This window comes from Aethalodelphis obliquidens, unplaced genomic scaffold (assembly GCF_003676395.1).
Source record: "Aethalodelphis obliquidens isolate GAN/ISIS:26980383/991018 unplaced genomic scaffold, ASM367639v1 scaffold75, whole genome shotgun sequence".
Taxonomy (NCBI): Eukaryota; Metazoa; Chordata; class Mammalia; order Artiodactyla; family Delphinidae; genus Aethalodelphis; species Aethalodelphis obliquidens.
Window position 1 is genome coordinate 1,903,098 of NW_020838019.1, and position 144,179 is coordinate 2,047,276.

Sequence of the window (144,179 nt, forward strand, 5' to 3'; positions counted from 1 at the left end):
AGGTAGGAAACAAATTTTGGAGACTAGACTTTTTAGGCCATGAAGAGCCACTGATGGTTCTAAGAGAAGCATGACCTGTCCAGAGGACTGTAGGAGGGACCGGCCTTGGAACGCTCCAAGGAGGTGAATCTAAAACCTGACTTTGATGAATGAACCTCAGAGCAGAACTTGGTATAGAATCCACTTGCTTTCTGCACTGACTGTGCTCCTTGTTTTTCTTAATTCCTTCTTATCACATTGCTTTTCAAGCCTCCTCACTTCCTTTCTCAGCCACCATGTTCCCTAGAATGTATTTTACTTCTCCTTCCTGGTTTCTAGCTATCCTGGTGCTGGCCCTGCTCTGTCTGGCCTTCTCAGTCAACACTTCATTGGTTATTAAATTTTCCTCTTCCAAAACACATTTCCCAATAATTCACACTATACCTTCTTTTTCTACCACAGAATGAACTTACTTATAGAACTTTAATGCTGAAAGGGACATAAGAAGCCAATCACTCTTCACTGCCTCAAATTTACTTGCCTAACGTCACTAGAATGAGAGTCGGCGTTGAGACAAGGATCTGTGTCATCTGGCTCAAATAAGGTAGCTTCTCTGTACCTGGCCACCTCCTGTAGGTATAACCTGGAGATTAAACTGACAAAGTGTGAGCTTTCAGATACTAAGAAGAGACACAATGCTCTCTGAATTGAGATTGGTGTCCTCTGAGACAATCTAGAAATGCTTTTGGTCATGGGTCCTTGGGGTTTGTGACCAGACCATGTTGTCTTGGGGTCAATTATACCGACCTTGGAATACACTCTCCATGGATTCTTCAAGTCAGTCTCTGATTTCCTTCCTTTTTTAACCTTTTCAAATAAGAGTGAGTGAAATAAATGTTGAGATTGATCAGCCACCCTTTTCCTGATCCTCCTTTTTTTTTTTAAGGCCACTGTCTACCCTTGGAAAAATAGTGACGTCAAGCATAGCCATGAGCTTCCTTAGTCAGCTAACCTGCCTTCCCCCACCAGTTTTTCAGAGAGGGCTTCCCAGGCATCATGAACTCATGAAATCTTCATTTGTCTTTAAAGGAGATTTGGTGCTGGAACTTTCCACGACAGTCTTTAAATGTCAATATAACTCATGGTGATAGGTTGTGTTGTGGAGGCAGTGGTGGTGAGCAAAGTAGCCACGAAATCACCCAAAAAAGAACTGTCTCACTCCCTCTCTGGCACTGTCTTCAGAGAGCTATCACACCCCTTCCTGAAAATCTCCAAGAAGGGACACCTCCGTGCCCTGACTCCGTAGGCTGAACCTGGTGTTTTACCATTAGACTTGCACAAAGCTGATTCTCTGATCAAAACTGCAATCCCTTCAACATCCATTTAATCTCTTCCTTTCTCAGTTTGATCCCTAAAACATGGAAATTACCACTTGACTTTGTTCTTCCCCTTCGTATTCTTGCAGATGACACAGCTTCTGTTGGGAATGGCACCAAGGGCTCTCGAGGGTAAAGGCAGCTTGCAGGGAAGGTTTCCTTGCACCCACGACCCCAGATGCTCACTCTGGGATGCATTTCAGATAGGTCCTCTTGGAGAAGGTGGTAGCTCACTTCTCTGCTGTCTCTTCAATTTCTTCAGGATGCCAATGAACATACTGCCTGCAAAATGAGAGTTCTTCCCTTGTTTGAATCTGTGCTTACGGTTTCTAATTAAATAATAACTTTCACAGCATTCTGCTGCTCTAAGCCTGAATAGCATTTCCGTTACCTCTACAAGTGAAGTCAAAATTAAAAGCCTGCCATTTCCTGGATTCTCTCATAAATGCAAGCATTAAGTTTTACCTACACTCACCCATTAGTAACTTCTCTTTGTGGTGGGTGTTGAAATGTCTTATAATGACTCTACTACCTCTTCAATTTTCCATCCCTCTCAGAATAGTAATGAATTTCACCTTGTCCTAGAGTTCCTGTCTAGTTTGTCTTCTAATTTCTTGATGTAACATGGATTTGATTTCATAAAGTTCTTTTTTCCTTCTCTTTGGGAAAGGAAAAGAGAAACATCTTTCTTATGCAGTTACCATTCTTTAAAGAGTGAGAAGCTGCTAGAAGAAGAATCAGCTTTCAGCTTTCAAGTTTTTCTTTGGGAAGACCTATAGTTTGGGTCCGACTGCAGACAGACTGGATCCCTCCCTCTGGGGTTTTTAATTATTTTTGCCCCTTGATTACAACACTTGTGTTCTGGGTGCTTTATGTGTATTGACTATTTTAATCCTTCCAATAACCCTATGTTCCCATTTTACAGATGAGGAAACTAAGGCAAAGAGGTTAATGAACTTTCTCAAGATCACACAGCTAGCAAGTATCAGATACGGATTGAACCCAAGTGGTCTAACCCCAGAGTCCACATATCCATCAGAGTTTTTTGAGTTATAAGTGACAGAAGCTCAACTCAAATTAACTAGGCAAAAAGGGAAAGTTTGTTTCCTCACAAGACCAATCCTTGAAAAGAACAGGAAGGGAACTGCTCACTGAGACAACTGAGACTGGGAATTTGACTGCGCTCAGGACTCTCTATCTCTGATATCCAGGTGTTTCCATAGTTCCTTCAGGCTGGCTTCTTCCACAAAACTGGAGTCTTATTTCTTAGCTGACACCCCCCTAGCTTCACAATGAAAAGAAGGCTCTTGCCCCCCAGCTCCAATTGTTTAAAAAAGAAAAGAGAGAGAGAGAGAGAAGAAACAGGAAAGGATAATGATTGGCCAATTTGAGTCACATGCCCATGACCAGGACCCAATCACTGTGGCCAGTAGGGTGAGGTACCAGGATCATTCAGGCTGGGTTAGGCGCCTATCCTTGGAGAAGTTATTGCAGAGGGAGAGATAAAGTAGCTTCTGGTAAATCATATTTTAGAGTCATGGAATAGGAGAAAAATGAAACAAATCCCTAAAGAATGGAGAAAGCACAGCTTTACCACTGGAATAATTACTGCAAACTAAACAGCTCCACGAAAAATAATTGATCTTAACCTTTATGTTCCTGAGTTTTATTGTTGCTCCTGAAGTGGCTGGAACACATCAACAGATCTGGTAACACTAGACTTGCAGGTGTACAGTCAGCTGGAGCTGAGGACCAGGTCCTCAGGTAGGGTGAGGACAGTCCACTTTGCCAAAGCTGCCATCAGGTCTGCTTTGCTCATTTATGTGGCCTGCCTGGACCCTGTAGACATTTGAGTTGGAGGCAGGTAGCTTAGTGTATCACCATATAGCACATTCAATCATTGGGATGACCAATGAAAGCATCCATTTCCTCCATTATATTTGGCCAACAGCCCGTGAAGAAGGTTAATGCTTTGAAGAAGAAAGAGGAAAGGCAAAGCATCTGGCAGTTAAAAACAAGAGTTTTCTTGACAGAATGGCTTATGGCATTTGACAGAATTATTCAAGGCGCAGAAAAACAAGTTTGACAGCGTGTGTTTTAAGCAGAGATTCGTATATGGCACTTCCAAAGTCCATCACTGCCAGCCTGTGTGTGAGGTGGCAGGAGGGAGGGAGGGGGACTTCTTTTCTCTCTCTTTTCTTCTTTCCACCCAGGGCCTCAGTCTGCTCTCTTTAGATGCTTGTGTGAATAGGCAAACCCATTTCCCTCTCGTTCCCACTAATTTTCAAGGTACTGTCTGCCTTGACATTCCCTTTGTGATGATGCCTAACAGCTCCTGGAAAGCCATGGACCCCAGGGCATCATACAACGCCTAGCTTTTCAAAATGTGTTTCAGGAGATTCTTCACTGCCTAAACCAAGAGGTGTTTTCTGGCAAGATGCCTGCTTGAAAGCCTTCTAGAGCTTAGAGAAAAGATTTTGTTTTCCCTGATGGGCTGGGACAGAGTGGGCTGGTAGTGGAAACATAGAATGAAAGTTTCATGCTTCACATTCAGTCTTCATTTTTCTCCACATCTGGAGCTGCACAAATATTGGGAGGGGAGGGCAGCGACCCTGATCTGGGAAGTGGAAAACGAGGGAGAAGGAGACGATCATTTTGGAAAAGACATGACATCACACTGGTCAAGCACTCGACCTAGTCTCCTCTCACTGAGTGCCTGTACGAAGATGCATCTCCTGCTTCCTTTGATGGAATGATTGGCTCCATTATCATATTTGGGATGGAGAGCAAACTTGGCCACCAGTGACTGTCTCCTTCTCTTGTCCCTTTTGGAATAAAACTCATATTTGTGCAGTGGATTCGGTTTTCCTGACTGCTTTGCAGCACCTCTGGGCACTATTGTCCTCCCTGTAACTTGTGTAATCACCCTGCTACATTCCTAAATGATTTTGGTGTTCATTTGTATGTTTTCCTCTCTTTTCACAGACAGAGAAGAAACAGTTTATTGCTCCCTAGTTGCACACCAGTAAGTCTCAGCTTCAGCTTTACTATTAGACTTAAATCATCTTGTCCAACTCCCCATTTTGCTGATTTTTTTTAAGCCAAGAAATACTGCCTTTATCAAACTCAGCTTTTGGCGAAAAGTAAATGAGAATGTTTTTAACTTCATTTTTTTGAATTTATAACCCGTGTTCAAGTTCATCCTTAATCTAACAAGTGATTATCTCTCACACCAGGTTAGTCATCCATTTATCCATCCATCCATCCATCCATCCATCTGCCCAGCCATTTAACAAGCATTTTGTTGAGTGAATACTGTGTGCCACTCATGAACGAGTTCTTTGCTCTTAGCAGGTGCAAATAATATTTATTCAGATATAAACACGAGATCAAAAACCCATCTTTTTATATTTGAATTTATCCCAATGATGTTATGGAATCAGCTACATCAAGAATCATAGGTACTGGACTTCCCTGGTGGCTCAGTGGGTAAGAATCTGCCTGCCAATGCAGGGGAAATTGGTTCAATCCCTGGTCCGGGAGGATCCCACAAGTTGTGGAGCAACTAAGCCTGTGGGCCACAGCTAACTACTGCACCTGCACTCTAGAGCCCGCGCGCCATAACTACTGAAGCTCGCGTGCCCTAGAGCCCGTGCACCTCAGCTACTGAAGGCTGCATGCTCTAGGCCTGTGTGCTGCAACTACTGAAGTCCACACGCCTAGAGCCTGTGCTCCGCAGCAACAGAAGCCACAGCAATGAGAAGCCTAGGCACCGCAAGGAAGAGTAGCCCCCGCTCACCACAACTAGAGAATGCCCACGTGCAGCAACAAAGACCCAACACAGCCAAAAAAAAAAAAGCATAAGTACTATGCAGACATCAGTTTTTAAAACAACCAAAGAAGCACGTTGACTAGGCAATCATTAAGCACATAACTGGACTTTACTGGAGAGTATTGTTCCTAAATCCATAAAAGTAATTTTTAGTTGTGGAAGTAAAGTATGACCCTATTTCTTAAAAAGAAAAACAAAAGGACGGAAAGGAGGAAAAGGAAAAGAGGAGAGGACATTGCAGATGTCCCTTTGCTCCCCTTGCCCAGCCTTGGTCCCTTCCCTTCTCCCTAAAGGCCACCATTGTTATGAGATGAGAGTTGCAGACCTTTTTAGATGCATTTATATAACTACACATTATGATACAATTTATAATGTATCATACTGTATATTTAATATATATTATACTTTATTATATCTAATATATATTTATATTAAAATACACCCAAAATAATGTCACATATTTCTCCATGGATAAATAAAAGTACATGCATTCCCTGATTTCTTTATCGCAAGCAATTTCAAAGAGTTCCCATAGTTTCAGTAGAAATGGACGTACATCATTTATTCCTTGTTTTTTAGCATACATTTGGAAGATCCTGGTTAAACACCAGTGCTTTGGGTGGCAGCAATGTCTGGGCGTGGGTCAGAAGGCTGGCATAAATTTGCCCATATCGATTAAAATTCAAAACCACCCACTTTTACAGAGGGCACTCACGACACTACCAACTTTGCCCAAGGCGTTTCCTCAGAAGAGGCTGGGGATTAGGAAGCGCAGCCCATCAGCACCCTCTGCTCAGGCTATAGCCCCTCCCATCAACCCACTTGCTCTCAGCTCACTCTCCCTGAATTGAGAGCAGAAAAGTTGCCACCCCAAAAAAAATAACTTGAAGAAGAGAGAGTCTAAAAGCGTGGGGCTGTCATGATATCAAGCCCAAACTGGAGGTGGTGGAGGCATAAAAACAGGGCCTTAAGGCCCAAGGCTAAGCTTGCTATCATTGACAGGAATCTTTCAGCTCTTCCTTCACATCATTACTTTGTTATATATTCACTTTTTGCTTCGATCTGGTAGGACTGATCATAATAAATTCATTTGCCTTTAACACAAGAGCTCATTCCTCACCCTCTGCCCCAACCTTATCACCAGCTCTGCACTCCCACATGGATGAAGAAAGCAGGGTGTCATACTTCAACAACGGCATAGCCATACATTAACATACAGAGTAATTCCTAAATTGGAAGGCTTTAAATTTAAAAAATATGTATCTGAGTTATAAATCACCAGGATTTATAGACATCTTCAAATAGTCCAGGTAAACATGAATAATCACCTATGTTATCCTCAGAATCCACATTAAATTATTCATCTCTACAGTGGATTTTCCAACTAACCCAGGGTCCTTTTTCTCAAGATGCTTTTTTTTGAGAGTAATGATTGCATTGGGCTGTTTTGTTTTCAACAGTTTGTGTTTATTATAAAGAATTTAAGCAATGACAAATCTATAGAGAAGAAAGTAAAAGAATTATCCCAAATCTAACCCCCAGAAATATTAAAACAATGTGAATATTTTTTAAATTACAAAAATATTATTCCAAATATGTCTTTCTCTTTTGCATATATACAGATGGGAGGCCAGATAAATCAAGTAAACTATATTTCTATGAATTGGATGATACTATACATGCTATTTTTATTTATTTTTATTTTTAAATAAATTTATTTACTTTATTTTTATTTTTGGTTGAATTGGGTGTTTGTTGCTGTGCGCGGGCTTTCTCTGGTTGTGGCGAGTGAGGGCTACGCTTCACTGAAGTGTGCAGGCTCCTCACTGCAGTGTCTTCTCTTGTTGCGGAGTTCGGGGCCTAGGCATGTGGGCTTCAGTAGTTGTGGCATGCGGGCTCAGTAGTTGTGGTGCACGGGCTTAGTTGCTCCACGGCATGTGGGATCTTCCCCGGCCAGGGCTCGAACCCATGTCCCCTGCATTGGCAGGTGGATTCTTAACCACTGCGCCACCAGGGAAGCCCTATACATGCTATTTTTAAAAAATTAATTTAATTTTACTTGAATTTAGTAGGAAAAAATGACATTAAACTAAAATAATTTATGAATTTGAAGTAAAAAATTACTGTACCACTAGAGGTATTTTTTTTCTGCTTAAATTTTTATTATTTTTAATTTTACTTTTTACTGGAGTATAATTGCTTTACAATGTTGTATTAGTTTCTGCTGTACAATGAAGTGAATCAGCTATATGCATACCTATATCCCCTCCCTCTCGGATCTCTCCCCCGCCATCCCATCCACCTAGGTCATGACACAGCACTGAGCTGAGCTTTCTGTGTTTTATAGTATGTTCCCACTAGCTATCTGTTTTACACATGGTAGTGTATATATGTCCATCCTGATCTCCCAATTCATTCCACCCTCCCCTTCCTACCCTGTGTCCACATGTCCATTCTCTTTGTCTATGTCTCTATCCTGCCCTGAGAATATGTTCACCACAAGAGGTATTAGTTCCTAAAAAAGCCTTCTTAGATTAAGATAATAATAATAATTAAAACTTGAAAATGTCATTTTTACCTTTCTATATCCATTTTAAATAATATTTATCTACTCCATTCTATGCAAAATATGGAAATCAGCACTACCCTCCCCCTACTTTTGTTGGCTTTTTTTTTTTTTTAGCGGTATGCGGGCCTCTCACTGTTGTGGCTTCTCCCATTGCGGAGCACAGGCTCCGGACGCGCAGGCTCAGCGGCCATGGCTCATGGGCCCAGCCGCTCCGCGGCATGTGGGATCTTCCTGGACCGGGGCACGAACCCGCATCCCCTGCATTGGCAGGCGGACTCTCAACCACTGCGCCACCAGGGAAGCCCCATTTTGCTGGCTTTTTAAAAAGATTTTTCAAGGTTTATGACATTTGCAGGTTAGTTTATAAGTAAGATTCCGAATTTATTTAGTCCTGGTTTATATTGAAGTGACTCTATTGTCCAGAACCTGCTCTTTTTCCATGGCTTCTTTATTGTGTTGTTGATTGTTCTTTTCAAGAGGACTCAGGGTGCTGTTTTTACATGGTTCTTTCCAATGAGAATGTTGGTCTGCCTCTGTTACAGCCAAATGACATCTTGTTGGAATAGAATAGATTAGGAAGGTGTGTTCCATCCAGAGCCTTGGATAGAGATGCAGGCAACATCGCACTCAGCCTGCTAGGTTCCAGTGGACCCAACGTAGTCATACTTAGAAGAAGAAGAAGGAAAAGGGGGGTGAGGAAGAGGAAAATGCGCTAGAGGGGCAGGGGTTGGAATGATTAGATTCTGCTTGAGCCTGCATGAGGGGAAGGTCCCCTGGTCCCCTGTGGGTGTCGAGGAAAGGCTGCCCATCGGAGGGTGACCCCCACCCTTGTTCCAGCTCTCCCTTCAGCTGCACATGGAATCCAAAGGAGGAGGACAGAAGCCCCCATGAAATCTCAGAGGACTGGATGTGAGCCTGCCAGGGAACGAAGGAGGAATTCTGCCACCTGAGAGCCGAACCCTCTAAGGAAAAAGCAGAATGAAACTAACAAACTCAATCAGAGCAAAAGCAAATGAAAGGAAGTGAGGATAGGAGGGAATGAAAAGCTGGTGATCAGGCACAGCTGGCTCATTCAGACAAGCTGAATCTCTCTCAATTACAGGATGAGCTCTGCTCTTCGACAATATTCATGCTCATTTTCTCATTCAGTACTCCTGCAAGGTTGACAGTTCTAGCCCCATTTTACAGCAAGGACACCGAACTGGGAGATGGCGGGGCTGAGACTAGGTCCTTACGTGCTAATCCAGGTGGAGGTTCCTATGTGCTGCCTCTGGTATATTCAAAAGACAGTGAAAGAAAAAGACAAAGAGGATTAAACCGGGAGCTTTAGACGCTTTCCACTGTAATTTTTTCATTGTCTTTTGCATGCTGGAGGCTGGGCCAACTATGTAATAGACTTCCATCAGCTTTGGCTACCCGCCAACATCCCTTCCCTGATGGCCCACCACTTTCCTGCTGGGGAATCATCTTCTGCCCCTTCCCATTGGAGATGGTTTTGGTGAAAAATAATACCAGGTGACCACCTTTCACTACAAAAACTAAGGGAGCCAATCCCACCCCAGGATAGTGAGGGCATGTGTTCTCTCCCCAGACCTTGAATCTTGAAAAATGCTGAAAAGTGTAAACGGTTGGAGGTCATTCATCATGGCCATGGCGGAGGCCATGGCATCCAGGCTTCGGATGGAACGGCTCCTGCCTGTTATAGCTATCCCATAAATCTCCGTTTGTACAAAGAGGCCAAAGTTGCTTGCTATTGCTGGCAGCCCTGACCCCTAACTGACACAAAGTGTTGGCAGGGCTTAAAATCTTTCCAAAGTTCCAGCCCCCTCCTCGGTCACTGAGGCCCTCGGCGGACAGCCAGGAACTGGGAAGGGAGCAGAGAGGGCTGTGTTCTCCTTAGGCCACACGGCTACAGGTGAGCAGATCCCGAGTTTGGGGGATCGTCAGCTGCATCCCTGAGTCACAGTGAGAAACTCCTGGAGTCTGCTGGATGGTGGATTCCTGGCCAAACAGAGGAGTTCGTGTCCCACGGGGGACCCTGGGACTAAATGCTGAACTGAGCTGGGGCTGCCTGTGCACAGGCTTTGTACAGGAACATCCCAGGGGTGCCTCTCCATCACAAAGCCTGCTCGAAGTTTCATTTCCTCCTGCAGCTGGTTCCCTGCACCAGCAGAACGGCAGGCATCCTATAGAAAGGCTATCCTCTCTTCTGGCTGCTGCTTGTAGCAGAGATGCTTGAAAGAGCCGGCCCAGGAAATGTCAGTGAGTCAAGTCTGGAGTGCTCACCCCTGACCTTGCACCGGGGAGGCGTCCACTCCCTCGGCTGCCCTGAAACATACATTTTCCATTTTGCAACAGAGCTTTGTTTCCAGAGCGCTCAGGGAGTGGACAGGCGCGAGAGCCTCTGTAAATCACATCTCGGAGCCCACTTCCTTTGGGCTCTTTCCTGCTGCCCTCGGGGTGGAAAATGCTGCTTCCCTGGTGCTGTGGGTCCTCTGCTTCTCTCCTGTTTCCTCCTCTTGCTGCCCAGGAAAAGTGACATGCTTGCTTCTCGTGGGAGTAGCTGTTAAATGAAAGAGTTGTTAAACTCCCCCCAAAGTGTTTATTTTACCTTATTCATTCCGTCATTCTTAAGAAGTCTGCTTACAAAATAGAGGTGAGGAATAACTGATATGCCTACGGTGGCAGAAGCAGCAAATCCTTCTCTCCTGGCTTCCCCATCTGAGCTGCAGGGCTGGAGAGCAGCTGGACAGTGCCTCTTCATGAACTCCTCCGTTTCAGTCTTTCCTTCCTAGAATGGAAGCTCCATGAAGGCAGAGGCTGTGTGCTCTCTCTCTGCTGCATCTCCAGGGCCAAGGAACATGCCTGCGACTGGGGAGTGGGGAGCACCAGTGGTGCCATGTGGCAGGGTGTCTTTTCCCTTCCTTTCATAGCCTGGAATAATAATGTAGAACATACAGGGACCTTAGTGATGGACTCCAGTGGCCTCATTTTATTTTTATTTTTTTTATTTTTATTTTTATTTTTTGCGGTACACGGGCCTCTCACTGTTGTGGCCTCTCCCGTTGCAGAGCACAGGCTCCGGACGCGCAGACTCAGTGGCCATGGCTCACGGGCCCAGCCACTCCGCGGCATGTGGGATCTTCCCAGACCGGGGCACGAACCCGTGTCCTCTGCATTGGCAGGCGGACTCTCAACCACTGCGCCACCAGGGAAGCCCCAATGGCCTCATTTTAGATGAAGATGCCCAAAGAAATAAAAGGATTTTCCCCCTCCCCACCCACCAAATCACACAGCCGGTTAGTGGTAGGGATGGGACTCAAATGAGACAATTCTATCCAGACCACAGAGGTAGAAGTCCCCCTAAATTACTATTTTTTCAGGCTACATTAGAAATACAGGATTTTTAAAATCTAATTGTATTTAACATTTAACATGAGATCTACCCTCAAAGATTTTTTAAGTGTACAATGCAATATTGTTAACGATAGTTACCAAGTTGTACAGCAGATTTCTAGGACTTATTCATCTTGCTTAACTGAAACTTTATGCCTGTTGATAAGTAACTGCCCAGTTCTCTCTCTCCCCAGCCCCTGGAAACTAACACTCCACTCCTTGATTCTATGAGTTTGACTATTTTAGATAACTTCATGTAAGTGGGATCATGCAGTATTGGCCGGAGACATGGTATAGAACTTTGCACGTTGTAGAACTTCCCTCCCTTTTAAGGTTGAATAATATTCCATTGTATGTATAGACTACATTTTTTTTATCTATTCACCCACTAATGGATACTTAGGTTGTTGCCACATCTTGGCTGTTGTGAATAGTACTGTAATGAACATTAGACTGATAGTATCTCTTCAAGATTCTGATTTCTGTTCTTTTGGGTAAATAAATTTGGAGGGGGGGGATTTTTTCATTTTATTTAATCTGCTTCCAATTGTGGGAACATACTTCTCTAAGCCTAAATATAGAATATTCGATTGAATTAACAAGATAGAGATTACCATGTCTCATCTTCATTTCATCTTAACAAGTGGTTAGTACATGAATACCCAAAATTGAGATTGCTGGATCAAATGGTTTAAAAGGAAGAGAAGAAAAAAATATATATATGGTCTTGGTTAAGTGCCAGATTTTAAGGGGGATAACTCTTTTGAAAGAATTACTTTGACAACTTGGATGAGCTGAAGAAGAATGGCGAAGGGGTCTGAGAGCCATATTGTTTGAGAACAAGCCGAATACACTGGGAGTTTGGAGAAGGAAAAGCAATGGGATGGAGAGCTGCTATCTTCACGTATACATCTTTCTTCCCCTGCAAACCCTTAGCACAGAGTGGGCTCATCATAAATATTTGTTGGGTGAGTGATTTAATTGCTTTACCTGGAAAAGAAGGGGATGACTTGCTGCATGCTGCTTCAGAAAGCTTGATGATAGCTTATGAGTGAAAAAGTTTCAAAGAGCTTTTGGGGGAAGTGGGTGGCATCTGTCAGAGCTGAAGAACAGTGATTCTCAAATTTCAGTGTGCTCCTAAATCACATGGAGCTCTTATTAAAGTGCAGATCCTGATTCATTAGGTCTGGGTGGAGCTGAGATTCTGCATTGCCAACAAGCTTCCAGGTGATGCTGCTGGTCAGGGACCACCTTTGGGGCAGGGAAGATATAGATGAAACTCTTCAGCGAGGTTAGTGTTAATCATCATTTTAGGTCACTTCCTTCTCTAAGAGTCCCTGAGTGCTGAGCCTTTCACAAAAAAGACGAAGTTGAGAAATCTGGTATGGTGTGATTTCCAGACATACAAATTCATCTTTATATTTATGTAAATCCAGAGATCTCTATGCTGGGAACTGTGATCAAAGGATGTCTTTGTATTTTCACACCAGAAGAAAAAGCATTCCTGGTGGCTATGATTCTACTAAAATACTCAGCATATGTACTGCACTTCACAACAAATCTGCTCAGTTTGATGCATTTAAAACCTGTCAAATGCTTTACAAACAGAAAATACATAACTCATGCAGAACCCATGAGGCGGTTAAAGCTCTCAGCAAAAATGAGGTCCCTCGTACACCCACAGTGACTCCATTGAGTCTGTTTCTCTGAGTTATCAGCTTTTCATACAGATTTTCACCCTAATGCTGCTCCTCCACTTGGCTCTGGAGAGCCTGGGAAATTGCCCTCCAGGCCCTTGAGCTTACCACACCAGCCATTCTTGAACCACTGGCCATTCCTTCCTCAGCAGAGATCACGGAATTGACAGCTTCTGTTGGGAGCGGGGGTGGCAAGTTGATAGGGAAGGAAGAAGCGGAGGAGGAATCACACTGCTGTGCGCCGACTACATGCCAGACAATGGACCAGGCTCATTCCACACATTTTCCTTCACGCTCATTGCACTATCGTTAGAGGGCAATGGAAGGTACGGACAGAAAAAGAAGTTTCCTGATTATGTATGGGCATCAGAGGTGAGTCAACAGTTCCCGGACTGCTCTCCTGTCCCTCTACACACAGATCCCAACTTTGACTGTGTCCAGAACTCTCCCACTGTCTCCGGGGGCCCAGGACAGACACCAAAGTATTCCCAGATCAAGGCTGCCTGGCTGCACAGGGAGAATCTAGCAATGATGGCTACAAGTCGTTATTTTCTCCCAGTGTTGTCTGCTCCCAGGGGAGGCTGCAGACAGCAAATGCAGAAGTCCTGCCCAGATTCTGCCCTCACAAAAATTACGGATCCTCTCCTGGAGCCTGAAATGCCAAACCATAGAGTGCCAGAGCCCAGACCAAAATGTTGTGGCACAAACACCTTGTTATCAATGCTGTCAATTTCAGGTCCATTTCCAATAGAGGAGGAATGGGTTTGTCTTTTTTTTTTTTTTCCCAGTTGAAAGGGGCTAAATTAATAAGCAACAGTGTGTACCTTTATGGACAGCTGCTCACACTGGTAAAAAATATCCCAGGTAAGAACGACAGTAATAATAACAACCACAATAATAACAATGCCACCATGCCCTTTTAGCACATGGAGGAAATCTCTCTTCAGCAGGGAATCATTTTTCCAGCTTTCATGTTTTCAGCCACAGGAAATAAAGCAAGCATTGGACCTTACCCTTTAATTCACTGTTTCTCCCATCTAGTGTCTATTTCTTAGTAAATTAAATAGGTGCAATTTACGGGCTTTTCTTACTTTCCTTGTTCCTGTGAATTCTGTTTTTGAAAGCCTCTCAACTCTTCCCCTACCCCTCCCTCCCAATATCTAACTTGGCTCTTCTGAGAAGAATTTATATAAATATTGTTAAACTAGAGTAAGGTATCCTGCATGTAGTAGGTACTTAATAAATGTTGCCCTGGATTAAATTGAAAGACTAATAGGTCCTTATCTTGGCCTCAGCCCAGTGGAGAATTACAGAATCCAGGGAAAAGACACCTTGCCTCCCCAATCTACCCTGCTCTCTTCCGTGTTCATTACTCGAGGTTTGCACCCTCAGAAGAGCTCTTACTCCCTTATCAGTGTGTTGGAGATGAAGCCCCGAGCCCAGCCCAGCCCAGCCCATGTCAGCCACAGCAGTCTGTGCGTATCAGCACAAGGCCCCCGGAGCCCGGATCAGCCAGACGGAATCTTCCGATGGGGCTGCCCCGGTAGGGCCACTCTGTGAGAAAGGAGTCACGTACTTGCTAAATGGGGGCAGGGGGGGCAAGCATACTACCCATATCCTCGGAAATTGCAAGAATATTCACAAGCTGAAATAATCCCGGCTTTGTCTTTCTTTCTCCCTGTTTTTAAATAGCGCTCTGTTCTCCATCTACTCCTTGCCCACAGCAGCCCCTAGTGGCAGCAAGCTAGGCACGCAGGCCTGCGGAAGGATCCTCGGAGTTGAGACTGCTCCAGACAAGGTCTCCAGACCCCACCCTTCGTGCTCACCTTCACTGAGCTACTTTTTATTTCTTGGGGGCTCAGGTTAACCTTTTGATTTTTCAATACGCACAAATGCACACAAATGAATGTTCACAGATGAATGAATGTTCACACTGACTCTGTGTGGGGTGGGACCAGCCGGGTCAAGGAGCCTTTCAGGTGGAAGGGAGTGCAGGGCTGCAGACTGCTGAGGAGAGGGAGGGGATCTCAACAAATTCCCATGTTTACTGGTCCAGTGTGGCCTGGGAAACTGGGGCCTGGCTCTGACTTGATTTTTGTCCAGAAGAGTCAGCTGTCAAAGAGTGAGGGGTGGACAAGCCAGGCCTCACACAGGGACTGACAATCCCTGCTCTTATCCTCACAGCCCCACGAGCGGCTGCCAGCAGCCAAGGTGAGAAAAGCATAATGGCACCCTTGAGAGAGAGCCCTTCATTAAGCAGCAGAATGTCTTCTCTCTTCCCAGGGAATGACTTCATAAAACCTCAAACTCCTTCCTACCTTGGATGACAGCCCAAACAACTCTTCTTAAAGAAAGTCTAAATGCAAAAGCTTATTTCAAACAGCGTCCCAAGGGTGTCCTTGGATCCCTAACCCGGGTGAGGAATTGATGCAAAGACTACTTTCCCTTAAGGGAATCTAAATAGGGGGCCCCTTCACAGCCCCCCTTCCTGGAATCAAAGGCCAGTGGAAGCATCAGGGTCCTCCCAGGCCCATTTTGGAAGGGCTGGGAAAGGAGGGGAATTGGATTTGTGAACGCCTACTGACGGGATGCTTCCTTCACTAACCTTAGCTCACTTCAGACTCTGCACAGAGAAACCAGCATGGGAAGAATTCCTCTGGGAGGGAACTGACACTTGGGGGAATGGAACTCTTGTTCCTGCCTTTAATGGACCCTGTACATGTTAAAATGGATTCAAATACAACTGAAACTGAGTTGGGTGATTTGGACATCAGTTAATATACACCAATAAAGTTAGTAGAAGGGGTCTTTGAATTAAGCTCAAGAAAAAAAAGACAAGAATAAACAGCTCTTATACTTTCTGCTTGAAATTAAAACTGCATACAGGGCAATTCCCTCAGGGCTTATATCAAAGTCTCAGAAGATGTTTAACCCATGAGGAAAAGCCTGGAGCTCTGGATCTTGGAGAGGAATGTGAGTTAGTCTGTAAGGGGACAGCAGATCCTTCCAGCCATGTGTGATCTTGGACATGGTGTGGCCTGCTTCTCAGCAGTTTGAAAGATGGACGTCAGAGCAGGCAGGCTGGGCACTCAGGGGTTAACTTAAGCCGAGACCAGGAGAGAAAGAGACCCTCCCAAGGGCCGAAGGCTGTTTAAGAACCTGAGCCTCCTCCCTGTCAAGACCTGCCCTCACCCTTCTGTGGGTGACTTGGGGCTGCTGAGCATTTACTTTCTCCTCCCAAATCTCAAAATGTGTTACACATGAACAGTTTCCACCTGTCCATCCACATTTAATTGGCTGCATCACTAAAACAACTTTGGGGAAGGGCACCATGTTGAGCTCCCTCTTCCCATCCAGATCCACAGACCTCTTCCCAGGCCTTCCTGCAGGTGACCTGCCTCTCTGAGCCGTTCTCCTCATGGAGCTCCTGAGACAGGCACACAAGGAGGTCTCCTCTCCTTCTCTGTTCTTCCTCTTGCCCCTCAAGCCGACCTTGGTGATGCTCTCTGTGGTTTGGTAGTGGGCATCCAGTCTTTATACCAATCCAGTCCTCGCTTCCCCTTTATCCATTCATTCCACCATATTCATTAAGTGCCTACCATCTGTCAGGCGCTCCTCCAACCCAGGGGATGCAACAGGTGGATATAACAGACAAAAGTCCCTGGGGCTTAGATTTTCGTGCAGGGGTTGGCTATCTTTTTCTGTAAAGGACAAGACAGTAAATATTTCAGGTTTTGCAGGCCAGATGGTCTCTGGAGGTCTCTGGATGACTCAGCTCTGTTGCTGTAGCTCAAAAGCAGCCATAGGCAATGCATAAACACACATGGCTGGGTTCCAATAAAACTTTATTTACAAAATGGCTTGTAAGGGGAGGGATTTGGCCCGTGGACCTCAGTTTTAGTGGATTAACAACACCCCCAATTTTTCTTTGGGCAAACACCCTTCTCGACTTTCAGTTCATGTCTGAGCCCACTCCTCAGACCTAAGGATGGTCGTGTGACCCAGGCTCAGACAAAGTCATAGTGATTGCCTCAGGGATGGGCACAAGGCCAGTGAACTGATGAGAAGCAGCCTTGCTCCTTTTTCTGTAAGTGTTGAGAAAGACATACTCCCTTTCTGTTGGGATTACTAAGCAAACAGAGTAAGTCCTCAGGGTCACCTTTGCCACAACACAGGGACAACATGCCTGAGAATGAAGCTATCCAGAAGGAAGGTAGAAGGAAGGATCCTCCTGACATCTTTGAGCACCCAGAATCAACCATGCAACCACGTGTGAAGCCATATGTACCTCTCCTTGTGCCTTTGGTTACTGGAGTCAATAAACATTCCTCCTGTCTCCATTTTTTTCCCTAATCCAGTTGAGTTGGGGTTCTGTCACTTGTAACCAGAGTCCTGACTGATACAAAACCCAAACCCATTCTTGAATACCCTTTCTCTTTATTCTATGTATTTCTCTGGGCAATCTCATCTACCTCCATGAGATTCTGCTGTTACCTGTATGTAGATGACCTTCCTATCTTTATTTCAGGCCCTAACTTTAACACTGGGCTCATATTATCTACTGACTACTGAAACGTTTCTACCGAGAGATCCTGCAAGTATAACATCTAAAACTCAACGCAAGAGGGAAGAGATATGGGAACATACGTATATGTATAACTGATCCACTTTGTTATAAAGCAGAAACTAACACACCATTGTAAAGCAATTATACCCCAATAAAGATGTTAAAAAAAAAGAATAAAATTACAAAAAATAAAAAAAATAAAACTCAACTTATTATGCAGCCTCAACCCTCCAGATATCTTCTTCTATGTCTCATAATACTACTGAAAATAATAACAACAAATAAGTTATTACTCTGTGCAAAGCCCTATAGTAGGCAGTATATATATGCATTATTTGTAATCTTCCCAACTAACATGCAAGGCAGATAGTATAAGTCCAACTATACAGATGAGGAAACTAAAGCTCAAAGAGTCTAAGCTCATTTGATTTGTAAGTAACTGAGCCACAGTTTAACTTCAGGTCAACTGTTCCCAATCCTTGCTGGCTGCCTTTGACTCCACTATGCCAGGTTGGCTGTCCTCCTGTTTGGTTAAGAGCACCACCGTCCAATGAGTCATGCAAGTCAGCAACTCCAATATCCTTTCAGTCACTAGGGCCCACTGAGTCTTCTTCTACGCATCTCTTCTATCTTCCTCTCTCTAAACAGCCTTTGTCTTGGTCCAAGTTCTCATTCCTGAGGAAACACAGTCTTCTAAATGCCCTCTCTTTCCCTTCCACTCCAGTCCATACTATATTACATTACATAAAATATAAAGCCAAACCTCAAAGAACAAAAATTTAAAAATCTCTGCATCTTGATACTCTGCTCAGAAATCAACAATTACTCCATTATCTATGGGATAAAAGCCAAGCACCTTAGCTTGCAGTCAAGGCCATTTTCTTTCTTTTCATTTTTTTAAGCAGTTTTATTGAGATATAACTTATATACAAAAAACATACACATTTAATATACACAATTTGATGAGTTTGGGTATATGCATATACACATGAAACCATCACCACGATTAAGGTAACAGACATCTCCATCACCTCCAAAATTTTTCTTGTGTCCTTTCGTATGTGTGGGTAAAAACATTTAACATGAGATCTACCCTATTAACAAATTAAAAAAATTTAAGTGCACAATACAGTACTGTTAACTACAGCCACTATGTTCAATTGGTAAAAAGTTTCAGTTATACACAACAAATAAGTTCTAGAAATCTGCTGTGTAACATAATCAAGACTATTTCAATCCAACCCATGACCTACCTTTTTAATCTTCTCTCTGGCCCACCATTTAATATATTCTTGATCTAGAGACTACTTCCAGAAAATAGCAAGTTTAACCTGCTTTTCTAGAACTGTTGAGATCACTTCAGCTTGTAATGATCCATCTGCTAGCTAACTCTCCTTAAATCCTTTCTCAGGCTCCAATTCTCCCACAAAGCACTCCTGAATACTTGAAATTACTCTCATCTCCACACCTCCTGAAATTTTTTTTTCTTTCCACTCATCTGGAAAGTTCTCTCTCTCTCAGTTTTGTGCTAGTTTGAAACATCTTTTCTTTTGAGTCTTGTCTTGGTTCATTAGTTAACACATTCATTATTTTTAAATAAATAAATAAAATTAATTAATTAATTAATTTATGGCTGCATTGGATCTTCATTGCTGCATGTGGGCTTTCTCTAGTTGTGGTGAGCGGGGGCTACTCTTCGTTGAAGTGCGTGGGCTTCTCATTGCAGTGGCTTCTCTTGTTGCAGAGCATGGACTCCAGGCACACGGGCTTCAGTAGTTGTGGCATGTGGGCTTCAGTAGTTGTGGCTTGCAGGCTCCAGAGTGCAGGCTCAGTAGTTGTGGTGCACAGGCTTAGTTGCTCTGCAGCATGTGGGATCTTCCTGGACCAGGGATCGAACCTGTGTCCCCTGCATTTGCAGGCGGATTCTTAACCACTGCGCCACCAGGAAAGTCCCTGCGTTCATTATTTTTTAACTGCATCTTATTTCTCTAACTAGGCAGTAAGTACTTAGAGGTCAGGGTTTATTTTTAACCTTGCCAGTTTCTAGCACATTTCTTTTTACACCTCTTCTCAACCTTGGCTATACTTTAAAGTCTCCAGTAGAACTTTGCAAAAACTATAAATAAATGCCAGGTCCCACGACCAGAGATTTGGATTTAACTGGTCTGATGTGAGGCCCAGGCCCAGGTTCTATTATAAAGCTTTCCAGGTGATTCTACTGTACAGCCAGGCTTGAGAACTAGTGGTTCAGCACCTCACAGGTACTCAGAAAATGGTCAATAGATATTTGATTGATTGAAGAGTTCAGATGTGGGACCAAATTTCATAATTAATTGTTCCAGGTTTTTTGGCTACTATCACAATGTACCTAACCCAGCAGACTTAATAAATATTGTCTGGGGCTGAGGACGATAATGTCATTGATGATGATGATGATGATGATGGTGGCGGTGATAAAAACCTGAAACATATTCACTCTTGTGTTTCCAGTCTCAGCACTAGGCAACAGCTCCCCAGTAAGAAATCAGGTCAGCCCCAGTTTGATCTCTGAAAATTCTTTTCTCCTCTCATAGGTGCCTTGTGCCTTCCCGGTCACTCCACACAGGACTCTTTGCAAGACAATATTAGTGGAGCAGACTCACTGGGAATAACCCAGTTCCTCCTCATCCCCAAGGCCACAGTTTATTAAAAGCTTAGTTAATTTGTCATCTGAGGAAATTTTGGGCACAACTAGCTCTTTTCTTAATAAAGCCTGGTTCCCAGGGAATGGACGGGGACACAGACTTTTGTCTATGACCTAAAATCTTCTTGAAAGAAAAGGAGTTTGCATCAATGGTTGTCGCCAACTGTTTAGAGATTATTTGCTAATGAGGCTAGTGTCAGGGCTCTATCCCCACATGGAATAACAAGGTTTGCTTGTTCTGTGAGTGGAGTCCACGCCTAATGTCACCCAGCATCTTGCAAATGTCCTCAGAGCATTCATATAGATGATGAGAGGGCGTGGAGGATGGCTCATTACTGCTGGATTGGAGGGGCCATCTTTATCCACGAGGCAGGCCTCACAGTTATAGCTAAGCATTCAGGACCTGGAGGCTGTTTCTGCTGTTTTATAGAATAATTGATTAAGGACTTATCTTGGTTAGAATTCAAATGACATCTAAGATGCAAAAACCAGGCATATGTTTTCTTTCTCTTTAGTCCAACTTCCATTTAAAGTCAAAAGAAACCAAGGCAGGTCTGAGCGGATCAGAAACAGGGGGCCTTGGGCAATGCTTATTTGGGGGACCATATGGAGAATAGGTCAGGGGATCAGAGTAGTATAGCGGTCAGGAACACAAGCTCTGGAGTCAGCCTACCTGTGTTCAAACCCCACACTGACCTTAGGCAATTGACTTCATCGCTCTAGGCTTTAATTTCCATATTTGTAAAATAGGATAATAATAGTAAGTAATGGTAACAATCCTGGAATGTTCTGGGTGAGGGTAGAGGGAAATTGTGGGAACTATGGCATTGAGGGGCCCCTGTGGCTGCTGTGCGATAGTGACGTTGACCCAAATCCTTGCTCCTTGCAGCCTGGCTTCTGTTTAGCACAGTCCTCAGTTAAGGGAATCAGCTTCTCAAAGCATAGGCCAATAGAGGTCTTTCTGGTCTCCAACCCATAGGACAGACCGCTATTTTAACCAGGATCCAGTCAAAAGCACAGAAATCACTCCAGGTCTTCCAAACAGAAGCAGTTTAATATGGGGAATTGGTGACACAGGTAAGGCAAGAGCCAAGAAGCCAAGCAAAGGACAGTGAGGTGAGCCAGAAACTGGCAATGGCAAGAAGTCATTACCATCTGAGGGCTGGAAGGACAATGGGAAAATATGGGTTTGCAGGGTCCAAAAGCCATGCTTCCAGGTAGGAGCTAAGGCCATATGGGGCTGATAGGAAGTACCTGGGACATTGGAGGGAGGGACTGTTTGGTGGAAGCTAAAGCCATGGAGGAGACAGAGCCACTGCCAGAGACAGCACAGTAAGCAGAGGGAGATGGGAAGAAACACCCTGGCTTTTCTCCTCCTCTCATCCCATCCAGTGAGCAAGGGAGTCTGGGAAATGTAGTTTCCTACGACACCAAGTGAGATAGAGAATGCAGGCAATGGATCTGAGAGAGACGGGTAGTTGACAAGCATAGCCTCCTTTCCCAGTTCCTAATGCACTTGTCTCCCCTGGAGCCGGCACAGAATTTTGTCTCTTGAGTGAATTAAAATGCAAAGGAGCATATCTCATCTGGGAAGTATCAGAAGGTGCTGGGTAAACTGGTTAGAAGGGTCCTGGAACCACACTACATACCCAGGGCTGCTCTGTTAGGATAAGGAATACTATAGATAGCAGGAAGGGAAAAGCTGCTGGGATTGGGAGAATTACATTTGCTTGTTTTCTTTAAATTTTTTCTGGCAAGTGCCCTTAGTTCTTTTTATTATTAATCTGGGATTTTTCTTTCATGTTCTCCATATATCTTTGGAAGATTAATTTAAACCAAATCTGTAGGGCTAATCCATTTTTCTGACTCTTTGAACAAAGGACAATTGTTATTTCTTATCAACAGAAAAACATAGCTCTTTGAGTTAAAAGCCCAAGAAGTTCCCTGCCTCCTTGGCAATCTGGAGGCTTGAGACTTGGTTGGCAATCTCAGCACAGGCTGAGTTTCTTGTGGGACTTTTAACATAGTGGGAAAGGAAGGAAGAAAGAGGATGGCTTTTGCCACACCAGGCAAAGACTTTAGGACCCTGGGCACTGCTCTCCCTTATCCTCCTTCCACCCCAGTTGTGTGAAAAGGGCAGGTTTCCCCTCAGCCCGTGAGTAAATGCATAATGGGGGAGAGGGTTCTGCTGTGAGCAGAAATGACTCTTCCATCTTTGATCAGAAGTTCACAAGCTGGGGCTTCTGGCAGAAACTAAATGATGGCAGAGGCTGCCCAGGGGGTGCTGAGAGACCCAGAGATACCAAATAAGCAGAGAGATTGGGAAGGAGTACCCCGGCTTTCTCCTCTTCCTGCCCTCCAATGCTGGAGCTAGCATCATGGTGAAGATATGAAAATGACACAGTCTCAGAGCTAGAACTTCAGCCTTCTGACAAATGTCTCCTCCCTCAATACCCCCCACCCCACAACACACGCACACAGAACCCCGATGCTGTTGGGATGCACATGGCGCCGGGAAGTTCGCTGTCCCTCCATCCCCTTGGCCGCTGACCCGAGATCTCCACTTCTTCCTTGCGCCCAAGGGAAGAGGGCTCAGTCTGCCCTGCTTGACAACCCCTCAGGCCTCCCCTGTCTCTCAGGTATCCTCTGTCCTGGATGGAGAGCCTGTTATTCTTATAACAGAAGCGCCTCATTCAGCTTTTGGTTTTACACGTCTGCCTGCTAACTATCTGAGCTAGGTTTATCCAAAATGTGTCACAGTGTAAGAATTGATACTCCTTGGAGGAAAAAAAAAGTTCTGTGGTCAAATAAGTTTTAAAAATTCTGGGTTAACAAACTTTGGCAGTCGCTGTCAGCGACACCCTTGCCTCTTCAGCGCAGGCGACTGACCCTAGTTCCACGGTCAGATCCTGCATTTCTGTTCTTGAAGGCTTTGTTGGACCCTTGGAGCCCACCCTGACAACACAGGACCAGCAGGAAGTGCCAAGGCATGAGCACTCCTTAGGAGCAGCCCTCAGCCAAAGATCCACAGAGGTGGTGTGTGTCCCCCCAGCTCTCCCACCCTGCCCTTTTGGGCAGACAGCAGGCCAGTATTCTCACTGCTGCAAAATTCCCCAGTGGAATCAAGCTTCAGTTCACAGGGGTCACTGGCCCTATTACTCATCCTTCCCTGTCTCACTTCCCCACCTTCATTCTCCATCTTTCAGGAATCAGGAAACTTTATCTCAGTCAATGCTCTCGGAAAACCCAAATGAAGACACAGCCAACCTACACCGTAAATCTCCAGCCAAGGGCCATAGTCTGAGGCCTTCCCAAATATATTTGACCGTGGAACACTTTTCTCACAGTTCATCTTGAAGGGCTAGGGTTCCAGAGAACACTCTTTGGGAAGTACTGTTCTAACTCCTGGGCAGGATACACACCTGTCACAGAGTTGTGTCCAGGGAAGAAGTCGGGGATGGGATGGATGACCAGGATGTGAGGCAGGAGGGATGTTGGCGAGGGAATATTTGGCCACCTAGAAATATCCGTGGTTAGGACTCCTCAGGGACAGCCCTCCCAAAGGTCCAGGCTGTGGGCTGAAGTGGACATTAAACTGGTTAATTTGCTGTCACGGGGCCTACTTTGAATTCCTGTTCTCCCATTTCAAGGGCAGTGTGTGGATTAAGCTAAGTCCTAGAGGATTCACACTTCACAAACAAAGAATATTTTGCTGCCTGTGAGGGAACAAAGCATCCTGCCCTGCTCCTACCTATAAGGAAATGCTACCAATCTCCTCCAGCTGTGAGATGGAGAGTCAGCGACACCCCAGGACCAGGCAATTATGTCAGGAAACTCAACATTTGAAATGAATGGAAAATGGCTGGGGAGGACTTTTTTCCAACAACTTGGCTTGAGCAGGATTGATTCCAGGACTGAGAGGCATTCAAGTGACACAGAGCCTGCAGTGTTATAAAACAGGATCATTTTATAGTTGGGAAATCTAAGGTGTGCCCTACCATCAAAGCACAGGACTTTAACGATGTTGGTTGAAGATGCAGAAGCAGTGAGGGGGGAAATCAACCACGAAATGCTGGGTCAAACCTATGTTTGGAGTCCAGAGCATCACAAAGGTACAGGGAGACATCCTCCAAGTTTTGACATGGACTGGGAAACTTTATCTTTCCCTGAAAGGACATGGAATGTTCTCTCTGGGACACCCCACAGCACTGGCCCAGGAAATCTCTGTGATGTTCCACAACAGACAGGAAATTCTGTCTGAGCCTGCACACAGATCCTTAGGCCTCCGCTTGGCACGTGCTGCACAGTTCAGCATTTCGTGATCTGTTATACATGTGATGGGATATAATTTTAGAAGGTGAATGGTCCCAGTCATTCTTGATCCCCTCCCCACTCGTGAACATTCTGACTGGGCCTGTTCTCTACCCTCTGAGAAGGGCACTGCTCAGCAGAGCAGCTCTTCTGACTTGGTAGCAGAGAACCTGGAGAAAGGAAGGGGGAGAGAAATACAAGAGGTCTGGGAGGTGGGGCTTAGAGGAAAAAGTTCTTCAGTGTGTTTTGGGAAATCAGAGCTGCTGTAGTACATGAGCAAAGAGGATGAGAGAGAAAACAGGAATGTGATAAGAATGGCTGAGGTCTATACGTGCCCTCCTTGGTGTCTGAAAAATATAAGCCAAGCATAGGAGTGCCTGTTTTGAAATTAATCTTGATTGTTGAGTCTTGACCTCAAAACCACCTTGGGACTGGGCTTTGTGGGTCATGGCTTAAAGCACTACATAGATGAATATCCAGTTCCTGAGCTTTTAAACAAATCCACCCACCTACAAAAGGTATGGCTAATGACCAATGAAAATAAGCATTGGGACCTCCAGCCCAGTCGCAGCAATGTGATTGGGATCTTCCCTCTCTTCCCATCTTGTTCCTCACTGTTTACTCCAGTCTCTTCTTGACTTCTGACTTTTCAATAGTTCTCCCATTTTGGCTCTGTGCATCCTCCTTGAACTTGAGTGTAGAAGTTGATGTCCCTGGTATTGATCCTTGTTTTCCTTAGGAAACAGCTTTTTTCTCATTCTGGTTCTCTCCTATCCTAACCCCCTAGCATGAGCACCAGCCCAGCCTGCCTCCAGTCCCTGGACCACCTTGATGCCTCATGTTAGCTGGGCTTGCTCTGCAGCCCACTGTCACCTTGAGGGTCATTTGATGGTAGAGAACATGTTTGTTTCCCCTAGACTGTAACTACTCCAGAGCCCAGTTATGTCATGTTTACATGGTGTCCTTCCCACTCCTAACCCTGCATCTTGTCCAGAGCAAGGACTCAGCAAGTATTTACTGATTCCCAGTCACGGAATCAGCATTAGGTCTTAGACTGGGAGAAACATCAATAAGAATGGTGACACTTGGAATTTACCATGAAGACACATGAGTTAACAGAAATTTTAGAATGCCAGAGAGGCTCCTGGATAAATTAGAAATCACAGGAAAGAGATATGCTATTTTCTGGCCAATACCAATCATTAATGATTTAACAAAGTCAGTAGCTCACGGCTCCTCCATGACTTTCCCACATTGAATCGTTGCCTTCCTTTTGCTTTTAAAGATCAGTCCTCTCCTGGTTCAACTGATTTTTTCCCGGCTGGACTGCACTTTTCCTAGGCCCCTAGACTCCTGCCTTGTGTAGCCCTCCCCTCCCTCCTCCTCCTCTGGTTCTAGAATCTGGAACCAGATAGAACCCAGATTTCTGTAGGTCTGTGTTGGAGTCTTGAGTTTTTTCTGATTAGATGATTGTTTATTTTTCCTGTTTTTGTTTACTTTTTTCAAAATATTTTGAGTATCTGCTATGGGTCAAGCCCTCTGCAGAGCTCTGGGAATACAGTGCAGTCCCAACATTAAGAGGTTCCAACACAATGGGGAATACAGGCAAGAAATTAAAAAACGCTGTTGTGATGGGGCTGGCATGTTGCAGAGGCAGAGAGGAGGGCCTGCCTCTCCTCTCTGTGTGCCTCTGTGTGTGGTGCAGGGTGATGACGAAGGGGAGTAGAGGTGAGAAAGGTTTTCAGGAAAGAGCAATGCCTGAGAAAACTTTAAAAGATTTGTAGCAGATAAGTTAGTCCAATAGAGAAGCCAACAGAAGGTATTCTAATCTTCTTCAAGTCTTTGACTTGCATTCTCTTGAGGCCTTTTTTACCTGATACATCTGTACACTTCCTCCAAAGCCCCGTTCAAAGGGCTACCACCTTTGTAGGGTCTTCCTGATCACCGCCCCCTGACATACACACACACCTCAGCTTCTGGACTTCAGCTGTTTGCTTTTCTCATGGTTCTTTTGAACCCAATGCAATAAGACTTGTTCTACTGCATCTTCTTATTTAACATCCCAGAAACTTATTTCTTTCTCATACTGCTCATACCACGTGTTCCATTCAGGTCAGCTGGTGATAGGAGTAGGGAGAGAAGGAGGATTCTTCTTCACATAGTTACTTAGGAACCCAGGATGTTGGAGCCTCCACCATATGGAATGGCATCTCGAATGTGGCCAAAACAGTGGAAGAGACAACTGGAGGGCTTTGCACTGGTTTTTCCATGATGAGTCCATGTTGACTTGTATCCTTTCCATTTAAGCCTATTAACCAACATTGCAAGAGAATTGCAAAACTCCCCTTGTAATAGCAAGGGAATGGTGGGGGTGGGGAAGGAGCCAATAGAATGTTTGGTGAGACCACTGACTCTGCTACAGGTAGGAGCTAAAGTTGCCACTGGCTTTTCTTCACCAGAGGAGGAAGATGGGCACAACTGGAGGGAAGTCACCAACTCACACTGCCCAGCCTGAGATCCCATGCCCTGGCTCCCAGTAACACACAGGAAATTGTTAAGCATGAAGCCTTCCAAACACTCTTGTTATGTCCATCTTTCCTCGGAAATGCTACTCACTGCCCAGATCTCACTGGTCCCTGGCCTTCTTCTGCAGTGTGGTTACCAACATACAGGAGATCTCCATCTTCAGGCAGGTGCCTGGAGTCCACGGAGCAGTGCTTCTCCACTGCATCTACCAACATCCCCGCCTTCCTCCAGGAACTCTGCCCCCAGGTACTCTACTGTGCACACAGGTGCAAAACCCAATTTTGTAGCATCATGCTCTTCACTTTCTCGATTTTCAACTTTTCCTCTGCTCTCACCCTCATTCTCCTTTCTGGTGCCAATCCCTTGAATCCTACTATGTTTTAATGTTTCAGTTTAATCAGATAGCTCATCTCTGGGGCTGCTGTCACCAATGGCTTCAAAGAAATAACTTTTGGCAATCATTTTCCATGTCTTTCCTCCCCTCCCCTACACCCCTGCCCCCCAACACCTCCTATTGTCCTCTGCATCTTCTTTTTGTTCCTAGCTTGGACTCATTCATGAAAGTCATTTTCGTTTGTTTTCTGCTTGAGTCTATTAATATAATGCATTTCCGTGCTATTGCCCTCATTAATCTTATTTGTGCTGCCGACTTCGACTCAGGAGATATACATCAATGCACACGTGGTAGCTTTTCAGAAGAGAGAGGGGAGAGGCTTGGCTTAGTGGTCGGAGTTTGCATTGCCTCTGCTGACTCGCTTTCTTCATTACCTCCCAAGTTCAGGTGATACTTTTCATTTGCATGGGTTTCTCTTTCTGACTATGAACTCCCCTCGGCTGTGGCCTCCTTCCATGTTTTTCTGCATTAGTGGCAGCCCATGGGCCTGGCTGGCTGGCTGCTCAAGCACTCCACTCCCATCTTCCTCCCATTCCCTCTCCCAGACGCTCATGGTCTGGGGCAGAGGAAGACCAGAGTCCTCACAGCAGCCCTGTCGCACACAGGAGCTCTGACCATCCCCCGGGATGGTGGTCCCTCCATAATATACTTGCCTCCCACCTCAGCTCACAAAAAATTAAACCTTAAACTCCCTTGGACACTGAGGACACTTTCTGGGGGGAAATAAAGCCATCCAGGTTTGAGCTGAAACTCTACCTAGCTTATCAGAGGGACCGTGGCTAGCACAGACCACCTGCTCTTTCTGAACTTAGAGGGAGGTCGTCCAGGTTAGGGGGTTGGAGGGTGAGGGTGGAGATGAGCAGTTTCTGAGACAGTGGGCAGGCGCAGTGTGTGTGTGTGTGTGAGAGAGAGAGAGAGAAAGGGAGAGAGAGTTGCAGAGAGACAAAGACAGAGAGAGAGAGAGAGAGGCACACCCCTCTGAGGAGCACGGTAGAATAAAAGAGCTGAGAAGATTAAGACTCCAGACCCCAACCTGCTTTCAGGCAGACCTCTCTCTCCTTTGACTCTCCGTCTCCCCCACAGTTAGATGAGCAGCTGGAATTGCATGGTTTCCGAAATTCCCTCCAACTCTGAGCTTCCATGTTTTTTTTTTGTTTTTTGGTTTTTTTGTTTTTTGTGGTACACGGGCCTCTCACTGTTGTGGCCTCTCCCGTTGCGGAGCACAGGCTCCGGACATGCAGGCCCAGCGGCCATGGCTCACAGGCCCAGCCGCTCTGCGGCATGTGGGATCCTCCCAGACCGGGGCACGATCCCGTGTCCCTGCATCGGCAGGCGGACTCTCAACCACTGCGCCACCAGGGAAGCCCCTGAACTTCCATGTTTTTGTGAGTGAACTCTGACTTGAGAGTCCTTGTCTGACCATAGGCAATTTATTTCAACTTTTTATGCTTTGTTTTTTTTTTTTTTAATTCAGGAAACTGTTGTGACAATAAAAGGAGATTAAAGATGTAAAATCATTGAAAAAAACTCAGTGACACTTTTAAAATGCAGGGTCCTTGAGCAAGTAACTTTACTTGCCTGGGCCTCAGTGAAACGTGGATCCCAACTGTGCTCTTGTGAGAAGTGAGTGAGGTCATCCTGCAAAACTCATAAAACAATGTCTGGCATGTGGCAAGCACTAAATAAATGTGTTCTTATTTCTGTGCTTCAAGATTCTGGTAGGAGAGTGTAACAGAGCAGGAGACCCCCTGGGACTGACTTGTAGGAGGAGGCTTCGTGCAGCGGAGGCCTGGGTCTGAAAGAGCATCTGGCTCCTAGCCTAGCCTTCTGGTGACGGGCCTTCTCCCCATTCAGGGCACAACACAGTATAGCTCTGGCACGGCAGGTAGTTTGGGGGCTGGGAAGCTCCAGGGGCACCAGGAGTCAGTACCCCATCAGCAACAAATCCCCAACAGAGACCAAGCTACCCAAAAGAGATGAGGAATGCCCAGGGCACATGGTAACATCTTCCCCATCTCTCAGTTCTGCTTTCTTCTGTGTTGGCTTCTTTCTCAGGCAGATGCTCTCCTTGAGATATCAAAAATGGCATCTGGAAGCTGGAAGCTAAAGAGGTCTGTGGTTCCCTCCCCCCATCCAGGCAGGAGAATTCCCCGTTTCCCCCTTAGTTCCAGCTAAAGTCTTGGGCTTGACTCTGACTGACCCAGCCTGGGTCACGTGCCCACCACACACCTCTCACAGCACCACAGAGGTGTGACTCTCTGATTGGCCTCTTCTTATCCCAGGCCCACCCCAGGAGATAGCTGGTGAGTCAGCATCATCTGAACTGCCTAGGTCCTGGGCTAAGAATAGAGTGGGTAATGGTCCCCCAAGAGGTGCTGAGATCTTGAAAATGATGGGTTTGGGTTTGAGCTGAGATTTCTTTGACCTTCTGTCTTAGGTAGGCTTTCCCAGAAATAGACCCAGGGATAAGGATTTATATGCTAGTAATTTATCAAGGAAGTGCTCCCAGGGAAAATCTGTAAAGGCTGAGGGAAAGCAGGGCAAGGAAGGGGAGAGGTCCAGATTCTGACCAAGTCCTGTACAGACTCCCTTCAACCTAATCCCGCAGGGGAACTTGCAAGTGTGTGTTACACTTCTGAAGAGCCCCACCCTGAGACTCGGGAGCTGGCCTATCAGCTCAGAGCTGCCCTGGAAGAACGTAAACTTCTAGGCTCTTCTGCCTTTCCTTGTGTGAGCTGAGTGGCTCCAGTAGCCCAAGGTGGTCCTGGGAGAAGAGGTAACGGTAGAGCCCTCTGGAGGCGAGAGCAGGCTGACACGTCCCACTGCCCAGAGGGATCCGGGCAGAGCACCAACAGCGTTTCCTAGAAGACCGGGGCCCAGGCTTGCTTCTCTCCCGCACAGGCCTTGTCCTTCAGTTTGTCTATCCTGATATTAACATGTTGCCTCCACTTAGAGTGAGGACACCTGGCTCTAAAATCCCCACGTCAGAGAAAACTGAGGAATTAGATTAGTGCTGTAGCACCGTTATCACCACTTACCAAAGAAGCCCTTTGGTTGCCAAGCCAAATGTGCTTTCTGCACAGGGTGGCCTCATCATATCCTAAATGGTCCTGCTGTGCAGATCATCTCAGACTTACCTATTCCAGAAACAAAGAGACATGCCGAGGAAACGGATGCGCCAGAGGGAACTTGGCTTCCCTTCCACGGAGCGCCCGGAAGAGAGCTTCCCGCTGGCGGGCAGCATGCACGATACAGGCTGGTGAATGTGACCCTTGCATGTCCCTGGCAGTTTGTCCTCAGGACATGCATCCTGCCCTGGGGATGGGGGGTGATGTGGCGGAACCAACCCATCTCTGTCCTCCCATCGTTTGTTGGCTCCACTGGCTCTGTGGCAGTGGGATTGTCCGAGGCCCTGCTTTCCTTAGCCAGACTCCCTGGATTGCTAATGGGCTTTTCCCAGCACCTGCCCTAATTTGTTCCACAACAAACCATATCCAGTTACATCCAAGCCATTTGTGGTCTCCACCTGTGTTTATAGATGCAGACATTGAAGCCCCTGACAATTTTCCAAACAGTTCTCAGTGCTAGCTAGGCAGTCACCTGCTGTCTCCCTCAACCAGGCCTCATCCTCACCCGAGGTCTTTGGATGATTTCCCCAACCAGGATCACCCTTCCCAGTCTCCCGCCTTAGCGGCCCCTACTTGTCCTACAGGGACTGTCGGTTGTTTTCAGAATTGTTCTCACCGCTTCCAAACTTCATTCACTTTCCCCTTTTTTAAATGGAAGGAAGGATCAAAAGAGTGAATGATCACATAAAATACTTAAAGAATGAATAAATAAATAAATGAAAGAATGGATGAATGAGCTCACGTCTAATGTTACACTCCATCCTCCGGCATTTTACTGTACGCTCTTTGGCACTTTTTTTTTTTTTCCGGTACGCGGGCCTCTCACTGCTGTGGCCTCTCCCGTTGCGGAGCACAGGCTCCGGACGTGCAGGCTCAGCGGCCATGGCTCACGGGCCCAGCCACTCTGCGGCATGTAGGATCTTCCTGGACCAGGGCACGAACCCGCATCCCCTGCATCGGCAGGCGCACACTTTTAAGTCACTTCCCCAGTAATATTATAAGCTTCCTGGAGGAAAGAACTATTATTTTTTATTTCTTTTATGGTTCAGGTCACAGAACTGGGCCACCATCGATCTTTTTGAGCACAGTCTGTGCATCAATCAGTGTGGCGTCATGGACGCAGCATCAAGTTGGAATTCAGGATCCTAGTCCCCCCCTCCCACCTACTCTTCAGATGAACTCAGACCAGTTTTAGACTTTCTGGGCTTTAGCTCCCTAGTCTTTAGAGCGGAGGGATTGAACTGAGTGGGCTCTTGAGTACAAATCCTGTTTCCTCTGTCTACCATTTGGGTGGATCCTGTAACCTCCTTGAACAAACAGGAAGACTTAATGAGTTGCTTTAAATACTTAATGATATGCCACATGTTAGGTGTTTAGCCCACAGCTGATAATTACAGTCTCTAAATTCCTGTTCCTATTCTGAAACAATGAGAATATTCGTTCAAGACACTATATCAGAGAAGGAATTTGCAAGGTGGTAGAAGACTGTTTCTTCTGTTAAGATTCTTACATGCTATGCAAATTTCTCTTTAAAAGAAATGCAAGGCCAATAAGCACATGAAAAGATGCTCTATGTCACTAAACATCAGGGACAAATCAAAACCGCAGTGAGATACCACTTCACGCTTATTAGGATGGCCTTAAAAAGGAATGAAATTCTGACACATGCCTTGAAGACATTATGCTAAGAGAAATTATCCAGTCACGAAAAGAAAAACACTGTATAAATCTACTTATATGAGTTGCCAAGAGTAGTCATATTCACAGAGACAGAAAGTGGAATGGTGATTACCAGGGGCTGGGGGGAGGGTGGAACTGGGAGCTATTTTTCACTGGGTATGGAGTTTCAGTTTGGAATGATGAAAAGGATCTGGAGATGGGTGATGGGGATGGTTGCACAACAATGTAAATGTACTTAATGCCACTGAATTGTACACTTGAAAGTGGTTAAAGTGGTAAATTTTATGTTCTATATCTTTTAACATAATAAAAAATGTTTAAAGAAATATAAACAATTGCCACAAACCAAATTGAGGTTCCTTTGGGTGTGAGTTTTGCCAGAGACTCCTGGAGCTGAGGGTAAAGATCAGCCTGGCTGTCTCCGTGTTTCCTGCTGAAACTGTAGAAACAGCCTGGGTCTGGCCCTTTAATGCCAGTCCCACCAGAGGGAAAGGCTTTCAGCAGAAGCCATGAACATGCACATTGGGAAGTCAGGCAGGCAGACCCTCTCCATGGAAATCAGCATGTATTTGAAGGTTTTAGTGCCCGATTTAGCCTCACTCGGAGGTGACCTTCTACAAAGGGCCAAAAGAAAAGTGGTTTCTTTGATCGTCCATCTGACCCCAAACTGACCTCCTGTGCTTTTTAATTCATTTTAAATCATGCTTTCTGGCCAAAGTGACTCCAACTCCTAGCAAAGAATATTTCACATTTTGACCAACAATTCTTGGCTGATTTCAGATCTGTTCATTTGAATGGCAAGAATAAAATCTGTGAGTTCTTTCTGGGTCCTTCTGATCTCAAGCAGCAGGGAGGGAAGGTGAGGGAAATATTCATATGTGGCATGAAGCTTTGGCAGGAGATGAGAATTAGAAAGTCCTTCTTGCTTGGATGTGAACTAGTGCCCATTTGGGCCACTTCTAAGGTAGAGAAAATGGGTGTGACTCCAGGGCAGGGACCCAGGTTTGCTTTTCCTCGGGTCAGGCTCAGCATCTTCCCAGGAAGGAGGATGTCACTGTCTTCTGCATCGTTCATGATGTTTTTGGCCACAAGTAACAGTAAGTCAACTCCAGCTGGTCTAAACCATAAAGAAAATGCAGCCTCTCACATGACAAGAGGTGGGGTGACTTCAGGGTTGGCAGCTCAATGTCATAAGCAAGAACTTATGCTCCGTCCATCTCTCTACTTCCTCCGTGGGCACAAGGTGGCTGCCGCAGCTTCAGACACCACGCACACACACCAGGCCACGGGAGAGAACGCTTTCCAGAAGCCACCCTCCAACCCTCAGCTGACTTCCCTCTTACGTCTCATTGACCTGAATTGCATTACACAGCAATGCCTAAACTTTTTCTGTAAAGGGCCAGGAGGGTAAATATTTCTAGCTTTGAGGACATGCATTTGGTTGCAACCACTCAGCTCTGCCAAAAAGTGGCCAGAGGTAATACATTAACAAAGGAGGATGGCTCAGTTCCAATAAAACTTTATTTATAAAAACAGGTAGGCTGGATTTGGCATATGGGCTGTAGTTTGCCATCCCCACTCTAGATCAGCCATTCTGAAGCATGTCACGGGCAAGTTGTTATTAATTTATAATAACAATGCTTATTGGTGGCTTATTCTATTCTTTGCTGGCACCTAATAAAGGATATTTGAGAAGTTCTAAGTCATAACATTGAACGTATGATCACCTAATAGACAGGCAGATTAAGAGAAGACAGCAAAACCGGGGCACCAAATAAAGTGAGAATAAAAATTTCAAAGTCCTTCTAATGTCCTAATGAGCATCAAAGTAGACACTAAAGGAAGAGTCAGAACTCAGTTAAACCTTGTTCAAGTTACTTTACAAATTTAACATTTACAAAAATGTTTAATTACATTTAGGGTTCACTATAATCCCCTTGGAAGTCCAAATTCCAGTTTTACGGTATGTGGGCCTCTCACTGTTGTGGCCTCTCCCATTGCGGAGCACAGGCTCCGGACGCGCAGGCTCAGCGGCCATGGCTCACGGGCCCAGCTGCTCCGCGGCATGTGGGATCCTCCCGGACCAGGGCACGAACCCGTGTCCCCTGTATCGGCAGGCGGACTCTCAACCACTGCGCCACCAGGGAAGCCCCCATATCTCCTTTTTATTCCTCCTGTATTGAAAGTCAAGACTGAAAAGAACTCAGTCCAAACCCCCAAATTTTACAGATGAGGGAATGGACGCTCAGAGAGAGCAAGCTACTTTCCCCAGATCACACAGCCACTCAGTGCCAAAATTAACACCCAAACCCAGGCTGTGGTAGGTTGTAATGTTGTTCAAAATATCTGCTGTCCCTCCCAAGAGGTGGATTATACAACTCCCTGCAGGGACAAGCTTGACCATGTGCCTTGACATGACCCCCCAACCCCCGCAGGTGGAGTACATGCCTCACCTCCCTGTTGAACTCAGGAATGGCCATGTGACTTGTTGCCCACCACGTGGTGAAGTGGCACGTGGCACTTCTGATTGCTCTGCCAGCCTGGGCTGCAGAATGAAGAAGATAAACAGCACAGGCACAGACGACCCATGGTGGACATGTCATGTGAACGGGAAATAAACCACTGAGCTGTGAGGCTGTTTGTTACCACAGCATAACTGAGCCTGATCCTGACACAGGCTTTACAGCTCTGAACACTGGGCTCTTTCTCACCTGGAGAGTGTCAGGTTTCCAGCAGAGCACACATTCCAGCACCAGTCTGCCTGGATTCAGATTTCACTCTCTGTGTGACGTTGGTCCAGGGGCTCTCAGTGCCTCAGTTTCATCATCCGTAATATGAAGGTAACACTGGTACCTTCCCCACAGCAATATTGTGAGGATTCGATGAACTCAGTCTGTGTTTTGAGGACTACAGGCACACCGCACTTGACTGCTCTTTGCCTTATTGCACTTGACAGATACTGCGTTTTTTACAAATCCAAGGTCTGTGGCAGCCCTGCCTCGAGCAAGTCTCTCAGTGCCATTTGTCCAATGGCATTTGCTCACTTCTTGTCTCTTTGTCACACTTTGGTAATTCTCACCATATTTCAAAATTTTCATTATTACTGTATTTGTTATAGTGATCTGTGATCAGTGACCTTTAATGTTACTATGATTCACTGAAGGCTTGTATGATGGTTAGCATTTTTTAGTAATAAAATATTTTTTCATTAAGACATGTACTCTGTTTTAGACATAATGCTCTTGCACATTTGGTGGACTACAGTATAGTGCAAATATAAATTTAATGTGCGCTGGGAAACCAAAAAAAATGTGTGACTCACTTTATTGCAATACCTGCTTTATTGCCATGGTCTGGAACCAAACCTGCAGAATCTCTGAGGTCTGCCTGTACTGGCTAAACATTGGTTATTATTATTCAACATACTTTCGCCCTGGCCAACATTTCAGTGACAATAGGGGTGGGAGGGGAGGGGTCCCTGAGACCAATCCATGCCATTGCACATGCAAGCAATAGTCATCCCTCCGGAAGTCACTCTTTGCTGGGTGCCATCCTGACAACCATCACTGTCCCTGCTACAGGATGAGCGGGATGGGCGTGAGGGGCTCTTGTGGAGGGGTTAGGAGCAGGGTGCTAGAGTTAGACTGGTTAGGGTTCACATCCTGCCTCTGTTTTTTCCTTTTGTACATCTGTAGCTAAGCTACTAACCTCAGTGACCCTCAGTTTCTACCTCTGGAAGATGGGAATAATAAAAGCGTCCATCTCCTGCTGTGAGGTGAAGAGTCAATGAAATTACTCATGTAAAAATGCTTATCACGGTGCCTGGCACATCACAGGGGTGAGTCAAGATTGGTATTCTCTTCTGGATAGTACAAGCCAAGGGGAGCATGGGCAAAAACAAGCAGCAGGAGATGATTCATACTTTAGTGTATCTGAATGAGCCACAGGGATCTTCGTAGCCTTGGCGCCCTCCTGCCCTCCTGGAAACACCTTCCTGAAATCATAGACTGATTGTCTGGCTGGTGCTGAGTTGGTAGAAAACAGAGCATCCTCCTCCATCACACAGCTGGCATGGATTTCCACGAGCAGCACAGACTGCCTGGTCTGCTTGCCATAGGGAGGAGTCACTGGACATCCATCCATCAAAGTGAAGGCCACACTCAGCCTGGAGTAGCTGCTCCAGAGCCCAGTGGATGCGGATTTGAAGACCTCAGATCAGCCTCACATACTGTGATAAGGCAAGAATCAGGTCAGGACAGTGAACCGTCCTAAGATGCACTGTGTCCCTTCACAGGGAGATCTGAACTTGGCATGGAGCTGCCGTGAACGGAGCCCCCTCACTCGTGGCCTTTCAACCACATCCTTCTTGCTCTGTGCCCTCTGCTGATGGCAGAATTGCTGCCCAGCTACCTTAGCCAGGGCCCTAACGGTCACCAGACGGGGAGCTCTACTTGCAGCCAGCTGTGCCTGCTTCACCTCTGGTCCTGCAGACACCTGCCCAGGCCTGGCCAGAGGAGAGCTGGAGACTGATTTGTTGGACGCACACGCCACAAACCCAGCCTTTGAGATGCTAGTGGATGGCTTGTGTGCCCTAAATCTCAGCCTCTCCAGATTAAACCCTTAACATGTAAATATACCCTGGGAGTAGGGAGATGGCAGGTACCTGCCAGGATGAGTTCATCATGGTGTCATGCACTCATGTCACTCATTCTTGAGTACTATGTGCCAGGCTTGCCTTCCTCCATGTTTGGATGGATAGGGTGAAGGATGGGACCAAGACTAAGAAGGGGTGGGGCGGGGGCTTCACTGGCCACGGCTGCCCCATGCCACTCACTCCTGGGCTGCTGGGACTATGTCTTTACTGCCTCCGTCATAGCAAACTTTGAGGCTGGAAAGAAAGGTTTTATTTGGGAAACGCTGTGGAGGTTTGTTACTGAGTCAATGGAGAAAGCAAAGAGGGTCTGTGAGAGTAAATAGTACAGAAACTGGAATATCTTCAGCAAAATAATTGCAAGGCAACCTTTCAGGGTAGTTTAATTTCCTACTGCATTTTAATGACCAATATAGAAGATATAAAAATGTAATTTACAGAAAAACTCCAACATTTTGTTTCCCTGTTTATTCTAATAGAGCAAATGGGACATACGATATGATTTTTTTTTTTTTAATTTCACCAAACACTGTAATCAATCTTTCATGCTACAGATCTGTGTAGTTACTGCTTGTCACACACTCCAAATAGATGTGAATAGGAGTTAAGCAGGAAGAAAACTCTGCTCTTTTCCCTTCTGATAACAAGGCAGGAAACCTTTACAAAGTCCATCCTTAGGCATTTTTCCATTCTGTTTGACCAGTTTTTAACTGAAAGTTACAATGGTTCCATTCCCAGGCACTGAGGTGGTAATGGTAAGGACACATGAGGGATGGTTAGGGTTTTAGAAGGTGAGGGGCAGTTTTTTAACCCACAAGCTTCTTCTGCCTCTGTTCATCATCTAGGACCAGACCCATGCCCTTCAAGTGAGGTCAGGAGGCATGTGCTGGGCGAGGCAAGGAAACAACTTCCACCCCAGCTCTGCCTGTGCTCCAGGCGTGGGAGGGATGGTGGACCAGAGCTGCCCCCTGAGATAACGGCCCCTCCCCCTGCAGGCACATCTGACTCATCTCACACAGCCTCCTCTTCCTCTAAAATCAGCTGATGTGGCCCCAATGGGGACCTTTATAGTCAGACTTTGTTTTCTGCTGCTAGTAACATCGCAAACGCAGAATCTGGCTTCTCAGCAAGGACTTCAGGCTTATCAAACTCGACCACCTGAAAGTCAGAGAAGGAGAGCTGAAATTGTCAGAAAATATCCACCCACCACAGAGCCCAAACCACTGAAGCCTCTGGAGAGGTGACGCCAACTTCCTGCACCTTCCCGTTTTCCAGGACCAGGATGCGGTCACAGTTGAGGACCGTATTGAGGTGGTGGGCAATGGTCAACACAGTGCAGTCTTTGAAGGCATCTTTGATGGTGCTCTGAACAAGAGTACCAGTCTTAGAGTCCATGGAGGCAGTGGCTTCATCAAAGAGAATGATCTGTTGAGGAAGGAGCATTGTGAAAGTCACACCAAGCCAAAGCTATACCTAGAGGGAAACTTATAGTCTTAGTTCAATTTATTAAAAAAGAAGGGCTGAAAAGTAATGAGCTAAGTATCCATCTCAGAAAGTTAGAAAAAGAACAAGAGAATAAAAGTCGTATCACACCACCTTCATCTGCCTCAGAGGGACTTGCTAGAGAAACAAGGTTGTATATTCTTTGCTCCCCTTTTTGTGAATTGTTTATTCTAACCCTACAAACCAGTAAGAAGAAATGCCCCATGGTCTTTACCTACTGTACTACATGAGTTAGCATGAGATATAATAACAGTACTTGTTATGTTTCCTACTGCTGCTATAACAAATTAGCACAAATTAGAGGCTCAAAACAAAACAAATTTATTATCTTACAGTTCTGGAGGTCAGAAGTCCTAAAGCCAAAGTCCTGTCAGGACTGCATTTCTTTTGCAGGCTCAAGAGAATAAATGGTTTTCTTGCCTTTTCCAGCTTCTGGAGACTGCCTGCATTCCTTGGCTCGTGGCCTCTTTCTGGCATCAGTCTAACCTTTACTTCCATTGTTGCATTTCTTCTTTCTTTCTGACTCTCTTTCCTCCCCTTATAAAGACTTGTGTAATTACACTGGGCCCACCAAGGTAATCCAGGATAATCTCCCCATCTCAAGATCCTTGACTTAATCACATCTGCAAAGCCCCTTTTTCCCAGGTAAGGTAACATGTTCACAGATTCCGGGTATCAGGACATGGGCATCATTGGGGGGGCCATTATTCTGCCTGCCACAGTGCTGCTTTGCCATTCAGAGGGCTTGAGTTCAGCTCTAACTCTGCTTGACTTTGGCTAAATTACTTGACTTCCCAAGACTCCATTTCTTTGTCTGTAAAAGGGGGTTATACCTTATCATGAACACGAAATGCAAAGACAACACATCAACCACTCAGTACTGTGTACTGCCACAGTCAGGACTGAATGCATGCTTGCTCCCTTCCCTGTCGTTAGCACATGCAGAGCACACACGATGGGTTACACTTTGATCAGGGTTCAGAGAATGGGATTTCTAAAGCAACCGCAATCCCTTCTCTGAAATCAGTAAGCAAAGATGGCTAAGTCACTAAGAAAAATGAGTATAAATTTTACAGACCTTATATCCTGGCATTCTGAAGGCCTTCTTTAGTATCTTGAGTACTGTTTATCAGGCCTCAGAATCATTCAGGGACAAAGGGAAAAAGTTGAGAGGCAGATTTCTCAAACCCAAACGACTTAGGAGGACAGAGATAATACCTAAGCAAGACCTCCCGGGGAAAGGCCCAGGGGAGGCAGGTGCTATTGCTGTAAATGGCTGTTATTTTTCAATTTTTTCCCCTCACAACTTTGTCTTAAGAAAAAGTGATCGGTTTTTAAATGGCCCAATTGCTCTCTCTTTATTGAAAGACAAACACCTGGCTCTACCTCCTGGCTTGAGTGGCGCTGCAGGAAATATCCAAAATTGGACCAATCCGTTTTCCGCGTTGTTTCCTTACTTTTGAATTATGGAGAAGCGCTCGGGCCATACAAAGCAGCTGACGTTCCCCTACTGAGAAGTTTTCTCCATTTTCTGTGACTTCTGCCTATAATTTTTCTGGGAGTTTCATTACCTATAGAACACAGAGAATGCCATATTGTGCTGATGATCTATAAAATTGTCCTGTATCCTCCATATTGATTGCCCCCTTCTCTTGCATTTATCGGCTGGCTTTATTTTACTGCGGAAAAGAAAGTGCAAAACAACAATCATTTCAATATTGCGAACAGGCACCAGGGAAAGACCAAGGAGTAGGCAGTCATTCATAATTTAAAATCACAGTGCGATTCATAGAACCCCGTAGACACCTTGCCAAAAGAGGACAAATGATGCACATATGGCTCCAGAGAAACACAAACAAGTGTAAATGGCTTTCAGGATCATTATTTCTATGCATAAAATGGAGATGGGATGGAGTTTTCTGGTCATCGAGGAAACGTAAAGACAGGGTCTGATTTATCTAGCAGGACAAGTCAAAGTGGCTTTGGGTGATGCTCACCTTGGTACCAAGTCCTGGGAAAAAAAATTCCCTCTGGGCTGCAGAGGTGGCCACGCTCACCTGCTGACCCCAGCTGCAGCTCTTATAGGATAGGGTTCCATCTCACAAATGGTTCATTCCATGCCACGCCCTCTCACCTTCCCAGAGTTTATCTGCTTCAATAAGCAAATGAGGCTATTGGCAGAGCAGTAGGGCACTTCCTCTGGTCTAGAGTCAGATGGGCTTGGGGTCAAGTCTCCATTCTGCTACTCACACCTGACTACGCTGAGTCTTAGTTTCTGCATCTCTAAAAGTAGGGGTAGGAGTACCAACCTCAGAGGGTTGTAGTCAGGACCAACTGAGATAATGCATGTAGCGCTCTTGACTGAATCATTGCAGTGGCCCAATAAATACTGTCTATTGTTGCTTTTAACAAGGAGCAATTGGGATTGACACATGTGGTGCCAACGAACAACTGGCCAAATCTAAACCTGAGCCAGGCGTCTGGGGCACTGGTGCTGGGGCCGGACTCACCCCGGCCAGCCCCAGAGACCTACTGTGTCTCTCATGAATGTTCTCTCCAGAACCTGCCAGAGCATCTCATCGCTGTGACTCGCAAAGGGATCCAAGTTGTACCTGCAATGAAGGAAAGGAGAGGAAGCTGAATTTCTGAGGACGAGAGGATGGGAGAGCATGTTTTCCACAGCATGAGGGGGAGAGCGGGAGGTGGTGTGTGATGACGCCACAGCAACAAGAGCAGTGCTTAGTCCAGGGCAGTGGTTCATGAAATACCAACCTCAGGCCAAGAGACCGAGGACCCATGACTCTGGGATGCAGCAGAAACCACCAAGGTGGGCAGACCACCAACCCTGCCAAGAGATAGCCCCAAGCGAGGCACCGGGGAGACACATTTGGTCCTCTCCATGGCCGTGTGCAGCAGAGCGGATCTGACCTCATGCAAATTCTTGGCAGAGAGAGAAGCAGCGAGCAATTCCACCTCCCGGTGTGTTCACTCTGCCTTCAGAGGCAAGAGCTGTATCTGCAGCTCCCGGGCCTTGCAGAGGGTGAGTACCTTACATGCAGGGTGTGAGTCTAGCATTTCAAGATGCGGAAGGTCCTTTTCATTCAACACTCAATACAGCCCCCTACTTCATTTGGTGCTCAATGGGGGAAATGTCCCTCTTGTTAGAGGGGCAGCCACTACACTGGGGTAAGTGAGTAACTGTGGTTTTCTCCTTGTGCCTTGACAACAGATCTTGAGCCCTGCAAAAGTTGCAACCCTACTGTTCTTGGACTTGAGCAGTTTCTGTTCGCTTCTTAGTGGGAATGAATTGTCGTACTTCCGAAAGGATAGCTACATACGTAGAATAACCATTTATCTGATTGTGCAAACTGGGGTAATTCAGGGAGTGGCCACTGCTAAACCTAATAGGATGCTGAAACAGGCATAAATCAGGGCTCTCCAGGGCCAACTGGGATGTCTGCTCACCCTGCACATAAGCGTCTTGCGTATTTGTGATGTAGCTTATAAAACACAAGTAATGTTCAGGCCCCTAGTCCTCAGCTCCTCCCAAGGCTTGTGAGAATCTCAGGATAGGACAGCCCCAGGCCAGCCACAGCGCGGGCGCTTCACAAAGCTCTTGCTGGTCTGATTTCACTATCCAAAAATACGGATGCACAACAATCAAAAACAGCTACCTTACTGTACCTACAAACAGGACAGGATCCTGGGGGATCACAGTCAGCTTGGTACTGAGGTCTTCCAAACCAGCAGTACAGATATCCATGCCATCAATGAGGATTGTGCCACTGGCGGGCTCCAGCAGACGAAACAAGGCCATTCCTAAGGACGACTTGCCTGGGAACGATAAATGCAACAGCAGCAAATCAAACATCAGTTTGTATTTCATCATACCTGAGTATCTATCTAATCAAGGGAATTTTTAATGCAATGAAAATGGCCTTGTGCAGACAGAAATCCCACCCTGCAGGGGCACTCAGCTACCCTAATACAGTTAACCGGTCCATCCCTGCAGGGGCTATTAACACATGACTCATCCTCTGGGCCTCATCTCACCAGAATGATTCTCATTTAATTGAGTCAAAAACTGATGTGTGTTTACTTCTAACTCCACACATCCATCCAACCTGAAATCCTAATTTATAGGAAAGAGATGTCAGGGAAAAAACAACCAATCCGCCACGCAAGCACATCACCCTCTGGTGTGATTTAAGTAGCATGCCCAGTGGAAATGCAAAGGAAACAACCTGAAAGAAACACAATCAGAGCTTGTCCTCACCAGAACCTGTTCTTCCAACAATCCCAACTGTCTGCCTGCTCTGGATGTTCAAGTTCAGCCCGTTGAGAATAAGGGGAGTGTTGTCTCTGTATCTCATCTGATAGTCTCTGAATGTTATCTCCCCACAGCTGGGCCAGTCGAGGGAACAGGTCCCTACTTTGAGGGGGTGAGTGCATTCAGGAACACAGGTCTGAAAAGCAGAATAACAAATGATGGGTTAATAGTCATTTGCTTTTCCATTCATTTCATTCATTCATTCATTCACACAATTCTAGGTACTGGTATTCATGCTGGTGAACTAGACCAATAAGGCCACTGCACTCCAGAAACTCACATTGCAGTGGGGAAGTCAGATAATAAACAAGAAAAGAGATGAGAAATGAAGACAATAAAACAGAGTATTGTAACAGAACACACAATGTGTGGGGTGGAAGGGTAGGAGGGGTAAAAGTTACTTAAGTGTTGAGGAAGGCATCTGTGAGGATGTGACATTCGAGCTGAGACCTGGAATGCTGAGAAGATGTCAGCTACAGAAAGATTCATTCCAGGCAGAGTAGATAGCTAGTGCAAAAGCCCTGAGGCCAGAATGAGTGTGGGGACTTTGAGGAACAGAAAGAAAAGTCGTGTGGCTAGAGCTTAGTGAATAGAATGGATGACTGTAAGTGGCAGCTCATACTGGGCCTTGTGAGCCTGGGCAAGTGTCAGCAGTGTGACCTTGAAGCTGTGTGACAAATCCAGACCAAGCCTTGAGATTTGCAGAATTCGATCAGATACAATTTCATTATTTGCAAGAGTCACTGTGGTATTGGAAGCAGGAAGATGACAGTAGCACCGGGTGTCAAGTTCAGAGTTACATGGAAAAGGAATTAAAGTTTTATAAGAGCCCAAGAAATGCAAATTTCCTCCAATTAAGGAGGAGAGCAACTTGACTGCATTATAAGACTAACCCCTCCTCTGAATTATAAAGTACCTGTTAAGCGGGAGAAATAGAGCTCCCGTGTTCCCCATTAGGGTGGCTGACCAGCCCACATCGCTGGTCGAAAGGCAACCACAATTAGCTGAAAAAAGAATTGTATTCCTAGACAGTGAGTATTTTTAATCCCTAGAAGATTTAGAATTAGTAATAATAATATTTAAGAGAAGCATGATTGGAATAGTAGTATTTTTAGTTTATGGAATCTGCATATTTGGTGCTTTAAGTATTCATAATGTTAATAACATTCAGGCTTGTGATTCTAATTTAAAACGTAAAATTGAATAACTTATTTTAACATGGTTTTAAGTTTAAAAACTTACTATTTATATACAGCATTGGGATTGTCATGAGAACTTAAAGCTCACCATATTTATAAGTTTAATTTATTAGATTTATATAACCTCAGGAAGGTTTGTTTGTTAAATCAGATTATCGAGGTACTTAAAAAGGAAATGGAATGCATTAAATTTTAAAATGCAGCTTAAAATGTTTTAAAGTATTTAATTAAAAGGGGCCAAATGCTGTTCAAAGGCCCTTAAAAGTGATTGCTTGAATTGGCAAGACTGCTTTTCAAAGAATAGCAGGATTTGTAAGGGGAACATAAAAGCTTTTAAAGAAGAAGAAGACAGTTTTTTTCAATTTACAATTTTAGTCAAATAAGTATTAATTTTTAGAAACTAAAGTAAGCCACTGAATTCTCCTTCTGTGTACAGAAACAGCCCTTGAGGAAATTTTTTTGAAAAGAACCTCTCCCTCATCATCAAGGACTTCAGACTATATTGTAAATATGGGTGTTAAGAAAAGGGGTTGTGGTCCGATTTCAATTTTTAAAGAGATCCCTTTCACATGTAAAAAGATCAAATACCTAAATTCTGCCAGAGTTAACTGGCTCCTCCTCTTGCACTGATTTCTTACCGAATGTACTCCCTGAGCAGCTCCACGGAGGTGAACTTGGCCTGGGTCTCCGTCCCTGTCCGCAGGCACACTTGGAGCAGCCCACTCAGCTGTGGAGGGGGCGACAAGCAGCCACAGTCAGAGCCCTGTCTGCCTTCAGGGCCGGCTTGTGAGTCACCCCTTCCGTCTTACTCAGGACCACACCAAAAGCAGGCCTGCGTTCCCAGCCAAGTGTCCAGATGTAAAGACACTCCTGTTGGAGTGTTTTGCCTTTAAACACTTCCTTTGTATTTAGAAACAAATGGTAATTATATTCTCCCTGGCACTCCAGATGGGCAGAGTCATCCCATCACAGCACTGCTCAGGCACAAGCTTCTTGGTTGGAGGGGTGGGGAACTGCTGTGAGCAGGAATTCTCCCAGGGCCTCCGCACTGCTGGAAACCCAGCACTTGCAGCCACCTGGTAGGGTCCTGCACCTCTGTGCCCTCCCCGATTATCCCACCTGCATCCTGGAAGCACCTGAAACCCAATCACCACAGGTATCAGAAGTGGAAGAAAACCATCAAGCCCATCTGCTTGCTTCGGACATGAGAAACTCTAGGCTTAGACGGTGGCCTGCTAAGGTCACCCACCTTAGGCCAGGATCCCCCAGAAGCCAACCCTGAGATTTGAGGGCAAGCAGGTTGAATGGAGGTCCCCCCAAAAGATATTCCACATCCAAATCCCTGGGACCCTTGAATGCTACCTCATTAGGAAAAGGGTCTTTGCAGGTGTAATTAAGGACCTTGAGATCAAGCTGGGTTACTTGGGTGGACCCTAAATCCAACAAGTGTCCATATAAGAGACAGAGGAGGAGGAGACATGAAGACAGGACAGAGATTGGAGGGATGCAGCTACAAGCCCAGGAAGCCAACAGCCACCAGATGCCGGGAGGGACAAGGAACAGATTCTCCCCTAGAGCTTTCCAAGGGAACATGGCCCTACAGACACCTTGATTCTAGACTTCCAACTTCCAGGAGCACAAGAGAATACATTTCTCTGGTTTTAAGCCACTAGTTTATAATTTGTTACAGCAGCCCTAGGAAATACCTCCAGGAGGTGGACCCCAAAAGTCCCAGTAGGAGCTGGGAGAACTGAGGCACAGAGGAGGAGAGTCCGGATAGGCTTCATGGTGGGCAACTGAAGCTTGACGCCCCTGGGGGTCCTGGGAGTCCGCACGGAACACACCTGTCTTGTCCCGAGGATGCGGCTCCATCTCCCCTAACTCCCTGCAGGCATTGCTGAGGTGCTGGGAGGACTCCCCGTACCGCAGGTGCAACCTGCCTCAGCCTTGAACTGAGCACCTTCCCGCAGCAGTGGGAGGCCAGCTGGCCTGCCCTGGAAGCGGGGCCACCAACAGCACCTGCCTCAGTCGCAGGGTGGGCTAGTGGGCTGGAGGAAGGACCAGGCCTTCACTAGGTGCCGGCACAGTTGGGGCTGGTTTCCCAGGGGTGAACGTGATAGACAAGACCACTGAAGCCCCAGGGCTTGCATTCTAGTGGGCCGGCGGGATGAGACACAGGCAATGTCAAGGAACCCTAAGAATGTCAGTTATATGGTAAGATGTGAAAGAGGGGCTAGGGCTGGGCTGGGGCGTTACCTTAGTTGGGGTGATTAAGAAGATGGTGTGTGCTGAAGCATTCATGATAAGAGTCTGCCAAGCAAACTCTGGGTAGCAGCAAGGAAGGAGGCAGTGTGTCCTGAGCAGGTGGATGAGGTGAGAGCAGTGTGGGTCCAGACCCTCCAAGAACTCATCTCAGTGGGCCTCCCTTGCTGCCTCCCAGCTTTACACATGCCACTGGCTTCCCATTTCTCTTAGGGCACTGGCTTTCAGCCGGGGTGATTAGGAACCCTGTCCCTGGGACATTTGGCAATGTCTAGAGACATTTTAGGTTGTCACGACCTTGGAGGCGGGAGATTCTACTGGCATCTCCTAGTTAGAGATCAGAAAGACTGCTGACATCCTGCAACACACAGAACAGCCCCTGTCAAAAAGGATTATCTGGCCCAAATGTCCACAGTGCTGCAGGCGAGAAAGCCTTTCTTAGAAGACAGGCGACACCCCTGCCCACGGCTGACGGAGCCCCGCCGACCCCTCATATCGTATTCTCCACCATCCTGCTCAGGCCACAGGAGCTTCTGAGTTCCCCAAAGGCACCAGTCTCCTGCCTACCCCCAGCCTTCCCTGGCCCCTCAGACTGAAGCACTTCCTTGGCTCCTTCTTTATCAAATTCAGGTGTCAGCTTGCAAGTCACCTCCCGGCAGAGGCCTTCCCTGACTATATGGGGGTCTAATGCTGCTTCCCCACTTACAGTCAATTACCCTGCTTCATTATCTTCATAACAGTTCAACAGTTTCTGAAGTCTCCTTATTTATTTACTTGCGCACTTATTTATTCCATCCCACTTTATATCCCTTTATATCCCACTAGCATGTAAGCTCCATGAGTGCAGAGACCTGTTCAGCTTGTTCACTGCTGAACCCACAGCAGCTGGCATGGTTCCGGCTCCTGGCAGGTGCTCAGTGGACACATCTGCTGAGTGAATGAATGAACTCTGCTCTTGAGAAGGGCATATAAGTATTTTGTTAAGTTCAAGGGTATCAGCTTCTCAGGGCCCCGGGCAGCCCTCCATGGGGTTAGAAATCCCTTATCAGCACAGTGCTGGCCCCAGGAAGTGCTCATCCTCGTCTGTGATGTTATGTGATGTTACTTTGCACTCACTTTCTGCTCTGTGGGACTTCACACCAATTTCTCATCCACCTAGGGAGTCTCCTCTGTTCTCAAGGGAAGCTCTGTCAGCTGGATTTTCTGTATTCTCCAAAGGGGGGCTAATGCTCAATAAAGCTCCAAAGCCAGCTGGAGGGGAAACACCCCCTAGATCTTGAGATGTGCAAATTCTCCAGCCTCACAGGAATGTTTGAAAACAATCTCATAGAAAGCTGGTGATATATCCCAAGAGCATAACCTCAGTTGAGGAAAGCGGTTTCACTTGGACCAAGTAAGGGAATCTATTCAACATCATCTGTTTAATATTTTACTAGGTAACAACAAATAAAATCATCCATCAGGGTTTCCCTGGTGGCGCAGGGTTGAGAGTCCACCTGCCAATGCAGGGGATGTGGGTTCGTGCCCCGGTCCGGGAGGATCCCACATGCCGCAGAGCGGCTGCGCCCGTGAGCCATGGCCGCTAAGCCTGCGCGTCCGGAACCTGTGCTCCGCAACGGGAGAGGCCACAACAGTGAGAGGCCCGCGTACCACAAAAAAAAAAAAAAAAAAAAAAAAAATCATCCATCAATGAGGGAAACTGCCTACCCAAGGAAAACTCATTTCCCTCACTTAACATAGAGTCCTGAGCATATATTTGTTCCTCTTCCTTTCCAAAATATTATTAAAATGATAGTACAGAGATTGCAAAAAGGAATAGACCGTTAACAGCAAGGGGCTTGGGAAGAGATATCAAGAGATATCATTGAAGGAGAGAGTTACACATTTCTGGAAGACGGAAAGAGGATGAAAGCCTTTTGATAGGATGGAGGCAGAGTGTGCTGCAGGAGCTTCCAGAACCTTCTTCCAGCAGAAGTCAGAGAGGCTCCAGGTAAGAGAAGGGGTCCACAAAGAGACAGACTGAGGTGGCGTATAGACAGCTACTCCCGTTGGGCCCATTTCCTGCCCCTCCTCATCTTCCTCCCAACCAGAGGTAGCTGGGCAATTTATCCCTAGGCCAAAACACACACACACACACACACACACACACACACACACACACATGCACACACACACACACACACATGCATGCGCACGCGCGCGCACACACACACACACACACTTCCCTAAAGAAAGTGGATAAATGACTTGGGGATAAATGGGGCTCCCAGAATAGTATCCTAGATAAAATCTCTTTAAATCTAGCCTTTGGGTGTCTGAAGGCCAGCTCTCTGGCTGCTTTCCTGAAGTGAAGCCAGCCTGTGGAAAAGTCCAACCAATCTATCCATAGTTATAAAACGTCCCATCAGGAGAGACCTACCAAGGCATATACAAAGGCAGATGAAAACATGAAAATCCAACCAAGTTTCTCAGCCTTAACCACAAATGGATCAAGAGACATATGAACAAAACCAATGGCATGAAAGAGCAAGAACCAGATGAACAAACAAACAAACAAAAAAACTGACCCTGGAAAAAACAGGTATCAGTCAAATAAGAAAGGAGAGTTTAAGAAAGGTGAGGAGCTGGGCTTCCCTGGTGGCGCAGTGGTTGAGAATCTGCCTGCCAATGCAGGGGACACGGGTTCGAGCCCTGGTCTGGGAAGATCTCACATACCGTGGAGCAACTAGCCCCGTGAGCCATAATTACTGAGCCTGCGCGTCTGGAGCCTGTGCTCCGCAACAAGAGAGGCCGCTATAGTGAGAGGCCCGCGCACCGCGATGAGGAGTGGCCCCCACTTGCCACAACTGGAGAAAGCCTCGCACAGAAACGAAGAGCCAACACAGCCATAAATAAATAAATAAATAAAATTAAAAAAAAAAAAAAAGAAAAAAGAAAGGTGAGGAGCTGCAATTAATATCCTCAGAGAGATTAAAAATATGTTGCACCCATTTTAAAATGATTTGCTTAAAAACTCAGAGACTAAGAAAGAATTTGTGGAAATTAAGTATATGAACATATGATCTTCAAATTCAAGAGAATGGCCGAATGACAAAGCAAAGGAAAATTCCCAGAATAAAGATAAAAAAACAAGAACATGGAAACTTTGAGATGAAAGAAAGGAAACATAGAGGACTGATGCAAGAAAACCAATATTCAACCAATATGAATGACAGAAAAGGAAAACAAAGGGAAGGGAGACAAGGAAATTATCAAGAGGAGAAAAAGGAATAAAGGAGGAAAAGGAGAAATTTTTCCACTTGAAGAGAGATTTGACTTTATTCTGTTCCCAGTCTTGAACAGAATAAGTGGAAACAGACCCCCACTCAGACTCACTGTCCTGGAATGTCAGAGCACCAAGGACGAGGACTGCATGGGAACAGCTTCCAAAGACAGACGTGTGAGGTATGTAACAAGGAGCAGATGCAGACTCAGATTGGTATCAGACCCAGATGACGTGGGTTCAAATCCTGGCTCTCACACATGCCGGTGTGTGATTCTGACAAGTCTTTCTGGACCTCAGTCTCCTCACCTGTAAAACCGGGATTATGGCATCCCTACCTCATGGGTTATTGTGGGGATACATGAGTTAATTTATGTAAAGAACTTACAACAGTGCCTAAAATGACATGTGTTTCCCTATTATCATTATTATTCCCTATTATTATTGTTTCCCTGTTATTCTTATTTTTCAAAAGAAAAACACCAAAGCAACCAAAAAGAGAAGTTGGTGATTATTTGTCATGGACATCATGGTTGCCCCCCAGCATTCCTTTCCCTCTCCCCATTGTGGGGCAGCGGTGTGTGACATGAGAGCAGCATGGGGTATGACTCCATCCTTGGGCCTAAGCCAGTCATCCGCACCCCATCGAGCCACAAATTAGTTTGGGGATGCCTCAATTAATCCAGTGAAAGTAAAACACAGTGCTTTTGTTCAGTGGCTGGGGCAGGAAACGATTTTCTCCTGCTTCCTTCCTGCTGTAGCCCCCAGAGGCTGCCAGTCACCATTGCACAGCAATGAAGAAAGTCATCCCAGGAGGAGGACAAACTCAGGGGCCATGATCCAACTGTGCCTGAAGCCCATACAGCCACCAGACCTTTTAATGATGTGAACTTCACCACTGAGCTCTCCTTATTGTTTAAACCCGTTGAGTTGGGTTTTCTGTTATGTCCATCTTCCCTGAGACACTCTATGCCAGAGCCTCCAGGCCAGGCCCAGCCTTACACTAGGTGTTACCTGGATGAGGTAAGACAATGACAAGCCTTTGGATGAAGCACTGATTGAGGAGAAACTCAGGGTCACCAACAAGGTCACAATGAAGGTGATGATGTTCATGAGGATGTCCATCCTTAGAGCAAACCACCCGAGAGCACAGTTAAAGTACAGGAGATGGCTGCAGTTTTCATCATTTAGCATCTGAAACCTAAAATTAAGAAATCAGACAAAACAGGAGGTCGGGCTGTGCTTCCACAGACTTAGGGTTAGGGCTACTGGAGAAATAGGGCGAGAGGAATTTTTACTCAAGGGCCAATGCATTCTTTTTTTTTTTTTTTTTGCGGTACGCGGGCTTCTCACTGTTGTGGCCTCTCCCGTTGCACAGCACAGGCTCCAGACGCACAGGCTCAGAGGCCATGGCTCACGGGCCCAGCTGCTCCGCGGCATGTGGGATCTTCCCGGACCGGGGCACGAACCCGCGTCCCCTGCATCGGCAGGTGGACTGTCAACCACTGCGCCACCAGGGAAGCCCCCAATGCATTCTTATATAGGAATCTCTTACAAAGATGAGCATATATTCATACTCTTTAAAATCTGCTGCCATGGGCATCTTTGATTTGCACGTATTTTGAGAAATCCTACATGGCAGTAGCATGTGGTGCTGAGTGGGCTCTTTCTGTCTTTCCCAGAACTGGCAACTGGAACCCACAGCTGAGAACAAAAGGGGCTGAGAACCTCACACTCTACCTCCAAAGGACCACTGTCTTGGAGGTAGCCACACCGCAAAGGCCCTGTGGAAATGACCGTTGACCCCTTTGATCTATACAGGGTGGGAGGTGAGGAGATCTCAATGTTTGTGATGGCAGAGGAAGGAAAAGAGGGTGCTGGATTGGTTCTCCTCCCCAGTTCAGGGAAAGAAGAGTCAAGGCAATTGTTTATAAAGGTGGAGGGAATAAAAGAAAGCTGACATTTTGTACACCTGCTGCGTGTCCCCTGAGCCAAAGAGGAGAAGGAGCACAGGGCAGAGCGACAGAGAGGTGACACCGCCAAGGGATGAAGGCGAGACCCAGTCCTGGAGCTGCTCGGTCCCCAGATGTACGGAAGGTGGGTCCTGCCCATTCCTGCAGTTCCTAGAGTTGCGGTGCAGAGGGAAGATGGCACGTGAGGCTGCAGTCTTGATGCCACACTGATCGGCATGAGGCAAGAGGCCCCACATAAAAGGAAAGCAGTGTGAGGCTGCCAGGCGGAGCTCATGGGAGGATCCGCCAGAGCCTGCCCATCGGCAGTGCCCAGCAGAGCGGCTGGGGACCTGGGTCCCGTTGGGGGCTCTCCCCTGCCACACCTCATCTGCACCGGGAGCTGGACCAGAAGAAATCAGCAGCAGAAAGGAGAATGACCTGGACAGGGTGGTCACCTGAGGATGTGTCCTTCCCCACCTCCATCCCCCTGCACCAGCCTCAGAGAACCAGGCTCAGGGAAAAGGGAGAGAGTGTTTAAAAGAAAAGACTGGGTGCTTCCCAGCAGTGACCCTGCCCCCTTGCCCGACACATAGAGCAGCACAGCATGCCCATGCCAAGCCTCTGAGCAGATGGAGGGTGGGGGGCTGTGACCTGAGTACCTTCAAGATTGAAGTTTTAACTGGACTGAGCTAACCATTGACCAGAAGGGACATTAATCACAATTGCCACTGAAGGTTCCCCTGACTTACTGGGAAAGGGGCTTCATCAGAACAACTGGTAGAAATTATTAGAATAAAAATAAAAACTTTCCATGCTTAAACCCCTAAAGAGTTGAGATTCCTCCATTGGTGCAGTCATGACGTCCTCGGGCATTGCTGCTCCATCCTGTTCTAAACCTCCTCAAAGGATTCTGGCTGGAAGCCCCTCTGACTACCCAGGCTGGGCCCTGTAGCACCCTCCTCTCTGTTTCCAATCCAACTAATTTTTCCCAGAGCTTAGTTAAAATATTCTTCCAAACACTTTGGTCTTTCTACCATGTCTCTATAAAGCCTACAAATTCAACTGACAGCTTAAGTGACTTAGGAGTCATCTGCGGTCTTACATGTGTGGTTGGTTAGGTTGTGCAGAAACAGAATCACTGGCGGGGATCACATTGGAATTTGACCTCGAACCTTTTTTTAGTGCTGTAGCATTTTTGTCTGTTCACAGAAGCAGTACAAGTGAGAAGCCCAAGCCCTCTGGAAACTCCATGAAAGGATTAAAAGAGGGGAGAGCCCATCAATGGCGTAGGGCTCAGCTCTCCTATAGGATCATTTTGGAAACCTTGGGGGAGAATCTGCAGGAAGACAAGGATTGAATCTGTTCAGTTGGTTGTGAGTTGATGAATGGCCCATGACCAGGACACTGGAAGGGTGGATGTGTGATGCAGGACTCTTGATAGATGATATTCAGGTCACGCCAGTAACGGGGCTAGCTGCTGACTGAACTAAAGACAGGCCGGGGTGCCAGGTACACACTGAGATTGTGGGTGGTGGGGAGAGAGGGACACAAACTTTAAAGTGTGTGTTAGGATTTTAAGGAGGGAAAGGATGGGGGTGGAAAAAGACCATCTATGTGGCAGAGAAGCTATAGATTCACCAAACTCCATCTTCTTTTCCTCCTATGGCCACAGCTGGACTACATTTCCCAGCCTCCTTTGCAGTTAGGTGTACCCATGTGACTGAACTCTGGCCAATGAGTGTGCAGAAATGATGAGTGCCTTCATTGGGGTCCTCCACCCACATCTCTCCTCTTACCTTCCAGTTAGATCAGAGGATCCTGGAAAGGTCCCCAAGGCCCTCAGGTTGGCAAAGCCCCAGATGGAGAGAGGCCGTGTACCTGAGTGTGGAGCAGAATTCCCTACCCCTGCCCCATGGACCCCCATTCAGGTGTGGCTTGAGGAAGAATAAATACGTATTATGTTAAGCCCCTAAAATTTGTAGTTGTTTGTTACCACAGTGAGCCTACTGTGATTGATACACACTAATTATATGTGATTATATGGTGTTTTAGAAGTTTGGAGCTGGAGGACTCCAGAGAAATGTATTAATCTAGTCCTGACATTTTAAAAAGAAGAAAACTGGTCCATCTACGAAGTGAGATGTAATGTCTTTAAAAATGACTCTTATAAGGAATATGTAAGAACATGAAAAATGCTATTTAAAAATAAAACAAGACAAAAATGATTACAAATACTTCAGAAATAGAAAAAAAGAAAAGACTGGAAGGAAATACACAAAAATATTAATAGGATTTGGGTTGGGGGACCATGGGTGATTTTTTTTTTTTTTTTTCTGTTTTCTCCTATTTTCCTGAACTGAACACATTTTACTTTTAGGGAGAAACAAATAAAACATGTAAAGCCCTGTACTGAGGTTGTCATTGGATGAGCTCGAGTCTTTGGGGGCCTCGGACACTGGGGAGAAAGGCCTAGTGTGTGAGGGGCACCTCCTCCGTTCTACTGGCTCTCCGTCCACAGTCAGGCCGCGCCACCCGGACTTCCCTCCTCAGAGCCAGAGCAGCCGGCGTTTCTGGGCCTCCCGCTGGGGCTGACAGGGAGCAGAAGCCCTGGGGCAGGCCCTGCCCAGGACTGACTTGCTGACGCAGTCCTCCCTCTTGTTGTAGGCGTGGATGGTTCCCAGGCCCTGCATGGACGAGGCTACGTGGGAGAACCAGGGGGACCAGCTGACGCTCTCGACCTTCTTGAGCTCCTGGACTCCTCTGTGAAAAATGCTGCGGGGGCTTCCCTGGTGGTGCAGTGGTTGAGAGTCCGCCTGCCAATGCAGGGGACGCGGGTTCGTGCCGCGGTCCGGGAAGATCCTACATGCCGCGGAGCAGCTGGGCCCGTGAGCCATGGCCGCTGAGCCTGCGCGTCCGGAGCCTGTGCTCCGCAACGGGAGAGGCAACAGCAGTGAGAGGCCCGCGTACAAAAAAAAAAAAAAAAAAAAAAAATGGGAAAACCAAGTGTGGCCCGGAGGGCCCCAAATGGGGTCTCCCAGTACTCCCCGCAGCTCACACAAATCCAACTGGGCACTCAAGACAAATTTAAGACAGACGGTGCTATCTAACCAGGGAGGAGGGGCTAGCCCGCCATTCTCCTCTTGGCGGGGGGCCCATCCCTGTGTGTGAGGGTGGGGGGGTCTCAGAAATTTGAGCCACTCCTTCCTGTGGTCTCAGTTCTGAAGGCTTCTTGCAGCATGTGTCTCGCTGCACGAGCTGTGACTCTCTTCTTTGAAGACTAGTGTTTTTCACACAGTGCAGCCCCTAAATACAAGCCAGCTACTTCTGGGTACCCGACCAAAGAAAAAGGGATCTGTTCCAATCGTGGAGGAAAATCTGGATCTGATGTGTCAACTGCCGATATGCGATCTTCTAAAGACATTTTCTAAGGTAATTTTGAACAACATTTGAACATTGTCACCTCAGGAGCTGATTTTAAAACCAAATGCTCCAGGGGATGTAACTCCCCCAGGGCCCCGGTGAGTGCGAGACCACTGCCCTCGGCACGCACATTGGCAGCTGGCCTGTGACAGCGAATCTGATCTGGACTCCAGACTCAGCTGACACTCACCCAGGGGAGAGGAAGGGAAACCTCATTCAGAGCTCAAGTGAGTTAGTTGGAAACATTGGGTAACTCAGTCTGGATCAGCCTGATCTGGCCTGTCTTGTAGCAAGAAGTAGGGGTGTAGGGCAGAGAAAAACTTTTTACTAAGTAAGTCAACAGCACAGAGGGGAGAACAGACAGGAACAATGGTCAGACAAACACACAGATTACAAAAACAAACACCAGCCCAAGGAATCCATTTTAAGAAGTGGCACCCAGGACCTGTTATGGTTTGTAAAGGACTTGCAGAAATTATTTGTATTTGGTCGCTGCAATAAACTCTTGATCTGGACACTGAGGCCCATGGGTCCTTTCTCAGAGTCACAAAGGAGGCAGTGGGAGACTGAAGCAAGAGCCCGGCTCCCCCAACTCCCAGGGCACATGTGCTAGTTCCCATGGCGACTCCAGCTTCGGCCAAGGATGTGGAGTCAGCCTCTCTGACCATGCATCCCTACACGCACACTCCCCACTGTCTGTGGCATCATCTGTGGACTTGATCCACAACCTTGAACCATCCAAAATCAAACCGGTAATCTTGATCACCCCCAACTGCGTCTCCTCCTGTATCACTCATATCTGTCTTCACAGCACTCCCCATCCTGGACTCATCCTTGGCCTCTCCCATCCCCCAACCCCAACGGACTATCTGCGAAATGGCTCCCGAATCCACCTCTTTTCTGTCCTGACTGCTGCTGCCTGTGTCTCAGTTCTCACTCAGATTCTATACTGCAAGAGTCTCCAATCCTATAGCCTTGTCTCAATCTTTCTGTAGCTTCATCCACCCTCCACACTGTGCAATGGCCACAGCAATATTTCTAAAACTCAGCTCTGAGTGTGAAGTTCCTGCTTACAGGTGGACGTGGGTCTACGATTTGTGGGCTGAATCCCTGCAATCTGGGCACCCTCTTCAAGACCCTCCGTGTCCAGACCAGGGCTGGGCACATTTAGGAACGTGATAAACATTTCGTTGAGTTTTATAGAAACTCAAAGTTTGTATAATATTGTGTCCCATTTCTAATTTACAAGACACTTATTGATCCTCTGAGAACCCTTGCAGAACAGGCGAGGCGCATGTTTCGATGATTACCATTTTAGAGATAAGGAGACTGAGGCCTGCAGCGTTCCTCTGACTTCTCCAAGGTCCTCCAGCTAGTTTGGCAGCAGAGCTGGGACCCTGTTGCAAATTTCAACTGATTTCCAATCCTTAGCCCTCACGCAATACCCAGCAGGCTGCCTGCTGAGAACTCCAGCTCGCCCAGGGCGAGGGAGGGCCTGAGGAGCTGGGTTTCCTGGAAAGCTGGAACCGATGCTGCCCTCCTGCTTTCCCCCAGGGTGGGTGTGAAGGTGGGCACGGGGACCCCTCAGTGCCAAGCAGCCAGGGCCTTTCTCTCACCACATCAGTGGCCAGGTGGGGCTATTTCTCAAAGCTCGGAGAGACTGGCCTCCTCTATCCTCCAGCAGCAGGAATGGCAAAGCCCAGCGGTTAAGAACATAACAGCAGGTAGACAGCAACCACGGTCGCTTATTTCCTGGCCTGGGACCGGTGACTTAATCTCCCAGCCATATCCACCCTCAGCGTTGCTCTGAGGCTCAAATGCCAGATGTATGCCGAGCACTTAGCACATCACCAAAAATCAACGTGCTCCACCATTCAGAGAAGACAGCAAGGACTCAGTACCACCGGATACTACCGGGTCACTGCACAGGGTTAACCAAATATGCATAGGTTTCGTGTGCTCCTCTTTAAATCATGCACTGACCTACCGTAAAAGAATGAAGAAGCCTACAGCCAGGCCGGCCAGGACTAAAAGGACAGCAGGAAACACAGCAGCCAGTATCACGAGGATAAACGGCACCATAAAAAACCGCTGCAGAAAGTTCTCGGCATGAAACGGCAGCCTCACATCCAGCTCGTTCGTGTCCTCGGAGAAACGGTTCATTAGCCAGCCGGAGGGAGTCCTGTCAAAGAGACTCATCGGGCTCTCCAGGATCTGTGGGCGACGATGGAGGGTCAGGGGCTAGGTGCCTGTTTGGTGACCCCCACCCCTGCCCCGTCCGGCGCTCCCCAGGGCTGGGATCGCGAGCCAGGCCTGAGGTTTTTTCTGGGGGCCAACACAATGTGCCAGGCCGTCCCGGGAAAGCGAGAATGCGGCCCTTTCTCGCCACCACCGTGGATGAGAGTGACCGTGGAGGGGTTCAGCCTCCTTGGAGGAGGGAGGGATTTTTTGCCCAGGGCAATAAAAGGCCAAGTTCCCCTGTGTGTGTGTGGCGGGGTGGGATGGGGGGCACATCTGTGTGCTCCGGCCAGGGCCCTCCATGGCAACAGCGGAATGAAGAGGGGGCCTGATGTCCTCAGAGCTCCTTGGAGCAGGAGATGCCCTCTGGGCCTGCACACGTCTGCTCCAGGGCAGTGTCCCAGGGAGACCTTCGTGACCACTCACACCTTCACCCCCAGCCCTGCCTGGGCCCATGACACACCCACAGCTCCCTGAAGTTTGCCTTTGCAGTTGATAAGTAGATACTGGGAGACTCTTCCCAGACTCGACTATAAGCTCCGTGAGCAGTGTCCACCCCAGAGCTGAGCACAGTGTCTGGCACATCGCAGGTGATCAATAAACCCCACTGACTGATGTACCGATGCACAGGCAGCCCCTGGGGCGAAAGATGGGGAGCCTGTACCTTGTCAAACACTCGGTCGTGCAGTGAGAAGGATGCCATCAGCGTGGTCTTGGTGAAAGTGAAGCCTTGGCTGATACCAAACGCCAGCACGGACACCTGCTCCCTGCGTACGCCCACTGGTACACCCTCGGCCCGGTGTCTGCCTGCACCGGGCCCACCTCGCATGTGCTCATGATGCCGTGAGGCCCACACGTCATCTTGGGAGGAAAACAAGAGGCACCAGGAATTGATCAACTGTCAAAAGAATGGGAATTTTTCAGAGAATCTTTCCAGGGAGAAGAAGCTAAAAAGGAGTGCATAATTGTTAAGAATGAGTCAGTCAGTTCCCTGTGGGGACTCCTGAGCTTTGCATGGTCCTCCTGCTGGGCCACTGGGCCCCCAAGGGCCCCTGGCTGACGAGGCTCAGCACAGCCAGTGAGAAAAGCAGAGCAGACAAACCGGACTTGTATAGGGCAGTCATCTCAGAAACCAACTGCACCTCAGGAGACCAGAGGTGGTGCTGGGCCAGGAAAATCACAGAAGCAACAATATCTGGGTTCCATACGCTGGCCGAGCCACACTCAGGCAGCCCAACAGGCCAGGGAATCAGAAACCTGATGGCAGAAACCACCAGGCCTTCGGGGAGACTCAGGAGCTTCTCTGTGTGATGGGCCAGCGCCCCCCCAGGGCCCTCTGCCTTTCCTTTTCTCAGGGTGCACCTAGGAGGGCGCTGGTCCACTGCCCTGGAGTTGGCAGTGGGAGGAGGGAGCCTGATGAACCAAGGGCTGTGGGAGGATTCAAGGAGACCACACTTGGCTCCATCTTGCACGAGGAGAACACGTGTTTTTGCCTGCATTTCTGGAGGGAGGCCATCTCCTCCTCCTGAAAAACTGGCAGTTTTGCTTTTCTCTGAGCCATGTGCTAAAAGTCAAGACTGCCTTTGGGGAGCGAACAAGCATCTTTCTTCTAAATGCCATTTTGCTTCTTACAGCAATAGCGGAAACGTAAACCAGAGGCTGATGGATGAACATTCATAAAAGCAAAAGCATCCCTGGGGAGCTAACTGACCAAAGGACCATCTTGAAGAGGAGGTTTCGCTGCGCTGTGGGCTATGCCCACAGTGTCTGGTGGTGGCGCCAATGCGCGGGTCAGCCATCATTGCTGCTGCCCAATTAGAATGGCACTGGCCTACTGGGGAGGCACCACGCATAGGGAGAGGCTCTGCTCTGACTCACCCCTTGGGTTCTCCAAGGAAAGGGCTCTTCATGAGCAAGCAGGGATCTGGGGGGCATTCCAGAGATGGCTCTCTTTTTGCACAGAGAAGGCTACCCCTTGGCTTCTCCCCTTGGGACTGGTCTCAGGAAGCTATGCCAAACTCCAGGAGGGCAATTGCATCCTCTCCCCTGCGCATGTCTTCCCAGGACCTCCTCCCTTTGGTTGTCATAGCAACAGAACTGTACCAAAATGTAATCTTGGAGGATGGGCAGGCAACCCCACAGCATTTCCTGGGGCTCCAGGAAAGCTTTGAAACCATAGGCCAAAATCTGGGAGAGTTTCCAGCAAGCTTGAGGGAGAGCAGATTTATCCGTCCTTCCCAGGAGGGGCTTGGCCTAGATGAGAGCTTGGGAGGCAGAGAGAGGCCCCCCAATGGCCCTACAGCACATCCAGGGACCCCCGTCTGACTTTTGAATGTCTTATCCCTGTAGGGGAGCAGAGGCAGGTAGAACTCTCTGACACCAGACAGTGTCCGTGACAAGATGCCAGTTTCTCTTCAGAGGCAAGAAGACAGAAATCTGTGTTAGGCTTCCCGAGCCCTTCCCAGACACTCCTCAGAGGTGCCTTACAACAGAGGTCACAGAACTGACCCTATCCTGCATGTGCACAGCTCCAGCCACGCTGCATTGGCCTGGCACAAGCTTTTCAGCCAATCCTTTAACATTTGAACGTGGCACATACAAATTTGGATGCCCTGCTTGTCTTGAAAAATCAAAGGGGATTTCAGGAGTTGAGTTGTGTAGTGTAAGTAGCTGACCTCAGCCTCGTGGAGAGGGCTGTGGAAGGCTCATTGTATGGTGTTCAGACTCTCCATTAGCAACTGACTCAGCATTTCCCAAAGCCAAAAGGGAACTCAGCGGTGAGCCCTTGTTTAACCAGACACCCAGCCACACATCGCTGAAGATGGAGCTGCCGATCATCACGAGGAAGAGAGACCATGGAGAGAGGAAGTACCCTGCAGGGGCGGATAGAGGGCCAGGGGTTACAGAGGCCAGGGGGCTGTCGGGGACTCCTCTTCCTTGGGTCCAACCCTGGTGGGAAAATCAAAGCCTGTAGGAAAATGGCCTCTACCCCGGGAACCACTTTCTAGGCTGATGTGACAAGTCTGAGTGTTAGGTCCCTGAACCCCCAATGGGAACATCTGTTCCACCTGGTTGGAACATGGGTCCAAATTGTCAACATATTAAAAAAAAAAAAACACACCGCTATTCACTTTAATAGATATGACTCAGTATTTTAAAACAAACAAAATCCCAGTCTTGCTGAGGGGAGACAAGGAATGAAACGCTCAGGGATGTTTTGCTCATGGAGATGACTCTTGCACTGAAGGCAGGCAGCGAGTGGGCGGCTGCTGTCCTCAGTGATTAGAGAGCGAGGTTACACAAGAACCACGGCTGGGTCACGCTGCTGCTCACTCAGTTTCAATAAAGAGAGTCTGGCAGCTTTAATGGAGATAAAGGATGATTCCATTTAAAAGGCTGTTTTATCAGACTTTAGATTTTTAGGAGGAAAGAATAAAAGCACTGATAAATGACCCTAGCATAAAGAGAGTCATTGTTAAAGAAACCATAAAACATGAACCCAACAGTTTAAGAAAGAATTTTTTAATGCAAATTAAATCAAGAAACCCATTGTTTTCTACCGAACCTCCAGAAGCCTTAATGTACGTGTCATAAGTTTTCCAGGTCACGGTTCCTCCCCGGGGGGACTCAGTCTGGATGAGCTGGTGCAGAGGAACGGTGGGGACAAACACAAGTCCTGCGGCGCTCCCGGCAGGGCAGGCCCCCTCCCGCCCACTCCCGACCACCACTAGGGCCAACTGCCATCCTTTCTTCCACTAGCCCTATGCTTTGAAATTTCCAACATACTTTTGCTCATTTTGTTTTATTTGGTCCTCATTACAGCCCTGTGAGGCAGGTGATTTTCAGTGTTTTGAGAAATATATTTATTAAGCACCTACTACGTGCTCAGCCCTGGGGAGACAGGGGTTGTCTTGATCTAGTTCTGCAGAAGCAGATCCTAAGAAGAGGATGTGAATGCATGCAGTTTACTCCAGAGCTAAAGGGTACAGGGAAAGGAAGGCAACAATAAAAGGTGTCTCATCAAGGCAGCAGCACCCGTGGGCAATGGGAGCTTAACCCAGCACAGAGAAATCTCAGGCTGGGACAGAACTACAACTCAGAGGTCTTTCTCGTGATCAGCGGGATCTGGGATGTTTCTACACAAACTCCCGTTGGCTGTTGGGTGAGGGCTCTCCCCAGGGGCTAATTCCCCAGCACTTCTACCTTGACCTGCAGCTGGCAGCTACGAGAGAGCCCCAGGCAAAGGGATGCAGGTATGGCAGCTGGGTGTTGGGTTGTGTGCGCAGAAGTGCTAAGGGCACCCACACCATCTACTACAGGGCCAACAAGAAGGCATCTACCATGGAGCTCACACCATGAGAAGAAACCTGGGGCATCCTCCCAGGTGGATTCCTGATTCCCTCCACGTGGCTGTCCCAAGTCCTCTCCGTTTCCCAAAGGGTGAGGGCAAATGACTGTCAAGCTCTCGTTGAAACAGCTTTCAGAGGTGCAGGGAGGCTGCCTAAGAGCTCCCAGAAGCCAGGGTTGAATGCACGTCTCTTCCCTCTCCTACACAGAGGAGCATGAAAATGTCCACTCCAAAGCAGCATGCTGTAGTTATACCTGGCTCTTGTAAACAGAGATAAATAGAGCCAGACAAGGGGGCCCCCCTTCGCAGGGCTCTCTGCATCCTGTGCTGGCAAGGAAAACTGTCCCATCTCAAAGGCGCCTCCACGAATAGAGCTGCCATTATCCTCTCTGCCTGGGAACCCTCGCGCTTCTTTGAAATGTTCAGCCTGACTTTCACTCATTGTGTCTCCCTCTGGGGCTGCAGCATGAGGGGGTCACCTCGATGGGTCGGCAGAGCCTAACGAATGGCACCCTAGAGCGTAAAAGGAACTGTCAGATCCCCTCGCAGCCCCCGCCCAGTCAGCCGTGCTGCTGATGCTCTGCTCACCTTCGCTGTCCTTGGAAAATGCCCTCGTGCCAGCCCAGTGGGCTGTCACCTTCAACCCTTCCCTTCCTATAGCTCTCAGAGCATTTAATTTCACACTTTCCCTTTCCTCTCCAGAGAAGGGGCATGAGGAGGAGAAGAGGGGCAGGATTTACTCTCCCCACAGGACCCCAAATCCTGAGCAGCCTGGAGCTTCCCTGGGAAAGCGTGGAAGAGACTACAGGCCCCCCCACTTCAGTCTTGGCCGCCTCCAGAGTGATAAAAATATATTGTCTTTCCAAATGGGCACGCATTTGTCACAAGCACCATTAATGGTGCCAACTTTCATCGATAAGAAGACTCACATTTTTTCCCTGCATTTTAGCATCTCTGAAATCAGGATGTGTCCCATTCGGTAGTATGCCACATCATCTAACTGGCAGAGACTTTTCTTAGTGCTACATAAAATGATGGTGCTCGCAAAATGGATGGCATCTTAAATTTGATCAAATATGCTAAGGGTTTTTTTCAGCTACACATTTCTGAGGGACCTTGCTGTGGGCACTTTGAGCTAGGGGTATTTTGATCTCTGCCCTCTCAGTGCCCAGTGAGGGGCAGGGCACAGAGTAGGTGCTCAACAAATGTTGACTGGATAAAGGGATGGAAGGCAACAGAGTCTAAGGAGGAGAGACAGCACGCCAAGTTTATCTCCCACATCTCTCCTCTCTGCCTTCCTGGAATTGCCTGATGCCCTCGAGCCCAAGTCCTCCCCTTTCCCCTCCTCGTCACCAGAGTGTCCATGGCAAACTCCTACACATGCTTAAAGGACCAGTCCAAAGTTCACCTCCTCTGTGAAGCCCTCCCTGACTTCTCACTCCCACCCCAGCTCCCCATTACTCTTATCACAGTTTCCCATGATTATCCTCTTGCAGGTGGCTCCCACCAGACCAAAAGATTCCGAGGACAGGGGCATATTTTCTTTCTCTCCCCAGCCTAGCTTAGTGCCTGGCACATAGTAGAATGTTGAGTCCTTTTGTGGAAAGAATGAATAACCTTATCCCACCTCAGTCTCTTCACGGTTGCACAATTCTTTCTCAATGCTCCCCATAAAGACTGGGAAACATCTCCTGTGTGCACTTTTGCGTGTAATTAATCTCTGTGCATTGCTTTGATCTTTCCAACTAAGCATCATCATCATCATAACAACAACTACTGAGGGTTACTATATGTCGGCACTGTGTTATTCATTCTATGTACAGTTTCTAATGTAATTTTTGCAAGAACCTATGAAGTTGGTACTCTTATTTCCCCCATTTTATGGATTAAGGAACTAAGGTTCCGAGTGGCCAAGTACCTTGCTTCAAAGTCATAAAACTAGTAAGTGGTTGAGCCAGAATTTGGACTCAGGCAGTTGAGCCCCAAGGCTCACACTATAGTAAACCACATAATTCTAGCTGCCCCAAAGGACGTACAGTGTGCCTACACTTCTCTGTCCCAAATGGTAGGTGCCCAGCAAATAGTTAAGAGTATGTAACTGAGGGAATGAAAAGTAAATACCTTTTATGTCTACAGACTCTGATTCTGTTTCAGGTTCTTTTCCATCATGTTTCTCATCTCTGGAGCCAAAACTAGGGTGAGAAATAAGGAGAGATCTGTGTCCACTCGTGAGTCATGGGTGATAATAGAGGCGTGATTGGAACTCTGATTGTACCAGTTTCTTCATCTCTCTCAGCAGGGCTCTCCTTAAGGGCTTCCACCACTGCTGCATCCTAAATGTGCTCAGGATCCTGGAGACAAAATGAAATTCCTCTGAAAATGAAATGAAAGAACTTCTCCAGGCCAGAAATCATGAGGGAAGGCACCCAATCTTTTGCACCCAAGGCCGAAGAGTTTTACCTTGAATTTCAACCCTCAGAGGTTGTGAATCAGTTTTGCATAGAGTCCTCTCTCCTCCATTAACTGTTCCCTTTTCACAGATCTCTCCATCTTCCAACAAGATGACTTCGTCACGACACTCCAGGAACTGCAGAGGTATTAAAGCAATCTACAACGAGCTCCTGCCTTGGAAGAGAGAGAAGAGAGTTGTGCCAGACTCCCGTTCAGCAGCGTCCCAGGCTCATCTGGGCCAGGGGTTCTCAACCTTGGCACCACTGACATTGAGGGCCATATAATTCTTGGTTGGGGGGTGGGGTGGGGTGGGGACTGACCTGTGCATTGTGGGATATTTAGCAGCCTCCCTGGCTTCTACCCACCAGATGTCAGGAGCACCTCCTCCCCCAGGTGTGACAAGCAAAAGCGTTTCCAGACATTGCCCAGTGCTGGCTAGGAGGCAAAATGGCCCCCAGTTGAGAAGCACTGATTTAGTGCCCACGGGTCTCACGAGTATAAAAGAGACCTTTGGTTGCCACTGTGAAGCATACTGAGCCTTCCTTTGTTATTGCTTCCTACGTGAGCTGCTGTGCTGAGAAATCTCATCATGGAGACTTGGGAGTATGAAATTGACAAAGTCCCTGCAGCCGAGGTTTGGTGGAGAGGGGAAATATGACCTCAGAGATGGCTTCCCTCTGTTGTAACACTACAAGCCCACCTCATCATCCTCATCTAGGCTACAGGTGATGTAGCCTACCGTGCAGTCTCCGGCCTCCAGGCCTCACTACCTGGCCTGAGGAGTTTACACCAGCTTTATCTGTACAATAAAAATATAGCCGCATTTCATGATAGCATCCTACATTTTGCCCAAAGCACTTCTGTTTTTCTAATTTGAGTTCCCTTCATTTCCATATCATGCCTGAAATCAAAGAGTTGCTAAGAGGAGTTTCCTTTCATTTTGGAATGAGACCAAGCTCACCCCATAGGATCAGCCCATCTAGGGGCAGGAAGACCCTCTTAGAGGTGGACAAGATGCTGTGAGATCTAAGATGGTTCGGCCAAAACATGGCCTTGAAATACAGGTCTTTCCCCTGTGCTTTGGGGTTCACCCAAGGTCAAATCTACCTTTGATGCTCTTGATTGAAACCCTGAAAGAAGTAGCTGCATTTGGTCATTGTGCATCTGATTGGGTTTGGGGGGAAGAGGGTGGTGCCCAAAAGGCCAAATGACAGCAGTTTCGCTTGGCTTTGGACAGCTCCAGCCTTTCTGCGTCCTTTGTACTAACTGCCCTGTCCACTTTCCCAGACAGCCCAAGGAGGGACAGTCTGACTTTTAATGTCCAGTTGAGACACTTTCCGACAGAGCCATTTTCCTGAAAATCACCTCTCACCTTTGCACAGCATCTTCTAACTTTCAAAGGCCGATCTCGTCTCCTATCTCTCAGTCTCCCACAACCCAGTGAAGAAAGCAGGCAGCATTATCATCAGCCCATTTCTCAGATGTGGAAACTGAGGCACAGATGTAGGGGCACACATTCCAGCTCCTGAAGTTCCTGGTGCAGCCCCTCTGGCCAGCAAGCTCCCAGTTCTCTCCAGTGAGACTAGGTGTGATCTGAGCAGCTTTGTTCTGCAAACTCACTAAATCTGGCCCTGGGTTGGATTTCAGGGGCAGGCCAGCGGCCTCATTTCATTTGTTTCCTCAAGTAATAGAAGGGCAACCGTCCAGCCTGAGCACCGGGAAGCATACAGATTGCCTGCGGGCCCCAGAGTAAAAGCAGCCCGAGAAGTGTTCTGGAAAAGCCCACAGGCTCCAGGTCCGGGCTCTGAGCGCCTCCTCCCCAACAATTGATGGCCAGACTGAGACTCCAGTGCCATCTGGTGGCTGCCTGTATTTTTCAACACACAAAAAGTAAGATGAAATGACCTTGGTGAAAAATAGAGTCTCTGAGGCCTCCTGGGTTCTTGCCTGAGTTCATACCGCTGGTGAGTGAGGGTCAGAGACTGGGCCAGGGCCAAGGTCACATTCTCCCCCCTTGAGGACTCCTGCAAAGACAGCTCTGACCCACATCTGTCAGGTGCCGGGAGTCTCCCTGTGCACCCCCAGGACTCCAGGAGGACAGCCCTCCCTGCTACACATGGTCTCCAGGGACTGGACCCTTGCACTGCAGAGCTGTGGTCACCATATTTAGCACCCTAGATGGGCGAGAGCCCGTTCCCAGTCACCTCATGGGGGCCCAGAAGAAATCCAACCTTCTCCTCACCCTGGTCCCTGCCCAGCAGAGGAACGAAGAGGTCTTGTCTGCACCAGCCCAGCTGGATGCTTCCTGGAGGTGACAGATGCCACTCAGAGGAAACCTGAGCAATCCCCACACACAAAATTCAGATGCTTGGAGCTTATTCTGAGGTCTCTAGCTCTCAGCAAACAGAGGCAGAGGCTGGGGGCAAAGCCACAGGTATAGGAAGGCCTGGTTTTCCTAGGTCTTGAAGAAACTTTTTCCTCTTTGGCCAGCCCTTCTGGCCACTGACAGAGGAGGCTAAAGATGCTGGCTACAGCATCCTGTAGCCATGGCAACTTCATTTGCTGCCAGCTCTCATCCCAGCTTGACTTACCTTTGCAAAGGCTGAGAGTCCTGCCTCTTACCCCTAGTTTAACGTTTCCCCACAGGTGACAGGAGAGTCAGAAGACAGGACTTCTGCTGCCTCTGTTCCAATTGACCTCTCATTACAGGCCAGTCCTGTGGGCTCTCTCCTCCTGCAGGGGACGCACACGCATGTGCACGCACACGTACACACACACACAGAGCACATCTCTGGGGAGTCACTGTAGGACAGGGGTCACCTGGCTTATCTCAGGGTAGAGAGGGGTCCTGGATTCCCACCAGGCATCCAGAACCCTTTACATGGGGCTGACACTGTAAGAACTGTCCCCACCCTGCCAAATTCCCAAGCTCATTCAGGGGATTCAGTCAGTCCCTTTCCTGGGCAATATTCATGTTCCTAAGCCTGAGAGCGTGGCTCTGGGCAGGGAGAAGCTTCTTGCCTTAGTTGTGAAGTCCTGGTCTCCAGCCTTTTTCCCCTGGGGAGTGATGCCAGGGGTATCTGGGCCTCTCATCAAGGGATCTGTCATCCCCTGCCACCTCAGGCCTGCCCAGCCCTTGCGGGAGGAAAGGTTGGTCTAAATGTTCCTACCCGACTTCCCATCTCCCCACCGTCAGTGGTCCAGAGCTGGAGAAGGTGCCCCATGTCCACCCCATAGGTAGGGGTCAGTGGTCCAGAGCTGGAGAATCTCCCTCTGATGGAGGAAAGGTCTTGGCCCCACTGAGCCCAAAGGTAGGGCAACGGAAGCCATGCACAGAGAGGAGCAGGCAGGGCCAGGTGCGAGCCAGGATGGCCGGGGACGGTCACGGTGTCTCCTGTGCACCTCTCCCCTTCCCTGACCTGGTCCAGGTGAGGACAACAGGTTTAGGCAGAAGAAGAGACTCTGTGAGCATCAAGTACCGCACCTGTTTCATGACCTCATGGGTCCTGCTGGTTCCAGTCACCTGCAGCTGGTGGGTCACCAGGACGACGGTCTTCCCCCTGAGCACCTTCTCAATGCACTCCTCAAAGATGTGCTTCCCGACATGGGCGTCCACGGTCGACAGCAGGTCATCCAGCAGGTAGATCTCATGGTTCAAGTAGACGGCTTAGGCCAGGCTGATCCTCTGCCTCTGCCCCCCAGAGAGGTTGAGGCCCTGCTCCCCGATCTGCAGACAAGGGCAATGCTACTTACTTACTGTCCACCACCAGACTCCATTCCCCACCCTGCAGTCTTTGGGGACCAGGAACTTCCTGAAGCTTCTCTAGATTCTTCTGTAGACTGCTCATCACCCCTTTACAGGAACCCCCTGGCCACACCAGTTACCCTGGAAAGCTCCACTTCTGCAGGAAGCCTGGTGGGCAGTGGCAAACAGGGAAAATTCCTTCCAGTGTTGAGTGAGGGGCACCTGGCTCACAACAGTCCCATCCCAGTGCAGTCCTGTAGGGAGGGGCTCCATCTTGACCACTAACACCAAAGGGCATTGTTGAGCAGGAAGCTCTGGGCAAGTGGACAAGTGAACAGGAAGGAAAACTGTCTGGGAGAAGAGGGACAAGGGGTCTCTCTTTGTTTACCTGTGGATCAACTCCCCGCCCCCACTAGGCAAGTCTAAGCTCCAGGAAGATAACAGACATGTCAGCCTTTTTCGTCATTACATCCCTAAGGCCTGGCACCCCACCACACAAAGTGAGCCTCCAGGAGTTCAGCCAGTTGTTGTGCTGAGCACTGGGGCTGGACACATGAAGTGGGACCAGAAAATTCCCCTGTCTACTGGGAACTAGCATCTTAGCGGTGTGTGGGGGGGGCGGGGGCGGTTGCTAGTTATACACATAATAATGGCACAAAGAAGAATTTAACAAGTGCCAACTGAGAAGCATAAACTAAGTACTTTGGGGCAAATTACTTTAGACTCTGGGTCTGGGGAAAGTCTTCCTCAAGGGTATGGATTTGGGGTGGGAACTTGAAGGGTGGCAACTGGCAGAAGCAGAGGTCTAGAGCCTGGAAGGCGAGCGCACACCTAGGCAGGCAGGTAGGGGTGGGTGGAAGCAAACGCTGGCAGGAAGGCCAGGGCTGCAGTGGCTGTGACGGCCATTTCTTTGATGCAGGTACACGGAGGTACCAGCAGAGAATGACAATGTGCTCTGAACTGGGCTTTCTTCAGGATGCCTCATTCTTTGGGCTCCTGGGCAGAGTGGGAAGACTGTGCAGAGGGTACACTGGGATGGGAAGACAGAAGGTGGCCCGGTGACTCCCCTGGGTCACCTGAGTTGGCAGGCTCAGCCCAGGACCCAGCCAGCCCTTTAAACAAGGGGGTCAATGGTTGGAGATGATCCTTATACTCCTGGGCGGGCAGGGCCAGTGAGGCAGGAAGGGGCCCTTGGGCCTCCAGTCACAATGCTGTACCCATGACCTCTGTCTTAGGATGACAGAGCTGGCCCAGGAGGTGAGGAAGCACCTTTCACCAGAAACCTTCCCTGAGATGACAGGCAAATTGGAAGTGACCCCAAGAGTGACCAGGCTGAGCCCAGCACAAGTGGAGTTGGTGTCACATCCATTGTGGTATCTCCCAAGAAAGGAGCCAGGTGGAGAATGCAGAACGGTAGAACCTGACTTTCCCCACATTTCCTGGGATCTTTCTGTCCTCTGGGGCACACGGATATGAAGGAACTGGTGCCTGCAGAGCTTCAGCCCATAGGACCTGGCGGTTGAGCTGCCATGAGCCGCTGTGGGGCTGAGCTCTGGGTTTGACTCACCTCAGTCAGGTCTTCGTAAGGTGGGGTGCTCAGGTCCACCTGAAGGGCACAGACACGAACCGTGTGCTGATACCTGTGGGTGGAAAGCTAGAAGTCAGCATGGTGAGAAAGACCCCATGTCCATGCAGCCCTAGGTTGCTCCAAAGGTGCGCTGGTGCCATGGGCAGGCGAGGAGGTGGCTGATTGCTTGGTCTTTGATGTCCAAGGGCAGCTTCCCCTTGACCTCTGCCCCACTTACCTGATGCAGAGTTGACTTGGGAGGGCCCCTCTGCTCACAGGCTTCCCACCATTCAAGAAAGATGAAATCGGTGCACATGAAACAGCTGAAGGGAAAATTGCTCGTGGGAGTCAGAGCAGGGAGTCACCAATGAGGGCTGAGGTCGCTGGAGGAGGCCTCCCAGAGGCCGCAAGACCACTAGTAGACGAGGAGAAGCGTGTGGGCGGTGCCAGCTTAGAGTGAGCAGGCAGGTCACAGGTAGCTACCCGGCAGGTGGCGCACTACGTCCTGGCAGCTCTTGACGCCCTGAGCATTGTGCCCATGTGTCAACTTTAGGGCTGGTGTGCCTGGTGGTTAAGCCAGCAGCTTTGGAATCAGAACAACCTGGGCTTGAATCCATCTGGGTAACCTTGAACAAATGACTGTACCTCCCTGATCCTCACTCTCTACTCTACACAATAGGCTACTAACTCTCATTGGGTTGTGAGAAGTGGGAACACATATCAAGCCAAGAGCATGCTGTCGTGCGCAAGTTTTCCATCAGCGGTAGTTATAATGAATGTTATCACCTTGCCAATCTTTGACTGTGAGATTCAGACTGCTCAGTGCATCTTCATCTTCTTGCCAGCTCCACCCCCATCTTAAACTTCCTCCCACCCTCCTGCTTCCTGTGGTCCTGAGAGTCTCAATATCCACCCCAGGAGGAGAACCCCTGCTAGAGATGCCACATAGGAAGGTGCTCAGTCCATCCTTCAAGCCCAATTCAAGCGCCACCCTCTCTTCCCTCTTGTGATCTCCGCTGCCTCTGAACAGTCCACCACAGTCTCCTGCCCTTGGCACGTTCCTCCTTGGCCCATTATGCATCTCCTACAACCCTTTACAGACTTGAGCACCTCAAGGGCAAAGTTACACCTGAGCCACCCTGCTGGCCCACATGGTCCTGCATAGTCCTGTGTCTTGCAGGTATTTGGTAAATATTTGCTCTCTGGTGTCCTAATAATAAAAGACAGGAATCCCTCCCTCTAGTCTGCTTCTGGCGAAAGAGAAGCCATTCCAGGCGGGGCTGGGAGGAGGCACAGGCAAAGGCAGTCCAGGAGATGCTGAGCAGAGCAGTTCGGCTGGTGCCAAGGACTCCCTGACTGAGCCTCTTGATGACAGGATGTCGTGGCCAGGAAAAAGGAGGGGAAGTAACAGATCTCTTGCTGAGAACCCACATGCTGGCCGATGGCGTCAGTAAGGATAGAGTTTGTGGGTTCAGGCAATAAGATGTGAAAGTCCAGACCACAGTTAAAGAGCTGACAGCCAGATTTGTAAAACCAACTCCATTTGTCTTTCCTTCAGCATCGTGGCACTTGAGGGGGCTGTCAGGCAGTTCCAGTGGGAACAAATGATGCTGACCTGCAGTTCCTCTGACATTTAATAGCTTTGACCTTTGGCAGGTCAGCTCTCCTCTCTGGGCCTCAACCTCTTCATCTGTAAAATGGGGATATGATGCCAGGACCTCCCTTAAATGGGTGATTATGGGGCTCTAACGAGAGAATGTACATGGCAGCACACCAAACTCGGCAAAGAACCTTAGGAAGCTATTTCCAGAGCTTAAATATAATGGTCCAAAGTGAATTCAAAAATTATGACTTGAACTTTGTTTTCATTCCATTAGGTCATTTTGGGGACATCAGCAGTGATATATCCTGAAAACTGGTGTCAATTAATAGTTTCAGGGCTGACTAATTGCATACCTGCTGCACTCAATTTCAAGGAAAGTTCTTGTTACTTGGCCTAAAGCAAACTTGCCAGATTCCTCTTCCTCCAGTCAGACACCATATGCACTGTTACAGAGAACCTCAGAACATATGCTACTCTGCACTGGGATTGAGTGGCGATTCCGTACGTTTCTGAGAGCGTGATCACAGGTCTGCAGAAGGCACCTCTCTTGAACTCTTGGATCAGGAAGAGAAAAAGGTCTGCAGAAGGCACCTCTCCAGAACTCTTGGATCAGGAAGAGAAAAAGCAACATCCATTTGGATCTGACAAATGTTTAATCAGAACTCGTTAAAGAAACCCAGTTAGCAATCATTACCAATGGCATCAGCATCTGCAGCAGATTATACCAAATACTAAAATGCCTCATGCTTTCAAAGTTAATATTACCTTTGGTGATCATACTTTTCTCCAAATAATATGTTTTCTCTCCCATTTCCCTGAGAGATCCATGCTTGCTGGGAAACGTAGGCCAGAGTCCCAGATTCCTTGTTGTAACTGCATCTGGAGCAACAACACCAGAGAACCTTCAGGAGCCAGGCCTCACCACCTTCTCCTCGGCGGGGGTGGGGGTGGGGCCTGTTGCACACTCGCCACCCACTTAATGTATGAGCATTAATTCGGAAGGTGCAAGAGGGTGACAAGCTGTCTTGCCACACACTGCAAAGCCCGGCTGTGCCGACCAAGGGTCTCAAAGTCAAACATCTGCGAGAGCCCAGGTGGGCATGTTCCAGAAGGGGCAGAGGTGAGCCCTGTGCTCTGGAGAGCACAGGCTGCAAGGCTGCTGCTGGCACATGTGCACCTTTGTGTAGCTAGGATGAGATGCTTTCTGAGCAGACCCATCACAAAGGCTCCCTCTTCCCCCAGGTGCACTGGCTAGACCCCACCCTCCTCAGCCAGGCCCCCAGGGAGAGGGCACAGCCTGCACTGCTGTGGATGGGGGCCCTGGCATGCCCCATCCTAAGGAAGCAACCTTGACTCCATTGCACAGTTGGTGCCAAGCAAGGATGCAAGCCTGCTGTGGCGAGTTTCTAATTTTTCAAGAGGAGTTGCAAAGTCTAGTTTCATGTAGAACTTCTGAACTTTCAAAACAATGAGGAATCCAATTAAGAAACATGCATGGGCTCCGGCCTGTGACCCTGAGTACCCACGTTCATTTAAGATGGCCCTCCATGGTGAGCCTCAGCAGATAACAGGAGAGGCTAGTGGTGGTGACAGCTTGTAGCTGTCAGGAAAGGGTGTATGAGGCAGGCCGTGGTGCTCAGGACTGGTGCTCATGGGCCAGCGGCAGTGTGTTGGGCACAGCCAAGGACGATAGCCAAGGTGGCCGAGGGATGTGACCCCATTCCTCCTCAGGAATGGTCTAAGGGATAGAGAACATTAGACTTGGAGAAGAGAGAATGATAATAACAATAACAACAACAACTATAATAATAATAGCTAAAATGAATAGGGTGTATGCCAGGCACTGTGTTAAGTACATATAAAATGCTAATCACTGTGGCTGGCGCTGGGAATTGTCCTGTAACTACTATTATATCAGTTATCTCATTTAGTCTTCATCACAACATCCTTAGCCCCATTTTACAGATGAGCCAACCAGGGCTCAGAGAGGTTAAGTGACTTATCCAGTTTAAGTGAGGTTAAGTGACTTATCTCAGTTTAGCTGGTGAAACCATGCCGTCCAGAGCCCACTCATTTAACCCAGTGACCATGTGAGGGGCCTCCCAAGTGACCACGTGAGGGGCCTGATCCCACCACTGTCACATGGGAGATGGATTCTGTTTTCTCTGGGACATTCCACAGGAGCAGACCATAGGGTAGAAGTTAAAATGAGGCAAATTTCACTCCCATATACCTCAAGTCTCTCTAAAGAGATAATGAGTTCCCCATCACTAGAGGCATCTGAGCAGAGGTTGACTCATCTCTTATAGGATTCAGTGGAAAGGACTCATGTTATTAGGTGGAGAATTGGGCTGGGTCACCTGTAATGCCCCTACTGACTCTAGGGTTATCAAAGGCACTCACGCTGAATCCCGGAGCCTGAGGAACTGCCACAGCTCACCTAACTCAGCCCCTGCCTCCGCCTTCAAGCAGGGAAGGAGTTGTCACTCTTTCTACAAATGAGTCAGCTGAGGCCAGAATGAGTCACCCTGGTCTGGAGGGGCTCTTCTGAGCCTAGCATCCCCCTGTCTCTATGGCAGGCAAAGGCAATCCCAGGTGTCCAACCTTCCCTTTAGGAACACAGAGTGGAGAGAAAGAGAACTTAATTTCTTTCCCCAGAAAGTTTCTCATTCATTTGGAATGAGAAGCCTTGGCAACTGTGAACTATTCATTTACTGTGGATACAGTGAATGGCTTGGCCATTTCCCTGGGGTCAAGCAGCTAGAAGTAGCAGACAAAGGAGGAGAGTGCACCCGCCCTCCCTTGCTACCATGAGGTGTACTTTGGTTCACACATTCATTCAGCCCCTCCTCCATTGAGGAACAGCTGCTCAGGGCAGACGCTGGGGAAATGGAGATGGATCTAAAGTCACCGAGAGTCGCAGTTTCCTGGGATTTTCCCCGCCAAGCTGCCTGGCCGGCCTTTCTATTTGGCACAGGCCAAGCATGTCATGAGAAAACATGGATTTAATGACCCATTGCTTCCTTTGACCAAGATGGAGCTCCAGGCAAGGAAGCTATCGCTGCTTAACTCATGTCCTCAGGAGGCAAACTGGGGAGAGTGCGTGGAAGGCCCGGCCCCCACCTGCCATGGGCCTGGAACTGCCAAGTGCATTGACCTCCTGGGCATCACCGTTAACTATGAGCACAGAGTCCAGTGCGGCCGAGCCCAGGGCCCCAAACGCGGCCAACAGGGAGCCACTCCATCGTCACAACGCTTAGCACACAGCTTACCTGTCCTAGGAGAGCTACAAGGAGGGAGCTCTTTCCACTTCCAACATTCCCACAGATGCCCAAGACCTTCCCCTACCAGAGAAACAGAAAAAAGACAGTCATTCTCCGAGTTCTTAGAGGGTCACCACCAAACTGCACTGGCCAGGCCAGGCAGGGACCAGTGGGACACTGCTGGCTCTGTGAGGTGGCAGTTGCAGCCTCACCCCCCAACCCTGATACACGGCCTCATAGGAGGCAGGAGCCTCAGTCTTAATTAAGAGCCTCCTCTGCACACCCCAGCACAGCACCCGGAGGGCTTCTAGAAGTCATGTATAAGCACCGGTGCAGAATAGCCTTGCGCTGCTCTGGGACACACAGGCCCTGAACAGGAGGGTGGTCCTGTGCCGACTCCAGGAAAGTAAATCTAATGGACGTCAATGGCTGCACAACCCAGAGGGACAGTGACAGCCTGCAAGTACAGGAGGCCGGGTGCTTTTTAAAAGTCCTCTTAGAGCATCCTTCCTCCATCACAACTCAGTCTGAAATTACTGAGCAGTTAGGCTGTTCCAGCGTGTTGGCTTCATGGACTTTTCTACAGCCGCAGATCTATCAATCCAGCTGACAAATCATTGCTAAAGCCTGCTTTGTGCCAGGTGCTGTTCTGAACACCAGCAATAGCACAATACAGCAGAGAACATCACAGTCAAAAGTCTGGGTCTGCCCGCACGGAGCTTATGTTTTAGTTGGGGAGACAGTAAACAAGATAAGTAAGTAAAATATGGAGTATGTCAGATACATGCCATGGGAGCAGATAAAGCAGCGAGGAGATGGGGGCGGGGAGCCTTACTGGACATGTGGACCTCTTAGCTTGAGCTCTCCCAGAAGGAGACCACAAAGCAAGGAATTGAGTGAAGGTAGCTTGCTGGGGAGGTGCAGAAAACACCCGCTGGGGGGAGGGGGATGGTACAGGAGGAGGAAGGTGGCCCATCAGGGGAGTGCTGTTAGGTCAGCTCCCACAGGAGGCAAATGAAGCTCAATGCTGCTGGGAAACTCAAGGAACTGCAGAAACTGAGCATGGCTTTGTCCCCGCAATGGCTGAGGGAGTCAGGTTAAATAGCCAACAGTCAGTGTTTGAGAGCTGCTCCCTCGGTTTACTGAGGGTGGTGGGGAGGGCCCTCAGGCACACAGATGCAGATCTGGCAGCTGGAAGATGGCCAGGTCACACGGATGGGTCACTGACAGTACCTGCTACAGGTGATGTCTGAGTAAGACCCAGAGGGGGCAAGGGAGTGAGCTGTGTAGTTATGGGGGGGGGCATGGCTGGCAGAATAGGAGTCCATGTGGAGACTCTGAGGTGAGACCACTCTTGTGTTCAAGCAGATATTGCAATGCAGCAGTTGGAACATCTAGAACATTCTCACTGAGACCTGCTCCCAGTGATGCCTCAGAGCAAAGATGCCCAGCACGGGGCCAAATGTGGCTTCTTTCCCACCTGAGCTAGACCAGAGGGCCCCTCGCCTGCCTGCTACCCCCAGCACAAGAGGGTTGTTGCCTGTCATCATTCAGCCCTTGGATAAGCCTTTACTGAACACCAGATACTGCACTAGGCACTGGCAATAAAGCAGTGATCAAGGTAGATGCAGTCCCTGCCTTTACTGTCACTGGCGCTGCAGGTAAGAGAAGCGGATCAATTTTAATTCCACCAAAAGGACTACAAGGAACCGGGGCGTTATGAAGACTGGGACAAAGAGACACAGGGATGGATCCAGCTTCCCTAGACACTTGGCTCTTTGTTGAGTCCTGTCCACTACTTGTGGCCAGATCTAAGCCTTCTAGATTCATCCTTGTCTTCAGCAGGAAATCCATGAGGCCTGCACCCCTGAGTTTCTGATTATTTGGAAAACATTATTGGAAACCTACTCTGTGCCAGGATCTGGGCTCAGTGTAAGGCCACACGACTGTGAACAAGTTCACAGATACGTACCCTGACCTCAAGGAGGCTATGGTCTAATGGAATCTTAGAACTAAATTTGGAAAAACATAGATGCCTTGAGTTTAGGACATTTAAGGGCAGCACTTAAGCTGGACATGATTGTTAGAGGAAAAAGGCAACAGCAATAGCTCCCGTCCGTGGGGACTTAGCATTTGTGCGTGATGTGTCTTTCCATCCTCCCATCCACCTTGTGAAGTGGGTACTATTATTAAAATACCAATGGAGCAGGTAAAGAAACTGGCTTGAAGAGGTTAGGCAATATGCTTAAGGCCATGCAGCTGGCGAGTGGCTGGGACTGGAGCCCGGGTCCACCAGGCTAGAGAGGCATAGCCCTAATCCCCAAGACATTGTGCTGCACCCATTGTCTTCACCTTATTTCACAAAATATTTGACCATGTCCTTGACGACAAGTCATGAGCCACCAACGTACTGAAAAGGAGGAAAGCGATTGAAGGGCTGAGGAGGCTTCTTTACAACACGAGAGCTGTTCACTGAGTCCTCTCTGGAGCAACGCTGAAGGCATGGTTGAAGTAATCTGGGTGCTGCACGTCATAGGCGGGGAAAAGTGATGAGAAAGCAAGTGGGCTGCACACAGCAAGACTTCACTGAGAGCCAAGCTCAGTTGCACTCAGCCAACCAAATATCATTTCCAATGAATATGTGCAGAGAGCCTTGTTAGCTACGAGGTATCACTCTACACCAGTTACTGAGCCTAGCGTCACATAATACATAAGAACCTCTCCCTCTATAGTGCTCGCATGGGGAAAGGGTGAGTCAACAAGATGGGAGATTAAAATATTAGGCACAAGATTAATGCTGAGCCCTTTGCAGCAAAATCAACACTGCCATCGGGCTGTGGGCTGACGAGTACCCAGGGCAAGAAAACCACATGCAAGAGAAGGTCAAACATTCCCCAAATGCAGAGCTGCTCTAAGGACTCCATCCCCGAATCCCGAGGGGAGGGAGGCAATCAGCAGAATCTGGCCGGCTTCTGTTCCTAGGCTGCTTGTGGCACTCATTTTGCTTTTTACAAGAGCAGTGTCGCTTGGTGGTTAAGAGCAGGTGGTGGCACCAGGCACCCTGGGTGTGAAGCCCTCTTCTGCCACTTTCGAGCTGTATGACTTGGACGAGTTATTTAACCTGCTGTGTCTCTGGTTCCTCAGTCATAAAGTGGGGCAGCTATACACCCACCTCGTAAGGTTTTGGGGTAGCTAAATGAGTTAATTATGTGCCTCGTAAACAGAAATTGCTCATAACTGTCAGCTATTATAATCTATTACTGGACTTCAACGTGAAATTAAGAACAAATCTGAAAAGACTTATGAAAGCTAGTCAGTTTGAGTCTAGCCACCTGAAATGGATTGTCCATTAAACACTGCAACTGGCTCTCAACTCCTGTGGAATTTGAAGATCGGCACTAATACAACCACTAAGACAACAGTATTCTCTCAGCTTGAAGAGATGTCTCCAGGGTTCATTTGCATAGCTTTAAAATTTGGGGAGAAATGGAGCCATCCCACCACGACCTCCTGCTCAAATTGAATTATATTCAGCCTTGAGAAGGCCATGGTCCTGTGACACAAGGAAGAAGGATGGAGGCCACACCTTTGGAACACATACCCATCTTTCTCACCACAAAGCTTATATTGTGCAGAACCGATTTGGGGCTGCCATGTTGCTCCTGGGCACTGGTGACTCCCTGACCTGATGGACTCAAACTGTGTGCCTCTGGCCTCTGTTTCTTAAGAAGATGCTTCTTCTGATTCTGCACTTTCTTTAGGTCACTGTTCCCCCTGGTTTCTTGCTCCCATGTCAAGGTGGCATTTGCTAAAAGCAAGACCGTATCTGGCTCTTCTGGTTGGGTGATGTAAGATGGGGGGCTTTTAGCTATGAGAATTTTCTAAGAGTAAAGAAACAAAGTTAACTTGGCAGACGTCATCCATTTGCAAGAATCATCCCAGTATATCTTCTAATGACCCCAAATCATAATCTTGGGAATTCTACCTGGGACATCCAGGAAAGGTATTCTGAAGATATTCCCCCAGGAGAAGCTGTAGCAAAAATAGTCGATTAGCTCATATTATGTAGAACAGATGCCTTTTTAAGCACAAGGCATATCTGGGTCACCCACATTGGAGAATGCTGATCCCAGCTACAATTTACCCTTATGCCCAAGATGGCCAGCTTTTGCCAGTCTTTGGGTGGTTGGCTTCACTGCTTGACACTAATGCTTAAGAAACCAAGGTCACATGTTCTGTCTCTGCTGTGTCTTCTTCCTAAGTCCCCACTCAGCTCAGTTCAACAAAACACCTGCCAAGTGCCTACTCTGTGCCAGATTCTGGGGTAAACGACAGAAATGCAAATATTAGTAATAAGGCGTGCTTCCTGTCCTTGAAGAGACTGCAGTCCAGGCGGAGATGGGAACATGCACAGATCATTTCAGTGAAATGTGACAGGGACAAAGCCCTGTAACTGCCAGGGATGGGACACTTGGCTCCACATCCTTGAGGCCCATGTAATTGATGCCTGAGCTGAGTCTGTACAGTGCTGTACAGGCAAAGATGAGGGAGGGGTTAGGGGAGGAGAGCTTTCTAGTAGAGGGCACAGCATGAGCAAAAATAGGCAATAGCATGGTTTGGGGGGATGAGAGGTATAAGACGGGAAGTTCAGTATAACCGAGGGCCAAGAGCTCAAGGTAGGAAGGGGATAAGAAATGAAGTGGAGACATAACTGAGGACGTGCTGATGGAGGACTCAGGCTCAGTCCTGGAGAGTGAAGGACAAGGATTTCAAGCAGGTTAATGTCAGTGATCAGACAAATATTTTAAAGCTCAATTAACAGTGCAATATGTATTTGAAAAGGACAACATTGGAAAAAGACAATTGGTTCTTCAGTCACTGTGATAGTTCAGATGAGAGACTATGAAGTCTTGAATGAAGGTGATGACACTAGGGACAGAGTGGAGGTTGTGGAGTCAAGAAATAGCATTGTTCCTCTACTCTAAGATATTGGATACCATTACACAATTAATGTCATGAGGTTAAGTCTGTGTTTTGTTCAAAATGTAATAACTCAACAGTGCACCTTCCAATCCAATCTCATAAATGGTGCCTCTTAAAATTGAAGGAATACAGTGATCAGGAGGTGAGTCAACAGGATTCTTTTTTTTTTTTTTTAACTATTATTTGTGTCATTCTTTTTTTGTTTTTTTAAATTTTTGGCCACATTGGGTCTTCGTTGCTGTGTGCGGGCTTTCTCTAGTTGTGTCGAGTGGGGGTCACTCTTCGTTGCAATGCGCAGGCTTCTCATTGTAGTGGTTTCTCTTGTTGCGGAGCACAGGCTCTAGGCACGTGGGCTTCAGTAGTTGTGGCACACTGGCTCAGAAGTTGTGGCTCAAGGGCTCTAGAGCGCAGGCTCAGTAGCTGTGGTGCACGGGCTTAGTTGCTCTGCAGCATGTGGGATCTTCCCGGACTAGGGCTCGAACCCGTGTCCCCTGCATTGGCAGGAGGATTCTTAACTACTGCACCACCAGGGAAGTCCCAACAGGATTCTTGATTGGTTCAATGTGGATGGTAAGGGAGAAGAGGGATACAGGCACCTAGGATGCTTAAAATGACATCCACATTTCAGACGTGAGTAAATAAGATCTTCCAATCAATTCACAGAGGTCTGAATGCACTGTTCTCTTGACTGAAATGTGCTTCTCCTTTTCCTTTCCTTGCCTCAACTTCAAAACCACTTTATCTGCCCTTCCTACACATCACTTTCACCCTTACTATATATAGCAATTACTGGGATACCTGGTCCTGTACTAGACTGGAGGCTCTTAAGAGTAAAGGCTCTCTTCCTTATATTTGCATTTTCCACAGTGCCTTGCATATAGGAAGCATACAGTAAATCTTTTTTTAAATTGAGATATAGTTGATTTACAATATTAGTCTCACATACACAACATAGTGATTCAAAGTTTTTATAGATTATACTCCATTTAAAGTTATTATAAAATATTGGCTATATTCCTGTGCTGTACAATATATCCTTGTAGCTTATTTATTTTATACATAACAGTTTGTACCGCTTAATCCCCTGTTCCTATTGTGCCCCTTCCCCTTCCCTCTCCCCACTGGTAACCACTAGTTTGTTCTTTATATCTGTGAGTTTGTTTCCTTTTTGTTATATTCAGGGTATTTTGCTTTACTTTTTTAGACTTCACATTTACATGATATCATTTAGTATTTGTTTTTCTTTGTCTGACTTATTTCACTTAGCATAATGCCCTCCAAGTCCATCCACGTTCCTACAAATGGCAAAATTTCATTCTTTTTATGGCTGAGTAATATTCTATTGTGTATATGTACCACCATCTTCCTTATCCATTCACCTCTCAATGGACACTTAGGTTCCTTCCGTGTCTTGGCTTTTGTAAATAATGCTGCTATGAACATTGTGGTGCATGTATCTTTTCAAATTAGTGTTCTGTTTTCTTCAGATATATACCCCAGAGAGTAATTGTTGGGTCATATGGTAGTTCTATTTTTAGTTTTTTGAGGAACCTCCACAGTGTTGTTTTCCATAGTGACTGCACAAATTTACCTTCTACCAACAGTATACGAGGGTTCTCTTTTTTCCACATCCTCCTCGACATTTGTAATTTGTGTTCTTTTTGATGATAAACATTCTGGCAGGTGTGAGGTGATATCTCATTGTGGTTTTGATTTGTATTTCCCTGATGATTAGCGATGTTGAACATCTTTTCATGTGCCTGTTGGCATCTGCATTTCCTCTTTGGAAAAATTTCTATTCAGTTCTTTTGCCCATTTCTAATTGGGTTGTTTGGGTTTTTGATGTTGAGTTGTATGAGCTGTTTATATATGTTGGATATTAACCCCTTATCAGTCATATCATTTGCAAATATTTTCTCCCATTCAGTAGGTTGTCTTTTCGTTTTGCCAATGCCTTCCTTTGCTGTGCTACTGTCAATTTCTCTATATCTGTTAATATTGGCTTTATATATTTAAGTGGGTCCTATGTTGAGTGCATATGTATTTATAATTGTTATATTTTCTTCTTGGATCGATCCTTTGATCATTACGTAATGCCTTTGTTTCTTGTAACAGTCTTTGTTTTAAAGTCTATTTTTTCTGATATAAGTATTGCTACTCCAGCTTTCTTTCGATTTCCATCTGCATGGAATGCCTTTTCCATCCCCTCACTTTCAATCTGTGTGTGTCTTTAGATCTGAAGTGAGTCTCTTGCAGGCAGCATGTATATCGGTTTTGTTTTCATATCCATTCAGCCACTCTATGTCTTTTTTTTTGTTGTTGGAGCATTTAGTCTATTTACATTTAAAGTAATAATGGGTAGTTATTGTCATTTTGTTAATTGTCTTGGGGTTGTTTTTGTAGTTCTTTTTTGTTCTTTTCTTCTTTTGCTCTCTTCCTTTGTGATTTGATGACTATCTTTAGTGTTATGTTTGGATTCCTTTCTTTTTTGTGTGTGTGTTTATCTATTATAAATGTATGGTTTGTGGTTACCATGAGGTTTATATATAGCAATCTATACATATATATACACGATTATTTTAAGTTGCTGATCTCCTAATTTCAAATGCATTTTAACAACCCTGAGTTTCTACTCTCTTCCCCCACAAGTACCGTTTTTCCATATTTTACATCAATTTGTTTTGTTATCCCTTAACTATATATTGTGGATTTAGATGATTTTACTACTTTTGTCTTTTAACCTTCCTACCAATTTTATACATAGTTGATTAACTACCTTTACTGTATATTTGCCCTTACTGATAAACTTTTTCCTTTTGTGATTTTCATGTTTCTAGTTGTGTTCTTTTCTTTCTAGCTTAGAACAGTCCTTTTAACATTTCTTGTAAAGCTGATTTGATGGTTCTGAACTCTTTTAGCTTTTGCTTGTCTGTAAAGTTTTGAACTCTCCATCAAATCTGAATGAGAGTCGTGTGGTGTAGAGTATTCTTGGTTGTAGTTTTTCCCCTTTCATCACTTTAAATATATCGTGCCACTCCCTTCTGACCTGCAGAGTTTCTGCTGAAGTCAGCTGATAGCCTTATGGCAGTTTCCTTGTATGTAACTTGCTGCTTTCCCTTGCTGCTTTTAATAGTCTCTCTTTATCTTTAATTTTTGCCATTTTAATTACAATGTGTCTTTATGTGGTTCTCTTTGTGTTGATCCTGTTTGGGACTCACACAGTAAATCTTTGATGAATGAATAAATTAATAAATAAAATGACTAAATGAGTGTATAAATATGGTGTCTCCCCCCGCCACCGTCTTCATCACTTCTGTCACCACACACATCCTAGAACAAACTAGGTAGGCAAAGGGGAGATGGCTCAGTACAAACTGAGCTCCACTCCTGGAACAAGTTAAGAGTCATGGCTTGGAGAAAGAGTAGAGGGTCAGGAACATCATCTCCCTGGGTGGAGACTCCATCTCAGTTTTACTAAAAGGGCAGGCCACCTATAATACTCTGCCTATATCCTGCTTGATGCATATTTGTGTATCCAACACTGAATGGAGGCTCTTCTCCCAACACCCACCAAACCAGTGACCCAGCCCTCCAATGGGTTGACACAGCCTCCCCTTATCTGGGAATTTTCCTGCCCCCAAATGAGAACTTTCTTCCCTGCTCACCCAGTGTTAGTTATACCTTCATTCTCCTTAGAGAGACATTGACTTCAGCTGCTGCTTTGACCGAGAAAGGTAAGATTGCAATTGAAAACTCCATTACATTAAACATGGTAATCACACTAAATGCCTGAAGAACAAAAAAGAGGTATAGAGTTCAGGTTGGGATGTTGCCTTGGCTTTGAACCATTAAGTCCATGGGGATTAAACTTCCTGAGATGAGAAACAGTAGCACAGTTGGGATTCTCAGAGGAAAAATTTTCTCATTTCATGGCTCAGAAATCATGGGTTGGCAAATTGAAGGTATTAACATCTTAAACTATTTTGCGTTTGGATTTTCACCAAAATGGTGGGAAACTTATCCCCTTATCTCTGTCAATCCAGAGGATAAGGTCTGAAAAGGGCCTCTAATTGAGGGCCTTTGGAAATCTCCATCCATACCATATCCTTATTTGGCCTAGACCATTCGTTCAAAAACCTATGCAGGGCTTCCCTGGTGGTGCAGTGGTTGAGAGTCCGCCTGCCGATGTAGGGGACACGGGTTCGTGCCCTGGTCCGGGAAGATCCCACATGTCACGGAGCAGCTGGGCCCGTGAGCCATGGCCGCTGAGCCTGAGTGTCCGGAGCCTGTGCTCTGCAATGGGAGAGGCCACACAGTGAGAGGCCCGTGTACCGTGAAAAAAAAAACAACAAAAAAAACCTATGCAGATTTTTCCTAAATTATCCCCTTCTCTCGGTTGCTTCAGAGGCATCTGACTCTTCAGAGATAGAGCATCCTTTTACATACCACACAGAGACCAGTGTTGAAGGTGGAAGCTCCCTAGAATTATGTGCCTGGCCCAGGCTGGTTGCTGGTTCTCCTGCCCTCAGGGTCTGGCCTCCATGCCCTGCCTCCACACACACATAAGGGACCAATTTGAGAGCCTTGGTTCCACTGTCATTTCCAAAACAATGAACAATGACCCCCCTTCACTAGGGCCTTCCCCACTGAGCCCTGCCCGGTGGGTGGATAATATCATATAGCCGCAATGAAGACAAGTTTCCTTGCTCTGTGGGTGCCCCACAGGGGGCATGATCTCATCTCTCAGCTTTCATCTTCTCATCTGTCCTTGTAATTAGCAGCCTCTCCCTAACCACCCATCTAAGAAATTAAAAACACAACTTCCACCGACAAATCTGGAGTGATCCTTCCTGCTGTTGAATGGGCCCCGTGGACAGGGCCCCCAGGCTTCAACTAATCCTAGTTAGTTCATTAAGAGGATGATGAAAGATGCTCCCTTCATCACATCTGGTCCTAAATACATCCCCAAAGAGAATTCAGCTCCCCCAGGCCCTAGAGCACTATCTTGGCTCAGGAAACCCAGGCCCTGGCTAGCAGAGTCCCCGGGTTGCCTGATGTGACAGCTCCTCAGGGCTGCCCTCCTACTCATGTGGCTCTGGCAGAGGAGGAGACTGAAAGGGATTCTTAGGCCAAAGAAATACGAGCCTCGCATTCAGGGAATTTGTTCTTGGTCTAGATTTCTTCCAAATCATTGTTTTTAAAAATATTAACAATGTGCACTCAATTTGGTTTCAAATTAATTTGCTTGGTGTGTTCTGGGAAAAAATTTTTTTTTGGTTTGGGGTGGTAGACAGCAGCCACTATAATCCAGTAACATTCATTCTGTACATCAACCATTGCTGTTCGTTTTGGCTTTCGGTTCATGGCTATGTTCAAGTCCCCAGAGTGTGTGAGAGAAAAATGCGTGTGAAGAAACTAAGAAAATTAAAGTATCTCCCAAAGAAACACGGGGCAATAATTGGATTGACAGCGCCACAGTGAATGCCCCAGAAGAGGATCCTGCCTTCTCAAACGTGCCTCCATCCTCCCCTCCAGATCCCTGATTTTTGGTGCAATTCTTTTCTGGTGAGCATACCTCTCCTTTTTAGTTTCATTCTCTCTCTCTCCTTTTCTTGCCTTGTGTTCTTTCTTCCAACCACTTGCCCTTCAGAATCTGCTTTAATATCTGAAATGTTTGTTTCTTTATTTCAGTCAGGGGCCATTTCCTCTCTAGCTCAGGTCCTGAGCCCCTCACGTTCACTCCAATTCTCCTTCTGAGGCTTTCAGCCTGAATATGCCTGGCCTGGGTGAGCATAAGGCTAATGAGAACAGCAACAACTTATGCAGCATTTACCGCATTCGAGGTGCTGACCGAGTGCTTTGTGGAAGACAACGTCCATCCTCACTACGATAGGGACTGTCATCACCCCATTTACAGATAATAAAACCGAGACAAGAGAGGTTCCGTGAATTGCTGTAAGTCATAGCTAGCAAGTGTGGAGTCGGGCTTTAAACAAGGGGGACCCTGATCTGGACACCACACTGCCTCTCCCAATACTGACACCCCTCCCACCCGGAGAACTTTCACCAACTCTTTTCTTGGCGTATATATGGATAAATAAGAATAAAATAGCCAAGGGCTCCTTTGGTTTCAATGTCCAAATGAAAAATTGTGTTCCAGCATTAACTACTACCCCTGCCCTGCTGTAGACTGAATAAGAGTTGCTACTAAGCTCTCCTCGGCTCCCAGGCAGCTCAAGTACTTGTTTTAGAAGTCAGGGTGGAATTCTGCTGTCTTCTTGCTCACCGTGATTGGGTGTTCTGATGCCAGTGCCAGAGGAGCTACCCACCTGGCACTTGCAGAGTTGGGTACAGAAGAGGCCAGCTCTAAAGAGGTGCTTACCACTGGGGCAGCGAGCTTTCATCTCAGGAGGATGTGGCAGGTGAATGTCAGTACAATGGCTATGGTGGATGCAATGGGGGCCAGCATTGAGTTTCCACTTTGGACAAATCCAGCTTTTTCCAGTAATCTCCTTTCCCTCTTCCTTATATCTGTGAAATAGAAACAGTCCACGGTGGTCTTATTTTGCTTGTCAAGCACCAGCATTAAGAAATGTATTACTCAATGGAATATTCCTCAGCCATAAAAATGAATGAAATATTGCCATTTGCAGCAACAAGGGTGGACCTAGAGATTATCATACTAAGTGAAGTAAGTCAGACAGAGAAAGACAAATATCATATGATAGCACTTATATGTGGAATCTAAAAAAGTAATACAAATGAACTTATCTAGGAAACAGAAAGAGACTCACAGACATAGAGAACAAAGTATAGATACCAAAGGGGAAGGGGCAGGGGGAGGGATAAATTAGGAGTCTAGGATTAACAGATACACACTACTATATATAAAATAGATAAACAACAAGGATTTACTGTAGAGCACAGGGAACTATACTCAATACCTTGTAACCTATAATGGAAAAGAATCTGAAAAAGAACATATATATATTATATATATACATATATAATATATATATGTATAACCGAATCACTTTACTGTACACCTGAAACTAATACAACATTGTAAACCAACTATACTTCAATTTAAAAAAAAAAGAAACATATTACTCCTGCCTTGTTCTCCTGCAAATGAGTGTTAAAGGCTCTTGTTGTGAAGTTTAAATGGGAGGAAGCACAGACAGCCCGGAGCACAATGCCAGCATGTACTGGGGGTTCAGTACATGTCAGCTGCCATTGCTGGATGGTTTCCAAGGTCCCTCCTGATCTGATTCTCTGTGTGTCAGGAGTCATACACTCAGATGCCTACAGGGGTCAGGCAAGTAAGGTAAATGAAGGGAGTGGGCAGAGAGCAATACCAGAGCGAGGATGTCCCAGGCTCACCAGACTGTTATGAAGTCTGAGATGTGGAATTTTATGAGACATCTCCCTACTCTTAAATGTTGGGAACTAATTGAAAAAGTTAAAGTACTGTAGGGGCCAAACAAAACACATATGCCAGCCTGAAGACTGCCAGATTGAGGCCCCTGCCCTTTGTCTCAGGAACAGCTGCAAAAACCCAACAGCACATCTCCCTTCCGTAAGTCCAGATGAGGCCATGACTCCGCACCACTCACACATAAAATTCAAGCTTCCCTCCCCTGCTGTTTAAAGAGTCCTTAATGGGAATCCCAGCGTCCTCTGCAAAAACCCTTTCACATTAGCAACATGGTGTCACAGCCCTTCTCGCTGAGGGCTGCCTACAGACCAGGTGCTGGGCTGAACCCTGCACAGGCACGCTCTCCCTCGGCTGCTCTCACCACAGTGTGACACGGCAGAAGCCATCATTATGCCCTTCTGACAGCAGAGGAAAGGCTTAGCAGGTTAAGTGACTTGCCTCTTAAGAGGCTGGGATCCAAAGCATGCTGTCCTCACGCCCTTCCCCTCAAGAACACCAGCCACCTCCTTCTCCCCACGCAAAGCCTCCAGGCCTTTGCTCCTGCCCAGGGGGCTTCCCCAGCTCCATCTGTGTCCGCATCCCTGCTATATCCTTCAGGGCCTGTCTAAAACGCCACCTCTGCCAGGAGGCTCATCTCTCACACCCGTGGAGCTCCTCTCAGTTTCTTTTGTGGCATTTTATCCATTTTATCCTATAAAATCCCCCTGCTGATGCAGGGGACACGGGTTCGTGCCCTGGTCCGGGAGGATCCCACATGCCGCGGAGCGTCTGGGCCCGTGAGCCATGGCCACTGAGCCTGTGCGTCCGGAGCCTGTGCTCCGCGACGGGAGAGGCCACAGCAGTGAGAGGCCCGCGTACCGCAAAAAAAAAAAAAAAAAAAAGAAGGCCTCTTGAGTCAGTGACATTGACTTCAGGAGACCCAAAGTCAAGACAAAGTCAGCATGAACATCTTAGCAGAAGACATTCCAAGCAGAGGGAACAGCAACGGCAGAGATCCTGAGGCATGAATGGGTGTGGATCTTGTTCTAAAAACAGAAGGTTTCTGTGGCTCAAGCTGAGGTATCAAGGCCTGGGATAAGATGTGATGAGGTCAGGAGGTCAGCAGGGGCCCGACTGTGCTGGATCTAATAGCCCATAGGAAGGAATCTGGACTTCATCCAAAAGACCTAAACGTGAAAAAACCTAAGTGTGATAAGAGGCCACTAAAGCTTGTTCAGCAGGGGAGAGACAAGATCTGACTGACATTTTTAAAAGGTCACTCTGGCTGCTGAGTGCATCATGGGTTTTAGGGGGAAGGAGGAAAGCAGGGGTTGCATCCAGAAGTTCTTGCCATAGGCTGGAAGGGAGAGGACATTGCTTGGACTAGGGTGACAGTAGAATGAAGAGAAGCAGAAAGATTCCAGATATATTCTAGAAGTAGAACCAGCAAACTAATAGCTATTTTTGAGCTTAGTTAACTCATCCTCCCTCAATTTTAAAACTAGGGACCCTTTTCCTAATTATTTTGTGTGACTCCCATGGCCTTGCACATAGTAGGAACTTGGTACATATTTATTGAGTTAAACTGACTTGAATTAAATTGAGTTTTAAATTGAATGATGTCAAATGGAATCAAATTTAATCACATCAAATAAATTGTATTAAAGTGAGTTCAGAGTGTGAGGAAGTATTTCTGTGTCTTCAAAGAGGGTACAATAGGGCTGCCAGCATCCCAACCTGGGGCACTTCCTTTGGCAGTCTCAAAAGCAGATTCTCTAAAGCTGCTTCCTAAAATGTGGATACACAGCTTCGGGCCCAATTACATGCTGGTCTAAAAGTGTAATTGTGGATCCAGAGAGTTAGTTGTAACGGTGGTTCAAATCATTAACTGGTCAACCACCTGAGTCTATGTCAGCAATTATGTAACTATTCCTGCAATTAGATTTGCATTTTTATTTGATTGAAATAGTCTTCATATCGTCTTTAAAACAAAACAGCTATATATGCATTCTCTTATCTGCCCAAAGCATGTCAAGTCAGTGAGACATCCGATCCTGATGAGGCTGCTGCCGGCAAGGAGGGGACATGTGTGTAAGTGTTAGTGTGTGCGTGTGTCCGTGTGGACATCTTCCCAGTCAAGGAAATAGGCTGAGCCAGCTCTTCTCCTGCTCGTAATGTTTTAGTGGACTATTTTTGTGAAAGGTAACTGGCCAGTACAAGGATTCACTGACCTCAGTATGGCTAAACCATATGTCACTCACCTGCTGAGCCCTTGGGTCTATTCTAAAATCTCTGTAATTTTTTGAAAAGCCTACAGATCAGCTCGGGGGTCGCTTCAGCCAATTTCCAGAATGCCCGGCCCCAGGACCCTTAAGAACCCCTTAGAAGAGCACATTCTACAGGGTAAGTGGTTCTTTCAGCAACTGCTCATCCTACCTGGGATGGCGTTCGTAAAAGATTTCTCCCAGGTGTACATTTAAATCAGCTTGATGCAGGTCAGAAACTCATTCATCGTCTGAACTCGCTGATCTGTCACTAAAATTGCTGATCATAGAAAAGCTGAATTGAGCTTAGCCATAAACATCTGAAATCGAGGTACAAACAGTGTGTTCAGAGAATTGCTGAGTTGCAGTTGGCCTAAAAATCCAGGGATTGGAGTGTGTCAGGCCCGAGATTCTCAGCTGAATCCTTCCCTTGAGTTGTGGCTGACGTGCTCTGGGGGACACGACTGGGGTCAGGGCAGATGAGGCCAATGCATGAATTGCCAGGATGCAAGGAAAGTGCTGGGGACTTTGCCAAACTGAAGAAGCATGCTCCCCTTCCCCAGGGTATTCAAATTCAAGTTGTAAAAGAACTGTACTGTTTGTGAGCTCAAAGTAAGGGCCCAGGCTTCAGGGCCAGGCCCTGGACACAAAGTCCACTTCAGTGAGAGTGTGTGTGAAGTACAACAGCAGAGACCTGCCATTACCTGGATGGGGATGAATAGCACACACACGGATATCCCGATGAGAGCTGTGGGCCCCACGATGAAAAAGGCGTACACCACACAGACAGCCATTAGGATAAGGATGGTGGCTAGCAAGGGACAAAACAAGGCAGCTTCAAACAAAGAATAACTATCACTTGATAGTATATTGAGCACCTGGAAAGAAAGCACATGGGTTCAGCCTTTGGAAGGGCCACCTAAACATTTCCTCAACTGAAGGCTTTTGGAATGGCTGAGGGGGTCTGAGGAAGGAAGAGAAAAACTGACTTATAGGGGGAGAGAATTGTCAGAGGACCAACAGGGTGAGTTTCGTGGGTCTCATTTTAGTGTGACTTTGGAGAGGCCTGTCTTTTAGAACTGAGAATCCCAATGAAGAAAGGCTTAAGTACCACCTGGGAACATGCCGGCGAGGTTGCCAGCTGCCTACCTGATAGCTCTATCTCCTTCTTCCTTATTAGTACAACCTTGCTTAATCAGGGCATCCATGGGCCCAGCAAAATGACCACATTTCCCAGCCTCCTTTGTGGAAGCATGGTGACCATGTAATTATGTTAAGGGCAATGAGGTATAAGCCAAAGTGCTGAATGGAACTTTGGGATGAATTCTTAGAGGGAGCCAACTCAACTTGGAAGTCTCTTTCCTCCTACCGGCTCTCTGAAACATGGTTGGGATGGTTGGACCTGCAGCTTCCATCCTGAACCATTATGGGAGCCACATGCTAAGGTAGTGATGAAGAAAAATAGAAAAGCCTGGAAGTCCCCACTCCAGCCCCAGATCATCCTCTTCCAGACTCCTTTTACACAGAGTGAAATAAATCCATCCTGTTTAATCCACTGTTTTGGGAGGTTTTCGGTTATATGCAACTGAATCTAATCATAATTGATACAGGATATTTTGAACAAACTGAAAGAGCAAGTGTAAGAAAGAAACAAGTCTTTTCCCTTACCTCACACCACCCAGGTTTCCCTTGGCCAGGGAAATGTTCTTGTGTAAAGGGCGAAGATTTTATTGCTAAGGATTAAGGGCTTAAGAAAATGTCAACTCTGAAGTCCAACAGGCATGGTCTTTGTTGGGACTTGGCATCCCAAATACTACACAGTTGGAATCATCAGATCCATTAGTCAATCAATTTTATTAAATGCTGTAGTATTCTCTGTACTGCTTCAGTGTCCTCACTGACGGTCAAAGGGATTGGATGAGGTCACCCCTAAGCCCTGTTCCAAGTGGAACGGGGAAGCCTTTCCAAATTCTCCAGCTTGAATGGAGCTCTCCTTTCTCTCAATTCTTCTGGTGTTTTGAGTCTCCACCACTTTACTAAGCAAGGAGATGGGACATGATGGGCAGGATATTGACAACCAAAAGGGGGGCAGATATTCCATCCAGGAAGCACATCTCACACATATTCAGAAAACTCGGAATTTAGTTTCCTAAAGTTAAACTCCTTCTGGACCAACTTACCAACAGAGATGTGTGTCAGCGTCTTGAACGACACCAGGTTTTCGAAAACCAGGGTGGAGGTGGCCACCTTCAACCGGATCGCCGTGCGGTAATTTATGGCCCAGGCAAGGGCCCAAAAGAGAACTTTGGTAAACTCGGTGGTGAAAAGGGCTGTGCACAGGCTGACGCCAACCCAGACCTTCCTGGAGGTGCTCTGGGTCTGCTGGAGGATTTGGGGAATGAGAATCATCTGTAAAACAGCGCGGTGAAGAGAGAAGTGTGCTGCTGGGGGTCACGGTAGGTACAGGAGGCCTCAGCTAATGTCAGCAAGCTGACTTTATGAGGCAAACTTTTTAATTAATTTCAGTGGCTGCTGCTGTGCCTGACAAAGGATTAGCTTTATGAAAATTCGCCCCCAAGGAGCGCAAAGATAACAACAACGTACTAGACCCAACAGATCGTAGAGAAAATAACTAATGACATGCTTTGCCAGTCTGGGAACCTGGGAGACAAGGCAGAAGAAGGGCCAGTGCGCCCACCGGCCCTATGGCTGCCGTGATAATGCACAGGATATTGGCCATGATATCCATCAAAATACGCGTCCTCTGGAATTTCCAGACCGTTCGGCCCAGAGAGGCTTTCTTGGGACCCATCCTTTCTACCTCTTCATCCCAAAGGATTCGAAATCTGTGATGAAAGAACAGGAAGAAGGAAAAAGATTTACATTCCCACTTGCTGCTCAAAGCTACTCTGATGGAAAAAACTTTGCAAGAATTCTTAGCACAACCCCCATCCCTGGCAGTGGTGGCTTCAGAAGAATAGCATTTGTTCTCCCTTCTTTTTCTGGAGGGTGGATGGGACATGAGCGAGGCAGCGGGCAGAGCCCTGACACAGCACAAGCTGGTATCTGGCATTTGGGCTCTTTCCGGGCCTTGATTTCCTCCTCCTGCCTGTCTCTGGCACAATACCGGTTGTGATAAAAACACTGAGGCAACAGAGAAACCAAGAAAAAAATCTTCTCCAGGGCAGGGAGGAGTTTGTCCATTTCAAAGATCTGAAAGGAGGCCAGTGTGACAGGCGTGTGGGGACACGGGGAGGCAAGGCAGGGCCAGATCTCATGGGATCTCACAGTCCTCACGAAGGAGATTAGATTGCCAAGGAAGCCACTGCAGGCTTTTAAACCAACATGACAAGATCATTTTACATGTCTAAAAGAACATCTGGCTGTTGTGAGAGTAGTGGGTTATGGGGGTGGGGAGCAAAGACGGAAGCAGGGAGACCACAGTGGGAGACTATCGGCATCCAGGTGGGAGGTGGCAGCGGCTTGACACTGGATTTAGGGAAAGGTGGTCAGGGGAGACAACAGGGCTTACTGATGAATTAGATGTGGGAGAAAAGGAGAAGGGGGATCAGGGGCCCCAGTTTTCTGACTTGACCAACTGTGGGAATACAGTTCACAGAGATGGGGAAAGGGAGAAGAGGGAACATCGTCAGGTGGGGCTGAAGATCAAGAATGCAGCTTTAGGGCTTCCCTCGTGGCTCAGTGGTTGAGAGTCCGCCTGCCGATGCAGGCGACATGGGTTCGTGCCCCGGTCTGGGAGGATCCCACATGCCGCGGAGCGGCTGGGCCCGTGAACCGTGGCCGCTGAGCCTGCACGTCCGGAGCCTGTGCTCCACAACGGGAGAGGCCGCAGCAGTGAGAGGCCCGCGCGCGCGTACGGCAAAAAACCAAAACCAAAACCAAAACAAAACAACAAAAAAAAGAATGCAGCTTTAGATATAGGATGCTTGTGAGTCACCCAAGTCCAGTCGGATGCTGGGTGTATGAACTCAGAGTCTGGAAGAGAGGCATGGACTGAAGACAGTATGTTATTAAGGTTGTCAACGTGTGTTTGGTGGGTCAACCTTTGGAGGAGAACATTAGCACAGAAGGGAAGAGGATCTAAGTTGATGTTGGGTAGATGGAAGGCAACATTAAAAACCGACAGAGAGGTAGAAGGAAAACCTGGTCCACAGGCACTGGTCCAGCCCCTTTCTCTCCGTGCTCCCTGGCAACTTTCTCCAGACTATAGATTTTGGAAACTACTACTGGCAGAGATTTCTGCAGGACACAGATGAGGGGATGCACAATTGTAGGAGCAATTGCAAGAGCATGATTAGAACTCCCAGCCCTTCAAGCATATGAGGCCAAAGAGAAAGAGAACTCCAGAAGAAAGAAATGCAGAGAGAGGGCGATGAGATCTTCCCCATTGTTTAAGACATGAACCTTGAAGTTCAATGCAGCTGTTAGAAAGAATGAAGTTGAGGTTCTGGGCTGTGGAAAAATCTTTATAAACTCTTCACTGAAAATAGCAAAATGGTTAACCATGAGATAGTATGCTTCAGTTTTTGTTCAAAGAAAAAAAGATGACCTGTGAGTAAGGAGGAAGAAGAAGAGGTATTGATCTGCAGAAGATGGTAGCACAGGGTGTGTTTAACCTGAGTAGAAAAAATCCAGGACAAATGCACACCAGCATTTAACAGTGCTGACCTCTGGGGAGTGGGGCTGGAGTACGGTGGGGATACTTCCACTGCTTGAACTTCTGTTACTTTAACATTTCTATAATGAATCTGAATTAGGTTGAATCAATGAAATACATGTTTTTGCAAGCCAAAATTGTCAAATATTGGAAGTTTTCATTTGGTTCAACCTAAACATATTTTGTAATATAAAAGCTCACAATATTCTGTAATAACCTAAATGGGAAAAGAATTTGAAAGAGAATAGATACATGTATATGTGTAACTGAATCACTTTGCTGTAACACCTGAAACTAACACAACATTGTTAATCAACTATACTCCAATATAAAATAAAAAATTTCTTTAAAAGTCCAATGACAATTTTTAAAGGGAAATACAACACCATGCCTGGAAGCAGCCCAGGCGGTGTCCAGCCAGCACAGAGCGAAGTGAGATTCTGGCCACTCTTGCCCTGATGTGGTGATCCTACAAAATAGCTGATGGCCCTGCCAGAAGCCTGAAGCCTCAGGCTCTCAAGAAGTTCATTCTCCCTACCAAACCTCCCCAGTACTCACCTCCCCAGAGACTAGGCCAAGAAGGTCAGTCAGCCCAGCCCTCATCTCAGAGATAAGCCATGAGAACAGCCACCAAACCAGTGGGCGCTGATTTCTGCAAAGGGAAATGGGAGCACACACAAGGACTCACGGGTCCCTTCCCAAAGTGGGCTCCTCTCTAGATGTGACCCAGACAAATCCTGGTACCTTTTGGCATTGGTGTCGAATGAGTCATACAGTGACAGTGGGGGCAGGGTGTCCACAGTCAGCGTGTGCTTGTAGCCTCTGATCATCACTGGCGTGAGCCAAGAGAATGTGGCAAAGGAGAGCAGCCCTGCGTCATCCACAGGGTTGGGTGCCAGCCTAAAACAAGCGAAACACTCGGTGTTCCAGGTTGCTGGGGTCATTGCCTTGAGTCCCTGGCTGGAATTCTTAACTACAGTGATAACCACAGCCACGCTCGGACCTGTGACTCACATCATCAGCCCCATGAGCAGCGGTGTGCTGGGCCAGCTCCTACCAGCTTGCAAGAGCTGATTGTTCGATTTTTAGGAATTCTGCAAGTCAGTTCTTAAACACAGCCTATATTAAAAATTAAATTACATAAATGTAAGTAAATTATCTTAAAGACAAAGGCAATCAATACTCAAAACTCATAGCTTCCAAGATTATTTTACTAGATTTTACTCGTATTTGTTCTTTAGATTATATAAGTCTGTGGTGTCTGTGGTGGAAATACCACACAGGATAGGGCTCTATTACCATACATCTGTTCCCAACTTTGCGCTCAGTGACATCACGTTGAAATCAGCCATGGTAGAAGAATTTACATCAAAAGAGTGACAAATGCTATGAACCAGGGAATTTTTTAGTGAGCCAGTTGTTGAATATTTACCAGTGACCACCCCATGGAAAAGAGGGTACCTGCTTCATTTGGCATGAGGAAATGGAGACCCAGTAGCTGATCATCAGAGGAGTTGGACAGCTGGCTTTTGCTCTCAGAAGGATGCGGAGGGTCAGAGCACAGTGTGCCAAAGTAGAGGTGAGGCTGTCCAAGGAGGCAAGAGCTAGAGGCAAACTCATGGTTTATTGTGAGGATTAATACATGTAAGCTGCTGCATAAATATTAGCTAGCAGATAAATAAGGAGGACAGGGGAGGGAGAAAGGAGAAAGGGAAGAAGAGGAGGAAGAAGAAAAGGAAGAAACAATGAAGAAGGAGGAAGAGATATGTTTCTGCCCTTGAGGAACTAGCCATCTAAGATGGAATGAGAGTCAGAGACACAAGAGTGGTATCTACTAATTGCTGAGTGTTTGTTATATTCCAGGCCCTGAAAGAGCTTGGTATTTGTAGCAGATGCTGTCAAGATGTCCTGAGTCGCAGTCCCTGGTGGCTCAGTGGTCAAGAATCTTTGTCACATCCACCTCCGATCTCAGATGTGGAGGACAGCGCTGTGCAGCTCAGGCTCATGCTGACAGCATCCCATCTCACAGGTATCCTGTACCTCTTTTCACTACTGGGTTTGGGGTCTTCTCAGAGAATAAGTGCAGCCCAGAATTGCAAGGGGCTAATGTCCCCAGGAGCCCACGGACAAATGCCCCCACTGCCCATCCTATAGGTGGAAAATTGTACACTTCTTGGGGGGACCTAGTAGAATCCAGTCCCCATGTCTACAGCAGTGACACTGATGACACACCCCATGTTCTCCTTCCCTGCCTCACTCTCCCTAAATCTTCCCTCCTGCTTCTTGAAATCACCTCCCAAAGAAGCTACCTGCATCCAAGTTTTTCATTCAGCCTCTGCTTTTGGGAGAACCCAAGCTAAGATAATATTAATAAGGTACTATGTGCCTGGTGCATAGTAAATATTTCCTAAAGGGTAACTTTAATGATGAAGTCATGCATTACCTCATGTAATCCTAACAACAGCTCAGTGAGATAAGTAGTTGAGAAATATTATGATCCCATTTCATAGACAAGAGTATTAAGGCCCAAAGAGGTTAGGGTACTTGCCCAAAATCTTATAGCTGGTCAGTAGTGAAGTAGGGATTCAAATCCAATGCTTGCTGACTCCAGGGTCCCATCATCCTCTTAAGCACTATCCCACATTTCCTCTCCACAAAGAAATTGTAAATTGAGCCAAAACGGTGGGTAGTTAGAGCTCTTCTGCATGGGGCTAAGGATGGTACACCAAGCCCTCACTTTTCAACCTTCACCTCTCACCTTAGAGGGCTCGCAGGTGTATCTTTGGTCCATGGATTCTAGGAGAGAGCAGTGCTGTATCACCTCATTATAAAGATGCTACTTGGCCTTCTGCTGCTCAGAGGGCAGGCTATAGGGCACTTCTCATGTAGAAAAGGTAACTTTTTATAATGTTATAGTTAATGTAATGTTAAGAATACATATATATTATAATATGACGCTAGTTAAGCATGTGAGCTTGGAAACCAGCCTGCCTGGGTTCTTATTCTGTGGTTCAAAACTGACCCAATTCTCTCTCCTCACCTGTATCCCAGACCCTTGAAGCTCCTTCCTTCAAGACATTTCTCCACACCTTGAAACTGTGCTGACTTGTGACTTGCTTTGGCCAATAGAATGCAGTGCAAGAAATGGTGTACCGGTTCTGAGCCTGAGTCTCAAGAAGGCCTATATGCTTCGTCTCATCCTCTTGGCCACCTACTGCATTACTATGTGATCAAGGGCAGGTTAGCTTGCTCGAGGTTCATAGCCCATGTGGCCCACCTTCCCCCAGCCAGTCAACCCCCAGAAGCATAACCGTCTTGTTGACCAGCAGATGCATAAGAAAGCCTGGTCAAGACCAGATGAATCACCCAACTAGGCTTAGCCCAAGTTGCTGACCCACCCATAAAATTGTAAGCTAAATAAATGGGAATTGTCTCAGGCTACTAAATGTAGAGGCAGTTTGTTACAAAGCAAAATCTACCTGATTAAATTTGTGCAAGTTATTTAACCTTGCTGTGTCTCACTTACTCACCCATCAGATAAAGATAATCACAACACCTCCAGGGTGGTTGTGAAGAGTGAATGAGAAGATGTTTGTAAAGCACCTGAACAGGTCCTGGCACATGGAAAGCTCTCTTAAACATTTGCTATTGTCTCCCTTTCACCAAAGGACAGGAGGATTCATGAAGTGAATGGTCAATAAATGAAAAAAATGGATGGATGGATAGATGGATGGAAAGACAAAAGGACAAGCATATAGAGCAGCAACATGGGGAACAGGGTCAGGGTCCACTCTCCTGATGGGCTGGAAATGATTCCTAGAAGTTCTGCCCAGGACCTCCCTCCAATCCTCCTCCTGGATTACCTTGCATAGAGTCTCACTGGAATCATGGTCTTCAAGCTGGGGTCATATCTCTCTGAAAATGATCTCTGCTGGCCTCACCAGTCCAGATCAGAGATAAGGCAGGGGCCATCACCCACCATCTTGATGGCAGTCTAGAGCCCTGGGTTCCTGGCTTTGGGACCTTCACTCTACAGCAGAGAGATGAGGAGATGAGAAGATACTCTGGAATGAGATCAGGCAGCCCCTACTCCACCCAGACCAGCTCCTTTTCTCTGACCACTCAGACCTGGTTTCACCAATCAACCCTCCACATTCATGGGAGAGCGTGGCCAGAGACCCCACAACTCCCTCAACTCCACTAAGAGCCTTCCTTATTAGCAAAGACATTCTGTTCCTCTTCTTTCCCATTTTGGGTTGACTGGGAGCAGAAAACCCTGTTACAGGTTTTCTACCAGGAGCCAGCCCATGACCAAGACTGAGTCCCAGCCTGGCAAAAGAACCCCAAGATGGTGGATTTTCTGCCTAATTGTGACCCAGAATGAAGTTTGTCATATATACAAACCCTTTTTTCTCTCTGATTCTTTCAGATACCCAAGCTTGTGCATCCACGTTCCCATGTCCTCACACCCAAGGATCAGAGAACTTCAACGAGACCACCTCTCAGGACCAGGCATATCTAAACAAGCCCACAATCCCCCCACTTTTGTAACCACTACCCCAGAGGGAAACCAACAATCCAGGTAGAGAGGACTCTTTTGGGAGTGCCCATCCACTCCACAAACCAACCACCCTATTCACCAGTCACCTAAATGAAAAGAAAAGAGAATGATTCCTGAAGGTTTTCTATTTCTAGTTCCAGTTCTTCCCTGATACACAGCTCTATTCTTGCCCTAGAGTTCTATGACATTCTGCTCCCCATAGCCTATCAATAAATTCTCTTTTTTAACCTAAATATACCAAGTTGGTTTCTGTCACTTGCAACCAGAAGCCTCACTATTATAAATACATGGGTCCCCATCTTATGAATTCTCTCTGGAATTTTTCATGGCTATAAACATAAAATAAACCAATTCCCATTGAAGTTTTAATGGCTGATAAACCTATGGCATGTCAGAATTAGAAGTATCCTCAAATGCAATCTTTTATAAACTCCTCATTGAACAGAAGAGGAAACAAAGGCCCAGAGAGGCAAAGGGACTTACTCAAGAGTATATGTAGTAGTGACATCAGATTCATGGCTAAGACATACCTCGTTTGTGCTTCCCTGGCCCCTGTCTAACAAGAGCAATTTTGCAGGGGAATCCACAGAATGTCTGAGAAAACCTCGGTGTCCCTAGCAGGGCTGACAGAAGGTATTTCTCTCCCAAAGGCAGTTAGTAAAGACTGGAGGAGGTGACTACTACTTCAAATGCATATGAGAAGTCTAACAAAGAGGAATCATTAAAAAGAACCAAAAAATCATGCTGAAGAATACAACAAATAAAATGAAAACTGTAATAGAGCATATCAACAGGAGGAAGAACCTGTAAGTTAGAAGACAAGAACTTTGAAATTATCCAGACAGAGGAGAACAAAGGAAAAAGAGTGAAGAAAACATACATAATATATGGAATACCACCAAAGGAAACAATTTGCAAATTATTGGAGTTCCAGAAGGAGAAGAGAGGGAAAAGGGGCTAGAAAACTAATTTAACTAATTTAAAGAAATAATGACTGAGAACTTCTCAAATCCTAGAGATTTTGATATCCCATTTCATGAAGCTAATAGGTCACCAAACAAACTGAATTTAAAGAGATCCTTTCCAAGACACATTTTAATAAAACTGTCAAAAATCAAATACAGAGAGAATCTAAAAAGCAGCAGGAGGAAAGAAGCTTGTTATGTACAAGGAAATCCCCATAAAGGTATTAGCAGATTTCTCAGCAGAAACCTTATAGGTCAGGAGAGGGTAGGATGGTATATTCAAAGCACTGAAAGAAAAAAATGCCAACCAAGAATACTCTATCTGGCAAAGATACTATTCACAATAAAGGAGAGATACATTTTTTCCAGACAAAAGCTGAAGGACTTCATCACCACTAGACCTACCTTACGAGAAATGTTAAAAGGAGTTCTTCAGGCTAAAATTAAAGGATACAAATTAGTATTCTGAAAACATATGAAAATATACAGCATACTGGTAAAAAGTATATAATCAAATTCAGAATGTGCTACTAATATAATATGGTAATGTGTTAACCATTCAATTCTAGTGTAAAAGCTAAAGGACAAGAGTATTAAAAAAAGTTATAGCTGAAATAATTTGTTAATGAATACACAATATAAAAGAGGTAAATTATGATACCAAAAACACAAGGGGGGAAATAAAATGGTATGCTTTTTGTATGCAAAAACTTAAGTTGTTATCAGCATAAAGTAGACTATTATATCTATAAGATGTCTTATGTAAGCTCATGGTAACCACAAAGCAAAAACCTACGGTAGATTCACAAAAGATAAAGAGAAAGGAATCACATCATAACATTACAAAAAATCATCAGTTCACAAAAGAAGGCAGCAAGAAAGGAAGAAAGGAACAAGGGAACTACAAAACAGCCAAAGGACAATAAGATGGCACTAGAAAGTCCTTATGTATTAATAGCTACTCTAAATGTAAATGGATTAAATTCTCCAATCAAAAAGCATAGAGTGGCTGGATGGACTTGAAAAAACAAGACCCAACTATATGCTGCCTACAAGAGACTCATTTCAGCTTTAAGGACACACGTAGGCTCAAAGTGAAGGAATGTAAAATGATATTCCATGAGAGTAGAAACCAAAAACCTGGGTAGTTATAGTAATATCAGAAAAAATAGATTTTTGGCCAAAAAATATATGAAGAGATAAAGGTTATTACATAATGATAAAGGTGTCAATTTACTAAGAAGATATAATAATTATACTGGGGATATATATATCCTTAATATTGGAGCACCTAAATATATTAAGTTAATACTAACAGATGTGAAGAGAGAAATGAATAATAATATAATATTAGTAGGGGACTTCAGTACCCCACTTTCAACATTAAATAAATCATCCAGACAAAACATCAATAAGGAAACATTGGACTTGAACTATCTTTTAGATCAAATGGACCTAACAAACATATATAGAACATTTCAACTAACAGCAGTAGAACACACACTCTTCTCAAGTACACATGGATCATTCTCCAGGATAGATCATGATAGGTCACAAAACAAGACTTAGCAAATTTGAGAAGATTAACATCATATCAAGTATCTTTTCTGACCACAATGGTGTGAAAGTAGAAATCAATAGCAGAAGGAAAGCTGAAAATAATCACAAATATGTGGAAATTAAACAATACACTGCTGAACAACCAGTGGGTCAAAGAAGAAATCAAAAGGGAAATAAAAAATATCTTGAAACAAATGAAAATGGAAACAAAACATACCAAAACCTATGGGATGCAGCAGAAACAGTTCCAAGGTAAAAGTTTATAGTGATAGATGTCTACATTAAGAAAAAAGAAAGATCTCAAATAAACAATCTAACTTTACACCTCAAGGAACTAACAAAAGAACAAACTAAGCCTAATAAATTTAGCAGAATGAAGGAAATAATAAGTATCAGAGCAGAAATAAATGAAATACAATATTGAAAAACAATAGAAAGGACCAGTGAAACCAAAGGCTGAGTTTTTTTTTTCTTAAGATAAAATTGAAAAACCTTTAACTAGTCTAAGAAAAGAAGAAATGAGGGAAGAAAGAGTAGGCCTTAGGACTGATACCTCAGAAATACAAAGGATCATAAGAGACTATGAACAATTATATACCAACAAATTGTATAACAGAGAACATGGGTAAATTCATAGAAACAAACAACTTATTAAGGCTGAATCATGAAGAAATAGAAAATCTGAACAAACCAATTATGAGTAAGGCGATTGAACCAGTAATCACAAATCTCCCAACAAAGAAAACCCAGAACCAGGTGGCTTCACTAGTGAATTCTACCAAACATTTAAAGAAGAGTTAATGACAGTTTTTCTCAAACTCTTCCAAAAAATTAGAGAGGAGGAAACACTCCCAAATGCCAGATAAGGATGCTACAAGAAAGGAAAAAAGGGCTTCCCTGGTGGTGCAGTGGTTGAGTCCACCTGCCAATGCAGGGGACACAGGTTCGTGCCCTGGTCCGGGAGGATCCCACATGCTGCAGAGTGGCTGGGCCCGTGAGCCATGGCTGCTGAGCCTGCACGTCTGGAACCTGTGCTCTGCAATGGAAGAGGCCACAACAGTGAGAGTCCTGCATACGGCAAAAAAGAAAAAAAAAAGAAAGGAAAAAAAAGAACTACAGGCAAATTTCCCTAATAAATATAGATGCAAATAATATCAACAAAATATAAGCAAGCTGAATTCAACAACACATTAAAAGGATTATATGTCATTATCAAGTGGGATTTATCCCTGGGATGCAAGGATGGTTCAACACACACAAATCAATAAATTAATACACCACATTTATAGGATAAAAGATAAAATCATATGATCATCTCAATAGATGTAGAAAAAACATTTAACAAAATACAGCATTCTTTCATGATAAAAACTTTCAACAAATTAGCTATAGGAGAAAAGTATCTGAACATAATAAAGGCCATATATGACAAGCCCACCCCTAACATCACACTCAGTGGAGAAAATTTGAAAGCTTTTCATCTAAGATCAGAAAGACAAAGATGCCCACTCTCACCACTTCTATTCAATGTAGTATTGGAAGTCCTAGCCATATCAATTAGGCAAGAAAAGGAAATAAAAGGCATCCAAATTGGTAAGTAAAATTGTCTCTGTAGATGATATGACCTTATATATAGAAAATTCTAAAGACTCCACCAAAAGAACCATTAGCACTAATCAACAAATTTAGTAACATTGTAGGATAAAAAAAATTAGCATATAAAAACCAGTTGTGTTTCTATACATAAAAAAAAATCTGAAAAAGAAATAAAGAAAATAATCCTATTCACAATAGCATCAAAAACAATAAAAATACTTGAGAATAAATTTAATCAAGGAGGTAAAAGATTTGTACACTGAAAATTACAAGACTTGGAGGAAAGAAATTGAAGAAGACACAAATGGAAAGATATCCTGCATTCATGGATCTGAAAAATTAATGTTGTTAAAATGTCCATACTACCCAAAGCCATCTATAGATTCAATGCAAACCCTATCAAAATTCCAATGGAATTTTTCACAGAAATAGAAAAAACAATCCTAAAATTTGTATGAAACCACAAAAGACCCTAAATAGCCAAAGCAATCCTAAGAAAGAAGAACAAAATTGGAGGTATGACACTTCCTGATTTCAAAGTATGCTGCAAAGCTTTATTAATCAAAACAGTATGGTGCTGGCATAAGAATAGACTCAGACCAATAGAACATAATTGAGAGCCCAGAAATAAACCTTCACATATACTGTCAACTAAAATTTGACAAGAGAGTCAAGAATACTCAAGGGGGAAAGGATAATCTCTTCAATAAATAGTGTTGATAAAATCGCATAATCACATACCGAATAAAATTGTTCTCCTATCTTACACCACCCACAATTTTAACTCAAAATGGATTAAAGACTTAAAACATAAGACCTGAAACCATAAAACTCCTAGAAGAAAACAAAGAGAAAAATTTCCTTAATATTGGTCTTAGTGACTATTTTTTTTAATGACACCAAAAGCACAAGCAAAATAAAAAGCAAAAATAATTAAGTAGGGCTACATCAAACTAGAAAGCTTCTGCACAGCAAAATAAACAATCAACAAAATGAAAAGGTAACCTATGGAAAAGGAGAAAAAATTTTAAAATCATATGGCTAAGTGGTTAATATCCAAAATATATAAGGAACTCAGTAACAAAACAAAAACAAAAAAAAATTAATTTTAAAATGGGCAGAGGAATTGAATAGACATTTTTCCAAAGAAGACACACAAATGGACATAAAGCACAAAGAAAAGTGCTAACATAACTAATCATCAGAGAAATTCAAATCAAAATCATGAGGACATAAGAACTCATACCTGTGAGAATGACTATCATCAAAAAGACAAGACATAACAAGTGTTGGCAAAGATATACAAAAAAGGGAACTTTGAGCATGGTTAGTGGGAATGTAAATTTGTACAGCCACTATAAAAACAGTATGGAGGTTCCTCAATGAATTAAAACTAGAACTACCGTATGATCCAGCAATCCCACTTTTGGGTATATATCCAAAGGGAATGAAATCAGGACCTCAAAGAAATATCCGCACCCTCCCTCACGTTCATGGCAGCTTTCTTTACAATAATGAAGATATGGAAACAACCTAAGTATCTGTCTATGGATAAATGGATAAAGAAGATGCAGTGTATATATGGTTTACCCTTGAACAACATGAGTTTGAACTGTGTGGGCCCACTTATATACAGTTCTTTTCTTTAACTACAGTATTACATGATCCAGGGTTGGTTGAATCCACTGATGCAGAACCACAGATACAGAGGGCTGACTATGGGACTTCAGCATCTGCAGATTTGGATATTTGTGCCAGGTCCTGGAACCAATGCCCCTTGGATACCAACGGACAACTGTACATGAGTTTACACTGCATGGGGTGTCAGTGCCACCCACCCCTGCTTTGTTGGAGGGTCAACTGTGTATACAATGGAATATTATTCAAACATGAGAAAGAAGAAAATCCTGCCATATGTGACAACATGGATAGAACTTGAGGACATTATGCTAAGTGAAATAAGTCAGAGAAAGACAAATACTGTTTGGTATCACTTATATGGAAAAGCTAAAAATGCCTAACTCATAGAAACAGAGAGTAGAATACTGGTTGTCAGGGCATGGGGCTGGGGGTGGGGGGAGAAATAGGGAAACATTGGTCAAAGGATACAAACTTCCAGTTATAAGATGAATAAGATCTGGGGGGTCTAACGTACATTTTGGTGATTATAGTTAATAATACTGTATTATACACTTGAAAGTTGCTAAAACAGTAAATATTAAATGTTCTCACCATAAAAAAAGAAATAGTAGGGCTTCCCTGGTGGCGCAGTGGTTGAGAGTCCACCTGCCAATGCAGGGGATGTGGGTTCGTGCCCTGGTACAGGAAGATCCCACATGCCATGGAGCGGCTGGGCTGGTGAGCCATGGCCACTGGGTCTGTGCATCCGGAGACTGTGCTCCACGACAGGAGAGGCCACAGCAGTGAGAGGCCCACGTACCACAAAAAAAAAAAAAAAAAATGAAAATCACAATGAAGGAGAGCAAAAGAAGAAGGGAACAAAAATGAACTACAAAAACAACCCCTAAACAGTTAACAAAATGGCAGTAAGTACATACCTATTCATAATTACTTTAAATATAAATGGGCTAAATGCTCCAATCAAGAGACATAGAGTGTGGATACCTAAATAAGACCTATATACATGCTGCCTAATTCAGATCTACACACACACAAGGTGATTGAAGGTGAGGGGCAAAAGGTATTCCACACAAATGGAAATGAAAAGAAATCTGGAGTAGAAATACATATATCAGAAAAATAGACTTTAAAACAAAGGCTGTAACAAGAGACAAAGAAAGACATTACATGGGATCAAGGGATCAATCCAACAAGAAGATATAAAAATTGTAGACATATATGCAAGCAACATAGGAGCACATAATACATAAAGCAAATATTAACAAACATAAAAGGGAAAATTGACAGTAACACAATAACATTAGGGGACTTTAACGCTCCACCTACAACAATGGACAGATCATACAAACAGAAAATCAACAAGGAAACACTGGCCTTAAATAATACATTACACCAGAGGGACTTAATAGGTATACATACAGAACATTTCATTCAAAAGCAGCAGATCACATTCTTCTGAAGTGCATATAGAACATTCTCTAGGATAGATCACATACTAGGTCTCAAAACAAGTCCAAATAAATTTAGAAGATTGAAGTCATATCAAGCATCTTTTCTGACCATAAGTTATGAGAATAGATATAAACTACAAGAAAAAAACTGCAAAAAAACACAAACCCTTGGAGGCTAAACAATATGCTACTAAACAACCAATGGACCACTGAAGAAATCAGAGAGGAAATAAAAAATACCTGGAAACAAATGAAAATGAAATGATCTGAAATGTATGGTACACAGCAAAAGCACTTCAAAGAAGGAAGTTTATAACAATAAAAGCCTACCTCAGGAAACAAGAAAAATCACAAATAAACAACCTAACCTTACACCCAGAGGAACTAGAAAAAGAAGAACAAACAAACCCAAAGTTAGTAAAGGGAAAGAAATAATAAAGATCAGAACAGAAAAAAGATCAGTGAAACTAAAAGCTGGTTCTTTGAAAAGAAACAAATGGATAAACCTTGAGCCAAACTCATCAAGAAAAAAAGGGGGCCCAAATAAATAAAATCAGAAATGAAAAGGGAGAAGTTACAACTGACAACACAGAAATACAAACAATCATAAGAGACTACTATGAGCAAATTTCCACCAATAAAATGGACAACCTAGAAGAAATTGACAAATTCTTAGAAATGTATAATCTCCCAAGACTGAATCAGGAAGAAACAGACAATATGAACAGACCAGTTGCCAGTAATGAAATTGAATCAGTAATCAAAAAACTCCCAACAAACAAAAGTCCAAGACCAGATGACTTCACAGGTGAATTCTACCAAACATTTGAAGAAGAGTTAACAACAATCTCAATCTCTTCTAAAAAATTGAAGAGGGAGGAATGCTTTATGAGGCCAGGATCACCTTGATACCAAAACAAGAAAAACACCATAAAAAAAGAAAATTATAGGGCTTCCCTGGTGGTGCAGTAGTTGAGAGTCCGCCTGCCGATGCAGGGGACACGGGTTCGTGCCCCGGTCCGGGAAGATCCCACATGTCGCGGAGCAGCTGAGCCTGTGAGCCATGGCCGCTGAGCCTGCGCATCCGGAGCCTGCGCTCCGCAACGGGAGAGGCTGCGACAGTGAGAGGCCCGCATACCGCAAAAAAAAAAAGAAAATTATAGATCAATATTACTAATGAATATAGATGCAAAAATCCTCAACAACATATTAGCAAACCGAATTCAACAATACATGAAAAGGATCATACACCATGATCAAGGGGGATTTAATCTCAGGGATGCAAGTGTGGATCAGTATCCACGTATCAATCAATGTGATACACCATGTTAACAAATTTAAAAATAAAAATCATATGATCACCTCAATGGATACAGAAAAAGCTTCTGACAAAACTCAACATCCATTTATGATAAAAAATTTCAACGAAGTGAGGAAACATACCTCAATAAAATAAAGGCCATATGTGAAAAGCCCACAGCTAACATCATACTCAATGGCGTAAAACTGAAAGCATTTCCAGTAACATCAGGAGCAAGACAAGGATGCCCACTCTTGCCACTTTTATTCATTATAGCCTTGGAAGTCCTAGCTACAGTAATCAGATCAGAAAAAGAAATAAAAGAATCCAAACTGGAAAGGAAGAAGTAAAACTCTCACTTTGCAGATGACATGGTACTATATACAGAGACTCCTAAAGATGCCACTAAGAAACTATTAGAACTCATTGATGAATTTAGTAAAGTTGCAGGATACAAAATTAATATACAGAAATCTGTTGCACATCTATACACTAACTACAAACTATCAGAAAGTGAAATTAAGAAAACAATCCCATTCACAATTACATCAAAAAGAATAAAATACCTAGGAATAAATCTAACCAAGGAGCTAAAAGACCTGTACTCAGAAAACTACAAGACATTAATGAAAGAAATGAAAGATGACACAAACAAATGGAAAGATATACGTGCTCATGGATTGGAAGAATTACCATCATTGAAATGACCATACTATCTAAGGCAATCTGCAGATTCAACAGAATCCTTATCGAAATACCAATGACATTTTTCACGGAACTAGAATAAAGAATTATAAAATTTGTATGGAAACACAAAAGACCCCAAACAGTCAAAACAATCTTGAGAAAGAAGAACAAAGTTGGAAGCATCACACTCTCAGATTTCACACTATACCACAAAGAGACAGGAATCAAAATAGTATGATACTGGCACAAAAACAGATGCATAGATCAGTGGAACAGAATAGAGAGCCTAGAAATAAACCCACACTTATATGGTCAATTAATCCACAACAAAGGAGGCAAGAACATACAATGGGGGAAAGACAGCCTCTTCAATAAAATAATAGTGTTGGGAAAACTGGCCTGCAACATGCAAAAGAATCAAACTGGACTACTTTCTCACGCCATATATAAAAATAAATTCAGAATGGATTAAAGACTTACATAAATATAAGACCTGAAACCATAACACTCCTAGATGAGAACAAGGGCAGTATTCTCTTTGACACTGGCCTTAGCAATATTTTTTTTGGTTATGTCTCCTCAGGCAAGAGAAACAAAATAAAAAAATAAACAAGTGGGACTACATCAAACTAAATCTTTTGCACAGCAAAAGAAACTATCAACAAAATGAAAAGGCCCCCTATTGAATAGGAGAAGATATTTGCAAACAATATATCTGGTAAGGGGTTTATATCTAAAATAAACAAAGAATTCTTACAACTCAACATTAAACAATCTAACAACTCAATTAAAAAATGGGCAGAGAACCTGAATAGACTTTTTTTTTTTTTTTTTTTTTTTTTTTTTTGCGGTATGCGGGCCTCTCACTGTTATGGCCTCTCCCGTTGCGGAGCACAGGCTCCGGATGCACAGGCCCAGCAGCCATGGCTCACGGGCCCAGCCGCTCCACGGCATGTGGGATCTTCCCAGACCGAGGCGCGAACCCGTGTCCCCTGCATCGGCAGGTGGACTCTCAACCACTGCGCCACCAGGGAAGCCCTGAATAGACATTTTTCCAAAGAAGACATACAGATGGCCAACAGGCACATGGAAAGATGCTCAACATCACTAACCATCAGGGAAGTGCAAACAAAACCACAATGTGATATCACCTCACACCTGTCAGAATGACCATCATAAGAAAGACAACAAATAACAAGTGTTGATGAAGATGTGGAGCAAAGGGAGCCCTGATGCACAGTTGGGGAGAATATAAATTGGTGCAGCCACTGCGAAAAACAGTATGAAGTTTCCTCAAGAAATTAAACATAGAGCTACCATACCATCCAGCTATTTCACTTAATGAAATCTTGCCATCTGTGACAACATGGGTGGGCCTAGAGGGTATTATGCTAAGTGAAATAAGTTGACAGAGAAAGACAAATACCATGTGATTTCACTTATATGTGGAATCTAAAAAACAAAACAAATGAACAAACATAACAAAATAGCAACAGACTCACAGATACAGAGAACAAACAGATGCTTGCCAGAGGGAGGCAAGGGTGAGCGAAATAGTGAGGGAGATTAAGAGGTACAAACTTCTAGTTACAAAATAAATGAGTCATGGAGTAACATACTGTATCCATATTACACAGTTCATCCATTTTCCTACTGATGGGTGTTTTAAGATGTTACAAACAGAGCTGCTACAAATATTTCTGAAGAGGGGCCACAGGGATATTTTGTGCATGAGAGTCTGTCCTCTGTGGATTGTTTGTTTCTAAATTGAACTTTGTTGACATCAGTGAATATGAGAGAAGAGAGGCTAGCAGAGGTAGTGAGAACTTGTGAGGACGGTGGGAGGGAGCAGGCAAAGTTGGCGGCCACTCTGTAGGTGACCCCTTCCACAGGCAGAATTTGTTCAGAGCACGTATATACCTAAGGGGGAGAATTGCTGGCAATGTTAGTAAGGTACTCTTCAACTTGACCAGATAACACCAAATTGCTTCGGACAAATTATACTCCCACCAGCAGAGTTTAAGAGCTCTGAATTTATTTTTATATATGGTGCTCTACGTATATGCTAAGACAGACAATTTCCGGGCTTTTTAATATTGCCAATCTGAAGAATGAGAAATAGCTCTTTTTGTGATTGTGGTTTTAATTCACACTTCCCTGATACTCAAAGGTTGAGCATTTTTGTATGTGTATATTTGGCTCAACTGTGAATTAATTGCTTGCTTATATCTTTTGTCCACTTTCCCAATTGATTGTGTTTTTGTTATTGACTTATTTGCACATTCTTTGTAAACTCTGTATACTAATTCTTTGTAGTTAAATGAATCACATTTATACCAGCATGTTGCTTCTCTTCTTGATCTTAATTTTTTTTTTTGAGTTTCCACAATTTATTGATAAGTGAGAAAAGCAAGATACATATATCCCAGAAACACAGAACACACCCGGTGCCCAGATCTTGGTTTCTAATACCATTCCCCAATAAAAGGAATCAGGGCTGTTTGGAGAAATGGGATCTTACTACAAACATAGTTAACAGTAAATGAATATATTACTGTTTTGCAAGTATGTGAACTTTAACATACGGTTATCAGAGTGAATAAATTTTCCTGCAACCTGCTTTTTTTCTCTCTTGATTTACGATATTCACATAGGTTGATGTGTGGACTTAGTTCATTCATTTTTACTGTCGAATAGTAACATATATGGAATCATAACACATACACCACACTAATATAAGATGTTAATAAGAGGGGGAACCCTCTGTACTATTTCTGCAATTTTCCTGTAAATATAATACTGTTTTTAAAAATAAAGTTTATTTTTTAAAAAATGAATTAGAAAGATACACACCGATTTCAAGATGCTGGTTACCTATGGGAGGTAAAGGAATGGGATCAAGAGGTCATGCCGGGATTACCCCATGACGTTGTGATATTTAGTCATGTATTTAAGAATATAAACCCTGGGACTGGGCTGTCTGTACTCAGCATCACAGAGTAATACAGATCCCCTGTGCTACCCAAGTTCTGCGAAAGGAATGATCAGGACGGTCTGGGAAGAGGATGGGTTTAGGGAGGACTTCTAATTGGAAGTGAGGCTAGAGCTGGGTGGTTAGAAGCGGAGGAGACGAGAGAAGGAGAGTTTGAGGGAAAGCCCAGGTGGGATGTTCTGCTGAGATTGGGTGCGTGGTGCGGGCGTAGTGAGACCCTTAAGGGAACCACGTGCATGAGGTTTGGGCAAGAGTCAAGAGCGACAAGGCTGGGAACAGCAGTGAAGGGCTTTAGATCTGCTCCTGCTTATGTGGACAGCAGCCTGCTGACCCTGCACAGGCCCAACCGTGGGTCAAAGTCCCCCAGGAGCCTCTCCCACAAGACTTTGATTGTCTGTTTACCAGAAAGCCCTTCACAGCTTCCGTAACCAAAGCACCATGCTCTCCTGGCTTCTCGGGCTTTGCTGCAGGAAGACAGTGGGAGGAGGGGCAGGGGGGCTGATACCTGCTTCTGCAGGGACGCTCCGACTGAGAAAAGTAAAGAAATTGGCCTCTCACCCTTGGATGGCTCATTGGCTCCCTGAATACGTGCAATCCATCTCTGGCCAGAGAAGCTGGAGGAGGGAAATCGGCTCACAGGCACAGCCTTGGATGCAGAGTCTCTCGGGATGCTCTTGTATGCAGAGAATCCCCATCCTCCCTGTTACTGCCACGCATGGGTCATGAACAGCCACGCTGTGGGCCCAGACACCTGCCCACAGCTTCCCACGGCCTCTGGGCCACTTCCCTGCCTGCAGTGCCCTGAGGTCTGCACAGAAGTTTAGAGTGAGCGGAGCAGAGGTAGGAAAGCCGATCAGCTGATGAAGAAAGAGCTCACTACAAGTTCTGAAAATATTTGGGGGGGAGAGAATCACAGAATCCGAGAATTTTAAAAATTCAAGAAGACATCAGACATGACAAACTCAGTGTCCTGAGTGAGAATTTCCTTCTGGCCAAGCAGACTGTGGTTCAACAAGCTTGGCAACAGACCCCAGTCATTCTTTTCAAGACGGCCTTCATGCAGTATTTCTGCAAACAATGGATAACCTGAATCTGGTCACGAGGACATATCAGACAAATCCAAAGGGACATTCTACAAAACCAAAACCACTGGCTGTGCTTTTTGAAGCTGTCAGCAACATGAAAGACATAGAAAGGCAAGGAGACATTCTAGGATAAAGGCAACTCAAGAGACATGACCGCTAAAAGCAATATGCAGTCTTGTACTGGACCAGGAAAAAAGTTAGGATGTTATTGGGACAATTGAAATTTGAAGATGGACCGTAGGTTACATAAGATTATTATGTCAGAGTAAAATTTCCTGATGTTGATAATTGTACAATTTTATAATTGATAATTTTGATGATTATGATTATGTAAGAGAACATCCTTATTCTGAGGAAATACATATTGGAGTATTTAGAGGTAATAGAGCAAAATGTCTGCAATTTACTCTCACATTTTTCAGAAAAATAATGATTATGCGTAGAGAGAGAATGTTAAGGCAAATGTGGCAAAACGTTAATTTGCAAATCAGAGTGAAGAGTAGTTAGGATTTCTTAGCATCATTCTTATTACTTTTTATACATTTGAAATCATTTCAAAATAAAAAGTTAAACCTTTTTTAAAGAAATAGCCCTACAGGGGAAGAATTGTTTTCCTTCTGTGGAACTGAAAGCGATTTGTGTGCCACAGTTGCTCTGCCCTCAGGGTCCATGCAGATCACATTTATGCCCTCTTTATGTGCCCTCACATACGTGAAGACAATAGCCGTGTCCCTCTGCTCACCCCTAGCAACCCATGTGCGATTCCTCTCTCGTGCAGGCTAAACGTCCTCAGTGCCTCCAATTCTTATCCTCCTTCTGAGAGGCTGGGCCTCCCCATCTGTGGAGAACCCTCCTATCACTTCTATTATTGTCCTCACTTCTCTAATGGCAAAGAGGCCTGGCAGCAAGCTGTCATCAGCTTGTCTTAAGGGGTCTGGACTCCAAGATGCCAAACGCAGGACACCAGGCCTCCCTGGCTGGGTTTGGGTAATCAGGGTGCGTAGGAAATTAGGGCTGGGAAGTAACCTCCTTGAGCGCTGCACAGGGAAGGCAGAGTTATGATTACCTAAGACCACTTGGAAACACTGCAGCTGGAATGGCACTTTGCTAAATTTGGCAGCCCCAGGGGGAAAATGAGACTTTTAAAATCAGGAAGCCTGCTTTGGCTAACGTCTCTATCCCCATCTGTCGTGCCATCCTCTGCCAGGAGTGAGGAGCTGCCTGGAGCAAGAAATCTGCTTGCTGGCAGTCATGGGGTGGGGGTGGGGTGGGTGGGGGGCGCTGATGAGCCTCACCCCCAAGCCAGGGCGCCTGCGACCATCGTGACTCTGTCCCTGGCTTGCCATTTTCCACTCAGAGCATCTGCGAAATGGCAGGAGATGGAAAAGTGTTCCTGGTGTATCCCGTTGCTTGCTGGTGGGGTATTCCTAACCTGACTTCAATAGACCAGAAAAGGCAGAAGCAGGAAGTTCTCATTTTAGAGCAGAGGACACAAACTCATAGACCAGGGACTGCATACGACTTGCAAGTCTGTTTTATTTGGCCTGCACAGTTTTTTTACTTTTTTGAACTTGTGGAAAACATTTAAAAATTAAAAGATAATCTCATTAAGAGAAAAAAGACCTCTGTCTTTTGTCAAAAAATGAGGAGCTCTGTATACTCATGAGCTATAGTCAACTCACGCAGAGCAGCATCGATCCTTTTTTGGCAGGGTACACGTGCTTTAGTTTGCCACAGTCTCCACCACTCCTTAATGTCTCCCTGACTCTGGGGTCTGGGTGACTTATCATTTATCATCACATTTGCACTGCCATTCTCCTTACAGTGGATTCATTTTTCTCTATCCTTGTCTCTCGCCAAAGACGGAAGCCAAAAGATACCTGCATTTCAAGAAGAAACATTTTCCACACCTACCCATTTTACTCCATTATGATCCATTTCTGCCTCTCTAACCCAGAAAATTAACAATTAACGATATCTTGATTGAGAACTGGATTCTCAGTTTCCCTTGGTGCCCATACTGGAAATCCTTCCTTAGGATTCCCCTGCATCAGTCAAATGCAGATACACTTTTAATCATAAAATCCTTCCCAGACATGAGATTACGGCCCCTGTCCCTCTCTTAACAACTCCATTCTTAATTTAAAGCCATCAAAATTACCAACATCTGATGGTCTCATGCCCTCCCCTGCAAATCCCACAGCCCCTTCCTCCAGCCCCTAACTATCTTTCAGCTCAGAGGAGAAGATCTGGGAAGCTTTCCTCAGCCCCTTCCCCTCCGCTCTCCTGCCTGTCCAGTCCAGGTGTCCCTAGTATCCATGGGGTCAGCCAGACCTAGGGCTGTTGGAGAGGGAGGATGGAGGGGAAGAGAGGGCAAAAGGAAGCATGGGCAGGTGAAAGAACACATAGCCTGGGGTGCAGGAAGGGGAGGGGCTTTGCTCACGTCCTCTCATTCCCAGATGGCCCTAAAAGGTCACCTGTGATGGGGCTCCAGGTGAGGGCGTCTGCTCAGTTACAGAGATGCTCTGATGAGATTGAAGAGAGATGAGAACTCCCATACACCTGTGTGAACCACACAAAGGGTACCATGAATTCGAGGTCTTTTAAAAAATAAACCCTGTGACTAAATTGCGAACAGTACTGTGTGTGTGTGTGTGTGTGTGTGTGTGTGTGTGTGTGTGTGTGTGTGTGTGAAAGGGCTTCATTTATTCTTGTAGGCTTTTGTGTATCAGATTTGGAGATCCTGTCTTGGCATTTCTACTCTTTTTTTTCAGCAACACCAGGGGACTGCCAAATGGCACTACCCCAGGCTGCCCTTGTGCTCTGGGGGCCCCAGGTCTCTGCTCCCTCCCACGTGGGCAGCCACGTTTGACGCAGTGTTTCCCATCACAGCCTGTCTCCAGGGTGGAGACAAGGGCTCCCAACACTAACTGGCGGCTGATCGCTCTAGAGAGGAGCTTTACCTGGGCAGGCAACACTGTCGTCCTGAGGACAGGAAGGAGAGGAGGCGGGGTCAGAAGTCATGGGGCTCAGAGGGTGGCCCTGCTGTTGCCTGGGTCTCCTTCTGTCCTCGGGCCTCAGGTTGGGCTTCCTGTCCCTCCTGCCTGGAGCCCCCCTCTCCAACTGCCCCATTCAACTGCTGCTCCCACTACACTTGTGGAGGGAACCCTGGGGGACTAACATTCCCTCTGCCCACATTAAAGGGCACTGCCCCCTCCCAGGACGGGCCTTTGACACGGTCCCACTCCTTCGGTGACAGTCCAAGCTCATGGGATGTGCTTACACAGCCACCCCCTCCCCAGCCCATCACATCACTGCTTGATATAAGATGAGAAAATCCTCCCCCAGGTCCCATTCTACAGACGAGGAGGCCATAGCACAGAGGGCTTTCCATGACTGGCTTGGGCAAGGCTCAGACCAGTAGACAAGTCTCCTGACTCTCAGAGGCAAGCATTTCTCCCTCTATGTTCCTACAAGGGTGAAGCAACTCTGAGGGCAAGGGATGGAGGGAATCCAATCTTCAAAACAGAGAAAATTTCATTCATTCATTCCCCATTTATTTAACCAAAAATAAAATGCAATTTGAGCTTAATTTTTCTTCCTGAATTAAATGAAAGGTGAGTCTGGGACTGGCACTCTTGCATATAAAATGTTCCTGTTTATCTCACTTCATGCTTGCAAACTCTGTGACACAGGTCTTTTCCAATTTCTTGAGTCCTCATGACTGGCCTCAGTGCCTTGCTCAGAACACGTGCCAAGCCCACAGGTGGCTCAAGGATTCCACCGTGGCCAGTGAACGGTTGGGAGGGAGCCACATCTCTAAATCCATAAATAGCAAATCTTGATTCATTTTTAAGAATTATTTACACACCTTAGAAGATCTTCTTCATCTGACTCACATGGATTTTATGACAAATTTCACTGTAGTATTTCAAGCCTGCCAAGGCCTCTTCCTAGTCTTGTCCTGGTCAATTTCCCCCCCTGCTGGCTGACTTCTCCATGTCCTGGGGGTGTAATTCACAGAGGAGGCACAGACAGAGAGAAAAGACTTGAGGTTGCCAAGGAGGGTGGGGGGTGGGAGGGATGGATTGGGAGTGTGGGATTAGCAGATGCAAACAGTTGTATGTAGGTTGGACAAACAGGAAGGTCCTACTGCAGAGTTCAGAGAACTATATTTGATATCCTGTCATAAACCATAATGGAAAAGAATATGAAAAAGAATGTATATATGTATAACTGAATCACTTTGCTATACAGCAGAAATTAACACAACATTGTAAATCAATTACACTTCAATAAAATAAATTTTATTCACAGAGGAGGCTGCCCTCACTCTTCATGCCTGAAAGGGAGGTGGGAAATGGGGAGGGTCGGTAGACGGGTGCTGTATAGGAAAACCTTCCTGTGAGGAAGCTTCCCTGGCCTCAGGGTGGGCTGGGCCCCCAGAGGCTTTCGCTATGCAGGTCTAAGGGGTCTCATTTTACTTGCTCCATTCCTTCCTCCATAAATGCAAATCACAGCTAATAATATTACCTGACATTTGCAGGGCCCTTTGTGTATCAGGAACTTCTGCATCCTTTTATCACTTGATCTTCACAACAACCCCGGGAGGTCTCAGAACCACAGCACAGACTCACGTTCACAAGTTCCAAACGGATTCAAAAGCTGTTGGGTTTATGGAAGATCAATGGGCAGCTTTCTTCCATGTCCCCGGAAGGTCTGGCAGCGGTGGATTTCTACCAAGACAGTTTTGCGTACTACATCAAGAAGATCATTTGGCCTATTGAGCAGAAGACTGTGGCATGGGATGATGGAGAGGGCTTGTGCAGTCTCCACCCAAGGGAAACTCCACCTTAGGAGAAGGGTAGACAAGCTCCTGTCCAGGCGGTGCGTACACTCATGGAAGGTGGGGGAGTAATAATATATAAATATTATTTATATAAAATTAATAATAATTTTATTGTTTCTAATAAAAATATTAGATATCCTTTCTAAATTTGTCCTCATCCTTATAAAAATTCTATTTTCTGTGTGTACAGATATGTTAGTCCAGCGACATACACATATATGCCGTACATCATTGTAAATAAATGTACATGCCTGTATTAGGAGTCTGTGATGCCGTGCTTGGTGCAAAGTTTCAGGACCACTCCTCTGGAGGATCTTCCAGTTCTGAGGTTGTGTGAGGCCTTTATTCCAAAGTCAGTCTCTGAAATCCTCCCTATTCCTGCCCTTCAGCAGTAAAGCATAAAAGGCATGAACTCAATCAACCTCAAAAAATTGTTTAATAATTTTTTAAAAACATGTATGTGTGTTTGAGGAGAGAGAGAGGAAGGAAAGAAGGAAGGAAAGAAAGAAGGGAGGGGGGAGATATAATAGAGGGAGAAAGAGATAGAGACATAGACACAGAAACAGAGGCAGACAGACAGAGAGACCTGGCTCGAATGCCCCAGGAAGCACACGGAGATCAGCGAGTGGAGTTGCACAGAATCAACAGCATGTAGCAGTTAAGAATAGGAACTCTGGAATCAGATCTGAGCTCAAAGTCTCTAAATTTCAATTTCTCCAGCTACAAAATGAGAATACTAACTTCCAGACATTGTAAATTAATTGGGGATTAGATAATGTGGGTGCTTAACACAGTGTCTTACACATGGCAAACACTCAATAAACAGTAGCTATTATTTGTGAACAATAATTTTTTAATTAGCAGGATCTTACAGGAAATAAGAATTCCACCTCCTGGGCTGCTGTTGGAAGGACACAAAATATCTGCTAAAGGAAGGGGTTTGGGGTTCTCATTTTTGTTTTTTTGCCTGTGAACTATGGAGAGAGATACAGGGGGAAGAGCAAACAAAGTTGATGTCAAATGATTTTGGAAACTACTTTGGAATTTGGATGGGCTTTTAAAACAGGAAGTTGAAGAAACATAAATGAGTGAACCAGAAATGCATGCATATAGCAATTAGAGAGCAAACCTCTAGGAAAGCACAAAACAAGTTCTTGGACAGAAAACCTGTGTTCTGGCTCAGCTCTACCACTCAGAGCTTAAAGATCTGAGCACATCTTTAGAGAGGTGAACCTGAGAATACCAAGTTGCCCCACATGTAGAAAAGATGACCCTCCATTCTCAAGACCAGGAAACCTCTGCTTATTGTGAACAACCACGTTTTTTCTTTCAAAGGTTGGGTCATGAAGATCTGGTAACACATCGTACTTCCTTCTTCGTGCTAACTGTTAAGGAACTCAAAGTGAAAACTCTTAGCCCACTCTAGCAATGGTGCACAATCTTATGGTGTGCATTTTGTGTGAACTGATATGTGTGGACGTGCTCTGTAAGCTCTAAATCATGAATCAGGCAAAAGCCCAGAACCATGAAGTATTTTGATGGGTGTAGGCAGAAGGGGTGGGGAACATCCCAGTGAATGCCGAGTGAGACTGGGACTCTCCTATTGGAAGAGAAGCTTCTGGATCAGTCAGTTGTTGCTAGAGCACAGCACAGATGGCACAGCATCCAGGACCCAAGGACTGGCCAGGGAACATTGTTATTAAGTCAGAAAATTATACTCCTCTTTGCTGTAATGAGAAATGGTTTTGCCCTGATACCGCTCAGAGCTGCTGCAATGATGGCAGGAACTGGAGAAGGGTCAGCTAGGCAGCAGCACAAGAGTTTGTGTGAATGGGTCACCCTCTGCTCTGAGCAGACTGTGCCCAGCCATGGTATTGGGTGAGACCCTTCTCTCCAGCCCCTGCTGCTCTCCTGTCACTTCTTTTCCTCCCTACTTTAGATTCGAGTCCCAAGCCAGCCTGCTAAAAGCCAATGACATACTTGTGGGCAAGAAACCTTCTCTGTCTTGGACTCAGTTTCCCTCTGTAAAATCAAGCATGGAGCTAGATGAGGGTTCTTAACCCTTTTTGTGCCATGGATCTCTTTGGCATTCTAGTGCCCTCAGGATAGTGTTTCTAATGTATAAACTAAAATACATAGGAGTGCAGTGAAAAGCAATTATACTGAAACATGGTCATCAAACTACGTGTAAAAAGTCAAAATCAGATATTGTCACATATATGCTTCTATACTGATGCATTAAATAACAAGATCTAGCAGTAGGTCGAATAACTACTATAATTTCAAAGCCATGATGCATACGAATGATATTTTGAGGCATCTGAAACAATGGAAATGAGACTTGAGAATACTGGTGATTTCTGTTGAGGACGAAGAGTCACAGGTAGTGCTGACACTGTTATAGTTTGTTGCCTCCTTCATAATCAGCGGAAATTTCTGTTAGTAAAATTTCAGTTATTAAAAATAAAGACATCATTTTTCTCCCATCCAAATTCATGGCTCCCCTGAATCTAGCTAAGGACTCCATGGACCACAGGCGAAGAACATCTGAACTGACAATCTCTGAAGTTGCTTCTGACTCTGAAATAGCTGGATTCCACAGACTTGGATAGAATAGGACGTTTAAGATAATGGGGGTGAAATGTTACTATCCTAACAGCTGGCACCTGTTGTAAGGTGGAAACTGATTTTTGTTTAGAGAACTGCCTTGACCTGTCTCTTGAGGTAAGCTATGAGACCCTGAGGACTTGCTTGGGAGGAAAAGGCATCAACAGCAAGAACTAAACTGCTCTGTGTAGCACGTGCCAGGGACTGGGAGGTGGAAGCAGAAAGAACTCCGAGGGTGCTGGTGAGCAGCACGGAGGAGACTGGGATTGAAACTCCCCTTTGGCCCAACCTTCATTGAAGTCATCTACACGTACAAAGGAAATAAGGGAAAGTGCTGAGTTCTCCTTCTGAGTCAATGTGATGTAGAAAAGGAGAGTCTGTATGGCCCAGTGAGTTGCTCCAGAGGTCTGAACCAAAAAAGGTCATAAAAATAAAAGTGCTCTGGAAATGCACAGAAACTCTGGGGAAACACATTAGAATGAGGGTTTTAACCTTTGCAGTCTAGAGCATATGGGACAGAGTGATCTTGCTGAACCCCGGGTTCTAAGAGTGTGGTGCTGGGTCCAGCGTCAGCAGCATCTGGGAACTTGTTAGAAAGGCAAATTCTCAAGGCCCACCCCAGACCTCCTGAATCAGAAAGCATGCGGGGGTAGGGGACCTGGCAAGCTGTGTTTAGCCCTGCAGGCAATTCTGATGCTCATTCAAGCTTAAGAACCCCTGCCATTGGCATTATTACGTTCACCATGGCATCCCAGAGTCATATACCCCCTAGAAGTTATCTAGTCCGATTTCCCATGCATAAAGAATCCCTGCCGGCACTCAGTCTTGCGGAAACCCTCTCCGAGCCTGGGGATATCAACAGTGCCCCTCGCCCTACACGGGGAGAGCTGTCCAAGTCAGAAAAGGCTTCCGACCAGGGGGAGCTCCCTAGCCAGACATTTCTGATGCAAGAATGTTCATGCCCCTTGGCCTGGGGCTGCCCTCTGGAGCTGCTTCTAGAAGAAGCCCTGCAGGAAAGTGAAGACTGCCTCTTCCTTCCTGGTCCCTCTCACACCATGGCTCAGGACCCCTAGTGGTCATCCTTTGAAGTGCCTCCATTTAACAGTGTTTCTCTTATAACAGTGTCCAGAGCTGGAGACAGAGGGCAGGCCAGGGCCAGGGCCAGCAGGACGACTGTCTCCTTTGATCTGTACGTCTGCCTGCTGTCACTGCACGGCATCACATAGCTTGTGTTGAAGTCTGCCCACAGCACTCAACCAGGAGGGGGGCTAGGCCCTGAGGACAGATGAAGCCTTTAGAACCCCTGGACACTAAAAATACTCCCCCAGCCCCACAGGGATGTAATTGAAAATACGAGTAATAGCAAACCATTAAGTAAGTATACGGAAGTAGAGCTACATTCTCTCATTACAATTATTTGTATGTTATTTTTGAAATATCAATTTTTAAAAATTTTATTATAACATAGTTCAGATGCCCACAAATATATAAAGAATTAAAGAAGGGCTTCCCTGGTGGTGCAGTGGTTGAGAGTCCGCCTGCCGATGCAGGGGACACGGGTTCGTGCCCCGGTCCGGGAGGATCCCACATGCCGCGGAGCGGCTGGGCCCGTGAGCCATGGCCGCTAAGCCTGCGCGTCCGGAGCCTGTGCTCCGCAACGGGAGAGGCCACAACAGTGAGAGGCCCGCGTACCGCAAAAAAAAAAAAAGAAAAGAATTAAAGAAAACAAACTCATATAGTCATCACTCAACTTAAGGTATAAAATATTTCCAATACTGTTGAAAAAACCCGATATACGATTTTTCAAATAATTCTACCTTATTGCTGCTTGGAGCCAATGGTTCTCAAGTTTTGCTGCACACTAGATCCACCTACAGCTTTAAAACTCCCAATGGTCTCTACCCCAAACCAACGAAATCAAAGCACCTAGGAGTGGACATCAATCAGGGTGTTTTAAACACTGTGGGAGACTCCAGCGTGCTGCCAAGACTGAGAACTCCCTCCCCCCACCCCAAGGGAGGCTGCTGGGGGGGGAAGGTGGGATGAGGCCCTGAAGCCCGAGTGGAAATGGGCTCTAGTTCTTGTCCTCTAAGGCAGCGGTCTCCGACCTTTTTGGCACCAGGGACCAGTTTCATGGAAGACAGTTTTTCCCTGGACGGGGCAGGGGGGGGTGCGGGGGGGCAGGGAGACGGTTCAGGCGTTAATGCCAGCGATGGGGGGCGGCAGATGAAGCTTCTTGCTGGTTCCCCTGCTCACCTCCTGCCGTGCGGCCCAGTGCCTTACAGGCCATGGACCGGTACCGGTCCCCGGCCCCGGGGGGCGGGGACCCCCTGCTCTAAGGGATTCTCAGTGGATCTACTGGGTTGGCCAAAAAGTTCGTTCGGTCGTTCCATCACACCTTACTGAAAAAACGCCAACTAACTTACTGAAAACCCCGGACGAACTTTCTGGCCAACCCAATAGATCTGGAGCCGGCAGGCCATCCCCACATTTTTGGGAAGAGCCTGCCATCTGCTGGTCCACTGAAGGAAAACAGGCAGCTAACTTAGGCCTAAGGAAAGACACTGGAGTCAAGTATCGGTCACCGAGCGTGCAGACCACTTTCTCACACAGGACTCAGGCATCTGCCGCTAAGGCAGCTCTGGGAGGGGGCAGGGCAGGGAGTGTAGCGTGACCTTCAACTTGCCGATGAGCGGCTCTGCAAGCCTGCAGAGTTGAGCCAGGCTGGGAGCAGGAGGGGCCCCTCTTCATGGCCCAAGAAGGAAAATGCAAGGACAAAGGGGGAGGGGATCAACCAAACAAAAGGATTCCTAAGAGAGAGAAGACATTTAGCCGGGAAACACCCTGGGAAGAGAAGCGGGTGCTGCCTAAGAACCAGGAAGGGCACAGAGGTGATGCACACGTGTCACTAGCTCCAGGTCCAGTGATTGCATCAGCCCTGTGGTAGTTCATTCCCACAGGGGTTTGTTTGCTGTCCTCTCTGCCTGGGACAGTCCTCCTTGCCCTAAACCCGTTCATCTGAGCGAATGTTTGTTCATTTTTCAGGTCTCAGTAAACCACAACCTCGCTTCCACCAGGAAGCCTGCTCTGACTGCCACCATCTCCTGAGCCCTGTCCTTGCCTCCTGTCACTTGGTTCTGGAACCTCCTGTTTACTTGTTTACTACTTACTCTCTGGAGGGCAAATTATATGAGGGCAGGAACCTCATGGCATTACATCCCCAGCACCCACCCCAGTGCAACAGAAATACTTGTTTATGGGATTGATTTTTCTTATGGCGAAATCAGACACTAATCTGAAGACAAAAGGAAAGTGCTTTGAAACATACTCCCCCCGAACAATGAGGCCTCTCTAGAAGTAAATTGAAAATAATTACCTTTTCTATTTATATATATCTATAACCAGGGGGGGCGACAAATAATCTTATTTCCAGTTGGCATATGTTATAAATTAACTCTTTATTTCACCCATCTATGCTCCAATTAGTAAACAAACATATGGTAGACAGCTACTGTTTTGGGCCTGTCCAGCATCTATTTCCATTCTCCCTTACCGTAGTAAGAACACCCCAATTTTATTTTGGGGAAACAACCTCCTCCATTCTCTGTCTATGTGATTCATTCAGGGCAGCTGACTCCATCCCCAGGCCCAGGTGTGAGCGTGTGACTCAGGCCTGGCCCATCACTGTATTCCAGCAGCCTAGCACGTGACTGGTTCAGGGATTAGTACATGACCCAAGTTGGCCCAGTGAGATTTAGCCCTGGACCTTCTGCTGGAATCCCCGGAGAAAGAAGATCGGGAGTACTGAGCTGGTGGGACGTGAGCCTAGACCTGCTGGCAGCCATACTGTCACCATGAGGAGAGAAGCCTAGAGAGTGAAGCCAAGCAAAGAAAAGTAGAGCTGAGAGAAGAAAGGCAGAGTCTGCAAGGCAGACATCATTTTGATACTGGCACTCAACCCAGAACTTTTTCTGGAACTTTCCATTACATGAGCTAATAAAGTCCCTTTTACCAGAAAACTTAAGAGCGTTTCTGTTCCCTGTAGCTGAATGAGTACCAGCTAACAGAGAAAGCAGAACTGAGAATGTGACTTTTTCTTTCATTTTTTTTACAACGTCAGTATATCATTTGCAAAACTTTTAACACCGATCAGGAAACTATTATTAATAAGCTTTACCATTATTACGAGATTCCTCAATGTATCACTTAAAAAGAGACACATGGTCATTTGACCCCACGGTCTTCAGTGGTGCAGGGGTTCTCAGGTTTGGGGAGCCACAAGGTACCCTATTCTAGGCTTTGCTCCCTCAGTGTCCTTTTCCCTCCCATCACCAGCACCCCAAGCATGTTCCAGCCCTGCTTTCCAGAGAAGCAGCTGTCTCTGCCAAGGAGGTCGCAGGCTGCAGCCTCCCAGGCAACTCCCGTGCACCGTGATGGGTTCGGCTACCCGCCTTCACTGCGGTCTCCCTTCTCCTGAGCTCAGCGAAGAACTGGCTGTTGCCAGCAGGGCTGCGGACATGGACCCGGGCTTCTTCTGCAGGACCTCAGGCCTGTCAAACTCCACCACCTGGGAGGCGGAGAGAGGAGGGGAGGGGGCGGGGGCACAGCTGAGCTTGGTCCTGAGGGACCTGAAGGCCTCTTGTGGCACCGGCCTGGGCGCCATCCTCCCAGTGGCCCCAGGGGTGTCCCCTCACCTTCCCGTTGCTCATGACGAGGATGCGGTCACAGTTGAGGATGGTGGTGACGCGGTGTGCGATAGTCAGCGCTGTGCAGCCCCGGATGCCTTCATGGGTTGTGCGCTGGATCAGGGTGTCCGTCTCCAAGTCAGTGGAGGCTGGAGCCTCATCAATAAGGATGATGTGATGGATACGAAACGGGGGTGAAGGCAGCCTCCTCTGGCCGAGACCTGGGTCTAGTCCTGGGTCTACCACTAGTTCACCAAGTACCTTAGCTGGAAAATGAGATCTTTGGACTAGGTTCAAAACCCACTTTGAGGGCTTCCCTGGTGGCGCAGTGGTTGAGAGTCCGCCTGCCCATGCAGGGGACACGGGTGCGTGCCCCGGTCCGGGAAGATCCCACATGCCGCGGAGCGGTTGGGCCTGCGCGTCCGGAGCCTGTGCTCCGCAACGGGAGAGGCCACAACAGTGAGAGGCCCGCATACCGCAAAAAAAAAAAAAAAAAAAAGAACGGACTTTGAGTTCTAAGTTATCATCACATTATGAAGAGAATGTTGTTCCAACCAAGAGCTAACTATTTTTTAGTGACCAGAAAATTAAGTTCTTAAAAATGAAAATGTGCCAGTGGCAACTTCTTGTTTTATGAACCAGCTTCCTGTCTGTCTGAATTAACGTAGAGCAATGTTCCCCAAAGTGGGGGGCGGCCAGGCACACACTCTGGGTGGCACAGGAAATGGTGTAGCCAGTATATGGATAAAGGTACTTTTTACTTTAACATTTTTGTATTTCTTTCGTTAACAATATGCATTAGAAAAATCTAACTGGCACAGAAAGTGTGATTTTACAAATGCTCCCGTATGAGATGAGGCCGTTTTTTAAAAGAAGTCATCACGAGTAAATCATAGGGTAGGTGGTACGCAGATATGACAAAAACCATTAAGTGATGACTCAAATTTGGGAAACTATATAGAGAAAGCAGTTTTCAAGCCAAGTGGCTAAGTAACTGTGAAATACGGAACCGAGAGGTTAAGAAAGTGCTACATACATACCGCAAGTCCTGTCACCCCTCTGTCTTAGCAAGAGGGGGCAAGTCCTCCCTCCTCTGAAACTTTCTCTACACAGCACTTGCCTCTGTCTGAAAGCGTCTCTCCTGAATGTAAGCATCGGAAGGACAAAGCCGTACCCACCTTGCCCTTGCTATGCCCTCTGAGCTGGAACATACCTGGCTTACTGCTGGTGTCATCGACCTCTATGCTTTATCTAGGGATCCCAAACCATCTCCTCCCGTGAGATGATTTAATCCATGCAGAATGAGCGGAGCCCAGAGGACCATCAGGCTAAGACCAAGAATTCAGACTTGCCGCTACTCACCATCTCGCTCAAGGACGTCCTCTCCAAGGCATCCCAGATCTGCTCATCTGTGCAGTGGTCAAAAGGGTCCAGGTTGAACCTGCCTCAGGAGAGGGAGAGAAGTGTTCAAGAAGCACCCTTGACCATTGCTGTCTGCCCCCCACACAGCAAGTGACCAAGGATGGTGAGACCTGGATTACCGGGTCCAGAGAAGCACATTGAACTCCGAAGAATGGTCTTTCTTGTGCCTTCCCAGTACCCCTTCCTTCTTCAGACAGCAGCCCCCAAGTCTTGTTTGGGGGCCACCTCTTCCCCAGCCATCAAGCCCATGTGGTCCAGTTGGAGCTTCACCACCAGCACCAGGGTGGAGCAAGGACTCAGTTAAAAGCAAACAAGCACGCGGTACTCCCTGGCCACAGTGATTGGCTAGGGGTGGGAAGGGAACCAATCAGAGTGTATCTCAGGATTTTGACAACAATCACCAGGAAGGGGGCTTGTTCTTTCTCACTAACTGAGCAAGAGAGGCTGCAACCATCTTGTTTTGGGAGTGGGACACATGGCGCCCCCCAGGGCCCTCATGGGAGCCCAAGAATGAAGCCAAGGCAGAGTGAGCGGGACCCTGGGCCCTTGAATCAGCCTTGGCCTTCCCAGTATTGTGAGCCAAAAGAGGCCCTTTTAGCTTAAGCCACCTGGAGTGTGTGTGTGTGTGTGTGTGTGTGTGTGTGTGTGTTAGCATATACATAACATAATACTTATCATTTTAACCATTTGTAAGTGTACAATTCAGTGGTGTTCAGTACATTCACAATGTCGTGGAACAATCAACTAAAACTCATCATCACCAATAAAAACTCTGCCCATTAATCAGTCTCCTTCTTCCCCACTCCCTCAGCCCCTGGTCACCTCTTTTCTACTTTCTGTTTCTATGAATTTGCCTATTCCTGGTACCTCATTTAAATGGAAATATACAATATTTGTCCTTCTATGTCCGGCTTATTTCACCTAGCATAATGTTTTCAAGGTCTATCCATGTTGTAGCATATATGAAATTTTCACTCCTGTTTATGGCTGAATGATATTCCATTGTGTGTATATATCACATTTTGTTTATCCATTCATCTGCTGATGGACATTTGGGTTGTTTCTACCTTTTGGCTATTGTGAATAATGCCATAAACACGGGTATACGAATATCTGTACAAGCCCTGTGTTCAACGCTGTTAGGTATATACCTAGAACCAGAGTTGGTGGATCATATGATAATTCTATATTTAACTTTTTGAAGAACTGCCAAATTGTCTTCCACAGTGCCCGTGCCATTTTACATTCCCACCAATAGTTCATGAGGGTTCCAATTTCTCAACATTCACACCAACACTTGTTATGTTCCTTTTTCTTTTTTCTTTTCTTATTATAGCCATTCTAGTAAGTATAAGGTCATTTTTTCTGTCTCTTGCAGTGAAAGAATCCTAACTGATCATCCAGGCGACTGACATCAGATTGGGATTTAACTGGACTTTATACCTATTAGGGTTTGCACTGGCATTTGGCATAGGAGACATTACAAACCCTTCCCTGTTACACAACCACTGAGTCCCAAGGGAAACCCGCTCTTAACCTCTGCTTTATCTTTCCCCAGTTCTGGCAGCCACATACATTTTGCGTGTAGAGCTAGATTGCATTAAAGAAGCAGAAGGTAAACTGCCCTATTTGCATGATATTTGATAGTTTCCAAAGCATTTTCACAGACGGGCTCATTGACATCCTCTTCCCCATGAGACGGATATACCCCTTGTATTGATGAGAAAATTATGGCTTATCAGTGTTAAGTGGCTCGTTCAAGGTCACACCACAAGTCAGTCTGAGAGACAGGCTGGAATCAAAGATACTCAGAGATAAATGGAACCTTAAAGGGCAGAGAACCCAGGTCTCCTGTACTCCAGTCCACTCTTCCTGATGCAAGGGGGAGGCCATTGCTGGTTAAGGGGTTGGATTACCTGTGGTTATATCTCATCTTGACCATTTATGTGTGTGTCTCCTTCACTTTTCCTCTCTAAGTTCAGTTTCTTCCCTTATAAACAGGGGTTAATAACAGTGCCTACTTCATAGGATTGCTGTGACAGTTAAATGACACAGAATATTAAAGCATGGGGCTGGCACAAATAGATGCTCAATAAATGTTAATTCATACTTTTACTTCTCCTATACCTTGGCACCATAGATTTGGCCAAGTTCTACCTTAACACAGTAATCTATCATTAAATGTTATCTCACTCCTCTAAAACAACACAATCATTACAAAATTCTCTGTCTGTGCCCATATTATGCACTCTCCCTGGAAAGACTTTCTCCCCTTTTACTGCCAGGCAAGCTCCTACTTAACCTTCAGGACCCTACTCAAATGCCCACCCTCCTCCTCTAAGAAGACTTTCTGGATTCCCCCAGGCAGAGTTATTTGTCCTACTTGTGGGCTCCCTTAGCACTTAGTTCATATCTCTGATCTAGCAATTACCTCCTTGTATTATAATTTGACGGGTCTTACATCTCTACAACATCCCCACCCCCAACTATACTGTGAACTTCTGGGGGGAGCACGGGCAGTAATCATTCATCAAAGTGTCCCCAGTCCCTAGCACAATATCTGGACCTGGCAGAGGCTCAGAAAAGGCAAATTAAGTGGGTAAAAGGATGAAGGAATCAATGAACAACGAGAAAATAAATAAATGGATGATCAGAGCTCTGGGGTAAGTTATCCTCTTGCCTCTAAGAATGCCACTTAAATATCCCTGGAACGTGTGGGGTCCAGCTTCTTTTTATTTTTTTTTTTTTTTGCGGTACGCAGGCCTCTCACTGCTGTGGCCTCTCCTGTTGTGGGGCACAGGCTCCAGATGCGCAGGCTTAGCGGCCATGGCTTACGGGCCCAGCCGCTCCACGGCATGTGGGATCTTCCTGGACCGGGGCACGAACCTGTGTCCCCTGCATCGGCAGGCGGACTCTCAACCACTGTGCCACCAGGGAAGCCCTCAGCTTCATTTTTAATGCCTCATTCTTCCTCAGTCTCCATGTCTTGGGTTGGAACAAGTTAGCGAGCACCAAGCAGCAGCACTAATCTGGATGAAGCTTATTCCCCGAGTTGACTTCCAAGGAAATAGAAAGTATGGAGGGGAGGCTAAGAGACCCAGTTCTGCCTGCTTCACTGACGGGACTGCCTGGATTGCAAAGTGCATCGTAACATCCAGCCTGAACGCCCCGGTCGGCCTTACCCAGTGGGTGTGAGAAGAGAATGAACCACATCCATACGTGGAAGGATGTGGTGAGCCACAGGGCAAATGCTAATAGTGACCTGAAACCTGACCAATCCCATCAGATTTTTAAAAAATAAAAAATGCCTGGCTTTTGTTTAGGACATCATGGTTTACAAAGTGCTCTTGTGTATATCTGGGCTTCATTCAATCCTCAGGAACATCTCGGAGAGCGGGGTCAGGTGGGCAGGAGAGGCCCTGTGTGCAAGGAGAGAGCAGAGGCCCAGAAATTGAGGCTCTGGCCACAGCTGACCAGAGGCAGCCCAGCCCCGGAGAGGCTGGCCTCGGCCCAGCACTCACCTGATGGTCCCTGACAGCAGGACAGGATCTTGAGGGATAACCGAGAACTTGGACAGCAGGTGCTCCAGGCCGAGGCTGCAGATGTCCACGCCATCGATGAGGATGCGGCCCGCGGCTGGTTCCACCAGGCGGAAGAGAGCCAGCCCCAGGGAGGACTTCCCTGTGGGGCAAGAACAAGGAGACGGAGCCTGTGGGGCTCCGTCTCCTGAGTCTGCAGGAGGGGTAGCACAGGTCTGACCTGGCATCCAGCCCTGACCCACCCCCACCATGGCCCGTTCCTTGTCATCATGAGCGCTGAGAGGGCAGAAGAGGCCCGGAGTCTCCGCTCCAAGGGGTGCCCGAAACCACGAACAGTTTGTTACTGCCTCAACCAGAAGGCACAAATGGAGCCCCTGGACAAATCCAGCCCACACATATGTTTTGTTTCACACACACAACGTTATTGTTGTTTTTCAAATTCTTTGCCAGCATTTAAAAAAAATCCAAAGACCCAATATACAAAAATTCAAACTGCATGCTTCTCTTGAAAGTCAGTAGAACTGGCAACACTGGTCCCATATCTCCCGGGGCAATAGGCAGCTGGAACCAAGTGCAGCTGCTTCCTTGAGAGAGAACAGCCTTCAAGTTCAGTGCGCTGCCCTCCCCACCCTCCTTTCATCACACCCCAGGCCCATTGCATGCATCTTTGTTACTTGCTGGGCCCTAAAAGCATTTGAGTTTTCAACCTCTGCTCTCAAAGATAAGGTCAGTGTGAGGGGCAGCCATGTGTCCTGTTCACCTTTGTGTTTCCACGCCTGGCATATAGTAGGTGCTCAGTAAATACCTACTGGATGAATACAGTCAATTGGACCATCTCTACTGAGAGCTTCTCTATGTCAGACCGTCTTCTCAGCCCAACTGTGGGCAAGAAGTAGAAAGGGAAGAATACACGAAAGAATATAGCTGGGAACTCTTCACCTTGCAGTAGTGCAAGGCCTGCAGGGGCCTGAGGAGGCAGAGACCCACAAGGCTCCAGTCATCCTGGGGGCTTACCTGGAGAGGCAGCCCCGGGAGCACAAGGTTGGGGTCTGAGCGCTGTCTTTGAATAATGCAGAAAGTGGGAGGGGATGACCCTAGGGTCAGACCTCCCAAAAGTGATAGGAGAGGAAGAGAGGAAAGAAGTCAACCAGAAGAAAGGAAGTGGGGAGAGACAGGTGGCGAAGGAGGAGGCTGACTAGAGAGGTCTAGAGGGGGAGGGGAGGAGGAATAGAGGAGCCGGAGCCCTGCACGCCCCCTGCTGGAAGCGCTCGTTCCTGCACCCTGTTCACCCTTCCTGTCTCCCAGCAGACGTTGGCCTCAGAGCCTAGACCACTGTAGCTCAAGGGCCCACCAACCCCATTACTCTGTTACACACCCCTCTCCATCCCCACAGCCTTCACCACCAAGTCAGTCACCTCCCTCATTTCCTTATTTGATGACCGTTAACGTCTGTCCCCTCCACTGGAATCCATGACAGCAGAAACTTTGGGTTTTGTTCTCCCAGCACAAAGTGAGGGCCCAATAAATATCTTTGGGGTCATGAGTAAGCAGAAGTCCGAAAACAGGTCTGACACCCAAAGGCCAACAATGAAGACGGGGGTACCCCAGGCACTCAGCTCACCAGAGCCCGTCCTTCCCACGATGCCCACCACTTCCTGGCCATGAATCGTCAGGTTGAAGCTGTAGAGGACAATAGGCGTGTTGTCTCTGTATTTCATCTGATAATCCTGGAATGTTATTTCCCCATGCTGTGGCCACCCGTGGGGACAGTTTGTGTCTTCTATGTGTAAAGGAGCTTCAGAGGCACACATCTCATTTTTAAAGAAAGAAAAAGAAATCAGTAGTTATCCTCCATCTCTGCCCATCCCCTGCTGACCCACTGGTCTCTAGCTGTGGGGTGTGTGACGCACCCCAGCCTGCCCTGAACCAGGGTCAAGCCACCACCATGTGATCAGAGGACACCCCAAGAGGAACATCCCACCCCCAATCACCTGAAATGCACATGATTTTATCCCTAAAGAGTGAGAAACCATATAGCTAGTCCCCTTGTTATTAACATAGAAAACTCTCTCTAATTTATTGTATGAGACTCTAAAGAAACAGAGTCCAGAATAACGAGAATAAGGACAGCAGAGCTAACTCACCCCTGTGGGGCATGTTTTATAGCTCAGAGCCCTCATGCAGACTTAATCTCTCTCGATCCCTATCCTAGGGGGTAGGCAATTTTGGATGATTTCACAGGTGAGGAAATAGAGGCTCAAACAGGTCAGATGACATGCTAACACCCCACAGCTGGTGAGTGGATGAGCAGGGGACTCAAACCCAGGGCTGCCTGGCTCCAAGTCCACAGCTCTGCATCGAACACGGTGGGTGAATTGGGAGGAAAGTCTCCTCCTCTGGATGTTGGGGGTAATAATTCAGTCAACTTCATTAAGTTGTTTTGTGATTCCATGAAATAATCTACATATCATTATAGTGAACCTTTACTATGGGCCAGCCACTATGCTAAGTGATTTGCATGTGATGTTATTTAATCTTTGTAATAACCCAATGAAGTAGATACTGTGATCTGTCCCATTTCAGAGACGGGGAGCAGAAAGGCTGAGTAATTCACAAGGGTACACAGCTGACTCACGCGGCAAAGCTTAGACCTGAGCCCAGGTGATCTGGCTCCAAAATCTGGGCTCTTAAATACTAGGACATAAATAGAAGCAATATTAATAACAATCATTATTGTCATCATTAGTATCATTATATTTGTGCAAACCCCTCGATTCTAAAAAGGGCAGATCATTCCCTCTACATCCAAGAATGCCATGAGGGATGCGGTCAAAATGAGCCAATGGGTGTGGAAGAGCTTCTGAGAGATGATATGGACAGTTCCAGGGGAGATGGGGAGGAAGGACCAGGAGCCCAGCTGCCTCCTGGGAAAATCTCAGGACCCCTGAGGTGTTGGGGCTTGCAGAGGCCACAGAAGCTGAGCCCCAGGCTGGATGTGAGCCTTCTAGATCTCCCTGCATAAAGCCCAGACCTGTGTTCCACCTTCATGTACTGCAGCATCCTCTCCACAGCTGTAAAGTACACCTCTGTCTCTGAACTAATCCGGATAGAGGCCTGGAAGTTGGACGCCAGCTGGAACGAAGGAGAAGCATCAGGCTAGCGGGCTGTGGGGGTGAGCTCAGGCTCTCTCCACTCCTGAAGACTGGGAGTTGCCATTCCTCCCGAGCAACTCTTCAAACCAAGGCAACTTCCCTTATAGGGATGGAGCAGGTACCTCTCGCGCCCCCCTGAGGCTACTCCTAAGTTTCACTGAAGCTGTGGTGGGCAGTTGTAGGTGAGCAACCCTACCAACCCCGTTCCACCTCAGGAACCCTCTGCTTTCCATTCAAAACGTTCATCCACACCACAGGAGCCCACTCAGCCCATGTGCAGCCCAGAAACACAGGAGTTATGGCCCTTGGGAGCAACCCTCAACTAACAGGGAAAAGAGCCAGCAGATGAAGGCTCCTGTCTCTCAGCCTTTGGGGGACAATCCTGGGAGTTGAGTGCTGATGACCTAGACAGTGACCTCAATGACACACTCTCATGGTGCAGTTCCTCCTTCCCTGTCTCATGCTCCTGTTCCCTTGGTCGTCTTTCCAAGGAGCCTCTCACAAATAATCTACCTGAATCTGAGTCCTTGTCTCAGGCTCTGCCTTCAGGGAAACCCAGGTTAAGAGGTGTCTCAGGGATTCTTGGGAATTGGAGGCACTATAGATGAGGAAATGGAGGTCCAAATAGAAGAAATGGTACACAGAGAATCACCTGGAAGCCGAAGGCAGAGCTGGGATGGGGGCCCAGTCTTTATGCTCTGTATCCCCCCTGGCCATGCAGAAGGTGCTGGGCAACAGCTCCATTATACAGTCAGTCAACAAACTCTCATGGAGGTGCTGGGCCAGGCTCCATGCTTAAAGTGCAACAGACACAGTTCCTGCCCTCGAGGAGTGCCCATTCGGATGGGGAGATAGGTCAGCAGAGAAGGCAGCACAACAGAGTCAGCCCACAGCACCGTCATGGCCAGGGGACAGTCACCAAACAAGGGCCACAGGGAAGGCTTCCTGGAGGAGTTGGCACTGGAGCTACATTTTTAAGGAGAGGTGGGATTTAGCCAGGTAAACACAGGTGGAGAGAGGCGTTCCTAACAGAGGGACAAAGTCTTGACAGTAGTACAGTGGCAGCACACATTCAGGACCTTGCAGGCCATTTGACTGCAGCTAAAGCAAAGGGCACGTACGGACCAGGGAGGCCAGGGAGGGAAAGCCTATATAAGTCAGAGAAGGGGTCACTATCCTGAAATGACACTGAGCTGGGAAGGGATATCAGACACAGTTGATTGCCTATCCACAGCTGGTCCCCTCTTCCTTCCTCGCTAACACATCCTCTGTTATGTTCAGGTGTCTACAGCTTGGAATTCCAGGAAGGCTTGGTTACTCCAAACCACTCATGTTAATCTCTCTCCTCTTGCCAATGACTGGTTTAGGAGTGAGCCATGACACAGCTCTGGCCAACAAAGCACAAGCGAGCATTCCAACAAAGCACAAAGCGAGCATTCCAGGAAGCTACTCCTTGTTCTTACAAGGGGACACATGGAAAAGTTATCTACTCCCCAGTCTTTGGCAGTTTCTGGGTGAGGATGTGCTGCTTGGGGCTTCAGCAACCATTTTGTGAACTTGAGTAGACAATCCTGAGGACAAAAATCAGGCGTGGATGCCAGAGCAGAAAGAGCAAATGATCATGGGTTCATGCCAGGCCAGTAAATTAGTCAACAGAGAACAGCCCTACCCCAGCCTTCCGGTCACATGGGATAATAAGTTGCCAGATTGTCAAGGCCGTTTTGAACTGGTTCTTTGGCTTACTTTGGCTTGCAACCAGAAACATCTCTAATATTTACTAAGAAACTCTTAGGGCTACAAAGCAACATGGTGTGTGATGCCTGCCTCCCAAAGCCCAAATTTCCTCAAGAGTGCACGCAGAAGTCAAAGTACCAGTTTGACCAGAGGAGAGAGTGCACGTGGGGTCTGAGGCCCGATTTGAGGGCCTGGAATGTAGGTCTGTGGCTTAGGTTTGGTGCATAAGGAGACAGGGAGTCTCTAGAGGTTCTAATCAAGGCAGTAACATGAAGAAAACTAGAATTAAAGATCACTCTGGAGAGAGTGTAGAAGGTGGATGGGAAGGGGCTTGGGGTTGGGCGAGGCAGGGAGGCTAGGAGGTTGTTACCCAGGATAGAGATGAGACACCCAAACAGGGCAGCAGATGTTGAGAAGAAAGGATGAACCTGGGGTCATTCTGACGTCATCACACCTCCAGGCAGAGCTCCTTCTTGGTGGCCTGTGCTGGGACAACTGGTCGACCTCGAGTGGACACCTGTATGCATGGTGCTCCTGGGAGAGCTAAACCTCCACCCGCTTCCTGCACCAGCACTGGACAACCTGGGCACAGGGTGCAGCAGGCAGGGGCATCTCTGGCCTTAGTGACTCTGCGTCCCCCAGGACTCCAGTGTGAGGCCTCTCCCCAGAGTTCTGGAAGGCTGAGGGCCAACTCTGCACTGGGGCATGTGTGCATGTGTTTGTGCATGGCCGAGTGTGTGCTTATGTATGTGTGTGTCAGAGAGAGGGAGAAAGAGAGAGAGAGAGAGAAGAGTGTGCCCCACCATGGACAAATCTGTCTCTCAGCAGCTGTGGGAATATGGGCAAATTAACTCCAGAAACTCTAGTTTCCTATCTGTAAGCTGGGAACAATAACAGCAAACATTTATCCAGCATTTATTCTGGGCCAAGGTTTTTAACATGCATGAACCCTCAAGTTTACATACATTCTTCACAAGTCCATGATTTCAGATTTATTATCTCCCTTTTATAGAAGAGGAATCCCAGGCATAAGGAGGGTAACACACTTCCCCAAAGTCACACAGCTGATAATGGACAGAGCCTGGTGTGAACCTGCACGTTCCAAACCACACGTTCTTAATCGCTTGGCCGCATCTCACAGAAGGTGGTGAGAGAAAGCACAGCAAGTACCCAGCAGGGCGCGGGCTCAGTGCAAGCTCCCCAGTACCCTGGTTATGGCACGGGGCAGCTGTCTGTGGGCATGAACACTGCACAGCCTCCTGCATGGCCCGTGCGCCCTCGGAAGGGTGTGCACACAGGCATGGGCATGTGGGCACAGCACCGTATGTGTGTGCAAACATGTGTCTGCCACAAGGCTCAACAAGGAGCACACGGGAGCCCCCTCTGCACCCAAAAGGATGCCTCAGCGTGGGGCACACGAGACCTAAGGCCAGTTAGAGAGAAAGCACCCAGAGAGGATAGTTAATGAGTACCCCTGGGGGAGGGGACAGCCAGGGTTCCCTGAGCCAGCATCTGGCCTTCATGGAGAGCCCTTCCCCAGGACTCTGTGGACATGAATCTTGGCCCCACTGCCTGGCATGGAGGAACTCAGACCATGAGGCCTGCCAACTGCTACACCAGAGTCCCCCTGAGAACCCATTTTTAAAATTAGATTCCAAGACCCCGCCTGACAAGGACTTGACTCCGAATCCCTCCAGCTATGCTCCCTCCTGTCAGCCCCACAGGCCTGGCTGAATCAGCCTGGCAGGCTGGGCCGAGCGCTCGGTTTCAAGCCTATACACTTTGAAGTCTGAGAGGCCTGCTCCAGGGGAGGACTGGGAAGCCTACATTTTCCACAGCACCCTCGCCCAGATACCTCAGAAAAGTTTGACAACTGAATCAGGGTATTAATAGTAAAGTGAAAACACACCAGACAGGAAACCAAAAGGTCAGAGGTCTTGCCCTGGCTCTGCTTCTAACGCTCTGTCGGTTCAGACAACTCCTTCCCCTCTCTGAGCCTCAATTTCCCCATCTACACAATAGGAGGGTTGGACTCTGTTGTCTGTGGGCTCCCCTTCAATCCCAATATTCTATGATTCTGTTAAACACCTTTAAATACAGACTTCTCAGTTCAAAGGTGACAAGGAACCAGAACAAAGCTGCGGATTCAGAAAGCCAAGCACATAGTTCGTAAGATCACAAACGGCCAAAACCCAAGGTGTGATCAAAGTCCCATGGACCCCTGAGTCTGACCACAGGCCACCACCTGCCATCTGAGAGTCCCTCCCTCACCTGCAGGACAAGGCTGATAGCCATGGCTTTGTAGAATAGGGGGCAGAGGAAACTCCAAAAAACGTGAACAAGGCCACCATCAAGGTCACCATGTTGGTCATGAGCTCCAGCTTCAGTGCCACCCATCGCATGGAAGACAGAAACATCAGCAGGTAGTTATTCTGTGTATCCGTCAGCCTCTTAAACCTGAGAAGGAAAGGACAACCTGAAAGCCACATGTGTTTGCCTAACCCAGGGTTTCCTGAGGTGGACACTGGTTGCTTCCTCCAGCATCCAGCTCCCCACTCTCATCAAAGAGCCAACAAAGAAAATTGGGGAGATTCCTTCCTACCCGTTTCTCAGCCATGGAGTTCACCTGACCCCAGATCTAGGAGTGGTCTCTGACTGATTTAGGCCTATCGGCAGTTCTCTCCCCCTGGCCTTGATGGTTGGCCCAGGGTGGGCAAGTTACCGCACTGGGCCAATGAGAGTGAACACATGCCCAGATTTGTGAGTGAGTGAAGGGGAGTGATCCCTTCCTTGTACATATCCACCTTGTTTACTGCTGTATCCCGGTAGGTTCTCAGTGTTGACCAAATGAATGTGTCACTCCAGGATCCCCTTAGTCCTAGTGTCTGCACAGTCCTTGGGTCTCTCCAGTGCCACTGGGAGAGCTGGCACCATGGCTTATCCAATATTTCAGTCAACAGAGCACACACCATCTCACGTGCCCCAATTTTCCCAGGCTTCAAGGCCACCTCAGATGCTGCCTCCTCCCCGAAGCCTTTCCTGATCCCCAGATGTGGGTCGTCGTTTTCTCCTCTGAACCCCCAGGGCATTTTACCTGCTCCTCTCCGATGCTGTCTTATCATATTCAACACTGTATTATTACAAAAACATACGTCTGTGTCTCCTGTCTCCCATTAGACGGTAAGCTTCTTGTAGTTCAGCACAGACCATGTTTGACTGATCTTTACAAGTAGATAAGTTTATATTACACAATTAAACTTCAGCAACAATCGTAGGATTTGTTTGTTTGTTGCAACAAACATTAGAAGGCAAATCTGTGGCTGTGAATAGTGAAGAAAATTGTGTTATTTAGAGAGCCCTTGTTCTTTATTATTTTATTATATTTAGATACCTGTTTGGAAGCGAAAGAAAAAAGAAAACCAATGCAGTAAGTGCTAACACAGTAACACATCTTACCATTAATTATATTGATATATGTATATAATAGCCACAGATCTTTTCGGGCCTCTCACTGTTTTGGCCTCTCCCGTTGCAGAGCACAGGCTCCGGACGTGCAGGCTCAGCGGCCATGGCTCACGGGCCCAGCCACCCCGCGGCATGTGGGATCTTCCCGGACCAGGGCACGAACCCATGTCCCCTGCATCGGCAGGCGGACTCTCAACCACTGCGCCACCACGGAAACCCATAGCCACAGATCTTTAAGGTTGACAAGCATTTTTCATATCACTTACATTTTTTATTCTTATAAGCACCATCTTCCAGATGAGGTTCTGGAGGCTCGGAGAAACAAATGGGATAAAACAGAGCTCTCTCTGATTCTTCTGAAGATGATCCTATTTCCAGATGCTCTGTTTCCTGGCTTCCTGCGCCCCACCACCCCCAGAGTGCCCATCACCCTCAGACAGCAGAGGGACTCACTTGCTGATGGAATCTTCAGTTTCTCCATAGACATGGATAGAGCTCAGGCTGTGCAGAGTGGTGAGGATGTGGGAAAATAAAGGGGAACTGTAGTTCTCCAGGCTCTTGAACACATTGATGGCCCTCTTGAACATTCTGCATCGAGAATGGGAGTGAGTGACCTGGGCCATCTGCCTCTGGGACCCTCCAATTCTAGGTTGGTCCTAGACTTATACCCCAAGTCACAAACCTCATTCACGAGCGAAAAGAACCCACTCACCTAAAATAAACGAGGCAAACAATGAGTGTTACGACTCCCATCAGCAGGACAGAGGGAGACACCACACTGACAACCATCAGGAGGGTGGTCACCACCAAGATCAGGAGCAGGGACTGTTCAGCCACAGTGGGCAAGAATTGGTCCAGCTCATGCACGTCCCCTGCAAAGCAGTTCAGGAGTCCGCCTGCTGGGGTGGTGAAAAGAAACACATGGGGCAGCGGGACACCTGCAAGGACAAAAGCAACCCAGGTCATGAGGCTGGCTGCAGGCCTTGCTTGGGGCTTGATGAAGACGCCAGCTACCCTCAGGCTCTGAAGAGGTACAGGATGCAGCCTGAAGGGTATTCAGGGAAGGCAACATAGAGCAGTGGTTAAAAGCAGGGGCTCCAGAGTCAATTTGCCTGGACTCCAGGGCTGCCCCACTCTTCCACCTACTACTATGGGACTGTGGGCAAGTTACTTAACCCCTCTGAGTCTCCATGTCCTCATTTGTAAAATGGGATGATGACAATGCTTCAGAGTTGTGATGATGGTTGCACAACTCTGCAAATATACGAAAATATACAATTTAAAAGGGTACATTATCAGGCTTCCCTGGTGGTGCAGTGGTTAATAATCTGCCCGCCAATGCAGGGGACTAGGGTTCGAGCCCTGGTCCGGGAAGATCTCACATGCTGAGGGGCAACTAAGCCTGTGAACCACAGCTACTAAGCCTGCGCTCTAGAGCCCGTGAGCCACAACTACTGAGCCTGCATGCCACAACTACTGAAGCCCATGTGCCTAGAGCCCGTGCTCTGCAACAAGAGAAGACACTGCAACGAGAAGCCCGCACACCGCAACAAAGAGTGGCCCCCACTCGCCATGACTAGAGAAAGCAATGAAGACCCAACTCAGCCAAAAATAAAATAAATTTTAAAAAATAATAAAAGGGTATATTATTGTATATTATATATTATATTATTGTATATTAAAAATATACAAGTTAAAAGGGTAAATTTCATGGTATGTGAATTATATCCTGATAAAACTATTATTTTAAAAAGGAAGGCTTCCCTGGTGGCGCAGTGGTTGGGAGTCCGCCTGCCGATGCAGGGGACACGGGTTCGTGCCCCGGTCTGTGAGGATCCCGCGAGCCGCGCAGCAGCTGGGCGCATGGGCCATGGCCGCTGGGCCTGCGCGTCCGGAGCCTGTGCTCCGTGGCGGGAGGGGCCGTGTCAGTGAGAGGCCCGCGTGCCGCAAAAGAAAAAACAAACAAAAAAAAAACAGTAAAAAGGAAGGAAAGGGTGGGAGGGAGGGAGACGCAAGAGGGAAGAGATATGGGGATATATGTATATGTATAGCTGATTCGCTTTGTTATCAAGCAGAAACTAACACACCACTGTAAAACAATTATACTCCAATAAAGATGTTCAAAAAAAATAAATAAATAAAAACAAAAAAATAAATAAAAAGGAAGGAAATGATAATACATTAAAAGTCCTCAGAACAATACCTGTCTCCTGGTATTGCTATTAATACTAACTCTTACATTTCTTTTCAACTCTTACTCTTACTTTTTTCTCAATAAAAAAGACGGGACCATTCCACTCAGTATCACCAAAAATTAGTAGCAGTCATTCCACCACAATTGCATAAGATGGAATCTTGGGTAGATTTTAACCATGACTGCCCATTCTTGAAGGCGGCATCCCAACCTGACCTCTAAAAGCAGTGGATGTGAGGTCCTTTGGAGATCAAAGAGCATTTCATATTAGAAAAGTTCTAAGAAAACCATCTAGTTCATCCTCCTCATTTTACAGATGAGGAAACTGAAGCCCAGAGAAGGGAGAGCAGTTTGGTGACTTGCTCAAGGTCACCCAAGTAGTTAACGACAAAACGATGACAGGACCAGGCCTCCCAAGGCTTCCCTCACCCGCGGCACAGCCACGCTCTTCACTGGAGGCATTTCTTAAAAGGTCAAGGCACGGACCTGCTGACCACTGACCACTTTCATTTCCCCATGTATTTCTCAAGCCATAACACAAAACAAAGAAATGAATAGAAGTTATTAGTATCTAATAAAGCCAAAACTAAAGGAAGCAATGAAAGGAGAAGGGAGAAAGGAAGAAAATAACATTTTGCCTATTAATAAATTATAATTATTTCAGTCATGAAGTGTCCCTTACTTACAGCAGCCCTCATGGCAAACACCTGGATCCTGCTGACCAAGTATAGTTCATTTGCCGTCTAAAGTGGGGAGCAGCAAACTTCAGAGGGGCCGGCTGTGAGCTTCCTTGTTTTCTTTTGCTGCATCTAAATTGTCTTTAATTTTACCTCCAGAATCTTTTGTTAAATACATGAGCTAACTAAAGCAAAAAGAATTGTCACAATCACTGTGACAAATCAAAGACTAAAACAATCACCCTCTCTAGGATGCTGAGCGCTCATGGGGAGCGGGGTGCAGGGAGAAGGGCTTGGGAGCAGGACTCAGCTCAGCTGTGGCATGAAAGGGGTCTGTGAGAGCCCACTCTCACGAGGGATTAGAAGAAAACGGTGGGGACACAGCCACAGGGGCTCTGGTTGCCTCCTTAAGTATCAAAATAATCTGGTTCTTTTTTGTTTTTGCAGTTTGTTGATTTTGCAGTTGAGCCAATTTTTTCAGAGATTTGTCCTTTACTTGTGATTATTTAAAACTACAAAGGCAAATTTAAAATCAATAAAGCCATAAAAGGATGAGAAAAAGGAAAATGTTTTAAATATGAAATGCATTTTCTAATGAAAAAAACTTGAACATTTCTTAAAACTAAAATGCAGAATATCTCTTTGAGGCCTGGGCATTAGATATTTCTAGAATCTGGGAATGCAGAGTCAGAAACTTAGAGACCAGCCAGCTGGTGTCACCACCACAGGCCAGGTGGTGAAGAGTGCCAGGCCTTGGGTAGAATTTCCCCTCTCCTGCCTTCTGGCTCCACCAAGGCAGTTGCTTTATATGAGTTGTGGGGAAATGCCCTGGCCTCACCCTCCTAAAATGAAAACACAATTTGCATTCAATCTACAAGGACTGATGGGTGGCCTCCTTGCCTCCCGAGATCCCTCTGAGAAGCCCCCTCTCTACAGCTCTGAGCTCCAGCCTTCCTGAACTCCACGCAGCTCCCTGGAAACGCTCTGCTTCTGCTCGCCTCTTAATCTTGAACTGGCGAAATCCCATTCATCCTCAGGTCTTAGCATAGAGGTCACTTCCTCCAAGAAGCCTTCTTGGACTCCTACCTTCCTTCCACCACCACCAAGCTGGGGTTAGGTGCATCATGTCTTTATGGCCCTGTGTGCCCCACCCCATGGGTAACGCTGCACACCATATTACAACAGCCTATTTTCTTGTCCCTCTCCCTCCTTAGACTATAAGGCCATGATGACCCAAACCATACTTGCATTGTTCATTTACCATTGTAAACCCAGTGCCCACCCCAGAGTCTGGCACATAGTAATACTTGATAAGTGAGAGAGAAAAAGGATATTTCCAAGAGGTAGTGAAATACCAGACAATTTGGTATTCTAACCACAACACACATTCTAACCATAACACTTGTGGGATTTCAGTTTTCTCATATGTAAGATGAGGCTAAAATACCCACTTCAAAGGGAACTTAAGGAAATTATAAACAACCCTTTATGTGACAGTGCTCAGCCAATGGAGGCCAGCATTGGTAGCTGAGGGTTGACCCTCCAGCAAGGGACACTAAACTTCTACAATCATGCCTCCACTGGTAGGAGAGTTTCAATGCACCTATCTCATTCTCTGGCCTGCTCCCACCCAGCTAGTGACCCAGTATACACTTACAACTATGACATTACATTCTCCAAACCATGGAGACAGCAAAAAAGATCAGTGGTTGTCAGGCATCTGGGGGAAGGGAGGGGGAGGGATGAATAGGTGGCGCAAAGGGGACTTTTAGGGCAGTGAAACTATTCTGTATGATACGTAATGGTAGACACATGCCAGTATACATTTGTCAAAACCCATAGAATGTACAACACAAAGAGTGAACCTTAATGTAAACTCTGGACTTTAGTTGATAATGTATCAATATTGACTCATCAATTGTAACAGATGTCCCCCATTAAAGCAAGATATTAATAATAGGAGAAACTGAGGATGTGGTGAGGGATAAAAGAGAACTCTGTACTTTCTGCTCAATTTTTCTGTAGACGAAAAAAAAGAAAGTCTAGTAATTAAAAAAAGAAAGTTGAGCAAGGTCAGGGCTCAGCCTTTGGCCACGCCCAGTGCCCAGGCCCATACCTTGTTGAAGAGCTTGCTGTGCAACGCTGTGGGTGCCTTCCTCACGACCTCGGTGAAAGCCGGCGAGGTGCAGAAGCCCATGCAGACTGCGAACAGGGCACTGAGGCCGTACACCAGTTGGCAAAAGGGCAGCTGAGGATTGTCCAATACGTCACCTGGGTCTGCAGTGGTCCTATTGCTCTCTTGACTGCTATCGGTCTTCAAGAAAGGACAGGGGGTGTGGTATGATAAGAAATATGCTTAGACTTTGTCCCCAATTCCTGGCACAGAGCTCCTAAAACACTTGCAATTTCCTAAGTGATGGGGGTGCTCAGAGCATCATTTGTGGTAGTATTTGGCCTTTGACTCTGGTTCCTGACACAAGCGCTTCTAAGACCTTTGGGGTCTCTGGAGCAATAAGAGAGTCTTTTGTAGCTAATCGGATGACTAGTGGCTGGGGGCCCCTAAATAGCTTCAGGATTGGGGCTGGTCACCAGAAAGACCAAGCCATGAGTCCAAGCTTGGAACTTTCAGCTCTGCCCCCATCCTCTGGGAAGTGGGGAGAGCCTGGAAATTGAGTTAATAATCGATCATGCCTACCTGTTGAAGCCACCATAAAAATCCCTAAAGCACGGGGCTCGGAGAGCTTCCAGCTTGGTGAACACATCCATGTGCCAGAAGGTCCCGCACTTTGGACCCTTCTGGACCCCACCCTATGTACATTTCCATCTGGCTGTGCATCTGTATCCTTTATTATATCCCTTAGTTTAAAAACTGGTTAAAATATTTCCCTAAGTTCTGTGAGCCATCCTAGCAAATTAGCAAAGCCAAAGAGGCAGTCAGGGGAATCCCCAATTTACAGCTGATTCGTCAGAAGTACAGAACGTCAGACTTGTGATTGGCACCTGAAATGGGAGCAGTCTTGTGGAACTGAGCCCTTAACCTGTGGGGTCTGTGCTAACTCCAGGTAAGTAGAGTCAGAATTGAATTGAATTGTAGTACACCCAGCTAGTGTCCAGAGAGTTGGAGAACTGGTTGATGTTGGGAAAAACCTGCACAGTGGGTATCAGAAACATTGTGTGTGAATAGAGGAAAACTGTGAGTTTTCTTTTTCAGAGGGTCAGACCATCTGAGTCCAGGGTGAAATTCAGCAGGGAGAAAAATCCTTCTTCCTGGGGCTACCTAAGACTCAGTAGCTGGTAGAAGGTGAAACTATACATTACAACCTCCCTGCTCAGCGCTGTTGCTTTTCCCTTCTCCTTCCCCACTGCCCTGCCCTGGACTAAGCCCTCATTTTCTGTCCCCTGGACCACTACAACAGCAGTCTCCCTGCCTCTAGCTCTTGCCTCCACTCTATCTCCCACTCCACTCTGACTGCTCTAAACTCAACCCCACAACCTTTAGGACTTCCATTCATCCCTCTCTCAATGCCTCTTTGTCCCAAGGCAACCTGCTGTCTAATGTGGCCTCTTTTCTTCTGTCAGGGTAGAAAATGGTTGATAAATTACTTCACTCTGTGGTGTTAGAAATCTGTGCTAGAGGATCATCCAGCATCACCTCTGCCCCCTTCCATACCCTCCACTGCAATTCAGGGGAGAGCTTGGGAATTCGGTTTGCCAGACTCCTTGCGAGCGAGGTCTGAGGTTAGATTCTGCCAAGGAGAGACACTCACAGGAAATCTAAAGGTTCAAAGAGGAGAAGCCATCACACGCTAGTGGCAACTGTGGACAGGTGCGTGGGACATGGAGTTCGGCCAGTGGTTTGCAGGCATCCTTCCAAGGATCAGCTCCCTCAGTGCTGCCTGCTTCTGAGACCACTGGAACCTGCTTCCCCTCTCCCCTCCAGCCCTTCCAATGGCTGTGTAGCCTCTAATTTGTGTATTGAATCTTTGGAAGCTCTAAATATTTCAAGTGGCTCCTGCTTTCCTGATCAAACTGTGTCTGACAAATGACTCAAAAGTTAACCAAATAGAGCATTTGAAAAACATGGCCTGGATTCAAAGCACAGAGTTCAAGGCACCTTCACGTCTCAGGGCAGCCTCCTTAGCCTCTCTAAGCACTGTTTCTGCAAATGTAAAATGCGAACAGTGACACCGACCTCAGAATGAGCTGGGAAGGTTAATGAGTTAACATGGCACATAATGGCTGAGAGCCGCAGAACCCTCAACACGGAACAACTCTGTGCGAACTCCTGCACTAAAACACTTGACCAGATTCTAGCATGGCTTCTAGAGGAAAAGGCGTGTCACTCAGAGGATCCCAGCTCCCCCCACCTTCATTAAAATGCCTCTGCCAGGAAAATTTACTGTTTCTTCCAGCCTGGACCTGATGACAGGCCCCTGATCTCCCTTCCTCAGAGCACTTACTAAGAAAGGCTCACAGTTGTAACTATGTATCTCCTGCAACTCAGAAGCATCTCTTTTAAGGACCTGAGAACCATTCCTTTGAAATGTAATCATCAGAAAGGACAGAGCCTCTGTCTCCCAGTCTCTGTGAGAGGATAGACAGCTTGCTGGCTACAGACACAGCTGGCCTAATCACACTGACACTCACCAGCCTTTTGTACTTTTTCACTTCTCTGACCCAACTGAGCCCCTGCTTTCCCTTCTCCATCATTCTCCCTTTAAAATGCCCAAATCACCTCTGTGC

At 46.5% G+C, this 144,179-nt stretch overlaps 1 protein-coding gene across 1 annotated transcript; it reads right to left on the reverse strand.

Annotated features, from left to right (window-relative positions):
• Nucleotides 1-37,860: 37,860 nt before the first annotated feature.
• On the reverse strand, nt 37,861-97,256 carry LOC113612359 (multidrug resistance-associated protein 9). Its single transcript, XM_027092192.1, is given in 32 exon segments — nt 37,861-37,947; nt 38,050-38,214; nt 39,750-39,863; nt 40,826-40,904; nt 41,967-42,126; nt 42,569-42,758; nt 44,447-44,548; nt 50,360-50,516; nt 53,932-54,069; nt 56,705-56,931; nt 57,620-57,717; nt 57,720-57,821; nt 59,736-59,828; nt 60,521-60,631; nt 63,425-63,483; nt 63,557-63,654; nt 63,764-63,827; nt 63,829-63,890; nt 67,278-67,481; nt 69,067-69,139; nt 71,435-71,527; nt 71,529-71,548; nt 73,942-74,013; nt 77,517-77,813; nt 82,597-82,704; nt 85,298-85,446; nt 88,769-88,916; nt 89,301-89,474; nt 90,769-91,005; nt 91,295-91,442; nt 94,019-94,174; nt 97,138-97,256. Coding segments are annotated over 32 exon segments (4,104 nt in total).
• Between the last annotated feature and the right edge of the window lie 46,923 nt (nt 97,257-144,179).